Source organism: Emys orbicularis, chromosome 1 (genome assembly GCF_028017835.1).
Source record: "Emys orbicularis isolate rEmyOrb1 chromosome 1, rEmyOrb1.hap1, whole genome shotgun sequence".
Lineage (NCBI taxonomy): Eukaryota > Metazoa > Chordata > Testudines > Emydidae > Emys > Emys orbicularis.
This window is the reverse complement of record NC_088683.1, coordinates 284725040-284869218: the sequence shown is the minus strand read 5'-3', so window position 1 is coordinate 284869218 and position 144179 is coordinate 284725040.

Sequence of the window (144179 nt, the reverse complement as noted above, 5' to 3'; positions counted from 1 at the left end):
TTCAGCTACGTTATTAACGTAGCTGAATTTGCGTACCTTAGTCCGAAGTGGGGGCTTAGTGGGGACCGTGAAATGAAGTGGCCTAATGTTAGTACATGCAATTATGTCTCCCCTAGTGGCTTGCACTGATGACTGCACAGTCTGCTACTTTCAACAAGAGTTTGACTTCAACTCAAGCAGAAGCCTGTGTTTTCAGTGCTCTTGGTCTTGGGTTCATTCCCAGCTGAGGACCGCAGTAAGGGTATGTCTACACTACAGGATTAATCCGAATTTATATAATTCGAATTTAGGAAACCGATTTTATAAATTCGAATGTATTCGGCCACACTAGGCACCATTAATTCGGTGGTGTGCGTCCAAGCTACCGTAGTAGCATCGATTTCCAGAGCGTTGCATTGTGGGTAGCCAATAACATCTAATTGCCAATAACATCGAATTGCGGCCACACTAACCTTAATTCGGATTAACAATACCGATTTTGACGCTACTCCTCTCGTCGAGGAGGAGTACAGAAATCGAATTAAAGGGCTCTTTAATTCGAATTAAATGGCTTCGTTGTGTGGACGGGTCAAGCGTTAATTCGAATTAAAGCAGCTAAATCCGAATTAAAGTCGTAGTGTAGACCAGGCCTAAATGTATATATGTGACCAGGGTTTAGTTACACTAGCAATTCCAATCACCTCAGTTAGAGATTTGCCCATGTAAAGACTGCAAAATCAGGTCCTGGTAGGATTTCTGCTGCATCTAAAGATTGAAAATGTACCTTACATGCTTTAATTTAATTTCCATCGTTCAGGCTGCAGAGAAGAAAAATGCAATGTACTTCCCTTTTTCAAAAATATATAGGTGATTGTTCATCACAAGGGAATGGCAGTTCAGGTTGTTTGGTGCCTCCTCTGAGCATTTTCTACATTTATATCTTGAGTTAACGTGGCAATGTGAAGGTATGGATTATGGACATCATGTACTCTCTACACATAGCTATTACTGCCTAGTAATTCCATAGAATCCTAAACTTTTAATTGATTTTGTCTTTCATGTTTGAGCCTTTGAAAAAAGTTAATGTACATTAGGGAGCTATTTATAGTAAAATTGGCTTATATGAGTGGCTAGTCTGAAGTCCTCTGCCCATTGATAAAATATTAAGTTGAGATTTTCAGAGCAGTCTAGGGTATTTATACCCACATTTTTCATTGAAATGAGTGGGTGATATCTGCCTACACCTATTAGACAGCTTTGAAAATCTCAGCCTAATAGCTTATTAGATTTCACGTGGGATGTTTGTGTCCCTGGTTCAAATACCTTTCATCTCAGCTGTATGATTTTCATTACAGGTTGAGAGGAAGAAATGTTGGGAGTCCAGCTGGGAGGGGGAGTCAAAAGGTAATATTTTGACTTTGTACTTTGTACCTAGTCCCAAGGGGCATGGAGGACCTGTGACTCCCACTGAAATCAGTGAGTAAAGTCCTGAAACAGAATGGCTACCTGCAACTCGACCTAATTGTTTTAGTGGTGCTCAGTACCCTTCCGGATCAGGCCATTGTCACTCAGAGCTGTCCAACAGTGTCTGTCTTCTTTGGTGAGATAACAGGCTTGATCCTAAACCACTGTACACCACTCGAGGATCTGGCCCAATATATCTAGGGACATGTACCAAAAAGAACATTTTCTAGTTGAATATCAAATATATATCTATACAACATTTTTTTCTCCAGATCCTAAAATTGTCCTAAAGAAAAGGGTGTGTGTGTGTGTGGGTGGATTCACCACAATTATGTGCATAGGAACTGTTCTAATAAAACAGGAGCACTAGAATTATTTGATTATATTTATATTAATAAGATCATTAGAGTTACTAGAATTGTTATATACTTTCCTTGTTTCTCTTAAATAATAAATGTCATGACTCAGTTTTCTTTTCTTATAGAGTCTAACAGCATATTCCTCAAAAGTGGGAAATTGCTGTGAAGTGAATGGATGGAACATCAAGCTTTCGTACCCACAACTTGGGAAAATCTGCCTTAGCCTTTTTTCCCTTAAATTTTCAAATGCTGCTGCTGGTAGTTGGAGTGTGAGTGAGGGTGTAGACAAGCATTTTAACTGCTGTGTTGTCCTGATCTGCTTTGAGCAGGGTTAGATAGGGTGACCAGATGTCCCGATTTTATAGGGACAGTCCCGATTTTGGGGTCTTTTTCTTATATAGACTCCTATTACCTGCCACCCCCTGTCCCGATTTTTCAGATTTGCTGTCTGGTCACCCTAGGGTTAGATGACCTGACGAGGCTCAGCTACACTAGAGTTTTACCTTGAATCAATTGATTGCGAGTGACTTTGAATTAGTTAACACATTTGTGAGTAAAGACTAGTTTTGACAAATGTTTCCCCAAACATTTTTTTTCCGCATGCAAATGCTTCTGGTTTACTCTTAGGCTGAGCCTACTGAGGTCACTAGCGGGAGACAGTGGAGAAAGGTGGTAGAAATTGTGGGCTATTTTAGGGGAAAAGAGATGGCCTAAGAGGCTGGACTGTGAAGGAAGGTCATTGGAATTTTGGCAGTTTGAGACATGTGGCATGCAAATTAGTAAGGTGCTGTCTGGGCTAGTTTAAAACATGGTTCCATTTGTAGTTTTCCTGCAAACAAAGAGAAGCATATTAAGCAATTGTTAAATATTCTCATCTTTCTAGCAGGGCCTGGAAGCTATGTTCTCATATGTGAAAGCTTTTTACCCTTTGTCTAAGTGGCTTGTAAAAAATCCTAGAAGAAGAGTTGGCATAGACAGCATGCGGATGGGGACCCTTGTTAATGAGGAATGAATTCTAAGTCATAAGAAACATCAAGAATGCTTCCTGTCCCAACACTGTCTTTAATTTTTGTCATAAATGTGTTTCTTCTATTAAAGTAATTGTAATAATACTAATAATAATTGACAAAGACCCTTATCCTACAGTCGGATCCACACAGATTGACTTTTGTGCTCATATAGGTAGCCCCACTGAAATCAGTGGGACTCTATGTGGGCTGAATGGTCTGGCTGCACAGATGTGATTGCAAGATCAGGGCCTAATAGACTAAAAACCACTTTAAAAGAGATAGGAACAGCCAACTAATTATACTTACCTTACTTAAAGAGAGAAGCAGGCAAGACACTTGATGATCTAAACAAGGTTATCTGTGTAGAAAGATCCACTCCTACCACCAGTTTAAAGGGCCACTGTAAACTTGAAATGTTTAAAAGCTGTTTCAGGTATTGCATCTAGCTTTGGTTCTTTCTGCCATTATTTGCAGTTTAAGAATCACATTTTCCCATTTTTTAATCAGCTTTGTTGCTTTTGAAAGTCTCATAGAGACAGATGGTGGATATTGACTGAGATCCTGATTCCAGAACCTGTTCTGGGTAAGTGGACCCCTCTCTATTGCCTTGTCTAGCCCCAGTGAAGTAAATGGGGCTCTATGGAGGTGCAGGAGTCCAACTGTACAGATCAGCTTACAGGATTGTGGCCTAACTAAATAAATACAAGGGGAACAATGAATCTGATAGTAAACAAAATGCTGTCAAGTTCATGAAGTAAACTCTAAAACAGGAAGAAAATACTCTTATTCTGTTTCTTGGGAGGTAAATGTTTTCAGATAGGAGTGTGATTTTATTTTTAAGTTTGTAATGTCCCGTCATTTTCAGATTGTATAAGTAAAACTAATGCAAGTGCTTTTAATGTATTCTTATTTGAATTACATGTGGCAGTTAGAATATGGCAAAGATATAAGCTGTTATATTTTCAGAAAGAAAATTATTTTTCATTGAGAAATAAAAGTATGGTTCTATAATAGGTTTTTGAGCACCTAACTCAATTTCAGTTAGGGCCTGATCCATAGCCCAGTGAAGTCAACAGAAAGGGTGTTGTTAACGTCAATGGACTTGAGATCAAACTCTTTATCTCAGGGATCGTCAACCTTTGGCACGCGGCTCGCCAGGGTAAGCACCCTGGCGGGCCGGGCCGGTTTGTTTACCTGCCGCGTCCGCAGGTTCAGCCGATCGCGGCTCCCATTGGCCGCAGTTCGGCATCCCAGGCCAATGGGGGCTGTGGGAAGCGGCGCAGGCTGAGGGATGTGCTGGCCGCCGCTTCCTGCAGCCGCCATTGGCGTGGGACAGCGAACCCTGGCCAGTGGGAGCCGCGATTGGCCGAACCTGCGGACGCTGCAGGTAAACAAACTGGCCCGGCCCGCAAGGGTGCTTACCCTGGTGAGCCACATGCCAAAGGTTGCCGATCCCTGCTTTATCTAGTTAGAGAACGTATATGTATCTGAAAAACCAATGTGTAAAACTGTGTAACAATTATATGTTGTGGGCCATAGACTGCAAAGAATAGAGAGCACTGATTTTAGTTCCTCTATGTTCTGATCTTTTGTAAAGGCTGAATCTTAAGCAGAAAAGACTGAATCATCATTCATCAGACTAATCATCAGACTAACTTCAAAAACAGATTGTATAAAACAGTAAAATGTAACATAAAAGTGAAAGTCTTTTATTCCATTGCTAGTTCACTAAAATAATAAAATAAAAAGAATAAAAGAAAAGATCACTTCCTTTGCAGACACTTCATGAATCAGGCAGACTGCGAAGAGCTACAAAAGGATCTCACAAAACTGGGTGACTGGGCAACAAAATGGCAGATGAAATTCAATGTTGATAAATGCAAAGTAATGCACATTGGAAAACATAGTCCCAACTACACATATAAAATGATGGGGTCTAAATTAGCTGTTACCACTCAAGAAAGAGTTCTTGGAGTCATTGTGGATAGCTCTCTGAAAACATCCACTCAATGTGCAGCGGCAGTCAAAAAAGCAAACAGAATGTTGGGAAAGAGATAGATAATAAGACAGAAAATATCATATTGCCTCTATATAAGTCCATTGAATACTGTGTGCAAATGTGGTCGCTCTATCTCAAAAAAGATATATTGGAATTGGAAGAGGTTCAGAAAAGGTCAACAAAAATGATTAGGGGTATAAAACGGCTGCCTTATGAGGGGAGATTAATAAGACTGAGACTTTTCAGCTTGGAAAAGAGATGAGTAAGGGGGGATATGAGTGAGGTCTATAAAATCATGACTGATGTGGAGAAAGTAAATAAGGAAATGTTATTTACTCCTTCTCATAACACACAAACTAGAGGTGACCGAATGAAATTAATAGACAGCAGGAACAATTAATAGAAAACAAACAAAAGAAAGATTTTTTTTTTCCACACAACGCACAGTCAACCTGTGGAATTCCTCGCTAGAGGATGTTGTGAAGGTCAAGACTATAACAGGGTTCAAAAAAGAACTAGATAAATTCATGGAGGATAGGTCCATCAATGGCTATTAGCCAGGATGGGCGGGGATGGTGTCCCTAGCCTCTGTTTACCAGAAGCTGGGAATGGGTGACAGGGAACGGATCACTTGATGATTATCTGTTCCATTCATTCCCTTTGGGTTACCTGGCATTGGCCACTTTTGGAAGACAAGATACTGGGCTAGATGGACCTTTTGTCTGACCCAGGATGGCCGTTCTTATGTTCTTAATCTGGCTTGTCATTTGACACTAGATGGAATACAAAAAGTTTGACTTTCCCCAGCTGTCTTTCCTGCTTCTATCTTTTTGCTTGTCTTACCTTTTAAGAACCTGATTTGTATACATATGTGATCCTAATTTTATTGTTTGCCTTCTCAAACCAGCACTTTCACCTACATCTCCCCCTTCCTCTCATTTGGCAGCCAGTTGGGCTTCTTCCTGCCTTGAATACGACATTCCCTAGTTATTCAAGCTCAGTCATTAGCACCCTGTCCCCCTACTGAAATTATGAATGAAAAGCCTTGTTGTTCATTACAAATAACGCAGGCTTCCTCAGTCAGTCAAATTCAAATGGAAGTGACTGCCAGACAAAGCGGCTGTATGATGGACAGTCCTCTCAGCAAGTGATCAAGGCACACAGGAAGTTTTTAAAGACACAATATAGGTAGAGCAGCTTGGGCGTTCCCCTGTGGTCAGGGCTACTTGGGCAGGGGGAGGAAGGATGTTTTTTTCCACCTAACATAAGAAAGGGGAACACAGAGAGATGATAATTTGCAGTCAGTTCTGCCTCAGCAGAACTTACAAACCTTTCCATGCAGACACCTACACCTTCCAGTAATTCTCATCCAAGCAGAGAAAAGGGCAGGCACCAGCATTTATTTAGTTTTGAATGCTGCACTGTGCAGAGTGGGTCACGTACTTGGAGCAGCACAACCCCCTGCTGAGAAGTTGCATTGTCCTGGGCCCCCTTTTCACAACAGGGGAAAAGGTAATTGACAGGCTGATTGTTTGGCCAGAACCCCTGCTGTTTTAAAATACTCCAAGGCCCCAGTCACACGTTGTCAATAATAGCTGTCGGAGGTGACGAGTGAAAAAGGGCTGTTCAGGAAACAGTTTGAGCCCTTCAAGTGGACAGGCCTCAGTGACTTCTCCGGCACTCTGGCTGCCACAAGCAGCCCCTTCAAAAATAACCTTAAAGCAATAAATCAAACTTGTTTCCTGGACTATACAAGGAACAGCTGGTTATTTTTCTTCACTTTTTTTTTAAGTCAAAAAATTATTTAAGCACAGGAAATCAAGCATGTCAAAGTTTGGCAAAGCAGTTTAGGTGATTTAGCAGTTAAACACTTCTCTTTTCAATGTTATACCCTAGCCAACCTTGGGCTTTGACTTTTTATCTTCTCACTTCAATAGCTTGTGCCTTTGCCACAATGTCTACCACAACTTGCCTCCTGTCTTCCACACAGCGAGGGAAGCGATCCGAGTAGTTTGCAGGTGGAACTATGGAAAAGTCTTCATATGTTGGAGTCCCCACAGATTAATTGAGCTTGGCTGGACTGTTCTTTTAGGAACCCAAATCATGTATGTGGCATAGGCATGTCTGAAGGTGTACAGGCCTACAGTGTACTTAATATTTTATATATGCACACTCTACTTAATATTTTAATATATGTACAGTGCCACTGAAGTGTAGGGGGCTATTCAGACAGTTAAAAAATTACAGTTCCCCATTGAGAGGACCTTACAGTCTTAGGCCCTGATCCTGCAGCTCGATCCACAAGGGCAAACATTTACGTCTGCACAGAGCCCCATTGGGGCCCGCCCACCTTGATTTCAGTCTCAGAGCTTTAATTCCCCGCCACAGCACGAGACATTTACTATATACTAACTTGCTAAAATCTAAATCTATTACAATTTGAGAGTTCTTAATGTTACCACAGAGTAGTGCCCAATTCAGGTCTGCTAATACATTTAGCTCTTCAGAATTGGTGATAATGATATACTCAGGAAACAAAAGGCTGAGTTCAAATGTGCTTTTGAAACCCTCTGCAATGTCTATGTGCTATGGTTAAAGCATTTCAGCAAAGATGGAAATGTAACCATTAAAAAAAAAAAAGAAGTTGATGGTAAAAGCAGAGATTAGGTTGTGCAGAACAACAAACTTCTCTGGCGGTCTGGGCTCAGTAAAAGCAGAATTAAGAAGAGGAGAAAATAGTTTGTTGATCTCAGGTTAGCATTAAATTGCTAATTAAAATCCCAGATTTTGAATACCTCCCCATTCACATAGCACTGGATTTTTGTTACTATTTTTTCACATTAGTCATCTGTTTACAAAATATTAAGAACAATATAATTTGGTTAGGTACAAAAAGAGACAGTTGTCCTGGAAAGAGAGCTGGGGAAAGCAGATTTATCTCTGTGTGCTATATAAGCAGCAAATTTTACACCACGACAGTGCTGTGTTTGTTTCTGCAGCTCTGTGTGGGTGTATCAGGCTCAGCATGTGATTTCTGTATCAGTGCCATCTTTGAAACATGGTCATTGTTCACCCTATACCTATGGCATTGGTGCCTATATATCTCTGTTAATGAGATTTTGTCTACCATGTGTCTAGTTCTGGATGGCTATTACACAATGGATTTGTAATAATTTATTTAAAAAGCATAAGGGATTTGTTTAACTGAGAATAGTTTGTAGGCTTGAAAGCCGGAACTTGCAATGTATTCCTGTGATCCCCCTGAAAGTAACTCTTTGAATCTAAGAGGAACTAAGGGTGCTCAGTCTCTTGTAGGAGATGCTCTTGAGGTATCAGGCCTTTATGTTGTAAGTTCTTTGAGATGGGGACCTTGTCTTCTTACAGTCTGTAAAGCTCCTAGCACATCTTCAGTGGTGTAATTATTCTTTATTCTTTCTTTTTCCTCCCACACCTAGAGGTGCATTGGGTGCCCACCAGTTTTCGCCATTTATTTTGGTCTTGTGCTGGTCTGTTCAGGCTTGAGTGTCAAGTTGATGGATTTGCCTTCTTTCTCTGTTCTGTGGATTGTTTCTCTAGGTTACTCTTTTTTTCTCTTTCCAGGTGGTGTCCATATTATCATTTGCTTTGGAAATCATGTATATGGCGTCCTTAAAGTGTGTCTGATATGTCCATAGTTGTCTTCTGACCATATATGATGCTTTAGATTGGTATGCTCTACTTAGAATTTCTGATGTTGCAAGAAACTTTTTTCAGTGGACTCTGACGATCTTCCACAGACATTTACTTTGGAATGAGCTGATCTTAACAATTTCTGTTGTAGATTTCCTAGTCTCTGCTTCGTAAAGGACGACAGACATGTTGCCGGTGTTAAAAATTAGTATTTTTGTGTCAGTGCCGCCATTGTTTCCTCTATTTTTTCCCACGCATGTGTGGAATGAATTTTGTGATGCGATGTGCACCAATAGGGAGATGATGTGTGAGGACACATCACCTCCCTATTGGTGCACATCACAAAATTCATGTGGCAGGGGTGGAGGCTGAGGGGTTCGGAGTGTGGGAGGAGACTCAGGACTGGGACAGAGGGTTGTGGTGTGGGCGGGTGGGTGGGGGGGGGGTTGAGGGCTCCGGCTGGGGGTGCAGACTCTGGGGTGGGGCCAGGGATGTGGGATTTGAGGTGCGGGCTGCCCCGGAGCTACAGCAGGGAGAGAGGACTCCCCCCAGCTCTCTCTCCCGGCAGTAGCACCTGGGCTGCGGGGGGAGAGGCGCCTCTCCCCACTGTAACAGCTCCGGGGCTGGGGACACGGGACAGGTGCCTCTCCCCGCTGCGGCAGCTCCAGGGCTGGGTTGGGGCTGGGGGTGGGGCGCCTCTCCCCCCAGCCGCGGCAGGTCTGGGGCTGGGCTGGGTTGGGGCCGGGGGAGAGACGCCTCTTCCCTGGCCGCGGCAGGTCTGGGCCGGGGCTGGGTTGGGGCCAGGGTAGGGCGCGTCTCCCCCGGCTGTGGCAGGTCTAGGGCTGGGCTGGGGCTGGCTGGAAGAGGTGCCATTCCCCACCGTGGCAGCTCCAGGGTTGCGGGAGAGGCATCTTTCCTCGCCACAGCCCTGAGTGCCTGCACGGTGCTTATTAGGCTGCTGTGCAGCCACATGGCCGTGCAGCTTAGAGGGAACTTAGGTGCCCCCCATGCTATTTTTCCAAATCTTTTCAAGTTTATGAAAGTTGTTTGCTGCTTTTAATCATCATTGCTTGACATCTAGCGTGGTGTCACCATCATTGCACATGTCATTCCATAGATAGGTAAAATGACTCACTTCTTCCTTCATCCACTCTAATAGGTACTTCGGGGATGTTGGTAGCCATATATTTTGCTTTACCCTTGTGGGTGAACAAACCAACTTGTTTTGCTGTATCTACCAAAAGCTGGGTCTTTTCTTTCATTAAGCAATATGTTGAACTAAGCAGGAAAATATCAGCAAAAACAGAGTCACCCAGTTGTGCTTTTCTCCATGAAATCCCTTTTTTGCCTTCTGTGGTTACTTTCCTCATGATGTAGTCAATGGCCAGTGCAAATAACAGAGGGGATATAATACACTGTTGCCTTATTCCAGTTAACATCAGCCAATGGTTTGCAATGACATCACCATCTCTGAGTGCACATTCAGAATTACCATATAGATCCTTGATTATTCTAATTATTTTTGCTGGTATTCCGTAGTGTGCCATAATTTTCCAAAAATTGTCTCTGTGTATGCTGTCAAAAGCTTTCTGGAACTCTATAAAATTTATCACAAGAAGTGCTTGCCACTTCACACTTTGTTCTATGATATGTCTGAGAACCATGACATGGTCTGCACACAATCTCATTGCAAACCTGCTTGTTTCTCTCTAAGTTGAAGGTCTATTTGTTTCTTGATATGTTCCAGGATGACGATGCACATGATTTTCCCAGGCACCAGGATGACGATTTACATGATTTTCCCAGGCACTGACAATAATGTGATTCCTTTCCAGTTACTGGAGTTGATAAGGCAACTTTGGCAATATTCTATAAGGCCTCTCTTCCACTGGATTGAATTCTTTTCTTCATTCCATATTCTACCCAAAAAGACAAGGAAAATCTGGAGAGGCGTTTTGTCACTTGCTTTAAGCATCACTCCAGTAATGTTGTCCTTTCCAGCTACTTTCCCATTTTTGAGTTTACTGGTGACTTGTCTAACTTCTTCCATTGCAATAAACCCTAAATCAATATCAAGCTCTAGTGATAGGTCTGCATCACATATTTAGTTATTCGGTTGGTCTTGTTCTATTTAAAATATCATGAAAATGTTCTGCTCATCTTTTCCTTTGTTCTTCTTCTGTACTAAGAGTTTTTCCATTTGCATCTTTAATAGGACCTCCAGTATTGCTAAAGTTTCTTGCTAGCTGTTTAATTGTCTTATACAAGATCATAAGGTTATCTCTTTGGCTAACATCTTCCACCTCTTGACATTTTCTATCAATAAATGCCCTTTTACCTTTTCAGGTAATCCTTTTTTACCTCTCTATCTAGAGTTCTGTATTCTTTTTGCCACTTTAGCATTCATGAGTTTTTGCTTTACACATCTTCTTTTTTTCACTGCTGCCAAGTAACACCACTAACTCATTCTTCCCCTTTAGATGTTGTTGTTATTGGAACTGTTATGTAAAGGGGCAGGTTCCCAGTTGATATAAATTGCTGTGGAATTCACAGGAGCTATACTGATTTATTCTGAATTCACAGGAGCTATACTGATAGAATTTGGCCCAAAATCTATATGAGAAATGATACATATTCAAATAAAACAGCATTATGCAATACATAATTTGGATCTGCCAATGAAGAGTCCAAATAATGCCCACGTATTAGCTGGAAATGTAATATATTATGGCCACATTTCCCATATCCTATTTCTGCTTGCTATAGTCACAAATTACCTATAGCAATGTAACGTTATACCATCCAACAATGGTTGAGAATGTGCGTGACCTATATGAATGGCAACATTTTACTGTCAAAGTGATAATACTTTAGAACCCTGCCCACGCTAATGAGTCACATGCTTTTGGGTGTCTCTTTCACTCAGCTCATGTGACTGGGGAATAGTTTTGAAAATGCATCAGTATTGGCAAGGCTGCTGCTGCTGCCTTTGCCTAGCAGTTTGACAGTGTAACCCACACACCTCCTTGGTGTGGTGTTCTCTGGGCCGTCCCTAGCAATTCTGGGGCCCTACGCAGCCCCCCTGTGGTCTGTGTGTGTGGGGCCTCAGGCCTCTGTGGGGACTGTGGGGGGGCTGGCCCCAGGCCTCTGCGGGGGGAGGGGGCCGGGGCTGGCTTGGGGAATAGGGGGGAACCACCCCGCAGCACTCACCAGTGGCGCAGCTGGGGCCGGGTTGCTGCACTTCCCGCCTGGCCCTGCTTCTGTCCTCAGGGGAGTGGGGGCGGGGCTGGGGTGGAAAGAGGCGGGGTGGGGAAGGGGTGGGGTGGGGGCGGGAAGAGGCAGGGCAGAGCAGGGGCAGGGTGGAGTGGGGGCGGGGCTGGGGTGAAGCAGGGGCAGGAAGAGGGGGGCTGGGGCGGAGCAGGGGCGGGGGTCATGGGGAAGGGGGGAGCAGGGGCTGGAGCAGCACGCAGCTGCGCAGGGCACCAGGAAATTTGGTGCCCCAAATTTCCTGGTGCCCTACGCAGCTGCGTACTTTGCGTATGGGTAAGGACGACCCTGGGTGTTCTGTCCCATCTAGTGGCACCGAGACCACTTAGAGAGAGAGATAAAATGAGTTTGCTTTACAGCCTTAGCTAACAGGCAGTTGGCTTTTAGCTCATGCAGTAGAGGCTCATGCACTAAGCTCCAGAGGTCCCCAGTTCAATCCCACCCGCCGACAACTGGGGTCTTTTGGCGTTACAACAGCACTGTCTGGACACCACTAGATTGGTGAAAAATCTCACTCATCAAAGATCTCCCCCCAGCAGTGTGTTTGAAAAGCCTGTTACAAGAGAGGTAGGGGACACTTAAAATGTGCTACCATAACAAATCCCTTCTCAGCCCTTGGAGAGGAGAGGAGAGGAGAGGGGGGCAAAAGAAAAGCCACCACCTGGGAGCATTGTTGGGGCAGAACAAAAAGCACCCCTAGCATCTCTCAAAGCTTGGAGGAGACACTGTCCCGGCAAGCCTTGCCCATACTGTTCCTTTCCTTGCAGATTCCTGTTCTGAGCACATTCCTGGAGCATCTTTCATAGGGGTCAGGAAGCACCTACGTGATGTACTGCAGACGTGCGTTATGCGGGGGCTGACTGTATGAGCAGGGGTTGTAGGCTAACGGTGTGATCCTTGCTGTCTGAAGACAGTGAAAGCAAGGGGAGGATGAGTAACATCAGATGCTGGAGGAGAAGGAAGAGGGGCAGTGAGGCTGAGGCAAGAGAGATAAGGAGTTCCCACCCGACTTCTCACCTTTGCCTCAGCCTTGCTGCTACTCTTAACTCTTCTCTTCCAACACCTGGGGTGAAATCCTGGCCCCATTGAAGTCAATGTGAGTTTTGCCATTCACTTCATTGTTGTCAGGATTTCACCCCTGATGCATAACTCCAGTGATGTCACAGGGCTGAATGTGGCCCAAGGGGAGGGAAAATTACAAAAAAGAAAGAAAAGTCTAGCGTAAAACACAGTGAGCTAAGTTGGTATAAACTCTCTTCCAAGCATTTGAACTATATACATGTTATAAGAGAAAATATACTTCAAAAATAACTTCTGACAAAAGACAACAATTAGTTTATAGCTACATATATCTAACCTGCAGGCTCTCGAAATGACCTACCTCCCAGTGGAGATGGCCTTGGAGTATTTTTTCAGCCTCCCCACAGGTCCCTCCCACAACCCCTTCAGTCTTTCTGCTAATTTCAGGAAGAAGAAAAGTAAAAGTTTTCAACTTCTGTTACTCAGGAGTTTCCAGATTTTCTCTCTTCACTCTCACTATTCAACAAGTCAACATACAAGGCACTCAATGAAGGTGTCTCCCAGCTCCAAACTGAAGCCAGAGCCCTGCAAAAATGAATACACACAAGTAATGCCTTGGAATTACTCAGATCTGTAAAGTTACGTTTGTGCATGTTTGCAGGATTGGGACATAAACCTGGGCGCAGTTAGGCTCTCAGTTAAATTATGAGTGAAACTTGCACCCTAGCATTATCACAGATATATCTTCAGGTTCAAGAGCATATGGCTGGAACAGTTGAAATCCTGGCTCTCTTGAAGTCAATGACAAAACTCCCACTGACTTCATTGGGGCCAAGATTTCACCCCATGTGTTAAAAAAGGTTTAAAAAGCCTCGCTATATGTGCTGTGGCAGATTTTTATATAAAGTGAGGCCTGAGGTGTGTGTACATTTGAATATCTGTCTGCACTCCTGCTTTTGCCCATGTGCTTTTACAAGCTCTGTTCACATGCACAGATGCCACCTGTACATATGCAATTGCAGGAACTGAGCATGAAAAGAAGGTTCAACAATGCAAGTAGATCTCAGGCCTGACCTTATGAAAAGCTGATCCTGTACATTTTATGGGTCCAGACTCCCGTGAAAGGCAGGGGGAGTGGGAGTCACAGATCCACATGATGGCTCTGACTGCTGGATTTTCCTTTTGGATCTTTATTTAGGGTCTGATCCCATCAGGTGTTGCGTGCTGCTGTTGCCTTCTATAGGTGGGTTCTCCTTAAAGGCATGTTGAATTAGTTGTGTCCAATTCTGTGAGGTGCGTCGGTGAGAGTCATGTGAGATCAGGCTTTGTCAGACTGTGTTTAGGAGAGGTCTGCGTAACATATTTTTCCCCCTCTTTGGCATAAGTGAATAACTGGGGTTTGGGGCCAAACCCTCCTTCTTGTTGTCAGACAAATAATTTTACTTAGCATTTTTCATCTGCAAAAGCTTCACAAACATTAGGCTCAAAATTGATGGATGTTTTGCCTGAGTAATGATAGGAGGATTTGGCTCATTAGCTAGTTAATCCTCACAACACCCTTCTTCACAGATAACCCCCCTTTTTAGTTATTGAGCACAGGTGTGTTGGATGGGCATATGAGTATAAATATGTCCTTTGGAAGACAGTGCCTTTTTGGCACAGTGGCTGCTGTCACTGAGGACGTGTTGTTCCACTAGTGGGGGTGATATTAATGTGTGTCTAGGGGCTAGAATCTAGTACTGGATATATTATTTCTTGCTTCTGTAAAGATTGGGATCCGTAGGGTACTGTCTACTTGACTTTTCCTTACTGCTCCATGTAGTAAAAGTAATTTTTAAAAAGAGGAATTTTGCAAATAGCTGTTTTACTCCTGAATGATAGAAAGGCATTTGTCACACATAAGGTATACATTTTAAGGTTTCGAAAATTTGCCAGGCTGGTGTTGAAAACCTAATACAGAAAAGAAAAACAGCTACTTTGGTTTTGGAGCCCACAAAAACCAATGGCTTGTGCTCCCTCTGCTGGCTCTAAAGCAGCAGGTAACCAACAAACCTTGTTCCCAGAGATGTATTGATACTGTACACAACGAGGCTTATGTAATTTTAGTGTTAAATGAGAATCGCTTAGTTAGGAGGTTTGCAAGTTAAATAATAAACCAGACCCCTTAAGAAAATTTATCACCTAACTCTTCTTTACAAAAATAAGGATTTTAAAGGAAAAACATGACTAATCTTACTGATCCTGAATTTCTGTGAACAGCTGGGTTGAATTGTTTAACATACTCTAACGCAACAAAGAGTGAACCTCTCTAGTGTGTTATAATATGCAGAACCAAGAATACTATGGAATTTTTGCCCCCATTCCCAGCCCAGAGGGTCCCCAACCCTGGAGCTCTGGGCACGCGACGCGGTCTCAGTGCCTGGCAGACGGACAGGCAACACGGCATGGCCCTAGCTCCAGCGCCCCCAGCCCTGGGCCTTGTGCGCACCGGCCCCAGCCTGCCTGCCCCAGCCTCTCAGCCACAGAAGAGCGGGAAGGGAACTGGAAGCAGGCAGGAGAGGGACTGGTGGCGGAGCGTGGGTGGGGCTACGCCAGGCTGTTTGAGGAGGCACAGCCTTCCCCTGCCTATGCTACCTGTCGTCCATGGTCTCAGGGGAAGATTGCCCCCCATGATTCCCCACCCTGGCACATCTACCTGTCCCCAGTTGGTACTGGATGTTTGATAGTTTTTAATACTTTCACTTTATGGTATTACCATTCACCACTTTTCATTCTTTTGTATTCTAGGTAGCACCATTAGAAACTATGGTGAGAGTTCACAGTCTCAATCAAGTAAGTTAAGTGCTTCTTTTTGTTCTAGTAAAAATTATCCGTATGATAAATATACTAATTGGTTACTTTCTGTTTCTGTTAGACTTTTTGGACAGTTCTTGAACACCGTTGCACCTTCCTCTGAGCTCCATGAATCTCAACATTGTTATGTCCTCTTTCAAATCCCCTGGAGTTAGGCAGTTTATGAGCCTAATGCATTTCTTGTGAAAATGAGTTAGGCAGCTGCCTGGATCCACATAAAACAACTGGCAGTGGTGCTACCACTTACCTTATAACATTTAGTTTGGTGGTTAGAGCACTAACCTGGGATCTGGGAGACTCAGATTCAATCCCCCTCTCTGCCTGATGGGCAGAAAGGATTTAAACAGGGGTCTCCCATTTCTCTCAGCAAAGTGCTCTAATCACTGAGCTATAGGATATTCTAACATGGGGCTGCCTCAGTCTCTCCTATTGAAGCTATTCCATTGTGGATATATAATGAAAGAATCATTGGAGCAGAGGGACTGGCTCCTAGGTCTCTCACTTCCCAGGTGGGTGTCCTAACCACCTGGCTATAGAGTCATTGTCATTACCTCTCTGGCCTAATGAGTATTAAGTATTTATTCACAGCAGAACAGTCTTTGGGCCAGAGAGAGAGAGAGAGAGAGAGAGAATGACTCAGTAGTCCAGTGGTTGACACCTACCTGGGAGGTGGGAGACTCCAAGCCCAGGAGTGGTGTGCTAGCAGCGGTGAACATGGCCACTTGAGGGAAACAAGAGGGGTGCAGGCATGACTCCACTGGCCTGCATCTGCAAGGCTGAAGTGGGGGAACATATTGTTCCCTTTTGTACTTTTGTTAGATTTAAAGCAGTGGTGGGCAACCTGCGACCCGTTGGAGTAATCCACTGGTGGGCCGTGAAACAGTTTGTTTACATTGACTGTCCGCAGGCTCGGCCGCCTGCAGCTCCCAGTGGCCGCAGGTTGCCCACCACTGATTTAAAGCCTGTTCTACAAGATCACATTAGCCACTGTGTATAAGAGGCAATACTGATATAATTTGTGGCATAGTATGTTCGCTGGCAACTGGATCTGATGCCATCGGTTAGTGGTGTAATTGCACAGTACCTCCAGCTTATGTGGTTTTGTATACAGAGGTGTCATCCCCTGTGCTGTAGTGGGACTGGTTCATATTGGAATGGCATACTGGCATTTTTGCCACTCTGCACAGCATGACCGCACACACATCATACATGCAAGGTCACATTGCATGGAGGATGACGTTTTGTACAGCAAAATGGAGTCCTCCACACACAGTGTGCACGTGAGGTCACGCTAGCGAGGGCATTCCAGTAGTGGCCCATTCAGGACTACACCCAGGGTCACTTTGCCTCAAAGAACAATTTCAATACTGATTACACAGTGCTCCAAGGATTCACTGAACAGTTAGTATATACATAGTACAAACTCCAAGTATTTTATGTATTTGAATTTCTGCAATAATTACATCCTAAAAACCTATGTTAAAAGAACATTAAGGTGGCAAATTCAGGCACTCCTCAGTTAGAAAGTGCCAAAGTTTAAATTCCTGAGTTACCTCTGGATGCTAAATGAGTTGTTCTGTAGTTTATGTAATAAGTCAATTAAAAAACCTGAAACTTTTCCTTCAATAAAAGCATTTATTGTTTTGAGTTATGCAGATAGCTTTGTAAGACAGTTTGCACTTTGAACTGAGTAATACCTGAAAGTAGAATTTGTAAAGAAAAGGCTGGGTTACAAAACTGTTTAATGTCACAAGCCTTCCATTTCTAGTCCATTAGCTGATAGATTATGCCATGCTTTTCATCAGGAAGGAAAGGCCACAGAGGAGATACAACAGTTCTACTTGCCACCCAGAATCAGGATTTTTTTCAGGGGATGCATACAATAGGATCTCAGCAGACCTGCGAAAGAGCACCGCTCCCCCATGAGGATGCTGTCCTTCAGGAATTACTTCTGCACCATTTTAGAGACCACAGACCCACTATGGTGAAAGCATGCTGGCAGCGGTTACCTCTGTAATGAATATGCACTACGTTTACATTCATGCTGATGGCTCCCTGTGTTCCCAGCATGGTGCCATTAAAGGTGTTAAGGCTCTCCAAATAATTTCCTTTCTTTCTACTATAAAATACTCTTAAAATGCACTCTTTTAATGGACAGCTAAAAATCTACATAACATATACAATCTGAAACTTGTGAAAGAAAGAAGGGCTACATTCTCCCATTACACTGTCTTTCATCACAGAGATTAGACATCAGAAGTGCCTCTTAGGTTCTTTAGTCCATCTCCCTTCCAGCATAGAATCTTTCTACACAGTATCTCTTCTAGTGCCTTTCCGGTCAATATTAGTCATCTCCCTTAAGACATTGGTCGATCTCACTATTAGGAAGTTTTTCCTGATATCGAGCCTCAATTTCACCTCTGTTAATTTCATCCCATTTCTTTTAGTTATACTATCGTTAATTGTCCTAAATAATTCCTCGCCCTTCTTGTGGTGAAATCCTGGCCCCCTTGAAGTCAATGGGAGTTTTGCCATTTACTTCAGTGGGGCGAGGATTTCATCCTTGGAGTTTACATCCTTCTTTCTTATATCTGTACCATAGATGGGCCTGAATCAAAAACCTGAACCCTCTACACCATATTTTGTGGGCATGTGATTAGATTTGAATACACCACAAAACCAGATCCTGAACCAGAGGGAGTATATTGTCCAAACCTTGTTTAAATGCAGCATATGGGGAAAGAAATAACATGACATATTTTATATATATTTATATATTTATATATTTTATATATAATTTATATATTTATATATTTATATATTATATATATATAAATTTACCGCTTTTGATCCAAGCAGTTAGCCAATATTCAGGGTTTTGCAGGTTGTTTCTGTTAGGAGGAAAAATTGATGATGGAGTCATATATTTCTTCGATGCAGTCCTGTTTATTTACCAATAACGTATAAAGTCTTGTTTCCCTGAACATAGTAGAAATCAAACAACAGGAGGCAGTTTTTTTCTCACAGTTTCAAGCCTCTTGTTAGCCAGGACTCTGCTCAAAAGCACTTTCTCTTAGGTTTTTATTAGGGTCATGTTACTGGTGCTTCTCTGGACCTCGCCTGCTGCCTTTTCTGTCTGCATCTGTTTTTTCTATCTCTCTCTCTCTCTATATATATATTTAGAATCAGATAATACACAAAACTTCTGCATTTGTGTTCAGCCCCCAATGAAACCCTTTGAGCTGCATGGCTCAACTCTGTAACCCTTCTGCCACGTGGAAACAGCAGCTATGAGGGCTGGGTTCAATATCTACCGGTTCCTCCTAATGATACAAAACAGAACCGGCTCGAGCACCCACCCACTAATCTGGGAAGACTTAACACCATCTCTGGGCACCTCTAAGAAGCAATACTTCCCCTTTCTCAAGTGCGGAGTCTGTGTATAACAAAAGAAAACTTGTAATAAAAAGGGGAAAGGAACTTGACATGAATTTGGAAAAATACCACAAACATGATTTGAAAGCATGTGACTATGAGCATACCTCCACCCCATAGTATGTTGGGCAGTGTTCTTTGCCTCAATTTCTCACCTTGCGGAGTGAAATGGAAGTCCAACAAATGTTCCTTTAACCTGCCATTGCCTTCTCCCTCCACTGCTCCCCACATACAGTTGCTGTCCTTGGTCAGCGAAGGCCCAGAGTTCAGAGGTGCATTCACATGAGTTCACCTCCCATACCGGAGTTGGGGGGGAGGCATCAAGCAATGCCTCAGCTGCTGCTGCAGCCTCGCAACTGACTCACAGTTGCCACCATTCACTCTGGCGCTGCTGGCCACTGTTGTACACTCTGATGGCACATTCTGAGGTTCCAACACTTAACACAGCTCTCAGTGATTTCAGCGGGTAGTGGGGACCCTCACTGCAGCCTGGGAAGTCTGTTACACTGCAACGTTGTCCCACACCAGCTCTTAGGCTCAGCACCGAGACCTGGTTATCGGTGATTTCAGCTCTAGTGATTACTGAACAAAACAAGGACTCTCAATTGAGTCTAATCAGTCCTGTCTTTAAACTGTGGAGAAGAGGAGGTTCAAATGGTGCCTTGGGCTCTTTAGGCAAATCCTCTTTCACTGGGATTTTGGCATCCCTACCCCGTGCTTAGTGAGTGAGGTTCAGTTGAGGGTGATCCCCTCTCTGCTGCCCTTTACTCGTGTGGTCAGGATGATAACATTTCATTACCCCTGCATTCAAATACTAGAGTGATTTGTAACCCACCCCCAGCCAAAACTGATCATTTTGGCAGAGCAGTTTCCTCTGCTGTGCACCTAGCAGAGTCAGCATTTCTATGCAAACATGGCCTGCAGAAGTCTTTTCCCCCAGCTCATCATTATGTGTCGGGGAGAACTCATTCAGACCCTGCTTACAACTCTTGCTGCAGCCTTGCATGCATAGGTGCCAGCTTCCCCTCTGCCCCGTGGGTGCTCGATCCCCTCCCGCCCCTTCCCGCCCCTGTACCACCCTCGCCCCGCCCCAATTCCACCCCCTTCTCCCAAGTCCCCGCCCCTGCCCTGCCTCTTTACGGCCTTCTCCCCTGAGTGCGCCATGTCCCCACTCCTCCCCCTCCCTCCCGGAAAGTCCTAAGTGCCGCCAAACAGCTGTTAGGCGGCAGGCGGGTAGCACTGGGAAGGGGAGAAGTGGGGACGCGGCATGCTCGGGGGAGGAGGAGGTGAAGAGGGAGTGGGGGCGAGGGGAGCTTGGATGCCGGTGGGTGCGGAGCACTCGCTAATTTTTCCCCATGGGTGCTGCAGCCCTGCAGCACCCATGGAGTCAGCGCCTATGCTTGCATGTGGCCTGTGTTTTGGGTGGCGTCTTCGATCTAGCAGCTTTCTATTCCATAAAGGAGCTTAATTGCTTTTTATATTTATCCTGAATGAAGGACGGCTGTTATGACCACCAATTTCAACAGGTCTTCACGCAGTCCTCAGCATAATAATATTTACCTGTAGCACATTGCTTCTCAGAGCTCAGGTGGCGCCTGTCCACTCTGCCATCCTCAGAGAGAGCAAAACACACGCTGCTGCATGGCTAAGGGTCCGGTTCCACTAGCTGGTGTGCCGAGTGAGGATGCAGGGACAGCCCCTCTGGAAAGTCCCAGAGGCCAGAAGAGTATAAGAACTGCCATAGCGTCCAGCCTGAGTCCAGAAGGTGTAGGGAAGGATGTTTGCTTCCTCTCTCCCACCTGTGAAGGGTCAGACACAGTTGGGCTCAGACTCATTGCATCTATCACTTTTCCTTCATCCGCTAGTTTTGTAATTCCAGTCACAGAAAAGGAATCAACCAGTCATGTTCCATTAAAGCCGATGGAATAAAATCAGGCCCCAAGTTTGTCGGCTAAGATATGTCCTTTATAAAACTATGTTGCATGGCATTAATGGTCCTGTTATCCTCATGACGGAGAGATAGCAGGCGAGATCCTCTGCTGGTGAAAATCTATGCTGCTCTACTGAAGTCACTGGAGCTACTCCAATTTACACAAGCTGAGCCTCTGACTCAAATATTGTCTCCTAATGCATGCCCCATCTACCTTACTAGTGACTGAAGTTGGCTTTACTAGAGTATAATTGACATGACCACTCTTTCCTTTGCACATTAGCTTTGTGCTAATCTTCAGGAGCTCCCTCAGTTTGCCATGACTAAGGCTCCGTATTTGTCACAGAGGTCACGGAAGTCACGGATTCCATGACTTTCCATGACCTCCGTGACTTCTGCAGAAGCCCATGAAGCTGGCCTAGGAGCCGCCTGAGCAGCTCGGGCAGCCCCTAGGCCAGTCGCACTGGCTTCTCCTGGGGCAGTCTTGGGCTCCCCTGCCCCCAAGCAGCAGGAGTTTGGGTGTGTGGGAGCTCAGGGCTGGGATTGGAGTGTGGGGCAGTGCTTACCTTGGGGCGGGGAGGGCGCTCCCTGGAAGGCTGACTGAAACTCCTCTTCCTCAGCTCCCAGCTCCACGTGCTGCCTCCACCTGCAGACACTGCCCCTGCAGCTCCCATTGGCTGCGGTTCCCAGCCAATGGGAGATGAGGAACTGGGGTTTGGGGCAGAGTGGAGTGGAGGCAGTACGTGGAGCTAGGAGCTGGAGGTCGCCACTTCCCAGGATCTGGGTAGCGAACCTGCCCCAGCCCCGCCACCCTCCGCCGCCAGCACCCTGGGCCACGCCCCTCCAAGTACCCCCACCCCTGGCCACACTCCCACCGAGTACCCCCAATGCCCCCCCGATGCAGCACCCGCAGTGCCTCCAGGGCCACCCCTGAACCCTCCCCACAAGTTTTAGTCAGGGGTATATAGTAAAAGTCATGGACAGGTCATGGGCCGTGAATTTTTGTTTACTGCCCGTGACCTGTCCATGACTCTTACTAAAAATACCCGTGACTAAAACATATCCTTGGACATGACTTCTCAAAAACAATTGTCAACAGCTTGGTAAGTTGCTAGTAGAGTCCCTTAACTCCCTGTTTCTTTTAGACCAGATGATTTGTGTAGGTTCAGATGTTCCCAGTGTTCCACCCCCTGCTCTTTATCAATATTTGGTTTTGTAAGTTTTTCGTGCATTCTTTAAAGCCTGGTCTACACTAGGAAATTAGGTTGATATAACTGCATCACTCAGAGGTGTGAAAAATCCACACCCCTGGGCGACACCATTTACTTCAGGGGTTAGGTCAGTTTGACAGTGCTAGGTTCATGGTCGATGGGACAATTCTCCCATTGACCTAGGTACTGCCTCTCGGGGAGGTGGATTAACTATGCTGAAGGGAGAAGCATAGCATCTTCACTGAGGTACTACAGTGGTGCCACTGAGGCATTTTAAGTGTAAACAAGCCCTAAGAGTCTCATTCTGAAGAATTCTGAGCTTCAACAGTTGCTGATATGAGTAAGAATGAAGGGCACTGATCATCTCACAGGAGATGCTCAGACCAGATAGGCCTTGCCCAAAATGCCCACACGTGGTCTATATTTTTCTTGTTAAACACTGATTCACAAGCAGTTCAGTACCCAACTCAGTCTTGATCTACTCTGATTTCTCTCTGTTACTACTTTTCCCCTTTAAATATTTGTATAAGCTCTTTTTATTCACTTTAGCCCACGTCTTTATTCTGTTTTTTGCTGCCCTTATTTTTTTATCCTAGAAGCCTTAACTGACTCTTGAATACTTGTCCAAGTGCCTTCTCCTGCCACCTTTACTTCTAAAGCTATTTTCCTAAACCTCTGAACTTTGAACAGCCCCTTTTGAAGGTGCAGTCACCATTTCTTATGCTTTTCAGTATTCTTTTTTCTCCCCAAAGGAATAAGTCTTAGTCATGGTTCCTTTTAGAGTTCTTCAGTTGTCTTCCATACACGTGGATTTTAACGTTTCCTCCTATCAGACTCTACTGTTTTGTTTTAATTTTCTACAATTACCTTTCTGAAGTCTAATTCCTTTACTGCATTGTGTGAACCATTTTCTTACTATAGTGAATTCAGATAGCTACTGATCATGGCTACCATACTATTATATGTGCCTGCATTATTCTCAGTCTGTTCTTCCAGTGAGTGAGACTTAGAGCCAAGAGGGCCTCTTTACTTCCTGCATATAAAAGCTGACTTCTATGTGGACGTTTGGCTGTATTTGTTACCTGAAGTCTGTCTAGTTAAAATCCTCTGTGAGTAGAGGATCTTGTGATTTCCCTAACTTTTCCAGAATGGTGGCCTTAGCAGATACACATTATTGCTTCTATTTTTTTTCCTTCTTCATTTCCTGTATTCTTCCACCACATTGTTAATTGTATTAACATGGGTATTGTAAATATTTTTGTTATACAATTCTTCTTTCCACCTCTTCTCTCAGTTCTCTTTCCCATCTAGATAGATACAGATAGACAAAATTCCACTTATAAGAATCACCCCACCAAATTTCAGTTATATTCTGTAGATCATGATTTCCATTACTTAGTACCGCTTCTTCCTGTTTCCCCGAACATTTGCATCTAGCATTATATTGTTTTTATCCTTCATCTTCTGCTTCAGAAAAACTCTCTATTTTCTGTCTTAATTTGTATGTTGGAAGTACATGATGGATTAATCAAGTTAAGTGAAAGGTTTCCCTTTCCCGCCTCCTGTTTATTAAGGTTTAGAACCTGCCTAACTGGCCCCACCAGTTCTGAACCTAAAAGGTTGGCAACCTGCCTGCTTAAGTGGAGACAGTCTAATCCAAACAGTTGGCTCTCATTGCAGAAGGCATTCCAATGATCTGTGAATTCAAAACCCTCCTCTCTACACTATCAGATCATCTATTGGTTAGTTTCCAGTATCGGTGTTCTCCTTTTTTTCACCCTAGTTTGGCACGGGAAAGCTCTCTAAGGAGATCACAGGTATAATTTCAAATTCAGTACTCTTTCCAACTCACTGAAATAATTCTTGATTAAATAATATATAAGCTTCCTTTGCTGCTGTCATTTGTTCCCATGGGAAATATAATCATTAAGAATTCCCCCAACATTGTTCAAGATATCTTGCACCACCCTTATTATAACATCCTTTTATCCTGGTCTTGGAAAGATAGTAGTGTAACTTGTTTTCTTTGTGTGGGCCACTAATATATCAAGATACTTTCCTTCTATGGAGTAACCCAGGGGTCGGCAACCTTTGAGAAGTAGTGTGCCGAGTCTTCATTTATTCACTCCCCCCCCGGACCGGTGGCTAGGACCCGGGCAATGAGAAGTAGTGTGCCGAGTCTTCATTTATTCACTCCCCCCCCGGACCGGTGGCTAGGACCCGGGCAATGTGAGTGCCACTGAAAATCAGCTCGCGTGCCACAGGTTGCCTACCCCTGGAGTAACCACTCAGGATTGTTTGCTTCTTTCTTTTTGATAGCTCCCTCTCACTGCTTACCTCTTGATGCCAGGTTGTGGTAGTGATCAACATTGCAGGGGTCAATATTAAATGTCTCCAGCCATGGCTTCCCATCTGCTTTTCCTGTAGCTTCTAGGATTCTTTGATGCCACATAGCTCTATCTTCTATCTTTCTTGTATCTAGGGTCTCGATCCATCTCTTCTTTCTTGATGATTTTTCCCTTTGGTCTTTGTCCATCTTGGGCATCTTTGTTTCCCTTGGTGATCTAAATTTCAGTTCATGACCATACTCCTTTTTTCTCAGTACAGAAACCAGTTTGCACTTAATATGGTCTTTCATCATTCACCAAGGATTCTTTTCCACCTCAGAGTGCCCTGGATCCTTCCATACCCATTGTTTATAGCAGTTGTTTCTTACCATTCTTCAGACAATCATCTCACTTGCAGGAATGTTTTAGCATCAAAGCCTTCCGTACAAGAACTCCCCCCTCTGCTGTCTCTCATTCTCTGCTGTACCTTTTATGAGTATTCTGTATTTGACTCTCATCACTGCTGGTTGCCACTTCATTTTACCACTCATCACCTAGCTCAGTGTGCGTGGATTACCCAGGTTAGCGCATCAGACAACTGAAAATAAGAGTGAGAAACACAAACAAACGAAGACAGAATATTGGCTCTTTAAGGTACTACTGGCCTCCCAGCTCACTCTTCCTGCTTCAGTCATAGGTGTGACCAGATAGTAACTGAAAAAACGGGACAGGGGGTGGGGGGTAATAGGCACCTACATAAGAAAAAGTCCCCAAAAACGGGACTGTCCCTATAAAAACGGGACATCTGGTCACCCTATTCAGTCAGTTTGTAGAAGGTTAAGTCACAGCTTTCCCTCCACCTTGTTTCCTGGGTAGATTCTGCTGCCAACCCTTGGCAGGTTCACTACAGCCATGGGTAATCAAAATAAAGTAAATAAAGACTTAGGTAAGTGTTTTTAATACATAATCAGTGTAATAGTTCTTGTATTGCGCCTTTCATCCATAGATCTCAAAGCATTTACAAAGGAGGTAAATGTAGTCCTCTGGCAAGGTTAAAGGAGTCTTGTTCCAGAACCCCCAATGCAGTGTTCCACTCATTAGCAGGGAAGCAGCGTTGACCTCCCTGGGTGGGTGAGGAGTAAATACAGCTCCTCTGGTAGGAGTAAAGGAGTCCTTATTTCAGGACAAGCAAGTTGCCCATTGTTAATCAGTTCTGGTAGCTGCCTGGCTTGGTTGTCTCCTCAAGTGTGGGACAGATGGATGGGACAAGACACTTCCTGCCTCCCTCTGAAAGTACCTCAGTCTTTGTCCTCTTCTGGATGAAGTACGTGCCTTGATGAGCCCAGGTATAAATTCTATGGCCCTGATTCTTCAGCATGTCCACGCGATGCTCAGATGTATTGGAGAGAGGTGGTAGCAGGGAGCCAGTTGCAACTCTCTGGGCTGCCTGCATCCGATGTAAGTTATAGCAGGAAGATTCAGCTTTAACTTATGCTGTGAGCATGGGTGCAATATGCCAGTGGAAGAAAGGGCTTAGCAAAGCTCAGCTCTGCCACGCTGCCTCCCATCCTCGAAACTTTCCCTCCTCCCTGTTATGTAGGAGGCATTGGGAATAGCTGATGGAGAAGACAGTATGCCAGCAGGGATGCACTGTGGATTTTGGTGCAGATGAAGGCCACTTTGTTCTGTGGAGAATCCTGCGTTGTCTCTTTAACTGGGAGGCACAGCAGGTTCTCCAAGGCAGGATGAGCCTTCTGCCTGGTTCTCTTTGCAAGAACTTAGTACCTTCCCTGCCTAGTCTAGTGTGGGGTATGTGCACCCCCTCACATGTCCTCTCAAGTCAAACTCACTTATAGTTTGGATTCACCTGGTTGGTGTCTCGTTTCATTGCTGACCAACCTCTGAGCTAATGTGAGCTATGCTTTTGTATCAAGAGCAGAAAAGCATCCCTTTCTCCAGTGAACTGAGTATTTTTTATTTCTCTCTGTTTTAAGTGAATTAATTGAAAAGACCTGGATTAGGAGCACAGGAGAATGAAGTATAGAGGATAGGTGTACCACATCCATTAGCTACACAAACTTCTCCATGCTAATGAACGTCAGTCCCACCTTGGAGAAATCACCGTTAGGGAAGAAAATCAGTTAGTGGCAGTGTTACTGGTTTTGTGATATGAGTACTTGACACTTAGGCATTGGCTTGAAACTACAAACTCATTAAACATAGGACTTCAGGCATCCAAAATATGATTAAATGCTTGATAAATATTGACAAAACCTTGATCAATTGGAGGTGGTTCGGAGAATGATTAAAGGATTAGAAAATGTGCCTTATAGGGATAGACTTAAGGAGATTGAACTACTTAGCAACAAAGAGAAGGTTAAGGGGTGACTTGATCACAATCTGTAAGTAGCTACACAGGGAACAAATATTTGATAATGGGCTTGTCAGTCGAGCAAGGAAAGATATAACACCATCCAATGGCTGGAAGTTGAAGCTGGACAAATTCAGACTGGAAATAAGGTGTCAATTTTTAACAGTAAGAGAAATTAACTATTGGAATAATTTACCAGGGGACATAGTGGATTCTCCATCACTGACCATTTTTAAAATAAGATTGAATGTTTTTCTAAAAACTATGCTCTAGGAATTATTTTGGGGGAATTTCTGTGGCCTGTGTTATACAGGCGATCAGACTAAAAGATCACAGTGGTCCCCTCTGGCTTTTGGAATCTATGAATTATCACTTTTGGTCACAACTGATATGAATTTCAACTGGTAACCTAGAGGTGAAAGACTATCACATTACCAATTCCTCATCCAACTAGTCCCCTGGAACTTAATATTCTTAAGAAGTTATTTAATTTTGTTATCCTTGGATAATTGAGTTCTGTTGATACTTTACTGTACACACAACTCTCAAATTTCTTAACCGTATTTTTTCTTCATCTTATTAAAAAAGTACATGTAAATATCATGGGCCACTAAGATGAGGGATCTGAATAACAGTTTTGATTCATTGCTGGAATTTTAGCTCTAGTATCTGCTCACTCCTATAAAAGCTTTGTGGATTTACTTCCATTCACAGGAGACAACAGTCTACACATCATGAAACCTACACGTTTTGGTAGGTTATTACCATCTTCATGTTTCACATGTTGTAAAATCACTCAGTGCCGACATTTTAGAAGAGAATTTTGTCATCCCGTCAAAATGAATTACAATAGAATTTGTTAATACCAAATGAAAAATAACATTAAAAATTAAGAGTCAAAATTTACAGCCTACTAGTAATTTTCCATTCTCAAGAGGAGAGCTCAGTTTTATCCAAAACAACTCAATCTTTCCTCTTATCGCTAATGTACATAGCATGATTGATATTACATTTCGTTATGTAAACATTACTTTAATACTTCTCATTACTTTTGCTCAAGTAACCCTGAATAACTGTAGTATCTGGCACAGGATGCTATTGCTATGGCATTGTTTCAAAGCTAGTGGCTTTGTGTTGCACAAGATGGAGCTCTCAAAGTCATAGCAAAGACTCAGTTTTAAAATTTTTCTTTAGAAAAAAATTACCTCAATGATCTGTAAATCTTCATAGCTCTTATCCTGCATTAAGATCCGCTAACCTGGACCCCTGGACCCATGCAGGGTCCCATTAACATCAGTGGAGGTCTGCACAGGTTCAGGAGACTGTGCCAGAGGTTTCTGATGCAGGATCAGGACCTTACTCTAAGAGGGTCCATTCCAAAGCCCATTGAAGGCAGTGGGAATCTTTCCATTAACGTCAGTGGTTTTAGGGTTACCCCCTACAAGCAGAAAGCTGCAGGGAAGTGTTTTAAGTTCCATCCTCTGAAAGTACCAATAACACGACAAAACTTTTTTAAAAAAAATATTTGTTTGATTGTAGGGGTTGGCCAGGGGAGAAGCAGGAAAAGAGGAAGGAAATAAGAGTCCCTCTCTAATTATGCTTCTATAAATGTCCTTGAATTCTTTGATAATGCAGTCTGGGGAATTTCTTTCAAAACCAGAATAGTCAAATGTGGAGCCTGCTCTTCCAGTTAAAGCAGGCTATTTACATTCACCATGCTGGGCTGGGCAGATTTTCAAGAAAGGTTAGCTTTGTGTGTATTCCCATATGGGGCCAAAGCACACCATTTGTTTTGTTGCAGTGGCTAAGCAAATAACTAAAGCTGTCTTGACTTCTAGGTACTGAAACCACTAAGTAACCCTTAATTTGACTGCACTGTGTCTAGTAAACACCATTATATTACAAACTCTTCACACCTGCTGAGTAGGGCCGGATTAACCCATCACTGGGCCCCAGGCAAAACCCCATTGTCCACCCCCCAGCGCTCCCTGCCACCCCTCTCCCAGCCAACTCTCCCCTGCAGCTGTCTCTGAGCAAGTCCTGTGGGCAGAGCAGAAAGGACGCGGCTGCTGGAAGCAGGTCCCGCGAGCAGAGGTGCCGACTTCCCGAGTTCCTGGGGTGTGATTGACCCCCGCTCCGCCCCAGGCCCTGTCCCAACTCCACCCTTTCCCCCCAGCCCCACCCACATTCTTTCTCTTCCTGCCCCTGCTCCGCACCACCTCTTCCCATGTACACCCCATCCTGCCCCTTTCCGCCCCCTCCCCCACATCTTCCTGCCCCTGCTCCTCCCCCTCCTCCACAGTTCGCCCTGCACACTGCTGAACAGCTGATTGTGGGAGGTGCTGGGAGGGAGGGAGAGGAGCTGATCCATGGGGCCTGCCAGCAGGTGGGAGGGCTGGGAGGGAGGAGCTGATCCGCGGGCTGGCCGGGGGGTGCTGAGCACCCACTATTTTTTTTCCGTGAGTGCTCCAGCCCTGGAGCACCCACAGAGTCAGTGCCTATGCCCCCAAGGCAGTGGGCCTGGTGCAGAAGCCAGCCCCATGGCAGCAGCAAGGAGCAACAGCACTGGTTGACGCACTGCCCGCTTAGATATGGTCTTGCTGCATTTCATAAGAACATAAGAATGGCCGTACTGGGTCAGACCAAAGGTCCATCTAGCCCAGTATCCTGTCTACCGACAGTGGCCAATGCCAGGTGCCCCAGAGGGAGTGAACCTAACAGGTAATGATCAAGTGATCTCTCTCCTGCCATCCATCTCCACCCCTAGTTCTTGTATTATGGGAATAAGTAAATAACTTTTCCTTATCTACTTTCTCTACATAACTCATAATTTTATATACCTCTATCATATCCCCCCTTAGTCTCCTCTTTTCCAAGCTGAAAAGTCCTAGCCTCTTTAATCTCTCCTCATATGGGACCCTCTCCAAACCCCTAATCATTTTAGTTGCCCTTCTCTGAACCTTTTCTAGTGCCAGTATATCTTTTTTGAGATGAGGAGACCACATCTGTACGCAGTATTCAAGATGTGGGTGTACCATCGATTTATATAAGGGCAATAATATATTTTCCATCTTATTCTCTCTCCCCTCTATTTCCTTCATGAGGTTGGGGCGTGGGGGGGGACAAATTTGAGTGAGTGGCATTGTGACCTGGTTCGTGTGGTCACACCACCATGCCAGTTGTCCCCTCTTCAGTCTCTCCCCCTCCACACCCAAATTGGGTCCTAAGTACATGCCTAGGTTGCCTATGCCTCAGTGTGACGCAGCAGTTCTGGGTGTGCAGGCACAGAATACAATTTGTCCATATCAAATTACCACCTTATGAAGAGTTCTAGCAAAATCTGCAAGATATGTTCATGTTGTAATTATTTTATTTGAAAAATGCATCATTTTATATTTAAAATTTTTGTCTTTGCTTCCAAGGTCCAGTATAACTCTGTCCCTGACTAGTCTAGGGTTTACCTCAACCAGCTAACACATGTTAAACCTACAACTGTCTTGTCTACCGTAGTATATTAACACAGACTAACTACAGTGTTAGCTAAGATGTGTTAAAAATACATTTATCCTGGTGTAGGATGGCTGTGGTGCCTTGGATATAAATGATCCAATACCTACAATGCGATGGCGTGGGACTGTACACACTTTACTCCCTTTTGTATGTACCACCAGTCAATTCTAGTCTTCTTTGCTCCTCTAAAATTACACACACACACCCTTCCCAGCCTTCTGCTTCTGAGATTTGCCCTCCAAATCCTCTTCCAAAAAGACATCTTTCAGTTCAGCTTTTTGCCCTAATGTATATAACAGTTGAACATCTGTTCCCCTGGTCCCTTCCCATCCACCTCACCGCTTCCACTATCCTGTATCTGAACATGAGAGTTCAAGTCACCTCCAAAAATAACAGTCCAAGAGGTAAAAAGAAAAGGAGTAACATCTCCAACCATAGTGCTCTCTCCCTTCCCCAGCTATGATGTCCATAAATGTTAATAAGACTGTACTTAGTTCCCAGGTGAGCAATAGTGGTGGATTTTGAGTATATATATGGCACTATCTCCCAAAGCTGTGGTTGAGGAATCTTGAAAGTGTAGAATAATACACTCATGCCACGAGTTACATCTTCACCTACTGACCACACAGACCATCTTCAACTCCTTCAACTAACTTTAGCCTTTTCACAGTCTCTTTCACTGAAAATCCATTAGGAGAAACTGAGGCAGGGGTGTTCCAATTGGCCAGAGGAGGAAATGTATTGACCAGCTCTAGAGGGGCTGGCTATGAATTACATAACACATTTTTGGTGATCTTTCAGGACCTACTCACCCCCTTGTAACACTAAAACACACTGTCATGGAAAATTAAAGACCCACTCACCCACTATGTGTTGTGTAATTTATGGACAGCCCTCATAGGTAAGGGAGCAGGTCCTGGAAGAAGACGAGAGTAGAAACAATCCAGGACCCACAGCCCCAGAGTATCCCTTTCACCCAAGCTGGAACCCTCCCGCCCCCCCCATGCTCCCTCCTCCACCCCCTTCAAAGCTCCTCTGCATAGTACGAGTCGTGAGGGGTGTGCTCCTCCAAAGCAGAAGGAGGAATTGCCACTGGGAATGGAGGGTGAATAACTGACAAGGAAAGGCCAGAAGAGAGAGAGCCTCTGGAATACATGCTGCTCTGTGGAAGAGCTGTAGTGGTTTGGTCTTTATAGGGGCCTGGAGCCCAGAGACGGAGCACTTCCCAGGTGATGGCAATGTTTTGGTCTTTGATTCAATAAATTGGATCTCTGAAGGGGCACTATCTACTACATAAAAGCCTCATTGAAATCACTGAAAGTCCATTAGGAGAATGAGGCAGGGGTGTTCCAGTGGTGTGTATCCACCATAACAGGGTCCAATCCTGCTCCATTGAATTCAGTAGCAAATCTCTCACCTACTATAATAAAAGTAGGATCAGTCCCATTCAGAGCACCATTTTGGTGCCTTCTTTGTGGGACAGAATCAGCTGTTGGATTCCAAGTTCCTTTTTGTGGGTGTTATCCACATTTTTGTTACTAAATTTCCTAGTATCAGGAATATAAAAATACAGTTATGAGGAAACAGTACCTTTGTATGAAAAATATTTACCACAGCACCTGGAGTTCAGAGTTCCCCCTTCAGTTCCCAACTGAGGACTTCCCACTTTGGATATGTTCTTACTTTACTGAATCTGTCCTGTGTGCCAACCAGCAATATGTTTAAGTAGGCAGAAAACACCATAGTACTCCTGGCATTTTAAAGAATTGATTCCATAGATCACTTCAACGTGGGACTTAACAAGATCTCCTACAAATACCACTGGGACTAATCATGCTGGAAATTCTTGTTTTCATTTTAAAGAAGGAGGCGCCTTTATCCTTGATATTAATATTAGTGTAAGAACTTAGAGTGCAATGTTCTGCAAATCTTTTGGTTATTGCACTGAAAGTCTGGCCATTTTTGCTGCATAACATGGTAAGCTTGGTATCCTTTTTAAAGGGCTACCATTGTGTGGTGTTGACAGCACAATGTGAAATCTCCTGCTGAGCTTGTCTTTACAAATACTTTGCTATGGCTGAGCAGTAATGTTCCTTGTTATCCTACCAAATGAATATAAAAAGGGAATATGAATACATGTAGAAGAGAAATGAAGTGTTTTTGAAAGGCCCCTTGTGTTAATGAAAGAGGAACTAAGTGAGATCAGCTAAATACCTGCAATTTGGTTACATTTTTTTCTACCTGTGGTGGCTGAGGTTTGAACTGGTGCCAGTTAACAAATTAGGTCAGTAATATTTACTTTGGTGTGTGTAATAACTCCTGGATGTCTATATGGCCTGTCCATACATGCTGGACTAATATTCATTCTTAGCATTATTCTTTCTCATGTTTGGAAAGAATTTTCACTATACAAATACAATGCATTGAGCCAGTAAACAAAATATAAGGATAATTCCAGGAAGCTGCTTCATATGTAATCTCCCCTCAAAAAACAACAAAAAACCTCTACATACCCTTAAATCCTTCACATTTTGAACTACAGAGAATGACTTAGCACTGTTCTCTCCAACAAATAAATGAAAACTTTAAATAATAAAGTTAACAATTTAAAACACTGTTACACGATATAATTACCTACATTTCGTGAGCCTGATTATCCACTGCCTTGCAATTTATGTAGTCATTTATACCTGGGAGTAGTGAATACAAAGGGATTGGCAGTGTCTTGGTGCAAGCCCATGCTATTAGTGCACCGTGAACAAAGGCATTTCTTCTCAGTGTATACTAATGCAGAATGAGTAAGTCTGGGCCAAAAATACACGCAGAGTCACAGACAAACTGTGTGTTCTTTGTAAACGAACAGCAAAGATAGTTCTTTCCATGAAATTTGTGAGAATGGACTTGAGAAGACCATTAATGACTCTTCATCATTCACGTACATTGTCTCAAGAGGGTGTGTTCGTTTTCTTTTTGCCATAGCCTTGCATTGTCTCTTCACCCAAGGGACAAAGCTGATATTTATCTCTATACCTTGCTTTGCAGTCAGACAGAATCTTATTAATAGTGACAATGGCACATCCTCTGCAGCTTCTTCCTGCAATAATTCACATGGAGCCTTCTCAGATGTTATCTTTGTTTCACAGAGGCTATAAATATGAAAGTATTTACAAGGAATTGTTTCCAAACAATTAATTACTAAACTATGTGCTAAGTTGATATTGCTGCTGTTACACCCAGTGCAGGGCAGAACCAATTAGATACATGGAGTTCTCTACATTTGGGGCATGAGAAACATCACATCATCTCTTTCTTTCTCACTTTTTAAAATCAATTCAGGACTGAGTTGCTTTTGCAAAAGATGCAGTCGTGGCTTTGATAACTCTTTCCCTGGATAAAATATCCTGTGGTAGGATTTCAAGTATTAGCAAACAAAATAGCAAAGCTGAATTTGTTTCATTTGGTAATGTTATTTAAATGATAGTTATAATATTTATCGCCTATATAGCACTTTATCTCTGTAGATCTCAAAGAAATTTACAAAGGTGGATATCAGTAAGCATATAGTTAGAAAGGTGAAAATTGAGGCACAGAGAGGTTAAGTGACTTGCCCAAGGTTACATTATCAGTCGCTGGCAGAGGTAAGAAAAAAAAAACAGGTCTCCTGACTTCCAGAGAGACAAAGTTTCAGTTTCTCAGAAGTCTGTAGATTATATTAATTTCTCTTTCAGTATTGGCCCGAAACAGAAATGACTGAGGAGTTAATAAAAGATGAGTAAACATATTTTTTTGGTAAACATAGTACTCTACCATACCAAAATTCCATTTTGCAAATTATATCGGAAGCAAAGCTTTCTGCAGGTTTGAAAAAGATCCATTAACTTCACTGATTTTAATTTTGTGCTCTCGCAGTTCCTAGTTTTGAATGGGACTGTGATGGGGTGCACTCAACCTGCACTGGACAGGGAAGGGTTAATTCCTCACTGTGGGCTGAGCAAATCACACTCCCACATCCCTACTGGGCATGCTCCAGGTGCAGCACTAGTATAAGAAGGAGCAGCCCAGCTCAGTCTGGGCTGACTGCCAAGGAGGAAGGATGCTCCTTGCTGGCTCCAGCCCAGGAAAAGCTGGAACCCCCTGATCACGGAAGTGGGAGATGCCAAGACCCAGATAGGCGCCCAAGAGGAATCTGAGTCACCAGGAACCGCAGGCGCTGAGAAGCCTGGAGACCCTCATGAGGCCTCAATAGCAGCCCCAAGAGGCATGGTAGGAAGTGGTCCAGGTGGGGACTAGGTATAGTCCTGCGGGAAGCCAGCTTGTTTCAGTTGGAGCCCTGCTGGCTCAGTGGCAGTACACTCTGCCACTGCTAGGACCCTGGGTCGGGACCTGGTGGAGCAGGAGGGCCCGGGTCCCCCTACCCCAGCTGTCACCCACCCCTAGGTGGCGGCCTACTTCCCTGACTGGATGCTGGGCTGCTCAGCCCTGAGAGCCAGGGCAACCCTCTCGACTCTGGCCCCTAAGCCCTACAGCTCTGGGGCTCAAGCACCCATGTAAAAAAATATGGGGTGTTCAGTGCCCACCAGCCACAGCTGTTTGGCAGGGCTGATGATCAGCTGTGTGGCAGCTGGCTGGAGGCACTTGAGGGAGGGCGGGGCCTCGGGAAGGGGCAGAGCAGGAAGAGGCAGAGTGAGGATGGAGCTTTGGAGGAAGGGGTGGTGTGGGGGTGGGGCCTTGGGCAGAGAGGGGGTGGAGCATCCACCAGGAAAAATAAAAGTCAGCGCCTGTGCTCTACAGTATAGTGCCTGGTGCTTTATCTAGTGTAGTTTTAAATGGCTCAAGCTTTGAGGTGCTAAATTATTTTCAAATAATGTGCACCTAAAATTAAAATGTAATAATACTGGATGCAGCCAATGGATTATTTTGAAGTTGAAATACGTTACAATAAAATAAGGGATCTGAGAAATAAGATTTACTCCAGAGGAGCGGAGAGCACAAGACAAACAGAAAGAAACCGTTTGAGAACTGGAGAGATGTGAGCTTAAACACGCGTAACAAAGTTCAGAGAGACTTCGGGGGAGTTTTGAGATGTTGCAACAAGATAAGAAATGCAACTGCTTTACTGCAGGTTTTTGCATTCTTAAAAATCAACATACAGTGGGCTGCATTGGGGATGCCCATGTCGCCATTCGTTCTGGCTGCAGCTCCTTGGGAGTTATGATGTCATCCAAAATGCATGAAAGTAAATTTCATATCACTTTTTTCTACAAGATGGAAAAAGAGGGAGAAATATATAGCTACCAGTGCTTGTTATATTAGATTTGTTTCTTGATGGAAAAAGCATGAATAGGAGTTATATTAGACACACCCATTTTCAATTTCTTCTGATCTAGTGTACAGAAAGTATAAATGTATTTGGAAGGAAATGTATGGAAAAACCTGTCAAAATGTTGAAATAAGGTAGTGAGGGTGCAATTATAATACCTGCTGCTTGTAAAGAAACACTTTTGTTTTTCAGTATCTTAAAATGAGGCCATTTCTCTAAACAACTCTCTTTTTTTTTTTTTTTTTTTTTTGATCCACTTATTTAAGGGGACTGCAACATATGTTTTTCCTCTTCCACTTTTTAATATTTTGGTCTCTGGTGAATCAGCATACAAAAGCTTCCTTCCTTTAGCTGAAGTCCACAAATGAAAGGCTTTTCTTTCTTTGATTGCAGATTAGGCTGCCAAGAAACAAAATCTAACTGGAGAACATCACTTTAATTTATTTATGGGATACAGATGACAAGGAAGTCTGTCCTCTTCTCAGGCTTTTTGGAACGCTTTGGGCTGACCCAGCCCAGTAGAGTTCATATGGCAAAGGCAAACTGTGCCAGAAACCAAAGCCAATAGTCCTTGCAAACCTCTGAACCAAAACATTCCATTGGTGCTTGAATTTCCCTATAATTTGTGTAGATTCCCTTCTTGTCAATGAAGCTAGCAGTGGATAACTAGCTTAGTGCAATCAGACAAAACAACTGTGCTATTCATTCAGTAATTAGATGATAGCAGTAATGCATGCTTTATGGTTTCCGTTCTTCATTCTTTCCTTTCTTTTAAAGTCCTTGGAGACAAACTCTGGGATGTTTGGCAAAGGGGAGGCTCTTGTTGAAAAATATCCTTTTTTTTTTTTTTTTTTTTTTTTTTTTTACTTTAGGGTTGCTAATAAGTTCTATTCTCAGAAGCAAAACATTAGATCAAGGCAGCAAGAAAGAAGCAGCCAGGGGAGGAGGAGAAGGAAAAGGAAAAAACCCAAACCCTAGTCATTATGTATATGTACTTTTGCTTTGATCTATTTAAATGATGGAGGAAGGATCTCTCTCTCTCTTTATCATTGGGAAGACATGGCTTAATTTAGAATAAAACTAAGAATATCCGTAATATAAATAATTTGAGCAGAACTAAACTTTGTGGCTCAAGAGAGGAAGGAATAGTGCTAAAAGTAAGAGATTAGCCTTGGTTGCAGGAGATAAATCTGCATAGGAGGGCAGGGAATGGCTTAAATGACTGGAGTTGCAGTGTCAGCCAGAAGATGCTGCTGTTTTTATCCTCCCCCTACCACCTCACCCACTTTCTTCTTGTCCATTAAAGACAAAAAGAGAGAGGATAAAAAGCTTCCTTGAGCCACTGTGCTTTGATGACTCTGTTACTACAGCTATTAACCTCAGGTGCTACCTTTGGCTTTGTCTATTCTATAAAAACAGACTGATTTAACTAAACCAATTAAATGTGACTTATTTTAACCAATGCAAACGGCTAATATAGCCGCATATGAGCTACTTTGACCATTGTGTATATAGAGTTAGCTTAAATTGGCAACTTATATTCTATTATATTGGCAGGTCTCCATCCCTCCTTTCACTGTAGCGCTGCGATTCAATCACTGTGTGACCTTGGGCAAGTGATTGAAGCGCCATGGCTTTTAATTGCTTCATCAGGGTGCTGATCCAGAGCCCATTAAAATGAATGAAACTCTTTCTACTGACTACAATGGGCTTTGGGTCAGGCCCTTTTTCAATAAGTATGTTATCCAGGTATCTCCAAAGGATGCTGTGAGGATTAATCAGTTCCCATGTTGCTACATCTACACTGCTGTTTTTAGCATGCTAGCTTGAGCAGAACCAGTGTGTCTGTATAACTGGGCTGGGAGGCAGGGCTGCCCAGAGGATTCAGGGGGCCTGGGGCAAAGTGGGGGAGTGGACATAAAAAAAGGCGCCACTCGCTGCAGCGCTTGTACTCGCCAGGCGGTGCTCCAAGTCGGCGGCGGCAGGTCCTTCACTCGCTCCGCGTCTTCGGACCAGCTGCCGAAATGCCGCCGAAGACCCGGAGCTACTGAAGGGCCTGCCGCCGAAGACCCGGATCACCGCCAGGTGAGTAGCCAGGGAAGGGATTCTCGGCCAGGGCTCGCAGGGCCCCTGCGGGGCCTGGGGCAAATTGCCCTACTTGCCCCCCCTCTGGGCGGCCCTGCTGGGAGGCCTACTGTTAGGGATCTCAAATGGCTTAAATTAGAGCCGCCCCAAGGCTGATGGAGCAATGAGAGTGTAATTTAGTCTCCATGCCCATCAAATCCTTTAAATCTTTGCTGCGACTGCCACCATGTATGCCAGCTGTGTTGCTGGTTTGTTCACATGGAGGCTTATCCAGTTGGAACTGGAGGAAGATGACTAATTTATTTCACAAACAGCACTGAACAATCATCAGATATTAGTGACTTTTTTGTCTGCTAATGACCTGGGCCTAAATTTGAACTGGTCATCTAGAAGTGAAAGACTCTAGAAACTAGTACCACTCACCCAACAAGCACAAGCCACTTCACCTCCAAAAGTCTGCTGTTTGAGATTATAGCAAATGTATAAATTATTCAATGCAACTGTGGAGTTTTTGTCAGTAAAGCTATTTTAAATACTTTTGAATATGATGGGAACAGCCATTTCTAAATGTCAATAGGACCAAGAGATTGTCTAGGGGGGAAAATGGCCACAGTTTGAGTATAAAATTTTAAGACATTATCCTGTGAAAAATCAATTATTGTAAAATGATCTGTATACGTAGTAGAACTGTGACTTGCAATTATATTATTTTTACCATAGAAAAATGCTTGCAGGAAACAGTATGGCATAGTAAAACCTATTTGGAAGCAAATGTATGCTTTTAAAGCATATGGTCTATCATACTATTTTTTAACTTGATGTTTTCAACTTCTGTGACATTGAACAGTTACCAGCAATATGTCGTGAGCAAATTTCTTTTATTTGTAATGCTTGCTGTCATTTGTAGTGTAAGTCTCAATTGAAACATTAAACTTTTTATGAACTGGAAATCTTGGAAATCCTTCAGAGGCAAGCTTTTATTTATGATAGTGTAGTCAGCATTTCCATTATAGCCCCCTGTTTTCAGGGATTTATAATTTAGCTGTAAAAATTCATTCTGGACTGAAACTTGGCATATGAGATTGAATCTGCAGTGTGATGTTTGTACTCAGTTTGAAAACAAACCTGGTAATTTCTAAGATGCAGAGCAGAAAAATAAAAATAATGATAGATGCTCTTTTTGGGGGGGGAGGAGGGTGTCTGGTTTATTATTTAAACTGATGTCTGTGCCACCTTCTACAATTGATTCCATAGTAATAAATTCTATTTCTAGGAAATCTTTAATCTCCACACCTGCAATTGAAATGTAAGTCTGGTAGATGTTCCCTTGAGTTGAAACATGGGAGCCATTTAACAGTCCACAGTGACACTACACAACAGTTTAGAACATTCTGTGAAGAATACAGTGTTCAATAGAAACTGAATGAGGATTTTAGATAGACTGCAACTACGCAAACTGCATTTTGGACCAGGCGCCAGGATTATTATTAGCAGGAGTGTTGGAAGCAAGACACTAGAAGTAAGTCTTCTGCTCTACTCCACGCTGATTAGGCTTCAGCTGGAGTATTATGTCCAGTTCTGGGTGCCACATTTCAGGAAAGATGTAGACAAACTGGAGAAAGTCTGGAGAAGAGCAACAAACATTATTAAAGTCTAGAAAACATGACCTGTGAGGGAAGATTGAAAAAACTGGGTTTGTTTAGTCTGGAGAAGAAAACTGTTATGTCCCCCTTCAGTCTTCTCAAGTACCTAAAAGGTGGTTACAAGGAGGAGGGAAAAAATTGTTCCCCTTAACCTCTGCGGATAGGACAAGAAGCAAGGGGTTTAAATTGCAGCAAGGATGGTTTACATTGGACATTAGGAATTTTTTCCTGTCAGTGTGGTTAAGCATTGGAATAAATTGCTTAGGGATATTGCAGAATCTCCATCACTGGCAATTTTTCTAACTAGGTTAGACAAACACCTGTCAGGGATGGTCTATATAATACTTAGTCCTACCATGAGTGCAAGGGACTGGATTAGATGACCTCTGAAGATCCCTTCCAGTCCTACATTTTTATGATTCTATGACTAATACCCAGGATCTTGCAAAAAGTGTTATGAGATCTTTGGTGGTCTCACATTTTCAGGACCTCAGTTTTACATCTCACTCCAAAGATGGCACCTTTAGCACCACTGCATCCACGATCAACACACTGGGATATTGCTATAGTAATGACTGATACAGATAAGTATTGCCTGACTCGCCACTTTTTTAGACCTTAGTTTATCTTTGGAGGCCATAATCACATGGCTTGTCTGCTCTGAAGTGGTATGTATGTATGTGAGGTAGCTAATTGTAAATGTGAACTTGTTCACAGAGATTTCTCCAGGTTATATGAAGATTTGGGTCCAAATTCTACCCCTTGGGTATATCTACACTGCAGTGTAAACCCGTGCTTGAACCCGGGCTCAAGGCTAACCTCTCTTGTGTCTAGACTGTAATTGCGCTAACCCAGGGATTGGCAACCTTTGACACGGTCCGTCAGGGAAATCTGCTGGCGGGCTGGAACGGTTTGTTTACCTGTAGTGTCCGCAGGTTTGGCCGATCGCAGCTCCCACTGCTGCGGTTTGCCGTTCCAGGCCAATGGGGGCTGCGGGAAGCTGCATGGGCCAAGGGATGTGCTGGCTGCCGCTTCCCGCAGCCCCCATTGGCCTGGAATGGCAAACCGTCCTGCAGATGCTGCAGGTAAACAAACCGTCCTGGCTCACCAGCAGATTTCTCTGATGGGCCGCGTGCCAAAGGTTGCTGATCCCTGCGCTAACCCAAGGCTTGGACCCAGGATTCTGCAGGGCTGGAGGGTCCGCGCTTGAGTCAATCTGAGACCCTGGGTCCAAGCCCTATTGATTTGAAGTGTAGCCACAACCCTGTTTGATTCAGGTCCCAGGAGTCCTCTGGAAGTATCCCACGATTCCATGGGACAACTTCCTTAGTCCTCTCTATCCCAACAATCTCCAATTCACTTGATTGAAAGCGGAAACCATACTCCCACCTTTGCTAAGAGCGGCAGCTCAGGTCATAGTTAACCTATTCTCTTCTGATCACCGATCTGCAAGCCCACTGTCCGAGAACCTCCTTGGTTTGCAATGGAGAGTGAACTGATCAAGCCTTTTGCAAAATGAGCTGCTTCCTGGTAACCTGCAGGGCGGGCAGTAAAATGTTTCCACAGTGCACCAGGTTCATAGGGCTAGAGCACCCACATTTCGGGGGCGGGTGCTAAAGACTCTTGGATATAGTTACTTTGACTCGGGTCTGCACACTGCAGTGTGAATGCCAGAGCCCTAGGTTCAAGCATGGGTCAGAGAATTCTTAACCTAGGGTTAAAATACAATGTAGATGCTCAAGCCCAGGGTTCCCTAAAACGGGGCAGCTAACTCTAGTTCCACTAACTTTGGGCTTACATTGCAGTGTAGACATACCCTTAGATGCATATGTGTAGGTCTCATTGGAGTCAGTAGGCGCTATGTGTTTCCCATTTATGTTGAGAGGGCTCATATGATCCCACTGACATAATAAAAGATGTGATCCTGAGTGGAAAAGCATCCATGACGCCTGTTGAAGTCAGCAGAAACAGCAGTTGCTCAGGACTGCTTAGGATCTGACCAAAAGAAAGAAAGCTTGGAGTAGGATAGGATAGGATAGCAAGTCTGGAGTAGGCAGCCTCTAATATACAAATTTTTCATGTAATATTATGATGGATGCAACTTACTGCTTTTTTTCTAGGTTTGCTGTATATATGAATATACAAGAGAGGAATAGAATATTACAGCTTAGGGATGAAGGGCTTTTTTGTTTTTCCATCAAAATTTAAGAATTTATATGGATAGAGATAATTACCTTTTTTGGGATTGTGAATTGGTAGGCCACTTCTGGGTAAATACAGAATAGATGAGAAGAGCCTTCCAGAAATAAAGAAGGTGATACTTGAAATGGTGCCACAGATAACATACTGTGACTCTGGAGTTGTTACAGGACTCAGTGGTTCATAGAACTCTGCTTTAGATTCATTTACTGACTGGATGTAATGGCTGCACAGTGGATATAATGGAATGTTGTCCATGTTTTTGTTCAGTTGCATATGTTGAGATAGGCAGGAAGAATATATCCCCTCCCCATCTTAAATGGTAGACAATTATAGATTATTTTATTTCGGCTGAGCCAGCAGAGACTACCACATGTGGTTTTCAAAACATTTTGTTTTTAGCTTTGTATCGCTTTAAGGCCTGATCCAAAGCCCTTTGACGTTAATGAGTGTCTTTCAGTTAACAGTGGCTTTTGGACCAGAGCCTCAATGCCTTGCTTTCTTTGCTGAATATATTAAATATACTGGTCAAAATTTTCAGACTTGGCTGCCTGCAGTTAGGCACCTAAATTCAGAAAGCACATATGTAAGTACGTGGCCTGATTTTTCAAAGTTGCAGAGCACTCACAGTTGCCATTGCTAACCTTTCAGACATAGTAGAAAACCCATCACTTCCCCAGGCTCTCAGGGAGGGGAAGGCCTGATGGTTGGCAGGGTTTCTCATACAAATGATGGGTTTACTTTGTGATTATATTTGTTTCTGGGTTAGATTTTTATATATGTCATAATGGGAGGTGGGCAGGTCTTTATATTATTACCACAGAACACTTGGTTAGCTGAGAGTTAAAAATGCTAGATTGCATATTCCACCAACACAAACAATGAAAAGTAAGAAAATAAGCAGTTGTCATTCAGCACACAATCTCCTCTCCACTCCACTCATAAGTTCCTCTCTTCAGCCTCAGCTACCTCCCTTCCACCTCCCACAGCTCAGATATCTCTTCCCTCATCCTGAACAACCAGTGGGCAGCCTTAATTCCAAACATGTTTATTGGATATATGATGTTGAGTTGTGATGGTTATTTTTGGGTTGGTGTGGCTTTCATAAATCAGATTGTATGTAGTTCTGAATGTGGTTTTGTACTGATGTGTGCAAGGAAGTGAGGTCTGGTGTCATTTTGTAAATGGTGTCTACAGTATATGGCTTTCTGTAATGCTTGGGAAAAGTTATGAGAGTGAGTGATCTATGTTAGCGATTGTTCTAAATTTAGCAATAGTTTTTATGTAGACATCAGTTAACTGAAATCTGCATGTGTGTGCATTGGCGTATTATATTTATGGTTGGAATTAAGATTACATGTTGGTTGTTTAGGATGAGTGTAGATATGCAGGCTGTGTGTGGTAGAAGGGAGGTAGCGGATATTGAGAAGGGGAAGAGGTGACTGGGATGCTAAATTACTTAAATGCTTGCTTCCTTTCTTAAGGTTTGTACATGTGTATGTCTACACTATACTCTACTGACATAGCTATTTAGATCTAGTTATGCTGGCATATCCCTGTAGCGTAGACGCATCCCACATCAATGGAAGGGATTATTCCATCAGTGTAGAAACACCAGCTCCTCAAATGATGGTAGCTACGTTGATGGAAGCATTCTTCTTTCTACCTAGCTGCATCTACAATGGGGATTATGTCAGCCACGGATGGGTTTTTTCACACCCTTGACAGTTGTAGCTATGTTGACGTAACTTTTAAGTGTATACCAAGCAACAGTCAAGCTACTTCAATATTAAATTAATGAAGTTTACGTGTGGGATTTTCACAGGTTTTTAAAGTTGTAAAAACATTGTATTCCTCTGTGCCACCTTGCCTGTTTTCTCTGAATATGTGCTTTCAAGAACAAATTATTTTGTTTTTAGTCTGGTAGAACAGCCATTGACCTCGGTAATGGCTTGCGTAGGGTCAAATCTTAAATGTCAGGATCCAAGTTTTATTATTAGCATTGATCTACCAAGCACCTTTCAGTTGTTTATATGACCCACAAACCTGTGGGCAGAAGGAAAGTGTAGGAGGGAAGTGTTCCACTGTGATTCAGTGCATAGGCCACTCCTCTGGCACCTCCGTAGGCCTGTCTACACTGGGAAAATGTCATCATGAATGAGCATCCATGGGACTGTTCCACAGTGGGGCATAATGCGATCCCAGGTATTCAAGGTTTCAAATAATGCAGATGTTTCCCATAGAATGGGAGGATTCACTGCTTAGTTTTAAGTCAACACTTACCATTGGTACAATGTTGTTAATCTCATTCAGCCTAAATGAGATCCTGTCTTGATCAGGATCGCCCTCTTTTCTTGTTACGCATAAGCCTTCATTGGTTAGCTCAACTTACTGGTCAAATTAGAAACATGAAACAATGCTAATATACGCTGAACAATCTTTTTTTTTAAACTTTATATTAATTTCACTGATTTCAGTGTTACCCTATCTTTCTTTTGTGAAGGATTTTGATGACATTTCATAGTATAAAATTGATTAGCCCAGGTACAAAGTATTCCTTTAAAAGCGTATAATCAGCTGTCGTTTTCTGATTCCCATAAGCGTTTCATGTAATTGGGAATAATTATATATGAATCCATGGAATATTTAACTCTAGTGAGCACAGCTGAATTTTAAACAATGGCTATAGCATATTAAACTTTTCTCTAAATATCATTTCTTGGTTAAGAAAATTCCAAATTTCTTGCCCTATTAAAAACTATAAATAGGAAAGTATGTTAATAAAAGTGGGACTGGATGTCTGAAGGCAATTGTTCTTGATAAGATATATAGAGCCTTCCCTTTCTAAGACACTGGTTTGATTTATTAATATTACAAACTTGGGGTTAAGTTAAAACAATATAACACAAAATAAAAATATATGTGGGTATTGATGCCTGAGGAATTCCGAATGTCTTAATTATCTTTTGCATTTAATTTTGTTATCAAAAGGTAGCCTGCCCACAAAACATTTTGTAAAGTAGATAATAAAAGAAAACTTAACTGAATATTACATATTTACATTCCAAAACAAAATGGAAACAAGCACTCATAAATAACCTCACACACACAACAAGCAAAGTACAAAATAAATAAAATCATTTTCTATAGGTGCATGGAAGGATGCTGCAGATGAAATGTGTTGTACATTGAGTGAAAGAACATTCATTGGAAAAGGATGAAGGTAACAACTTAAAATGACTTCTTCCATCTACTGGTGACTGGCAATCTCTGTTGGCAGTTACATTTATACTCATTTTAAGTCCTTTTATACTGTCAGAGTGGCAGAAAAGGGCTTTATTGTAAATGAGAATAAGGCCCTATGTGTTTAATGTTTAAAGTAGCTTAATGATTTTCTATTTAAATTTGAAAATTTAAAACAACTAGGAAGGTAACAACCACAGCATTTCAAATGTCAGTGTGGATGAAATCTAGCTCTGCCCCGAAGCCCTATGCTGGAGCATGCTCAGTCACTTTGTGGGGAGGGTAAATGCACAGTCTAGTGAGTTCTAGGATGATGAAGCATGTGCAATGAGGATTGAATCTTTGGAGATTTTAGCTGTTAAGCTCTGAAGTCTCTACTGAGCATGTGCAACTGCCATTTTTGAAAGGCTTGAAAACTTGGGCCAAATTTGGGTGAATTTTCACAGGACCGCAAAAGTCACATACCTGACACAAAGGTCATTCCTGTCCCCACATTGCAAGTTCCTGCCCCAAGGAATGAGGGTGAGATTCTCAAGTAAAAGGTCAGCAGAATTTTTTAACATTGCAGAAGAACATATTTTTTCTATCCTTTTTCTCAGAAATAGCTAAACCTATTAGCCGAAACATTCTAAAAAGGTAGATACCTGGAATGAAAAATTTTAGCCCAAACAAGTTACGTTTGGCAAAGTTATAAGCAACTGAAAACATAATTTTGTGACGAAAGCTTATGCCCAAAAAAATCGGTTAGTCTTTTTAAGGTGCCACCGGACTCTTTTGTTTTTTTTAACATCATTCATGAATCTGGCAGAGTCACTGAAAATGATAACCGCTTTTTCATGCAACTCTTATTTCCAAGACAGGATGGGAAATGAAGCCTTCCCATTCTCCTGTTTTATTTTCCTTCTCTTCAAAATACACCTTCCTGTCATGATAGTCATTGTGGTCTTTTAATATCTAATCAAATAAAATTAGTTAATGTGAAAATCTTGTTTAAAACAGTAGTTTTCCCCTATTCACAAGCATAATTGAGTAGTTTCATAGTTTCCCTTACAGTGCGTGTTTAAAATAATGCTTTGAATAGTGTCTTTCACACAAACTACTGTGTAGCCTAAAATGCTTTACAGAGTTAAATAATACATATTTACCCAGGGAGAGAGAAATAAAGAGGTAAAGACACCAGGCAAAAAAAGGGAGGTGACACTGTGGAGAGAACAACATTGTATAGTAGACTTGCATAATATGGCTTTTGGTTGTAATTTACCCAGTATTATACACAAGTTAAATGATATTGGACCTGGTCAGTACTTAAATAGGAGACTTCCAGATAAAATCTATAAGACATATGCAACCCTCCACAGAAACTGTGGGATATAGTAATGTCAGATAATGCTTGAAATCAATGGGAGCTTAAAAGTGATGACACAATAGAGCTCTTGGATTTTCAAAGCTGGGTTCCTAAAATTAGACTCCTGAATCCTTATTTAGCCCAGTGGAAGTGCATACGCCACCTCATAGAAAGTTATAGTAGATGCCACTGCTGTGTGCACATCTTCAGTGTTCCTGGAGGTATTGTACCTACCTACAGGAGATGCATCCAAATCTGCTGTTGGAGTAGCATACTTCTGCATTTCTCCTATCCTGTGGTTTAAAGCAACAATCTAGCCCAGGGGTTCTCAAACTTCATTGCACCGCGACCCCCTTCTGACAACAAAAATTACTATAGGACCCCAGGAGGGGGGACCGAAGTCTGAGCCCGCCCAAGCCCTGCCACCCCAGGGGCAGAGGGGCAAAGCCAAAGCCCCACCATCCCAGGCCAGGTGGCCTGTAACCTTAGCCCTGCCGCCCAGGGCTGAAGCCCTCAGGCTTGGGCTTTAGCTTTGGCTCCAGGCCCCAGCAAGTCTAAGCCAGCCCTGGCGACCCCATTAAAACAGGGTCGCAACCTACTTTGGGGTCCTAACCCACAGTTTGAGAACCACTGATCTAGCCCTTGCTATGTTAACAGCCTTTACTGCTAAAGTATAAAGAGACCGTGTATGACTTTTTGCGAGAGTGAGAGAGACAAGCTTTCAAGCGTACACAGAGCTCTTCTTCGGGTCTGGGAAATGTTCTCCATGTGTCACAGCTACATACACAGTGGAACAGATTGTTTAGCATAAGTAGTTAACACACATTTCAAGGGGCCATTCAAGGTGATGTGGCCCATTAATCTTGAACGGTTCCTTAAAATATATAACTACTTATGCTAACCAATCTGTCCCATCTTGTATTTAGCTGTGACACTCTGAGTATGTTTCCCAGACCCGAAGAAGAGCTCTGTGTAAGCTTGAAAGCTTTTCTCTCACTAACACAAGTTGGTCCAATAAATGATATTATCTCACACAACTTGTCTCTTTGATTTTAGTAAGGCTTTTGTCCCAGTCCCACGTGCCACTCTCATAGGCAAACTAGGGAAATGTGGTCTAGATGAAATTAGTGTAATGTGCACAACTGGTTGAAAAATTGGTAACTACTTTTTGAGTACAATGATTCACTGTCAAACTGGGATCATGTTTCTAGTGGGGTCCTGCAGGGGTCAGTTCTAGGTCTGGTACTAGTCAATATTTTCATTAATGACTTGGATAATAGAGTGGAGAATATGCTTATGCCATTTGTGGATGACAGCAAGCTAGGCAGGGTTGCAAGCACTTTGGAGGAGAGGATTAGAATTCAAAATGACCTTGATAAATTGGAGAATTGTTCTGAAATCAACAAGGTGAAATTCAGTTAAGACAAATGCAAAGTACTGCACTTAAGAAGGAAAAATTAAATGCACAGCTATTAAATGGGGACATAAAAGACTAGGTGGTAGAACTGCTGAAAAGGATCTGGGGGTTATAATGGATCAGAAATTGAATCTGAGTCAAACTATGATGCAGTTGCAGACTATGATGCAGTTGCAATATCATTCTGGGATGTATTAATAGGTGTCATATGTAAGACCTGGGAGAGAATTGTTCTGCTCTACTTGGCACTGGTGAGGTCTCAGATGGAGTACTGTGTTTAGTTCTGGGTGCCACATTTTCAGCTGTGGATAGTTTGGAGAGAGTGCAGAGGAGAACAATAAAAATGACAAAAGGTTTACAAAATCTAATTTATGAGGAGAGGGCTTGAGGTTTAGTCTTGAGGGGATCTGATAAGTCTTTAAATATGTTAAGGGCTGTTATAAAGAGAAATGTGATCAGTTGTTCTCCATGCCCACTGGAGGTAGGACAAGAAGTAATGGACTTACTCTGCAGCAAGGGAGATTTAGGTTAGATATTAAGAATAACTTTCTAACTATAAGGGTAGTTAAGCTCTGGAATAGGCTTCTGAAGGAGTTTGCGGAATCCCCATCTTGGAGATTTTTAAGAACAGGTTGGACTAACACCAGTCATGGATGGTTTAAGTTTATTGGGTCCTGCCTCAGCACAGGGGGCTAGACTAGGTGACCTCTTAAGGTCCCTTCCAGTCCTACATTTCTATGATTCTATGGGAAGGAGAACAAACATACATATGAGTGGAAAGACCAAAGTGCTCCAACAAAACATAGTAAAAAAGATTTGTCCTGAAACCATATAATAAGCTTGGCCCAGTTTTTCTCAAATCACTAGATCTCCAGTGGCCCACAGGGTGTTCAAATGTTTTGAGAACCAAGAATTGGGGGATTGGGAGGGGAAGTAGTCATTAAAGGTCCCGATTTTGCTCCTGAGATTTTTCCTGGATTTGGCATGTAGAGAAGATCATGTTGGTTGTCCTGCAGGATGGTCTAAAACCACACTGAGATTTCAGCAATATTTCCTCAGCAAGGGGAAATAATCAGTTTGAGAGGATACGGTCAAGAATTTTCCCTGCTGTAGATAGCAAGGCAATACCTCAATAGTTTCCACACTCCGACTTATCTCCTTTCTTAAAGATTGTAACAATGTTAGTGTTTCTCAAGTCTTTTGGACTCTTCTCATTGTTCCAGATATGAAGAACAAGTGTGTGGAGTTTCCCTACCAGTTCTTCACCTCCAAACTTGCAGACTTCAGCTGGAATGCCATCTGGCCCTGCAGCCTTGTTGTTCTTAGTTTGCATAATGGCTCGTGTTACTTCTTCGAGGGTGGGAGGGTCAGCAAGAGATTCTCTTTCATGTCATTGAAATATAGATTCGATAGTGGCATCAGAGACAGTTTACTCACAGTTCAGGAGTAACTCAAAATGCTCCTTCCATCTGGCTTTGATGGCTTCGCTGTCCTTAAAATATGTTGACCTGTTTAGGGCTTGGAGTGGTGTGGATCCATGGGAGCAAGGGCTGTAAATGGCTCTTATTGCCTGAAAGAAACTCCTCATGTCATTTTTATTAGCATGAAGCACAATCTCCTTGGCCTTTTCTCTCCACCACTTATTTTTGAAGTCACGGGTTTTCCTTTGGGCTTCAGCTTTGAGTTGCTTTTATGACTTCACAAATCGCCATCAAGGGTCAGACTTTGGAGACAATTGAGCATTTTTGCTACCTTGTAGCCAACTTTCTCAAAATGCAAAAATCGACAGAGATCCAGCACAGGATCCAGTGCACAAGTGCTTCCTTTAGGAAATTGCTCCGACGCGTTTTCACAGACCATTACCTATGGCAGGACACCAAGATACAGGTCTATAAGACTATTGTTCCTACACTCCTCTGTGGATGCGAAATCTGGGTGACCTATCAACAGCACCAAGAGTTTGGAGAGGTACCACCAACGATGCCTCAGGAAGATCCTTCACATCAAGTGGCAAGATCGCTGCACTAACGCCAGCATCCTTGCTTAAGCCAGTGTCACCAGTATTGAAACAATGATCCTCATGCACCAACTTCGCTGGGCTGGACATTGTGTGCGGATGCCAGACTCTCACCTCCCAAAACAAATACTCTGCTCTCAGCTCACTCCTGGTCAGAGATCCCACGATGGTCAGAGGAAACACTACAAAGACACACTGAAAGCGTATCTTAAGAAAACTGAGTGGACATCACAAGCTCGGAAGAGCAAGACACCAACTGATGCCAATGGCGCCATGTCCTCCATCAGGCAGTGGCCCACTTCGAGGAGCAGCGCCTTGCCCTCTACGCTGAAAAGAGAGAGGAGGAAGGAAAAAGAAATAACTTTCTCCCAGCAGGCTGCTGACCTACCACAAAATGTCTGTACCTACTGCGGGCAGATTTGCGGTTCCAGGATCGGACTCCTGAGTCATCTCAGGACCCATATGTAAATCCATGGTAGAGATCATCCTCTAATAAAGGGATCGCCAATCATCAATCAGTCATTAAAGGACATTTGTCTTAAGAAATCTGCTAATGGGTAAAACCCTGGGTGTTCTTTTTTTTTTTTTTTTTTCTTTGCTAAAGCCAAGCTTAAAAGGGGCATAGGGGTGTGTGTGGGAGGGGATACACATCCTTTCCTCTAATTGGTAGATGTGGGATCTTTGTCTAATGGATTCTCCCTCAGCTTCCTGTTTCAGGTCTGTGATTGGGTTGTTTGCACCAGTTAGTGTCTTTCCAGCTATTAGTCAGCAAAGGTGGAATATGCCCTGTGGCTGGGATGTCCAGTAGGTACTGCACAAGATCATGAATACATCAGTATAGGAGTCCTGGAGACTAAACAGGTGGAGTAGGCAAGGAAGCATTACAGTTCTCTGGATTCGTGTTAAATTCAAACCAATATAGATTGACCCAATGCCAATCATCAATCCAACACATCCAGTAAAAGTGTAAAAGAGCTGTTACTAATAACATGCCTACACCATGCAGTTATGAAAACATAAATCGGTGCCTTGTTACTTTGCCTCCAATTCTGACATTTATTGTTAAATTATGTTGTTGATTCCTGCAAGAGACATTACGATTTCTCTCATTAAAGGAGAGGGGGGGAAAAAAACCTTCTTGTTCCTTTCCAGATTGTTCCCATTTACTGAAAATAAGCATGAGTTCCTGCCTTGAAGCACTATCAGCAAACTGCAGTCAGATGTAAAAGAAGCCTAATCAGGCCTGGGAAGCAGGCCTTAATTAGTCTGCTTGGAAAACAGTGCAGAAGAGCAAATGAAAATTATTAACCATCACTCATGATTCCTGTTTCTAATTTTAAAGAGGAAATCATGCATTAATCAAACCCTAGCCCTAAGCTCAGAGGCACGTTTTAGAAATATCCTGAAACAACAAGAGGAAATCTTTGCTGTGTTTAGAGAAAACAACTCCTGATCAGTCAGTATGTGTAGCACAATATATTTTGACATGAAATAAGCTATGTTGCAGTATACTTAGCTTTAGCTGGGTCCAAGAAAAACAAAACCAGTACCAGTTGAAATGAAGGCACATGACAAAATCAGCATTAAGCCTGGGTTTTGTTAAAGGAAAACAAATTTACAGTGTGTTGTTTTCAGAGGATAAGTGAAAGATATAGAAGTACAAATGTAACAGGAACACTGTGATACAGTAACATATTACTGTTTGCTTTAGACATAGCAAAGAAACATTTTAGTGAGTAGAAAAACATTTAAGGAGAATTCATTTTGATAAACTAGTTTAACAAATAGGAACACAACCTCCATGTGTTAACTAGAGATGATTTGAGATCATGTGATAAGATTTATTAGAGCTGCATTAAATGGTTTCTGTTAAATGTGGACTGTAAAGATAATCTTCCTTTTTTGGGCAAAGTAGTATGGACTTCTGGCTATAATTCAGGTAAACAAATATTCTCTATTTGGAGTCGTATTGAAAAATATATTTTTATTGTGTTGGAATAAGAAGTCTGTGAATCTAGGACCTCTCAGAATAAGGGGGAAAATGGGGCCTTGCCCCAGCATAAATATTGCACCCACTATTTTGGAAACCACCACACCACAGTAAATGCGGTGGGCTTGATTCTTAAATGTAGGTATCTAAGCTTCACCTTTTTAATCAAAAATACTATGTACAGCACCTAGGTTTACCATGAAGGTCTCCCATCCAAATATTGACTAGAACTTAATTTGTTTAGCTTGTAGAAACTACCAGATGCAAAACCTGAAATCATACAGTTGCAGATATCAAGGCATAAGATTTGCCTCTATTACTATAGTGACTGCAATTAATTTTCATTCAGATATACAAAAAATATGGAAATAAAGGAAAAACAGGGATTTCTCATCAGTCACTATATACACCTCTACCCCGATATAACGCAACCCGATATAACACGAATTCAGATATAACACAATAAAGCAGCGCTCCGGGGGGGCGGGGCTGCGCGCTCCGACGGATCAAAGCAAGTTCGATATAGCGCAGTTTCACCTATAATGCAGTAAGATTTTTTTTTTTTTGGCTCCCGAGGACAGCGTTATATCGGGGTAGAGGTGTATTAGAGGTTCCTTAATATAATTAAACATTTAAATTAATGTTTAGTTATTAAACTATTACCCCTGAAAGGCAGTGTGGTGTGGAAGAATTAGCACAGAGCTGGGAGTCAGGAAGGCCTAAATTTTAGTAATGGCTTTGCCACTAACTTCCTGTCTATCCTTGGCCAAATCCCCTTATCTTTTAGCCCCATCTGTAAAATGAGGATAACTGGTTGAATGAAGCAAAGCTTTACACTCAACTCGAAGACATTTTATCTGTGCAGAATAATGGAGAATCGGGCCCTCTGGCTTTAACTGAGGGCTCTGAATTTCTTCCATTGCCTTGACTAAAAGGACGCAATTCTTCCATCCTTCTTGTGTTGGATCCACTGGGTGAAATCCTGGTCCCATTGAAGTCAATACAGCCATTGATTTCAGTGGAGGAATAAGTTACTACTCAGTGGCACTAAGAGTGGCAGATTTGGACCCAAAGAGCTATTCCTTCTTTCTTTCACCTACACAGAAGTTGTACAGTTGGCATGGGTCCTTGCCCCTGGCTGAAACTGAATTCAGTCAGAGAACATCAGAACAGCTTTACTGGGTTAGACCAATAGTCCATCTAGCCCAGTATACTGTCTGACAGTGCCCAGTGCCAGGTGCTTCTGAGGGAATGAAGAGAACAGGGCAATTTTGAGTGATCCGTCACCTGTTGCCCAGTCCCAGCTCCTGACAATTGGAGTTTCAGGGACACCTGGAGCATGGGGTTGCATCCCTGGCCATTTTGGCAAATAGCCATTGATGGACCTGTCCTCCATAAACTTATCTAATTCTTTTTTTAACACAGTTTTACTTTGGGTCTTTACACCATCACCTCGCAATAAGTTCCACAGCTCAACTGTTTGTTCTATGAAGAAGTATTTCCTTCTGTTTTAAATTTGCTGCCTATTAATTTCATTGAGTGACCCCTACTTCTTGTGTTCTGTGAAGGGGTAAATAAACAGCTTCCCTATTCACTTTCTCCATACCACTCATGATTTTATTTGACCTCTATAATATTCCACCTTTGTTGTCCCCTTTCTAAGATGAACAGTCCCAGTCTTTTTAATCTCTCCTCATATGGAATCTGTTCCATACCCCTAATCATTTTTGTTGCCCTTCTCTGCACCTTTTCCAACTCTAATGTATCTTTTTTGAGATGAGGTGACCAGATCTACACACAGTATTCAAGGTGTAGGCGTACCATGGATTTATATAGTAGCATTCTGATATTTTCTGTCTTATCTATCACTTTCCTAATGGTCCCTAACATTGTTAGCTTTTTTTTAAACTACCGCTGCATGTTGAACAGATGTCTTTAGAGAACTATCGATAGTGACTCCAAGATCTATTTCTTGAATGGTATCAGCAAGTTAGACCCCATCACTTTGTATGTATATTTGGGATTGTTTTCCAATATGCATTGTTTTGCATTTATCAATATTGAATTTTATCTGTCATTTTGTTGCCAAGTCACCCAGTTTTGAGAGATTCCTATGTAACTCTTAGCAGTCCACTTTCAACTTAACTAGCTTGAGTACATTTGTATCAACTGTAAATTTTGCCACTTCATTATTCGTTCCCACTTTCCAGATCATTAATGAATATGTTGATCAGCACAGGCCCCAATACAGAACCTTGTGGGACCCTGCTATTTACCTCTCTCCATTGTGTAAACTGGCCATTGATTCCTACCCTTTGTTTCCTATCCTTTAACCAGTAATTATCCAGGAGAGGACTTTCTCTCTTATCCCACGCCTGCTAGTTTGCTTAAGAGCCTTTGCAGTGGGACCTTGTCAAAGGCTTTTTGAAAGTCCAAGTACACTATATCTGCTGCATCACCCATGTCTACATGCTTGTTGACACATTCAAAGAATTCTAATAGATTGAGGCATGATTTCTATTTACAAAAGCCATATTGACTCTCCCCCCAACATACTGAGTTCCTCTATATGTCTGATGCTTTTGTTTTTTATTATAATTTCAATCAATTCACCTAGTACTGAAGTTAGGCTTACCATCCTGTAATTCACAGAAGTGCATCTGGAGCCATTTTTAAAATACTCTACCCTCCAGTCATCTAGTGCTAGAGGCTGATTTAAGTGATAGGTCACATACCATGGTCAGTAGTTCTGCAATTTCATATTTGAGCTCTGGCAGAACTTTTTGGTGAATACCTTCTGGTCCTAGTGATTTATTACTTTTAATTTATGAATTTGTTCCAAAGCCGCCTCCTACTAACACCTCAATCTGGGATAGTTCCTAACATTTACCACCTAAACAGAATGGCTTGGGTATGGGAATCTCCCTTCCATTGTCTTCAATGAAGACCAATACAAAGAATTAATTTAGCTTCTTCAACAGAAGGCAACAGTCTTATCTTCCTTATGTGGTCCTTTAGCACCTTATCTTCCTTGAGTGGTCCAGGAGCCCCACTGACTGTTTGGCAGGCTTCTTACTTCTGGTGTACTTAGAATTTTTTTTTTTTTTAGTGTTGGTGTCCTTAGCTATTTGTTCTTCAAATTCTTTCTTGGCCTGCCTTATTATACTTAGACTCTGGCAAGTCACGTGTAAATGCTCCTTTCTATTTTCTTCATCCTTTTAAAGGATGCCTTTTTGCTTCTAATCACCTCTTTTACTCTGCTGTTCAACCATGGTGGAATTTTTAATACCAGTGGTTCAATCACTTTCCCCCATACTGCCTGAAGTCGGCACCTGGCCATCATTTACCATTCTCTGTACTTATTTGAGAATGTTACATGTTGCTGGTTGATTTTTGCAATGGCTGCTTGTTCTTCATCGATTATTTTTTTTTGGGGGGGGGGGGACTTTTGCCTGTGTTTTGAATTTTATTACTTTACTTAATTCCTTTGATATGATCCAATGGGTTTCTACAACTGCTTATTCTGCTGAGATTTGGGTTGCTCTCATGTTCAAACAATGGTGCCCTGTTGAATCTTTTTCCAAGTTAGTCTATTATGGGGCCACCATTTGATTTCTTTTAATACTTTGCTTTTCTTTCTTTCTTATCCTGTGCCTGTAGCTGTGCATTAGAGCTATGGTGCTATCAACACAGAAAATCTAGGACTGGAAATTAGTTTGTTGCTATCCATTCCATATTTATGTATCAATGTTAAAACTTGGTCGAAATCCAGATTTGATTTTGTTTTGGGTGTGTTCTAATGTCACTTGACTTTCCTTGAATGAAGTTAATTTTTGTCAAACTGCTTTGAATTACATACTCATGTGCCTTGATGGTGTCAGAAAGTTTTCTTTCTTTTTACATCCCCTTTGCCTCTAACATCCAGTTTAAACCTAATACTACTACTACTGTTGTTATTTGTTGTTTTTTGGGCAGCAAACACAAGGGGCTAAGTGCTTTCCAAACATTAAAAAATGCACGGTTCCTTGGCTATTTTAATAGTATCCTTGAAGGTTTAGCTCAGTCTTTATCCTTTATTTGCAATCTGTCCACAAACATGTGGCCTGTTTATTTAGTGCTGCTTGTGTTTTTCCAATTGACTCTACTATTTAAGTATTTCATTAGCTGCTGTGTTTATATCTTCTAGTTAAGATATACCCAAGTATTCAGGGCTCTGAATCCTGGAACACCTTCCTATTTGTGAGATTTGATTCTATATACGTGTAAGCGGGGGAATGGTCCTGCTATTGTGGGGAACTTTCCTGGCTTCTGCACTACCCCGGTGAAGTGGGCTAGCGAAAGTATCTGAGTCCTCCCACTCCCTTTACCCAGAGGCCTCCCTGCCCTTGAGGACTCCCCTTCCACTCTCCTGTCTGGCAGAGTCCTCGTAACCCCAACAAGGCTGGGCCCAGGATTCCTGGGGGGCTCGACCCCAACCCTGCTGTGGTCACCCAGGACAGGGGCTAGGGTGTCCCCACTCCAGGGTACTCTCTCTGCACTGGGCACCTCCCTGACCCACTGATCATTTCATACAATTTAAAGCAAATACAAGTTGTTTAATTAACAATTAATTAAAAAAAAGAAGGAAAAATGGGGAAGGTTAAAGGGAACATCACAAAAAGTGTCTCTGGAACGTCAGGGCAGTTCCGTCTGTTCCTTGTAGGTCTCAGGCCCTGGCCGTGCTGCAGAGACGCTGTGGGTTGGACACTTGCTCTGACGGTGGCCACACGCTCTCAGGCTCTAGGTGGCAGGACCCTTCTTCCCAGCATCGCCCCCGCCCTGTCAGGGTTACGATCCCCCTCCAAGCCTGGCCTGCAGAGCCTCTTGGCTGAGGCGTCTCCCTGCACGGGGCCCACTGCCCAGGGTCCCCCTCACTCTCCCCAGCTGCTCACCGCACCCAGCTCCGGACTGCTCCAGCCCCAGCTCCAGCTCCAGCTCCACTCTGCCTCAGCACGGCTGCTGCTGCTGCTCTGCCTCCAGCTCCCTGGGCTGCTTCTCTGGCCTCTCTGGCTCTGGTTGCTACAGCTCTGCCCCCAGGGCAGGTCTGCTCTGCAGGCTGCTTCTGTGACTCTGCTCCCAGCTCTGACCTGCTTCCTGGCTGCTTGTCTGGCCCCTCTGGCTCTGGTGGCTGCAGCTCTGCTTCCAGCAGCTTAGCTTGGGCCCCTGCTCTCGCCTTTGCTCGGCCCCACTCTGTCTGACCCAGGCAATTCCAGCTCACACGTGGAGGACGGGACCCCCCTGGCCTCCTGACTCCCTGATTAGCCTGCTCACCCTGTCAATCAGGCTGATCTGGAGCATTGGCCTCTCCCCTTTCAGTGCTGGGAGCTAGCCAACCAAAACACCCTCACTGAATGTTAGTAAGGGGGCAACAGTCCCCTTACATACGCATCCACTTGCAGTTTCTGGTTCACGTTTATTGTCTCCTTTTCTATCATTTGTGAATTCACAAATGATAGGCTCTCATCACTGTTCTCCCAGTTTGGAGCTGTGTATCTAATAGGTTCTGAGTTGTTGAATGGCTACATCAATTCAGAACAAAGTTGAAAATTCTTCTTTTTCTGAATTTCTATTACTGCTGTCATTTTATACTACTCTATGTACTATGGACAGTGCTTGGCTGTATTAAACAGTGCACTTTTAAATTCACAGTAAAGCCAAGCTTTAAAAGGGATATGTAATAATAGTAACAACAAAAACAATATTTTGCATTTCTTTGGGGCCTTCAATCTGAAATTCTCAAATTATTTTACAAATACCTGTAGACCAGATATTAGTAATATAGTATCCTTTAATGGTGATTACACCTCACAGAAACTAGTAGAAATTATTATAATTATTAAAGTATTGCTTCTTCTTAGGATAGCTCTCCTAAACCTTTATTGCTTTGTTTCCATGTGCCTATTTGAGTCTTCTTTTACAACAGTTATACATGTAGCTGGGCCGTAGACTACCTGAGTATGCTGGGACCACAGAGAACAAGTTTTCAGACTGGATTTTTGTTTTTGAATATCTGTGTGTGTGTGTGTGTGTGTGTGTAAGTAAACATTTTGGATCAGAAAATAGTGTAGTGCTTATATAGTGCTTGTAATCTTGCGAGGTGAGAAGCTGTGACAGCATTGCTGGGGTGGAAGTTATACTTGACAGTTTCATTGTATTCATGGGGAGGAAAGAATCCTTTAAAGGTGTGCTTATTGGACGTTATCAAGTGGATAATGTTCTCTAGTGCCCTTGCCTGACATCTGAGATGAAACTGATTAGTAAACTGCAACCAGTCCCTCTTTTTTATAAGGCAAAGTCCCACTTCTTCCAGTTGCAAGTGCCTTGAATACAGTGGAACCAGTTTAGGCCTCTTGTTTGGAGGGCAGGTTTTGGGAAGCTCACCTGTTGGGAGTATGTGGAAGGCAGAGGATCTGAGACTATGGAGATCCACTTGCAGTCTCACCCCTTGCTCCTAACAGAGATGAAGAATGGTGTAGTGGTTAGGGTGGTAACCTGGTACTTAAAAGACCAGAGTTCAATTTCCTGTGTGACCTTGGATAAGTCATTTTATGTTAATTATTTCCACTTGTGTAAAATAGTGGCAATAGCTCTTCCCTTCCTCTCAGGGGGAGGATAAATACATTAACAATTATGAGGTAGTGGGGCAATATAAGTACCCTAGATAGAGTAGCATGTCAAGATCAGAGGCTATTGCAGCATTGAGATCTTAGATGTGGATACAAATCATCTATGCAGCATGGAGGGGGAAGATTACTTCCTAGTGCACAGCCTAGTCACTGGAATGAGGATTGGGACCATTGTAAGGAGATGATATCACTGGGAAACAGAAGAGGAAGCTACTAATTAATGTCCTCTTTCTGTCCCTTTAGTTCAGGATCATGTGCAGGGCCAAGGGGAGGACCCTGGGACATTAGAATGCACTAGGCATCCTTTCCTCGTCTACATATATCCTTTTCCTTTTCTTTCTGTCTCCCTCTCCCCATCCATTATGCTCTTTGCTTCTTCTCTTCACCAGACAACATTAAAAATCAATGACCCTTCACTTGATGAAGCTCTTTAAAAAAATAAAATTAAAAAGCTTTGAGGATCACCTTGTACATGGCAGTGTGCTTCCTCGCTGCTCACTGCTGTGCTGGAAGGGCTGCTAATTCTGTTTCCATGATGCTGCCGACAGGCCAGTTGTGAAGGCTGGCTTTGATCTAGCTTTTACATTCATTTACCATAATAAGAATTGGCTTTATTGAACCAATTAAAATTACAGTCCTCCCTTATCTCCATAGAGTACAGCAGAGATGCAGTGAATTTCAGTAAATGATTTCACTTGTGAGTTTATAGATCCTTATTTTACATATCCAACTTGGTTTTTATAAGGTGCAATTTAATATTGACCCTACATGTCACTTGTGTAATAAATGTGTTAGGGTCAAGGATTAAAAGCTTTAGTCAGATGTCATGTTATATAAAGCTCTGTTCGTACCATTGGTTGCAAATGGTTTTTAATTGCTCAAATTTACAATACAGTCTAGTCTTGTTTTGTCTTTTGTAATCTCTTGGACACTTATTTTATTGTAGGAGAACAGGTGCTTTGCTGTATATTCTCTTGCCAGAAGTGCATCCCCAAAATACATTTGGAAAGGGTTTAACTGAACATGAACTTTGGGGGTGTGATCCTTCTCCTATACACGTCAATGGCAAAACTCTCAATTCCATACCAGTAGCTGATTTGTAATTACAGATTTTAAATATGATTTCCTTTGGTTTTTTTGTATTGCACAGAGAACAGTGCATGCTTATAATATTGTCTGTGTGCATTTTTAAAACCACTTTTAGTCACTGAACCAGACTCAGACTCCGTTAACATGAATTGGCTGGATTCATAAAACATGGTGAGCTAACTACCTTGAAACTGTCTATACCTTTTGGTGCTCCAAATAACATTTCTTGGTGCCTTAAAGCTGCTGCCTTCCATTTATCTATCTGTAAACCCAAACCTTGCCTTCTCTTTACCTATTGGTAAGCCTTTCTGGAATGCTCATCAGTCACTATAGTATGGCCACATAAAATTCTCGGCCTTGATTGGTGGTGCCTCTCTACCCTAGACTTTTTCTCCACACCATGGTATATATCTCAGCAACCATTGTACTTTATGGCATTTGCTGGATTTACTCAATTTATATATGAAGGATCATGTTGTGGGGCAGATATACCCTGTCCCCCCTTGTGTGGGGGGCGGGCATTATAGCTCTGTGGCTGACTGCAAATAATCGCCCTTTTCCTCAGGGCAGTATGACCTAATGGTCAGTCTATAGGCCTGCCCTTCAGTACAGGACAGTAGGGCCCAGTGGCCAATGTTCATGGGCCTGCCCCTAGATTCAGGGCAGTATGACCTAACAGCCAGAATTAACAGGACTATCCTTCAATGCAGGGTGGGATGGCCCAGTGGCCAGAATCAGTAGGACTGTCCTTGGCTTCAGGGCAGTATGATTTAGTGACCAGAGTCAGTAGGTTTGCCCTTATATGCAGGGTGGTGTGGCCTAGTAGCCAGAGTCAATAGGGTTGCCCAATGTGTTCAGCCATAACAAAAGAGTTCAAAGAGCAATAAAATACTTCTGGGGGAATTCTGCACCAAAAACTCTGCGCACAATATTTTTAAATTCTGCATATTTTGTTTGTGAAAATAACACAATATAATCATGCCAGTTTCAATTATTGGTAATTTATTTCAAAATACCTGTCAGCAAATAGGTCTGTAACAATACAGATGACAAAAAAGATTCAGAATATATTTTTGATTCCTTAGTAGGCCTATCAATACAGAACTGAGTAATAATTCATTGAAACTACAAGATAGAAACATATTTCCCGCACCCCTCAGAAGCAGTGCACAGGCCTGGGGGAGTCAGGGGTAACAGAGGAGCTGAGGGAGAGAAGTAATTTCTGGGTGTGAACCTGGAGGGTTGTAGGGTGTGGGTGGGAGAAGTATGGAACAGGGTTTTTTGGGGGGCGGGGGATTGCTAGGGAGCCTCCCCCAGGCAGACCCTGGCTGACCCCCAGTCTTGGCGTAGGCTCTAAGATGGTCCTAGTCCTGATATAAATTAAGTTGCTTCAGCCCATGCTGACTGGCTGCCTGCCTGCCTCCCTCCCCCAAATCTGCCCATCATGGATAGCTAGAGTGCAGGGTGTTCTGGCTATGCCTCCTACGTGCCCCTTCACACCCTTTACACTGCAAACTATAGGGTTCTGGTATAAGAACCTTTTACTTTGCACCCACTGGAGATTCTCCCACTCCAGTGTAACCCCCTGAGGGGTGATCTGGCTGCTTTCTGAGTAGTGCAGACAATCTGGCCCAAGGCATCTTATTCTGTGTTCTGTTATTGGATCTGTACAGCTTTAATCCTATAATAAGAATGTCATGTCTATATGCTAATTCTAGATGTTAATTCTAAGAAGATTACATGAGAATCATATACTGCCTTTCCATCTAAGTTGTATGAAAACTGGATTTTTGAGGATGTCTCAAGTCAAAAAAGATTATAGTAATTATTTCAAATGGAAAAAAAGTATTTATTTATTGAATTTTTCAGCCCTGTACATTTTTGTTTTTTCAGTTATTTGAAAGCCTTCCGTAATTCACTGAAAATACATCTCAATTGGTTGGACAATCAGCAGTTGCTAAAATACACGGGGAGAGGGGGAAAAAAAAAAAGATTGTGTCAATGCATGTTGCAAAAACCTGGGAGGATTCTAGCTCTCTAAAATTTTTATTACCCAAAGACAAAAGTGTACATTTATGAGCGACTAAACTAATCCGGTCTGTGTTTGTTTCATTAGGGACTGGGATAATTAAAGTTGGATTTCTGTTTCATTGTGTTGAGGACATTTCAGGAAATTGGTGCATACTAGCTGCATGCAACAGTCAAATCACTGGAAAGACTCCATTGACTTGAACTGATATAGGATCATGCCCCAAATCCTAAGAGCCCTAAGGGGAATTCTGCAAGCAATGCATCTTCTTCAAAACATAGTCCATATGTGATGTCTTATGCTCAGGCACCTCAATCCTAACCTGTTCCATCCTTTCTTCTTCTCCCTAACCTGACCTCACCACTTTTTTTTTTTTTTTCCTTTTTTCCCTCTCTCTCTTTACTGTTGCACCACTACAAAGATAAACTTCCATCTAGCCATCCTTAGATTCCAGGCCAGAATTAAAGGAATCCTGTGTTAAAAAAAGTAAAACCTGAATAATTGCTATTTTATTATAAATAACCAGTACTTGTGCAATGCCATATCACTGTATGTATCTAGTCTTCTGTTGATGTGACATCACATATCTGTAACCAACGACTGAAATTCTTTTTTGTTCTTGATGGTCATTAGGACCTGCAGCATGCTTCCACTGAAGAGTCAATGGGAGTATAACCCACAGGTTTTATACTGCAACATTTGACTTTGTTTGGCCCCCCCAAAAAGGGAGAGAATCAGTGGGGAGGACACATGTGCTGCAAAGGACAGGGCAGGGAACTCAGCTAGAAGAGCCCAGAAACATCCAGATCTAGAATGTGGCAGTTACTAGCCATGCTCAACAGTGGTTTCTGAACCTCTACAGGAAGTTTTCTTTGGGACAATCTGCCTGGCAGATCACATCCTAGTCACCCTTTGGACTGAGTCAATCAGAGCAAAAGAGAGAAAAAGTTATAAATATAGGAGTTAAAGACAGTCCTGTGGACTCAACAGCTCATTGACTTAAGACCAAGAGATATGTCTGCTGTGAGGACCAATTCCCAATCCCTCTATCACTTTGGATACAGGTGAATGCTATTCCAGCTTTACTTACAGGGAAGCCCTCCATTAGGCAAATGTTTGGTCCACTATGGTGTGTTCAGTGGACCTAGAGGGAGAACTGGGAGGAGGGCATTTGTTACCCATACACACAACAGAGCTTATGGAACTTACATTTAGCTATCAGCTGACTGCTCTAAACTGGGATTCTGTCTCTGTTAAAGAGAATGTGGCAGAGCTCAGAGAGGGGAAGGGTTGGAAATTCTTGCCTTATTTAGCTGGGCATATGAGGGAAAGAGACTGCCCCATAGAGTAAAAAGCCTTAGGGAGATTCAGAGAATAGATATTTTGTATACTGATTGCACTTTGTGTACCCCTTTGGATACTGGCTACAGATTTAAATGTCATCACCAACTCGGGTCTCGTCAGTTATTAACCCACGGGCTATAATGTTGCTGGCTGTGGAGATTCCCAGACTGTTTCTTTCTTTTTTTTGCTGATAGGATTCTGAAGTGTTTGAAAGGACTGAGGTGCTGCCATTCTCCTCAAGCATTAAAGAGTCCAGGTGATAGATACTGTAGATTACAAACATACTATAAAGACTGAAGAATCCTCTGAGAGAAGATCACAGGGGAATGTGTTTTGATGTGTGTACGCTAAAGTCTAGAACAGGGATCGGCAACCTTTGGCACGCAGCTCGCCAGAGTAAGCCCCCTGGTGGGCCGGGCCGGTTTGTTTACCTGCTGCACCCACAGGTTTGGCCGATTGCGACTCCTACTGGCCATGGTTCGCCGTCCCAGGCCAATGGGGCAGCGGACAGCATATCCCTCGGCCCACGCCGCTTCCCGACGGCCAGTGGGAGCCGCGATTGGCCGAACCTGAGGACACAGCAGGTAAACGAACCGGCCAAAGGTTGCTGATCCCTGGTCTAGAGTGTTATGTCAAAACTTTATACTTGACTATGTGTAACAGAAATGAAACACCAGCGTATTTACTAATAACTTTTGTTTAAAAGTTTCTCATAGTATTCCAAATGCTATTTGAAATGTTTTCTGTGTGCATTAAATGTTTGTTTTACTAAGGAAGTATATGGTACTCTTGCTCTTTGAAGTAGACTGAGAACTATTTAATCTTTTTTTTAGGGTTTTACACAAAATACACAGAGTTAAACCTCAGGGTTAACGCTTTCTGAAAAGTCTTGAAAAGAGAACTCTGGCCTGGATTTCAGCAAAAAGTTAAGTTGAGGTGCAGGAAAAGGAAGTGTAGTAGTTCTATATAACGTTAGCATTCTTCTACCCTGTTACAAGAACATTATCACTGATTTCAGTGAGAGGGGGAGCAAGTCCTGTATTGTTTTCCTTGTGGAAAAGTCAATAACATTGTTTGAACCCCCCCCCCCCCCCACACACAAATCTTTATTTACACTGCCAAGAAAAAATATTTTATTTCAAACAGGAACAAACTATTTCCAGTTGCCAATACAGCAACTGGAAAGCTAATGCTGAAATACTTGCAAATACCTTTGCAGCAATTATAATTTAACAGACTATGGTCCTTCTTTTCTAGACTACATCAGGATGGGACCAAGCCTGCTTCCATTGTAGTCATTCGTAGATTTGAATGAGAGTAGGATGAGTCCTTGTACAAACAAATGAAATTATGAAAGGCTCCATTGGAGAGGGATTTCAAATATTATAGCTCTTCTTAAAATTAGAAAGAGGACATGGAAGTAGATGAGGGAGTGTAGGTAATAAGGTCAAAGGAGGAGACTGGGAGTCAGGGCGCTTGAATTCTATTTCTGGGCTCATGTTTTTTTGGGGGCATGTATTTTAGTTTGCCCATTGATAAAGTGTGCCTAATATGTACTGCAATTGCCTCACATGCTCCATATTGTGGACTTGCAGTGCCCCAGAAAATGGCAGAGAGCTCACACTAATGAATCCTCCCTACTGACTCCGGGTGGGTTCTGTTTTACATTAAGAGGGATTGCTGAGATTACTGCAGCTCTGGAGCTGCAGTAATCTGCATAGAGCAATCAGGGTAGTGGGGATATAGGGGTCTTGGGATGTGAAAGCTCATTCTAAGTCCCCAGCTAAACTAGTGCCTTTTGAGGGTTGCATTTCAAGTGGGTCTTGAGGGGTTATTTCTACCCCTTCACTGATACCTGAATTTTTGAATGGAGCAGGATTGCCATAGAAAGGCTCTGTTACCTTCTGAGAAGGCCTCTACAATCAGAAATGGAGTAACATTCTATGAGTGAAGAGCTTGGCTGGGCTACTGAACTTTAGCTGGGCTCCAGGCCTGCTGATCACCAGGGATAGTAGATGGCCCGTTGAGTTAAATGGGAGTTTTGCACAAGTAAGGACTGAGTAAACAACAAATAAGCTATTGAGAGTTGACTCATGCTGACTGTTGCTTATAACTCTGACTCCATATCACTGGTTCTGCATTCCACTAATACAGAAACAAACTCGCAGTAGGGGTTCAGGAAAAAGGCCTTTCAGTGGGGACATACCAATGTGTAACTTACACCAACATTTGTCACTTCTGAACTTGGCTCATTGTAATAATTACCTAAACAGCAAGACATAATTTGTAGATTATTCTGTTTATGCTAATGTGCATCCTACATTACAAAATAATGTTGAATAGAAATAGTAAGAAAACAGACACTTTCAACTTTGGTTGAATATCAAGAACATGATGCATCAGCAGTATAAAATTGCTGTTTAGATTACAGGACTGTCTTTCAAGGTTGTGAAATACTTGTATATATCAGCAGCTGGAAAATAGTTCCAGATGGTTCCACACCACTTGCATCATCTGTTCATCTTATTAAGCAAACTATTCCACTGTTTCTCTTGGTTACTACACCCTTTTCAGAGTAGAAGGTGATCTTGCTATTGTCATTGAAGCAACAGTATCAAGAGACTTAAGAAAATGTGTCCAAGTCAGAAAAGTTACATGTTTCCAAAGAAAAAAGCAACCATATACAGTATATTTAAAATGGAAAGAACAAAAGTAAGGTCTCCAAGAGAGATCATGGTATGTGCCTCTTCTGTAACAAGTCTGTTTGGACCACATGTACATGATGGATCCCTGCCTCTGTAACAGGATGCAAATACTCTGAGAATTAACTGGCTGCTTTCTCTATCTCAGGGAGAGTCCGCAGTAATATGAAAGGCAGCACCCAGAAGACAAAGACATTAGTGTATCATAGCCACATACACCACATTAACAAATGGCTTCATTCTGCTAGAACCACCAAACAAGTGGTTGTACTGAAACAGTGAAGTGAACCCACCAGGATGCCCTTCTCTCTAAATCCTCCCCATTGTTCTATATTCAAAATTCTCTCTACCCTATAACAATCTATACAAGCCCTTTGTATCAAACTAGCAAGACAGAGGTACCAAGCCAGCAACTTTAGAAAGGGTTGTGTTTGCCTTGGCTTCTGCCAAGTGTGCTAAAATGGCTGAGTTACTGACCTCTGTGACAGAACACCTCCTCCACATCAGGGGGCTCAGCGCTTCCCTCTCTGACAGTGAGGACCTGGAGTAAGTCAGTCCCACTCCAGATGGTGTTTATTCTTCCACTTGGGGGTTTATTTCCCAATACTTTTCTGGCAGGCCTCAGGACCGGCCCAAGGAGTGCCCCATCTCCAAACAAAAAGAGAAAACAGTTCTAACAAAATGAGAAGGAATAGGTTTTCCTACTCTCCCCTCTCCACGGGTGTGTTGTTATTAGCACTGGGGTGCCAGTCCTTCCCTAAACAGGCAGTGAATTATGTAACTTTCCCTGTAGAGAGGAGAGTAGGCATCCACCCCAGAGCAGCCTTTCTTCCTGCTGCCATTAACCCTGCTTATTTCTCCTCCCTTCTCACTCGCTGGAGGTGGACTTTTAAAGGTCTCAGGCAGCCCTTAATTGGATTCAGGTGTCCCTAGTTGACCTGAGGTAATTGCTTTTCAGTTTATAGGGAAAAGGGCCTTTATCATTCTAGGACTAATATACCTGCCTCCCACCACTTTCTTACAGCGGTCCAGCCTGACTTTGTAACACCTCACAGAAACCTGAATCTTCAAGCCAGCCAAGCAGGCTGGAAGTGCTGATCTAATCACCTCACAAAGGCCTGTGTTTTGGTATCAACCAAACAAGGTATAGCTGTTGAGTCCTAATCCCAGAAAACATTATGCTTTCACCTCAGACAACCACGCTAGAGATGCTGATCTGGGAACTTTAAAGTGTTTTTGATGTCGGTTTAATAAATTACCATTGAGCCAGGGAGCACCCAGAAGCCTGTGACTTATCACCAGCACAGCATGCTACAGTTGCTGAGCAAGGTCTAAAGTAAACTCTAACATCAGGGGAAGTGCTCACCCTCCTCTCCTTCACCTGGATTTGGGAGAGCTCAGTTCTCCCAGAGCTCCCCCTCATCCTTCCTCTTCACTGGCACATGAAATAAGGACTCATTAGGTGGGAAAATGTGAGTGCTTTATGTGGTTCCAGGCTTCCTTCCAGCAGCACCAGCAGTTGAAGGAGAAGAATTGTACAAGCTGGAAGTCCCATATCTCCCTCCACGTTTTTTCTACTGCCTCCTTGTTGGTTCCCCTGCCTCTCCAGAAGAGACTGTGAGAGAAAGAGGCAGAATCTGGCACTCCAGATCTCCCTCACCTCCAGGACAAGGAGAGACTCCGTCACCAGCTGCCTCTTCCCTTCTCCAGAATCCAGGAGAAACAGAAAGGCCTTGTCAGTTCCCTCCATAATGGGAAGGATGGCTAGGAATATAAGGATGTTCCCCATATGTGGCTCTAGATTCTGTGCAAGTATACACAGGCTTGTTTGAGGTGTTTTGTGTGGATTGGGGCTGTGTGAGAACATGAACTTTGATACATCAGTTCCTTTGTCCCCATCATTCCTGTGACACACACACACACACACACACAATGTCACTTTTCTGTATAACATTGACCCACATGATGATAAACAACAGCTAAAACTGCTGGGTCCCTCTTCCTATTTTGCTCTGCTGTACTGGATTGGTTTATGTCTTGTTGTACAAGGACTTACATGTGCAACTTCAACACAAAACTCTATGGATTCTAAGTTGAAAGTAAAGGCGGAACTAGATCTGGCACCTGCTAAACACAAACTAAAGTGTGATGATGCTGAGATGAAGAAGGTAGGACTGGTGAAGGAGAGGATGCAGGGGCTTCTTAAATCATAATAATAGTTTACATCCATTGTCCAAACATTTATGATTATTGTAGCATGTAGTGACTCAACTGACATCATTGCACTAGGTGAATCACAAACACTTAGTAAGAGACATTACTTTCTCTGAAATTTTACAGTCTAAATAGACAAGACAAAGGGTGGGAGGAAGGAGATACTATTATCCTTATTTTACAGATGTGAACCTGAGGCATAATGAGGTAAAATGTTTTATACAAGGTAAGTCTCCTTACTACTCTCCTGGGTACCAGTCTAGTGCCTTAACCATAAGAACATTCTGCCTCTCTAACAAAACTGGCCAAAGCTCAAAACATTATGCTGGTTGCTGTTGTTTTTGAAATTGAAAAAATTTCAACTAGCTCTGCTACATAACCATTTATTATTAAATTTATATTACAAATTGGGAAAAACTGAGCAGAAAAGTGAAGTCACTTGCCTAAGGCTAAATAGCAAATAAGTGGGAGAACAAGGATTAGAACTCAGGAACGTCAGACTCTGAAGTTTGTGCTTATTCTCCTAGATGACAGTGCTTTCCAAAATAAATTAATTTCATGCTAGAAGTATTGTAGAGCCAGGTTGGGTGTTTTATTGAGATAAGTACAATTGTTGTGGTTTTCATCCGCAGTGTTGTCATTTTGAATTTCCTGTGCCACATGATGTATCATCCTGTACTATGATAGCATTGGGCCATTATGCAAAAACACAAACAAACACAAAACAATCCAACAACCAAAAAACACTTTAGAAACATAGTATCAGAGGGGTAGCCGTGTTAGTCTGAATCTGTAAAAAGCAACAGAGGGTCCTGTGGCACCTTTAAGACTAACAGAAGTATTGGGAGCATAAGCTTTCGTGGGTAAGAACCTCACTTCTTCAGATGCTTGAGATGCTTGCATCTGAAGAAGTGAGGTTCTTACCCACGAAAGCTTATGCTCCCAATACTTCTGTTAGTCTTAAAGGTGCCACAGGACCCTCTGTTGCTTTTTAGAAACATAGACTTTTAAGTACTGATATGAAAACAGGATGGTAGACAACAAGTTTTAGATCATGATGATATATTATTCCATTCCCCTTACTTATTCCAAAGATAAGTTAAAATAAGTAATTTAACTTCCCTTACGCAACTTGAGAAAGATACATTTACAAACATTCCATTCATATTGTTTACAGATTTGCACTGCATTTCATTGACAAAACTAGTTATCTTTCCTTTTTAAAAAAAGGAAGGCAACATAAGTATAAATTCTACCTTCTCAGTCCTTTATACAATCCAGTAGACATATATTGAAAATAAATTCTAACAGGCTTCTTGGTAGACATCTTAATTTGGAAAATCACATTTATTTCTGTTTAGGATCGGTGACTTATCCAGAAGGGTAGAAGGGACAGCAAATATCTGCCTTGAAAGAAAATGAAGAGAACAGGAAAAAATAATGTGATAAGCGTCCTTGCCAAAATATAGTCCTGTAGTAAAGCTCTTGATTGATTCATGACACAGTAAAAGAGCTACTTACAGAATGTTTTATATTGTTATTACATTCTGATACAAGTTCTCCTTTGCCCATGTTTGGTCAAAGAGGCAAGTTTCTAAGAATTCCTCAACATTCTAGACTTATTGCTTTACAGCAGAGTGCCAAGTTGTTGAATACACAAGGCTACTCATGGCAAAGAATTTGTCTCAGTATTTAGCATGAGTTTCTCAAAAGAAACACAAAGACAACTACATTAGTAGATATGCGGCAGGGTTTTTTAAAAATTTTCTCTCTCTCAGGGAGTGGAAGTGGTGTGTGAAAGCAAAAAGTCTTGGGAATTAAAATGAAAAATCATCTTGAAAACCAGGACCGCAGAACAAATTTCTATAAACAGAGAACTCTATAATTAGATCTAGGTGACCAAGAGAGGGAGTCTTCAAAAATAACAATATGAAAGTCCATAGCTGAGAACTTTGTGACCTACCTCTATCTCTGTAGTTATTGAGTACTATCAAGCTGTCTTTCATAATTTCTAGGAGTGGCAGCCTTGAAAGAAGAAATGTTGGGAATGATGGGGTTTCAGGAGGTTATCACTATTAGAAGCTGAGATGACATCCTCCTCCAAGCTTTTTTTAAATGTGGTTCCTCTGAGAATAACATCCACAAATCTGGGTCTCACCAGCCTAGAGTGCCCATGAGATAGGTCAGGTACACTGGAGATAATTACTGATTATTATTATTATTTTATTATAAAAGAATGAGGGGGATTTGATAGCTGCTTTCAACTACCTGAAAGGGGGTTCCAAAGAGGATGGATCTAGACTGTTCTCAGTGGTAGCAGATGACAGAACAAGGAGTAATGGTCTCAAGTTGCAGTGGGGGAGGTTTAGGTTGGATGTTAGGAAAAACGTTTTCACTAGGAGGGTGGTGAAGCACTGGAATGGGTTACCGAGGGAGGTGGTGGAATCTCCTTCCTTAGAGGTTTTTAAGGTCAGGCTTGACAAAGCCCTGCCTGGGATGATTTAGGTGGGGATTGGTCCTGTTTTGAGTAGGGGCTTGGACTAGATGACCTCCTGAGGTTCCTTCCAACCCTGATATTCTATGATTCTATGATTATTTATATTGTAATATACCTGAAGGCCCCAAACAAGATAGGGGGCCACATTGTAATAAGTGTTCTAAAAAACGTAGGAATAAGTTAATAGAAGCAAGGGAGTAACAAAAGAAAGAAAAGCAAAGTCAGGGTAGTCTTTCCACTGACTTCAGTGGGCTTTGGATCAGGCCCAGAAGGTAGAGGGAAGCTAGTGGAGGAGGAGACTGGGAGGGAGAGGGTCTGGAGGAGGAAGGGGCAAACAGTGGAGTGGAGAATATCCAGGGCTGAAAAGAATAGTCTGTTGACTTTCCTTGTGTCATTCAGGATGGGTTGTGAGGAGCTGTCTGGGGGACCCTAGCTGAACCTCTCCCACCCCTGCTCTGCATCCCTAGCTCCTCCATAGGATGCCTGGATACCGCCTCTATTTTGGGCAGCGTGGGGTTTCTCTTCTACTCCCAACCCAAATGTGTGGGGAAGGAGGATGCCACTAGCAGCTTAATGTCTCTGCTTATTTCTGGGGAGAGTAGGAGAACAGACAGTCCGCTGTGGGTAATGGTTACTTCATCCTGGGCCAATCTCTTTTTGTGGCTTTTACCAAAATTGTGCAGGCTAGGAATTACCCAGAGATGTCCTGCCAGCATTGCAACTAGAACTGTTCTCCCTCAGCTGGCAATGTGTGTGACATTCCCTCCTTCCTCAACCCCCCCCCCCACCACCAAAAATTACATACTCTCCACCAAAATCCATCAGTCATTTCACTCCCACCCCGGTCCAGTACCACCATGCTTTGTGCTCCCTAGCACCTTATGGAGCCCAGCCATTTTTTCCATAAGAGAGCTCTTAACAGTATCAGGCTCATCTTTCTGCTGTTCTGCCCATCCTGGTCTCTTCAACTCCAGGAGCTTGAACCCCTTGGAGCCATTGCGGAGGGGCTTCCATAAGGCCAAGGAACGAGAGGTGGGACTATCCTCTTCCACAGACGCTAGATACTTTCCATGTAGATGCAGAGGGAGTAAGGACTTCAGATTTCAGCCCATAAAACACAATCATTTCACTACTAAATCCTAGAATAAGACAGTTCTTCTTTGAGAAGTCCTTCTGTGTATTTCTCACGTGGAGTATGCATGTGCACCATGCACCTGAGTCTGGAATTTTTTTGTATTGTCTTTTGGTCTGCACACGCGCTGTAGCTCTCCTTATGCTTCGAACCAAGGTTGTAAAGGGTGGTGAGGGCTGATTCCTCTCCAGTTCCTTCTTACCACTGCATGGTCTGAGTTGGAATCTGCAGTGTCCTTAGCTTCTTTATACTGCATAATTTCTGAAAATATATTGTAAATAGTTTGTTTTAGTATTTTCCTAGGACAGTGTACTTAGTTCCCACCTCCCCCCCCCCTTTTTTTCTCTCTCCAGGCTGGGTAATTTTTCCTCCCCAAGAAGGCTGGGATTATATGACGAGGATTCTGGGGTTCAGAAATCGTTTCCTGTCCTAGCTCCTTTTCTGTGATTGGATCTTGGCCCTACCCCACCAGTTGATCCCTCCACCTGGCACTATTGGGGGCTGTGGGAACCCTGTGTTAGACACCTGGGATTGGTACAGGGACCAGTCTTATAAGGGGATTGTCCACCAGGAAGTTGACTCTCTTCTCCTCTGGGAGCTATAGAAAGGGTTCCACCTCAACCTCAAGGGAAGGGTTCTACTCCCCTTAATACTTGATCCCCCAAAAGAACAGGGGATGAAAGCTGATTCTCATCCTATGTTGACTGAACATGTTAACCTAAAATCAAAAATTCTGCACGATCTCTTTGGCATCAATAATTCTCTCCCTATTGGAGGTCACATGATTCACAGCTCTCAACATGAAAGATGCATACTTTCACATAGACATTCATCCCCCCACAGGAAGGTTCCTCAGGTTCCCCTTTGGTCAGACCATTACTAATTCAGAGTCCACCCCTTTGTGCTAGCCAAAGCATCCAGAGTCTTTACAAACAATTTTTCAGTGGTGGCAGCTTGGATGAGAAGAAAGGGCTTTACCATCTTCCCATACCTCAATGATTGGTTTCCTATGGGCAGATCCTATGAAGAAAACCAGCAGGCAACCTGATTCCTGCTCAGTCTACTGTCTTCCCTAAGTGTTTGCATCAACCATGAGAAATCCACATTGACCCTTCTGAAGTCCATAAACTTCATAGGGGTGACATTGGACTCTTCTACAGCAAGAGCTTACCTGCCTCTTGAGAGGTTCCAGGCCATGGGCACATTCAGTCACCAGGTCACTATCAGATCCCTGACTTCAGTCAGAATTTCCTCTGCAGAAACATGGCCTCATGCACACATGGGACACCATTTGCCAGGCTCCATCTTCATTCTCTGCAAGCCTGGCTTCTGTGTACTCACCAGAGATGGGCAATGTCAGTGACGAAGTGACAGTTCCATCCAAGGTTTTGGTCTCTCTTATCTAGTGGACAAAGTTGGAGAAAGTTCAGGTGGGGATCCCTTTCCTCACACCAACTCCTGAAGCAACAATGATTACCAATGCCTCCCTCTTAGGTTGGGGATTTCATATGGGTGATCATACAACACAAGGCATATGGACCCCTCAGGAGTCCAGAATTCAAATCAGTTTACTAGAACTCAGGGCAGTCCATTGAGCCTGCAACACCTTCCTCCCACCCATCCAATCCCAATATGTCCATAACGTTGGACAGTATAACTCTCTTCTATATAAACAATCAGGGGGGACAAGATCCCTCCCTCTTTGTATAGAAGCAGTCAGCCTCTGGAATTGATGCATCAGCCATCACATAACCCTTTTAGCGGTATACTTACCAGGATTGCAGAGCTCCCTAGCAGACAGTCTCAGCAGATGTTTTTCTGCAAACCACGAATTGGAGATTCATGATTCAGGTCTCCAGAAGGTCTCCGCTCAATAGGGAACACTGTTCTGGGATCTTTTTGCCTTACAGGTGAACAAGAAACTTCCCCTGTACTACTCCAGAACAGCCATATGCAAGGGCTCAATGGAAGATACCCTCTTGCTACCATGGAAGGATCACTTGAGGTATGCCTTCCCTCCCATTCCATTAATACTGCAGGTTCTACAGAAAAGCTATCAAGACAGAAACTGAGTCATTCTTATTGCACCTAACTGGCTGAGACAGTTCTGGTTTACAGATTTACTGAGCCTCTCAGCTCAATCACCTATAAACATCTGCCCATTTCCAGACCTTCTAACACAAAACAAAGGCACTTCCAGGCATCCCAATCTGGAACCACAGCAGCTCAGATCCTGGTATTTAGATGGGCACTGGTATATGGGAGTGCTCATGTTCCAGAATTCATCCTCAACCAAAGCATAAAACAGTCTTTTTGGAGATGCTTTTCAGCTAAATCGAGTTGTTTCTCCTCTTGGGCTCAGCAGTGCCAGTTATCTACAGAATCTTCTGGGATTCCTTCTATCCTGGAATATCTACTTACTCTTAAGTCTTTGGGTTTCTTTCATTTCTCTTCAGATGCATTTAGCAGCAATCAGCACTATTCATCCTCCAGTGGATAACCACACAGTCTTCACTCATCTTGTCACAACTAGATTCTTAGATCCTTTACACCATTAGTGAAGTTTGTGCCCCAGTGGAACCTCAGTTTCATTCTTTTGTCTCTCACCAGACCTCCCTTAAAACCTCTATGGCCCATTGGTTTATGGAAGTGGTCTTTCTAATTGCCATAACATCAGGGAGAAGAGGCAGCGAGCAGCAGACACTCATGGCAGACCTGCCATGTACTGACTTCTATAAAGAAAAGGTCTCATTATGCCCCCACCCAAAATGCATCTGTATGAATATTTCCAAGTTTCACATAAATCAGATCATCCACTTACCAGTATATTTCCTCAACTGCATGGCTTGAATGAAGAGAGGAGATTGCATTCTCTGGATGTCCAAAGGGCACTGGCCTTTTATCTACAAAGAGCAAAAGACATTATAAAGACACCTGAACTATTTGTTTCCATAGCAGCGAGATTAAGGGGTCAAGCTGTCTCTATGCAGACTTTCTAAATGAATCTCTAGTTGTATTATCTTTTGGTACCAACTAGATCACATTCCCCCCCACACCCACCCACCCAGAGAGGTGAGGGCTTACTCCACCAGAACGCAGGCAGCCTCTGCTGCATCTCTAAGAGATGTACCTCTACTAGAGATATGTAGGGCAGCTACCTGGAGCTCCTTGCACACCTTCACAACCCATTACACTTTGGTCCAATCTTCTACTGCAGAAACGGTTGTAGGGACAGCAGTATTACAGTCAGCTCTTACTTCTGCACCCTCACATCCCCTCCTGTTTGACCACTGCTTGTTAATTTCTTACGTGTGGAATACACACAGGCACCATCACTCTAAGAAGAAATGGAGGTTATTTACCTGTAACTGGAGGTTCTTCGAGATGTGCGATCCCTATCTGTATTCCACTACCCACCCTCCGTCCTCTCTGCTGCAGATTATCTGGATTTGTGGTAAGAGTAGGAACTGGAGAGGTGTCGGCCCATACACCTTCAATTCAGTGTATGAGGAGAGCTTGTTCAGACCAGCGGATACTGCTTGCAAAAAAAATTCCACAGCATGCGTAACCCATCTGTGGAATACAGATAGGGACCACACATCTCGAAGAACCTTCTGCCACAGGTGAGTAACCTCCATTTCTTTAAAGAAACATCTTGTAGCCATATTTCTCATATTCTCCACTTCACGATAAATAGTAAATCCCAGATAGAGCTTCTTATTCCATTCTCTACCATATTTCTAAGTAGTATATATCATTAACATACCTGCTTTTTAAAATTAATGTAGTCTGTAGCATGGCTGGGCTTTTGATACCCTTCAAACTAGCTGCTGTATGTGCTGACATCTTATGTTCTGAATGTGTTTGTTTTGTACTACAGTGAACTCACAAAGGAATTCTAACGGAGTGGCAAAAGCATGATTTTAAGTCCTGCAAAAATACATTCAAGTCCAGAACAAAGCCATAGACAGGTATATTTTTGGTCTCAAGTTGCAGTGGGGGAGATTTAGGTTGGATATTAGGAAAAACTTTTTCACTAGGAGGGTGGTGAAGCACTGGAATGGGTTACCTAGGGAGGTGGTGGAATCTCCTTCCTTAGAGGTTTTTAAGGTCAGGCTTGACAAAGCCCTGGCTGGGATGATTTAGTTGGGGATTGGCCCTGCTTTGAGCAGGGGTTGGACTACATGACCTCCTGAGGTTCCTTCCAACCCTGATATTCTATGATTCTATGATAAATACCAGCCACCAAAAATGTAAATAAGTTCAATTTTGGCTTCTCTTCTAATCTCAGCTCAAATGTGTGGGGATGGATGAGACCACATGGGGCTTGATGTCCCTGCATCAATCAATTAAATAAAGAGCACATACGTTGGAAGTTTATACTTGAGGGCTGATTTTGTTCTCAGATATGTACATCCAGCCTTTGGCCCCCTATTCCCCAGCAACAAACTTCCTTAATTTGGAGAAACAAGAGACGCAGTGAGTGCAGTGTTCTGTGGGACAGAGCCAGTTGCAGAATGGGGGCCTAGGAGAACACTAGTTTTAATTTGAAAAGTGAAAAGTTAGTTTCACGTCCTTATTCCTATGAAGATAGCCTAGAAAGCATAAACCATTACTAACCAATTTTCAGAGTTGGCAGGAACGAATAGTTAGAATCATTTTCTGCAGCAGGAGGCTGATGATGGTGGCAGAGGTGGAATTTGCCCCCTCACACACACCTTATCTCACTGATCTTTCCCAAGACCCTTAGGTCAGCCATGTGAATAGTGGCACATGGTATATAGGAGGGGTGATAAAGCTTTCTTTGCAGGCCCATGCAAAAGTGCTAAGGCTGGCTCTTCTCAACTCTCACTGAACTCAATATAATTCTTATGTGTCTATCTGGGCCCCTATTTCTAAAGCTATATAGTTATGGCCCTACCAAATTCACAGTCCATTTTGGTCAATTTCACGGTCAGAGGATTTTAAAAATAGTAAATTTAATGATTTCAGCTATTTAAATCTGAAATTTCATGGTGTTGTAATTGTAGGGGTCCTGACACAAAAAGAAGTTGTGGGTGGGGGAATCACAAGGTTATTGTAGGGAGGGTTGCGGTACTGCCACCCTTACTTCTTGCTGCTGCTGGCAGCGGCGCTCCCTTTAGACCTAGGCGCCTGGCCAACAGTCACTGCTCTCCAGCCGCTGAGCTCTGAAGGCAGCACAGAAGTAAGGGTGGCAATACCGGGACCCCCCTAAAATAACCTTGTGACCCCCCTGCAACTCCCTTTTGGCAGGACTCCCAATCTGAGAAACGCTGCCCTGTGAAATCTGTATAATATAGGATAAAAGCACACAAAAGACCAGATTTCACAGTCTGTGACATGTTTTTTGGGCCGTGAATTTGGTAGGGGCCTATATATAGTATCTACTGACATCAATCCATAATTTCTTCTGTTTTCTTGGTGTTCGGAATGTACTTTTCCTTAGAACAACTTCCTGGAAATACAAACTATGAGCCAAACATTTTGCATGTAAGGAGGAAATTTATAGCAGATTTCAATGAAGCTGGAAGTCATCATGCAGTAGTGTTGTATGGGACCCAATCAAACTCCTGAAACCAATGGGAATTTTTCCTTTGTCTACAAATAACAATTGGATCAATTACACAAGAGGCAGCTTAAGAACTTTGTCACTTAGGATTTTTGAATATAATTAAAGAGATATTTCATTATTCACATGCATGACATGCTGATATACTGTATTGGGAAGGCTTCCATGATTAACAATGTTTAGATAGCATCCAGATTAAAAATCTGACTACATCTGGCTAGCTGGCATGTGCACAATGAAACACTGTGTACCAGACTCCTGCAATACCAATTATGTATGCCAAGGCTGATCTTTCTACACAGCGTATCACATGCAGTTCTTTTATATGGGTTGAGTTGGGAAGGGAAGGGATCCATTAGAGAAAGTCCTCATTGCTATTTGGCACCACTTTCTGATCATTTTTTTCTTTGTTGTATTTGCAATAAAATAAACTGACACTAACTATAAGGACATATGTACACTGCTTTGCATACTGCCTAAACTTGAGTAAGCCATGGTCTGAATGAGCTTTCCCCTGACATTCAGTGACAAACTAGGGGAAAAGACGTCAGTATTTGCATAGCCACACCTTCTCTGCCTAGGTATTCAGCAGATGGTGCTGCCTTACCAAAGTGATCAGTTCTGGCTGGTTGTGGGTTACAATTCACTTGAGTATTGAATGCAGGGGTAATTAAATGTTGTTATCCTTATTGTATGAGTAAAGGGCAGCAGAACTGTTCTTAGCATGCCTTGATTGAGGAGGTTATCCTAACCTAAACCTCACTTGCTAAGCAGCGGGTAGGGATGCCAAATCCTAGTGAAAGTGAGAGTGGAGTAGTGTGGGGGTTGGGTTTGGGTTTGCCCAGTGAGTCCTAGGCATCATTTGACCCTCGCCAATCTGTTGCCTGGTTTTAGGAGATTAATATGATTGTTTATATAATATGGGCTATAGGCTCACCAATAATCTGATCAGAAGATAAGGTTCTTGTTCCAGAATCAGGCTATACAGAGTTTTTCAAGGACCTTTGGGATGTATGACAAGGCCAGTCACACAGAGAACAAAATAAAGCCGTAAAGACTTTTGTTGAGATAAATGGAATAATAATCAAATGGAAAAGTAATCAGAATTGCAAAGGAAATAATATGTACTGTGATAGACCCAGACCAGTTGGGAACAGCAGAGTAGCAGAAGGGAGATATACTGGCCACTGGATAAGTAGTTTTCTGTTCCCTGAGTGACCAGAGCAGGGGCTGCTCCAGGCTAATAGACCACCTGACTCCAATTAACCTGCTAAGAGTCAGGTGAGGCAATTAAGCACCTGATGCTAATTAAGGCCCCTCTGATGCTATAAAAGGGCTCACTCCAGTCAAGCCAGGGGGAGCCAGAGGAGAGGAAGTGTGTGTGAGGCACTGGGCGCAAGAGGTGTGCAAGAAGCTGAGAGTGAGTAGGTGTACTGCTGGAGGACTGAGAAGTACAAGCGTTATCAGACATCAGGAGGAAGGTCCGGTGGTGAGGACAAAGAAGGTGTTGGGAGGAGGCCATGGGGAAGTAGCCCAGGGAGTTGTAGGTGTCATGCAACTGTACCAGGAGGCACTCTAGACAGTTGCAGTCCACAGGGCCCTGGGCTGGAACCCGGAGTAGAGGGTGGGCCCGGGTTCCCCCCATACCTCCCAACTCCTGATCAAACACAGGAGGAATTGACCTGGACTATAACTTCTACCAGAGGGGAAGGTCTCTGGACTGTTTCCTGACCCACAGGGTGAATCTGTGAAGCGAGCAAATCCGCCAATAAGCGCAGGACCCACCAAGGTAGAGGAGGAACTTTGTCACTGTACATGTGGTACGTATGGTATTATATACTATAAAACTTTCTAGATTAACATACGGACACCCTTTCTTGATAACCGGGTGGTAAGAGACAAAGGACCAGCCTCTTGTCTGGCATGTCAAAAGAGTCCGATGGTCCATGTTCCTCAATTTTCGAGTGGGAGGTGCAGAATTTAGGAGAAGCTAGAGAGCTAAAAAGCTATAGAAAGATTATAGAAGCTAACTTAAAGCCTGACTAAAACTAAGAAACTAACTAATATTGTGGCTTGTCCCTCTTACCAAGCCTGAGCACTATGTGCCCACCTTCCGTATCCAATTTAATTTCCTCACCCACAAAATATCAGGGTATGCCTACTCTATAGGCTGGCATGTTCACATGTATTAATAACCATTAGCTCATTCTCACATCTGTCATTTAGAGGGCCCTACCAAATTCACGGTCCATTTTGGTCAATTTCATGGTCATAGGATTTTAAAAATTGTAAATTTCATGATTTCAGCTATTTAAATTTCATGGTGTTGTAATGGTAGGGGTCTTGACCCAAAAAGAAGTGGGGGAGGAGGGTCGCAGGGTTATTATAGGGAGGGTGCTACCTTACTTCTGTGCTGCTGCAGGCAGAGGCGCTGCCTTCAGAGCTAGGCAGCTGGAGAGCAGTGGTTCTGGATGGGAACCCAGCTCTGAAGGCAGAGCTGCCGCCAGCAGCAGCACAGATGTAAGGATGGCATGGTTTGGTATTGCCACCCTTACTTAAGCGCTGCTGCCTGCAGAGCTGGACCATCAGTCAGCAGCCACCACTCTCTGGCCACCCAGCTCTGAAGGCAGCAATGCAGAAGTAAGGGTGGATGGTATGGTATTGCCACCCTTACCTCTGCGCTGCTGCTGGTGGGGTGCTGCCTTCAGACCTGGGTGCCTGGCCACAGCCACCGCTCTGCGGCCGCCCAGCTCTGAAGGCAGCGCAGAAGTATGGGTTGCAATAGTGTGACCCCCCTACAATAACCTTGTGACCCCATGCAACTACCTTTTGGGTCAGGACCCCCAGTTTGAGAAACTCTGGTCTCCCCCCTGAAATCTGTACAGTATAGGGTAAAAGCACACAAAAGACCAGATTTCACAGACCATGATGTGTTTTTTATGGCCGTGAATGCAGTTATTTATGGCCTAACTGGTTACTTCCATGTTCTTTGTGGTGTACCTGTTAAGTTTAAAGAGGGCATGAACTTAGGTAGCCATCTATCTACGCCAAAGGCCTAACTTGCTTTAACTCCTCATCACTTATGTAGGGTAAAGGGCCAGAACACAGGTATGCTAACTTGCTTTAGCTCAGCATAAAGGATGTGGCCTGTAGTTTCCTTCTGTAATGGCCAAAAATACTCAAATACAAATCTACAGATCTATTATAATAAAACAGACAATCAAACCCATAAGAAAAGATATATAAGCCCTGTGGGCTACATTTCTCCAGTGTTTAAAAACAGAGCTGATCAGATTCAATTGAGAGTCCTTGTTTCTGTTCAGGGGTTACTAGAGCTCAAATTACTGAGGCGGAGGTCTAGGGACTAAGCCTTACACCTGGTGTGGGAACAGTGTTGCAGTGAAACACGAAGAAGAGGCAGCAGCTGAGATGTTCCCCACTACCTACTGAAATCACTAAGGGCTGGTCTACACTACGTGAATAACATAGCTGAAGTTGATGTACTTAGATCTACTTATCGCGGTGTCTGCACTGCAGTGTGTCAACAGAAGACGCTTTCCTGTTGATTTCCCTTGTGCTTCTTGTTGAATTGGAGTACTGGAGCCGACGCTAGAGCGATCAGCGGTCGATTTATCACGTCTATACTAGACACGATAAATCAACCCTCGCTGGATCAGTCGCTGCCCGTTGATCCGGCCAGTAGTCAGGGCCGGCTCTAGGCACCAGCCCTCCAAGCATGTGCTTGGGGCGGCACTTTGTAAGAGGAGGCACTCCGGCCCCCATTTTTTATTTTTATTTTTTTGCTTGGGGCGGCATTGCTGGGAGCTGGCCCTGGCCCAGCCACTCGCCCTGTCAGCGCGAGCTGGGATCCGCGCCCCCTGCCCAGCCCGGCGGCGCCCTGTACAGCCCACTCAGGAAACGCCGCGCTGCCCTGGGGAGACTCGGCGCGGCAGCAGGATCCCATCTCCCTACCTGCATCACGGGCCCCGCTTCCCTTCTCCCCCCCCCCTCCTCACACACTCTGGGAGCCCCTTTCGCAGCCTCTGCAGCCCGGGCTGTGGCGGCAGCAGCGAGCGGGGCTCCCGGAGTGTGTGAGGAGCGCGGAGGGAGAGAAGCCGAGTCCCCTGGAGCCGAGCCCGGGCTGCGGCGGCAGCGAGAGGGGCTCCCAGAGTCAGGGCCACCCGGGGGGGAGGCAAGTGGGGCAATTTGCCCTGGGCCCCACAGGGGCCCCCATGAGTATGTCCAAGGCTCCCCCCGCCTCCGTCTTCCCCCATCCCCCGGCGTCTCAGCCGGTAAGGGGGCGGGGCTGCAAGCTGCGGCCGAGCGGCGGGAACTCAGGCTCCGCTGGAGACACCAGGCGGCTGCAGCGATGTTTGGGAGAGGGGTAAGCGGCATGGTAAGGGGCCGGGGCACCCCTGACCCCAGCTCCGAGCCCAGCCCCTCTGAGCTGGACACCCCCCAAGCCCATCCTCCCCACAGCCCTGACCCCCAGCTCTGAGCCCAGCCCCTCTGAGACGGGCACCCCCCTGAGCCCAGCCCCCCCAGCCCTGACCCCCAGCTCCGAGCCCAGCCCCTCTGAGCTGGGCACCCCCTACCCCACCCCATCACAGCCCTGACCCCCACTTCCGAGCCCAGCTCCTCTGAGCCGGGCACCCCCGCCTACCAGCTCTGAGCCAGGCACCCCCCCCGACCCCATCCCCCACAGCCCTGACCCCCAGCTCCGAGCCCAGCCCCTCTGAGCTGGACACCCCCGACCCCATCTCCCCACAGCCCTGAGCCCAGCCCCTGTGAGCCGGGCACCCCCCAACCCAGAGCCCAGCTCCCCACCCAGCCCTGGGCAACAGCAGCACCACCCCCAGGCAGCGACAGCCCATTGGCACCAACCATCACCCAGCAACAGCCCATTATGTAATTGCAAATGTATACATACCATTAAAGCATTTAATGTTTTTAAATAATGTATTTAGTGTATTTTCAAATTATTGCAAATTAATTTTTGAATTTATTTCACTAGTTATTTTTTACATTTCCAAATACATGTTACTATAGTATTGCAACTTTTTTTATGGAAGGGGCCCCTGAAATTGCTTTGCCCCAGGCCCCCTGAATTCTCTGGGCTGCCCTGCCCAGAGTGTGTGAGGAGCTGGGGAGGGAGGGAAGCGGGGTCCCCTGGAGCCGAGCCCGGGCTGCGGCGGCGGCGAGAGGGGCTCCCGGAGTGGTGAGCGGCTGGCTGGGTTCGTCGGTGCTGAGCAGGTAGCCCCGCAGCTGGAGATCCTCGCCTTCCCGCCCGCCGGGGCTGGGCCTGGGCACGGTGAGGCTGAAGAGCAGCAGGTCCGGGGGGGCTGTCCAGGTCCTCGGCTGCCAGCATGTCAGGGGTGAGGGCAGTGAGCACGAACTGATCCACCTTGGCCACCAGCAGCGCCGCGAAGCCCAGGGAGGGGGCTGTGTTCTCCGTGCCGCCCCGCAGCCACACCACCACCTGGAAGTACTCCCGCTCCACGCCGCCCAGCAGCTCCACCCTCATGGGGACAGAGTCACGGCTGGGCCAGGGCTTTGCCGCCGTGTGCTGGTAGCGGATCCCACGTTTGGGGGGGAGCCCAGTGCTGGGGTAGCAGGGGGTGCGGTGGGGGGAAGAGAGCCCAGTGCTGGGGCGGCAGGGGGAGATTTCACAGTCTGTGACATGTTTTTTGGGCCGTGAATTTGGTAGGGGCCTATATATAGTATCTACTGACATCAATCCATAATTTCTTCTGTTTTCTTGGTGTTCGGAATGTACTTTTCCTTAGAACAACTTCCTGGAAATACAAACTATGAGCCAAACATTTTGCATGTAAGGAGGAAATTTATAGCAGATTTCAATGAAGCTGGAAGTCATCATGCAGTAGTGTTGTATGGGACCCAATCAAACTCCTGAAACCAATGGGAATTTTTCCTTTGTCTACAAATAACAATTGGATCAATTACACAAGAGGCAGCTTAAGAACTTTGTCACTTAGGATTTTTGAATATAATTAAAGAGATATTTCATTATTCACATGCATGACATACTGATATACTGTATTGGGAAGGCTTCCATGATTAACAATGTTTAGATAGCATCCAGATTAAAAATCTGACTACATCTGGCTAGCTGGCATGTGCACAATGAAACACTGTGTACCAGACTCCTGCAATACCAATTATGTATGCCAAGGCTGATCTTTCTACACAGCGTATCACATGCAGTTCTTTTATATGGGTTGAGTTGGGAAGGGAAGGGATCCATTAGAGAAAGTCCTCATTGCTATTTGGCACCACTTTCTAATCATTTTTTTCTTTGTTGTATTTGCAATAAAATAAACTGACACTAACTATAAGGACATATGTACACTGCTTTGCATACTGCCTAAACTTGAGTAAGCCATGGTCTGAATGAGCTTTCCCCTGACATTCAGTGACAAACTAGGGGAAAAGACGTCAGTATTTGCATAGCCACACCTTCTCTGCCTAGGTATTCAGCAGATGGTGCTGCCTTACCAAAGTGATCAGGTCTGGCTGGTTGTGGGTTACAATTCACTTGAGTATTGAATGCAGGGGTAATTAAATGTTGTTATCCTTATTGTATGAGTAAAGGGCAGCAGAACTGTTCTTAGCATGCCTTGATTGAGGAGGTTATCCTAACCTAAACCTCACTTGCTAAGCAGCGGGTAGGGATGCCAAATCCTAGTGAAAGTGAGAGTGGAGTAGTGTGGGGGTTGGGTTTGGGTTTGGGTTTGCCCAGTGAGTCCTAGGCATCATTTGACCCTCGCCAATCTGTTGCCTGGTTTTAGGAGATTAATATGATTGTTTATATAATATGGGCTATAGGCTCACCAATAATCTGATCAGAAGATAAGGTTCTTGTTCCAGAATCAGGCTATACAGAGTTTTTCAAGGACCTTTGGGATGTATGACAAGGCCAGTCACACAGAGAACAAAATAAAGCCGTAAAGACTTTTGTTGAGATAAATGGAATAATAATCAAATGGAAAAGTAATCAGAATTGCAAAGGAAATAATATGTACTGTGATAGACCCAGACCAGTTGGGAACAGCAGAGTAGCAGAAGGGAGAGCACCAGCCCTCCAAGCATGTGCTTGGGGCGGCACTTTGTAAGAGGAGGCACTCCGGCCCCCATTTTTTATTTTTATTTTTTTGCTTGGGGCGGCATTGCTGGGAGCAGGCCCTGGCCCAGCCACTCGCCCTGTCAGCGCGAGCTGGGATCTGCGCCCCCTGCCCAGCCCGGCGGCGCCCTGTACAGCCCACTCGGGAAACGCCGCGCTGCCCTGGGGAGACTCGGCGCGGCAGCAGGATCCCATCTCCCTCCCTGCATCACGGGCCCCGCTTCCCTTCTCCCCCCCCCTCCTCACACACTCTGGGAGCCCCTTTCGCAGCCTCTGCAGCCCGGGCTGTGGCGGCAGCAGCGAGAGGGGCTCCCGGAGTGTGTGAGGAGCGCGCAGGGAGAGAAGCCGAGTCCCCTGGAGCCGAGCCCGGGCTGCGGCGGCAGCGAGAGGGGCTCCCAGAGTCAGGGCCACCCGGGGGGGAGGCAAGTGGGGCAATTTGCCCTGGGCCCCACAGGGGCCCCCATGAGTATGTCCAAGGCTCCCCCCGCCTCCGTCTTCCCCCATCCCCCGGCGTCTCAGCCGGTAAGGGGGCGGGGCTGCAAGCTGCGGCCGAGCGGCGGGAACTCAGGCTCCGCTGGAGACACCAGGCGGCTGCAGCGATGTTTGGGAGAGGGGTAAGCGGCATGGTAAGGGGCCGGGGCACCCCTGACCCCAGCTCCGAGCCCAGTCCCTCTGAGCTGGACACCCCCCAAGCCCATCCTCCCCACAGCCCTGACCCCCAGCTCTGAGCCCAGCCCCTCTGAGCCGGGCACCCCCCTGACCTCATCCCCCTCACAGCCCTGACCACCAGCTCTGAGCCCAGCCCCTCTGAGACGGGCACCCCCCTGAGCCCAGCCCCCCCAGCCCTGACCCCCAGCTTCGAGCCCAGCCCCTCTGAGCTGGGCACCCCCTACCCCACCCCCATCACAGCCCTGACCCCCACTTCCGAGCCCAGCTCCTCTGAGCCGGGCACCCCCGCCTACCAGCTCTGAGCCAGGCACCCCCCCCGACCCCATCCCCCACAGCCCTGACCCCCAGCTCCGAGCCCAGCCCCTCTGAGCTGGACACCCCCGACCCCATCTCCCCACAGCCCTGAGCCCAGCCCCTGTGAGCCGGGCACCCCCCAACCCAGAGCCCAGCTCCCCACCCAGCCCTGGGCAACAGCAGCACCACCCCCAGGCAGCGACAGCCCATTGGCACCAACCATCACCATCACCCAGCAACAGCCCATTATGTAATTGCAAATGTATACATACCATTAAAGCATTTAATGTTTTTAAATAATGTATTTAGTGTATTTTCAAATTATTGCAAATTAATTTTTGAATTTATTTCACTAGTTATTTTTTACATTTCCAAATACATGTTACTATAGTATTGCAACTTTTTTTATGGAAGGGGCCCCTGAAATTGCTTTGCCCCAGGCCCCCTGAATTCTCTGGGCAGCCCTGCCCAGAGTGTGTGAGGAGCTGGGGAGGGAGGGAAGCGGGGTCCCCTGGAGCCGAGCCCGGGCTGCGGCGGCGGCGAGAGGGGCTCCCGGAGTGGTGAGCGGCTGGCTGGGTTCGTCGGTGCTGAGCAGGTAGCCCCGCAGCTGGAGATCCTCGCCTTCCCGCCCGCCGGGACTGGGCCTGGGCACGGTGAGGCTGAAGAGCAGCAGGTCCGGGGGGCTCTCCAGGTCCTCGGCTGCCAGCATGTCAGAGGTGAGGGCAGTGAGCACGAACTGATCCACCTTGGCCACCAGCAGCGCCGCGAAGCCCAGGGAGGGGGCTGTGTTCTCCGTGCCGCCCCGCAGCCGCACCACCACCTGGAAGTACTCCCGCTCCGCGCCGCCCAGCAGCTCCACCCTCATGGGGACAGAGTCACGGCTGGGCCAGGGCTTGGCCGCCGTGTGCTGGTAGCGGATCCCACGTTTGGGGGGGAGCCCAGTGCTGGGGTAGCAGGGGGTGCGGTGGGGGGAAGAGAGCCCAGTGCTGGGGCGGCAGGGGGTGCGGGTGGGGGGGCACTGGTGGGCAGGGGGCGGGCAGCCAAAATTTTTTTTGCTTGGGGCGGCAAAAAACCTAGAGCCGGCCCTGCCAGTAGTGTAGACAAGCCCTAAGAATTGGGCTAAGTGGCAGGGTATGGCAGCAGAGACGGCAGCAGGAATAAGCCAGTTGCAGAGGTGACAGCAGCAGCAGAAACATTGCTCGATGCCCCACTACCTTCATGAACTCTGAGTCCTCGATGACCAAGGCCAAGCAACTGTGAATGGGGTGCAGCAGAAGGAAGGGGGAGTGGTGTGTTAAAGGGACATTCGTTCGTCTGACTTTCACACCATAAGGTGGGAAACTGAGTCAAAGGACACTGCCCAACGTACTGTGGGGTGGGTGTTTGCTTATGGTTACATGCTTTTGAATCGTGCTTGTGGTATTTTCCCAAATAAATGGTACATTCCCTTTTCCTTTTAATAAAAGTTTTGTTTTGTTATACACAGACGGACTCAGTGCTTATGAGTGGGGAAGTATTACTTCATAGAAGTGGTGTCTAGTTGTCCCAGATTGCTGGGTGGGGGTTTGAGCTGCTTCTGTTTTGTATTGTTAAGAGGAACCGCTGGATATTCAACCTGGCCCTTGTTGCTGCCGACTCCACCTAGCAGAAGGGTTACACTTACACAAGTGTAACCGTAACTCCTTCCAAAACCAGAATATCTAAAGACGTGTTATGAGTAGCATCATACTGCCCCCTACCCCACAGATCCTCAGAAACGGAGATGCTGCAGAGTATAATATTGTTTTGCTTCTACTCAGGTCCATTAAAAAACACCAAATTTTTTTCTTCTTGATGCTCTTCCTATATCTGCTTTCCCCCTCCAGTCTCTGTTATGGTTTTCTAAATTATACTATGATAGTACTGCTGAATACTGGGCACAATCCGAGGCAGTCGTATTTCTAACAAGTTGTTAAGATTCTAAAATGTACGTGTTCAGACAGCCTGTTGCCCCAGTAACTGTACTTGCGATTATATTTGTGGACCTGTAGGCATCTGTGCAGGTGATATATCTCCATATCAATCCTTCTCAGATGTTCTGTACTGCTAATCTCAACAGCACCACCTGCCTTGCCCCCCAAAGGTGAACTAATTATATATAATAGCTATTGAAATAAATGCATTTGCTTTGTCTTTTCCTACCTACGAGATTAAACCCTATTGAATATTTGGTTTTTTTAAAAAAAATACTTTAGAATTTTGTTCCCAAGCTTAATTCAGGATATCAAGACTTAATACCCTAATTGCAAACTAACAAGGGGTGCTTTCACAATTACCTCAGTGTTTGTAAGGCTATGACTCATGAACAAACTATTTTCACGGCTGGGTTGCATTTACACAAGTCAGGGTGTGAATTTTACATGCAGATCAACAAGATGAGACAGATTTAGGTGTGGGCATATTTATGTAAGGTATTTGACTATTGTTACAGAAAAGCAGAATATCCTCTTCGTAGGTGCATATGCTATTTCCAGCAGAATTTATTCACTGTGTATTCAGGAAGCTCCAAAGAGACTGACTTGATACTGGGCATTAAGTAGGATTTTGGCAGGGAATTTGTGGTAGAGCAAGTCTGAAAGCCAGTAACATCCCAAATCCTTAACTAAATATGGATTGATGCCACATGTCAATCCTTCATTTACAGTAGATGAAATGGACCTCATTCCAAAGATGGCAGCCATCCATGTTAGTTTCTGCAACAGAATACACAATGTCACTATTCTCCAGAGACTAAAGGGAAAGTAAACACATGCAGCTTAAATAAAAATGAAACAGCACATTGCTGAGTGTCTCCTAGTAATAGATCATGTGTATGGGAGTCTGGCATATTGACATCATACACTGAAGAGGTATGGCATTTACATCCATACTAGAAATTCATTTTGTAAGCTGGAGGGAAAGGACAAGTAGAGGCAACACACACTTGATTAAAAAAATGTTTTGCTTAAGAGGTATCCAAAAGGTGGAGTACCTCAGGTAATAACACAGTGGACTCAGGAGAAGCGGTAAAGCTCCTTCCATATTGTCAAGAGGCACCTCTTCCACAAGCTTTCCTACATCTTCCCAAGTCCATTTAATCCAGTATTTATAAAATACCATTTGATCTATGTTATTTCTGATATCATTAAGACAGCAACATAGTATTCACATGGTGAATAAGATGAAGGAGGAACCCGTTGTATTTAAAACCACCCACATCAGTACAGACTTGTATGTTAAATAAGGACAGCATTGATGGGTGGAGCACTTTTATAGAAAAAATATTTTGCTCGCCATATTTGAAAGCACATTATTAGAGACTTCCAATCACAAGAGGACAATGTTTTATTTTTTCCCACATACTGAAAAGAAAGATCAAGTCATGGAGGTATCTTGTTATTTAGGAATCTGTCATGTGGGCATGGAGTTAAAAGAAGTCAGGGTACTCTAGATTGTGATGTATAGGAGGTAGGGATACATCAGTGAGGAGAGCAGACTGTGATTGTATTCTGAAATGCTTCCTTTTCTGCAGCTTTAGGGAAGTGACTGAGAAAGCAATCCTGTCCCTTATTAATCATCTCATGTGTTTAATTTCCTTTGCACATATTTCCTTCAAACATTTTCAAACAGAATGTTGTGATATCTATTTTGGTAGCATTGGATGAGAATGTGTGTTTCATGTGATTTCAGTAGGTCTATGTGGAGAACTGGTTCTCACCAACCAACCTGCAGTCCCTTGCCTAAGGTTCTCTGCTAGTTGTCCCCAACTGGCACTCTTCTGATGCATTTTACCTCTCTCCTGTCCCTGCACTTAGATTACTTTCTGCATTTTGTTGGCCTCTGTCTTCTTGTGGCCACTGAAGAGGAGGATAGGTGCAGTGACAATGATGTTTCTGTGGTGTGTCCCTTCCTAGGGCCTCTTCTGCCTCTATAGATTTCAAATAAACAACAGCGGTCCCAGGCACGTGCTGGAGGAGGATATACACTAAGCTAAAATTGTGTAAAATGTTGCATATGAAGAAAATTATGGCAAAATGTGTTTTCATTAGTTTCTTTTTGAGAAAAATACAAGAGGACAAGAACGAGTCTCTCTCCCCCCCTCCCCCCGCTCCCAAAGGGAGATTGAAATAGCCTGGGGGCAGTTATGATAAAGAATGGCAAAATGGGGCAGAGGCAATTATAGCAATGGCAACAGCTGTAGCATCTCTGTCATCCCATCTTGTATCTAAAGCAGATGTTAGATTGAGGAAGATTTCCCCTATTATCAGTCTCCATCTATAAATCACCCTTTGTGCTGTATTTGGTGCAGCTGCTCCTGCGGATATTGATAAGTAGTTCAGGCCCTATTCCACACTCTTGACTTAAATTGAATTTTCTCAATCTACAAATCAGTATATGATGCAGAACAGATCCCTTATTGAGTAGCGTGAGAGTCACCAATGCCCAAAAGGAATCTCACTACTTATTCAATCAACATAGCGTAAGAAAGAATGGCATAACTAACTTAGAGAAATAACACAATACTAGAAGGTTTCAATACTAGACATTTTTGGCTGTTTTTTACCCAAATCCCCAACCCTTAGAATTTAGTTCACTTTCCTCAAGAGCTCCTTCACTTTTTGATTACTTGGTCATTATACAGCTGTTTCATATGGATTTATGAGGTTATAGGAGACGTTACCAGCATGCTTTCCTAGTAGCTGCTCTTTAACTCTGGATGAGACAACTAGCTGCAGTCCTATAATGGTCATTTTTGTCTCTGGTTGCAGCAGGCTGTAGCTCCCTACCTTTTAGTAAGTGTAAATATTTAGCTCCCTTTATGTTGTTTTCTCCTGTCTCTTTCTCAGTCCTGAGGATGTGTAGACAGAACTTAGAATGACATTTGGGAGACAGTGACAGCTAGTGCATTGTTAGTCTCCTAAATAATTATAGTTTGCTTAGTTCACTTTACTTTCTTTGATTTCACATATTTGCTATGGCAAACAAAAGAGCTTTCATTCCTTAAAAACATAGAGGGGTTGGGGTTTTTTAAAGGGATACTGTCAGACTAAATCCTTCATTTAAAAAATATTTTCTACGTTGTTAATAATTTAAAACTCCCAAACCAAGTGCATTTCTATCTCAAAAATGACCCACAAACAATCTGGTATCATGGGAGCCCATGTTTGTGTTTCACAGAGCATCCCCCTTCCCCCCCAGTCAGCTTACTTAGTTTTCAAGTGAAAAGATGTTTTTTTTCCCCTCTAACTGCCAGCCTCCCAAACTCATGGGCAGATTGTTACATGCCTGGCATAGGCAGAAACCCTTCATCCCACTTGTGCTCCTGTGCACGGGTTCCAGTGGGAAGTACCAATGCTGTGAAAGGAGTGGAATTCCTCAGATGACCTTTGGATAATTGAGCCAAAATGTCTCTTGGACATTGCTGCATGGCCTCTCTGCATCCTCTACCCCCTAACTCTTATTGTACACTGTGTTTTATGAGCCTCTATATAGCCTTCAATTTGTTTAGGAGTTTGTTCCTCACCCGGGGATGGTCAAGATGGCCCACTCCAGTTGTCTTGGGATGGACAACCTGATGGCATTCAGAAGTGAACATTCTGACTATTCCAGGAGAAGCATTGTGGGTGTACAAAAGGAGAAATGATGAGGGGGTCTTACAAATGAGGCTATAGACATTTTGAGGCGGATAACATAAAATATGTCCATGTGTGCCTGGGTCAAGGGAGCTCTTGAAACCCAAAGAGGGCATGGGAAAACACAGTGTGGAGCTTGAGTGTGTAAACAAGTTTGGGTGTTTGGTAAATGTGTATTTTGATTTACTGACTGGAAGAATTCTGATGTATCCTCTCTGTGGCTATGGATGCTAATCACTGTCACAAATTGCTGTGGTCTTTTATTGTTGTCTTAATGGATAATTGAGTTTTACAGCATCCATTACCAGTTTATGCTGCTATACGGAAATGGTTTGGAAGGGGATGGGCCAGCTAATTAACTAGCTCAGTTTAAAGTGAATTTTAAACAACACAAATCCCACTAAATTGATTAATCTCACTTTGGTTCAAGTTTAGACAAAATAGTCCAGCCTGTTGAGGTTTTAGTTTCTGTTTGACAAGTACATTTATATTGCAATCCTTCAAGTATCTGAATAGTTCCCCTTCCTGTTTGTCTCCACCACAGCAATCAAATGAGACATGGAATTCTATTATTTGTAAATCACAGAGGAACTTTAAGTTAGGGCAGAAGCCTGGCTTGTCTGTAGTTTTAGGCAAACTTAAAGCAAATGTGTTAGTGTAATAAAACATTTGTCATGAACTTATGAACCTGTAGCTCTTACAGATTTGTCTTTTATGGTTGATTGTATAAATGATATGTACACTTTTTTCACTAAGTGTCTGCCAAAATGATGCATAACTCTTGCACAAAATATAGCTTGGGATGCATCCAAACTTAGAAGTCTAAGAATGCAAAGGAAAAGGAAAAATAAGATAATTTAGTTGCATGTTTTAAAATTAATATTATATAGCTGCATAGAGCTGTCAATCCCAAAGTTTCACAACTTTGTCTTTCCATCTGTTTAATGAGCCATGATAATGTTGTGTGATATAGAGGCTTTATTGTCATGAGTTTTGATTAAATACATTTGCTCTGAAGCCAGGCATGAATTACACTTGTAATTCCAAACGAGTCCCAATACAGTCTTTGTCACACCATGGCTCAGGGATTCTGTATATGCCACATATTTGACAGAAAAATAATTTTAGAAATGTGTAAGAAATGTAAACACCTGATGGGTGCTATCGATTTCTCCCCCCCCCCCCCCAATTGTAAAGCTATGTTCCCATAGGACCAGGAGTATAACTGTGCAGGGCTAAGAGGGAGAGAGAAATTATAACTGATACATTTTAAAATTCCCCAAATGCATAAGGCCCCGACTCAGCAAAGCACTTATGCAGATATTTAGACCCATTAAAGTAAATAGGACTTAAGCACATGCTTAACTTTAAACACACATTTGAGTGGTTTGCTGAAGAGGAATGGTGTGCTGAATTGGGGCCTACAGTAACGTTGTGCTGTTAAGGTTCGATGTACTGTGAGCTACCAGGGCTAGAAACTTATAGTGGAAGAAGAATAATTTTCCAATGGTATAGAGGTCATTACTATGCTTAGGTGATCACATGACTTTAAAGTTATAGTGTCTAGATTAAAAGAAAAGTTATTTTAGAGATTCTTTAGAGCTTTTAAAAAAAATATTAGTATTAAACTTTGGCACTCTGTAAAGCTGTATTCTTGGTACTAAGGCAACCTGGCTTTACAGGGTGAATGAACACAGTATCAATAATATTTTTGAACACATCTTGAAAAGTCCTAACATACCTTGTGTGTAAAATTTGTGACATAAACAAACATATGGTGGTGTGTGGAGATACAAATGCAACAAGATGGGTGAAATAATTGTCACTTGTGGAGGATGTTGTGCCTAACTCACTCATGAGTAATGTGACCATCTCAAACTCATGCTGTGCTTCCTGTCAGCAAATTCTCCTCCTGGCCCCATACCTCTTTAGGCGCCTCCTCTCCCTCTTCGAGTGTAGCAGCAGCCCTTCTCCCCAGGGTCTAGATCCACTTCTTGCAGGAGGATACACTGGGGGCAGATTCCCTCCAGCTACTGCTATCACCTTCAGAACTCCCGGTCTGTACACCTTGGCAAAGAGGATCCAGCACCTATGTTATGGGTCTGCAGCCTGGAAATGGGGAGAAAAGAGGTCAGACTAAAATACTTTGTTTTTTGTGTTGTTTGTTCAAAGTAAAATGACAGTAATACTCCCACAATTATTACTCCACTGCCAGGAATTTGAAGGGGGCTACTGGGGAGAATCCCATCTTAATGTGCAGGAAGGAGTGGCAGGACCTCATCAGGCAAAGGCCTCATCTGAAGTCTTGCACAGTAAACTGTGTGATGTTTAATCTACTTCAGAAGAGTAATGGACCAGTTTAATCTTGCCAGGATTTTAACCTGTGGTTCCAAGGAGTATAGATGTGCCAAACCTGAAATGCAGATTACTAAAATAACAGTTCTGGCTGTCCATGAATTTAACTGCTCGGTGAGATACTAAACCGAACATGCCATATTGCTATGGACTTGTGGACAATAAATACAAAATATAGAAATCACTGTATGAAATTTTTATGGGTTGAGTTATGTTGGCGGTCAGACTAGATGATCATAATGGTAGTTTTAATCTACTAAATCCATGATGAACATAACATTTCTCTAGTTTATGCAGGCAAGTAATAATATGCAAATCTTAGTATTATTGGGTCTGTGTCTCTGGGGCTGAGATGGAATAGAGGAGATCAAGATTTGAGGACTTCAATAACTCAGCCAGAAGTTATGGCCCTATTCCAGGAGTGGGAATGGGGGGTGAAGTTCTGTGGCCTGCAATGTGTAGGTGGCCAGACTAGATGATCATGATGGTCGCTTCTGGCCTTAAAGTCTCTGAGATGAGGGAGTGGTTCTGAGTCAGAAAGAACTCTCACTATTCAAATTTCCTACATCCCTATCAATCTGTAGTTCCTGCCATGTTCTCTACTATTACTTCATTAGATACATGACAGGGTGCTTTCTGGCATTCTTCCCAAATTCCTTTTCCTTTCTATCTATGTCTGCTCTTTGTGCCCCGGTTTACAGACAGCTGGAAAGAGAGCACTTGGCCTGACATTGGCTTGAGCACTTCTGATTTTACACACTTAAATTCCCCCCCCCCTTTTCCTGGAAATATTATTCCGTTGACGATTCCATGTAGTTAAGTGGCTCTAATGAAAATAATTCTCCTCCTCCAAGGACAAGTTAGCGTTTGATCCAGAGCCACTATTCTTACTTCCCTGTGGTTCAGTCTCTGTCAGATTGTGTCCCTTGTTTACTAGGTGACAGAGAAATTGAATGGCACCTCTCTCAGGTACTTTCACTGTTATCATCTTTGTGAGCTTAGACTCTTGTGTTTACACATACCTAAGGGCATTCTCTTCAAAGCCTTCTAGATCTGCTCATCCAGCAGATGGCTGGATTCCTTCCTGACCATGTCTGAAGATTTTAAAATAATATAATGGTAGAGTTTGTTACCCTGATATTTTTAAAGCCCTCTCCTTATCTTTGCTATGGTTGTTTGGATGGAGAATAGTTTTAATTCTACTGTTTTCTCCAAAACCTAGAATAGGCATGTCAGTTTTCACATCAACTGTTGGCATAAGAGTGTAGGTGTGTAGGGAAACAAGGATGCTTATCTTCTGCCCTTCATAAAGAAATATCAACCTTTTCAGGAGTGTTGTTTGCTGCCAGCATATTTTATTAGATGGTGAAGTTTAGTATATTGAATAAGTTTGCTAGGTATTGGGCAAATATTAACCTCCCTTTTGGCAAGTATGGAGAGCCCTGAACGAAGCGAAACTAGTCTCTTTCCATTGTGATGGGGCAGGAGGAGGAGGGACAGGATGCCAGGAATCTGTGCAGAGCATGCGTACCCCTCAGGTGCAGTTGTACTCTGCCAGGGAACATTCTGCCCCTTTCCCCAGGTCACCCAATGGATACCATAGATCTCTTCCTTCGGGAGCTACTGCCATGCTGATGCTGTATCAGTGGCTGCAGAGCAACTCCACAACTCAGAGTAAGAATTCCTTCCCCTAAATGAAGCCACATACCTGTTTTTTGCATGGGCAATAGGATATAAACCTACAGCTGGGAGAGACATACTGTCAGCACTCCATTGGCTTTTCCTTTCTGCTGCAACTAACTAGTTTTCCCAGCTGATGCTGGAGGCAGCAGAAAAATCTTGTAGGTGCATATGAAATAAGCATACCTGATACATGACATTTGTGACCTCGGACACGTGTGAAATTTGACCTGGGAAGTGAATGGTTAGAGTGTTAAACCTCTGCAACAGCTGGCTTTCCATACTGATACTTCCATTAATTAAATCTCTTTTGGACTGTTCAGGATAGATCTGATTGGAAAATATTGATTTAGAGTATAAAGGGTAAGCATACAGAAGCCATCTGGGATCCACCTGCACAGAACCATTGGGACCCTAATTAGTAGAGTAGGTATCAAATATTACATGGGGCTCTGTGTGGACACAGGAGTCTACCTGTGTAGAACTACTGGAGGATTGAAGCCTTGGTTTTCCCTAAAGTTGGTGTGCTGCTGGGCACTGATATGCACTTGTTCCCTGTATCTAGGTAGTGTTAATTGCTTCCTGTCTAAACCATGTAAATTGCACCCAAATACCAGGATATTATGCACTATGCATATGCGTAATCATATTTGTTGTTATTTAATAATAGTAATAAAATCTAATGATCCTAAAGGAACATTCTCTGTTTGGAAATAGACAAATACATTTTCCAAGGTTTTAGTGTTCACTTTGAGGGTTGGGGATGCTAGCAAAACATAAAAGGGTTTTCAACTATAAAGCCTTAAACTTCCATGATCGAAAGAAGAACAAAGGCTCAAAGATGACCACTATACATGTGGAGCCTCTATCCTTGGTTAAATCCTGGGCAACCCCACTTAATTCACAGGTGGAGGCGAATGTAGAAGTTGGACCTGAGCCTTTTCTCCTTTTAGTGAATAAGATTCAGACTGTTGATTGGCTGAAACCAAAGTTTTCTGCTTAGTGGGATGCATGCCGCACCACACATGGGAAGTTGTCTTTATTTCTTCTATTTCTTCCATTAGTGTCTAAGTAGCAGCTTGTTCTGAATGACTGCAAGGATTGTCTCTTGTTCTTTCAAAAGGAAGTCATTCATTAGGATGCTTTACCTTTACTAAAAGACATGTTCTCCGCTTCAGCATGGCTAGCAGCCAGAAAAGCAATTTCCCCTCTTTTTTTTTTTTTTTAAAAGGGGGGTTGGAAATCATCAGCTTATATCAAGAAGAGGTATTTCAGTTTTAAAGGTGAAATAACATTCACTCCTTTTACATGATAAATGGAAGAAATAGGATACATTAATGAGAGAGGGTAGAGCAATTAAAAATACCAAAAAAAAAAAAAAAAAAAAAGGGTGGCACAGAAGTCTATCCTCATGTTATCTTAAAGTAAATTAGCATGGGAGGTTAAAAAAGCCAGACTTCTTTTACTTCATAAATAACTCAGCTTTCAGTACTGGTTTTACAAGAGAATATATTACTTACCTGAACAACTGATAGTGCACTATTTATCACATGCTGCCTTCATTTGTAAGGCCATAAATTCTCTTGCTGTGGTTCCCTGTAACTTGTTTCAATGCTAAGTGTAGCAGTAAAATGTTGAAAAAAATCTATAGATTCAACTTATAACACCCAGCTCTGTATTTATCCTATCTTAAAGGAAGTAAGAGATAAGGCTGAGGTTCCCTAGAACTAGCAGATATAGGAATAATAGCTACTTAACTGTCTTAACTGCCATTATAAATTGACTTCTGGAATTTTAATGGATGAGAAAATAAAGCTTTTGCTTCCTACATAAAGCCAAGGAGACATCAGCTTTGGACATTGTCCCTAAACTACTACCTTCTGTTACTGAACTTGATTTGCATGGAGGTTCTGGTTGAGGTCAAAGGGCATTATGAAATCTTTGGAACTAGGATAATTGCAAATTGGTTCAGGCCCTTCGATTATTAATCCTTTACGATGGGACTTTGTTTTTGTTTGAATATGTTTGAAAATCTAGCCACTGTATCTGATTTACTGATTATGCATATAACAGGCCCTCAGAAAATGTAGTACATTTATATACCTGTTACTTTTAAGGATCCCAAACTACTTTACAAGCTATATCCAACAAGGAATTTTGTCATGACTGAAATGCAAATCTGCCAGGAGGAAAGTGCAGCCAGGTCAATAGCCAGAATACAGCTCAGGATGGTGCATACTAATATGTGAAGGAGGAATTTTGGTCACAGCTAACAGAGCAAATCTCTCCCCTTACTAAAAGTTTCATAGGATCTTCATTGTCCATGCAGATGTATCTGTTCTTGATCCAACTCTTTTCACCATATTTACAAATGACTTGCCTCCAACAATTTCAAGACCATTCAAGTATGTAGATGGTATCTGCCTAGCTTCAAGAGACAGACTTCAAAAAGGTTGAGGATAACCTGAACCAAGACGTGGCAGTCATCAGAGACTATTTCAAAAAGTGGAGACATATATGCCTAGTGTGTCAAAGACAGTGTGTCATCTTGCTTCCATCTCAATCATATAAAATGCTTCGTGAGTGCTCAACATATTCTTGAATGACTGCCACATGATCCAAAACCAGTATATCTCAGAGAACTCTAGCTCGCATATTTACCTACATAGACCACTTCACCAAGGTAGCTCAGAAGATTAAATAAACCTGCAGGCTCAACTTGGGCAAACACTGCACAGCTCGGTGTTAGCTCTCTGCTACTCAGTTGAAGAATACTGTACAACTGTGTGGTTAGACTCTTCTCACACAAAGTTAGCTGATGTATAACTGACTCAAATGATGACAATAATAACTCAAGTGGCTACTTCACTCTAATATCCCACCTCCTAACATCAGGCATTATATTGCAGCAAAGAACCTCCTGGACAAAATCCAGGAGATACCACTATGGCCACTTTTCAAAGATATTTGGGAAGCGCCTCACTACTGACTCATCAGCAGAAGACCAATCTGGACTATGGAACGATGATCTCTATGGTGGACGCTGCCACTTTGTGGCAAGCAGAATGGGAATGAGGAATGAAGAAACTCCTTCCTCATCATGTAGTCTGATGAGAGACAGCCTGGCGTCGAGCTGCCATGCTATCTCTGGTGCAAGCTCAAACATTTCAGATACGGTGTGTGGCAAAGGGCCACGTACTAGGGATTCAGGATCAGTCTAATTGTGGTGCAGTTGAGGACATCACACACCTATTGAAAGACTAGCATGACAGGAGCAGCCAATCAGGAAGACTGTCCAGACTCCACTCTGCTGACCCTGAAGCTAGTGAATGGCTAAAACCTGCAATGCCCCTTTGATGTTTTTCTTTTATCTTTTTCTTTTTACTTATACGCCTATAGTTTATTTCCCTACTTTATATTTTGTATTTTCAACTCTTTTCCATCTTTATTGTGCCATTTGTACATTTGCTAATAAAAATTGTCCATGAAAGCAGATGCAGACATTTCATGGCACTTTTGTTTGTGTTCCCCAAAAGAACACAGCCAACCCTGTCACCATTCTAATTTATGTTCCAAGAATCTAGAGGATTCCACCCCATACATTTTTATCACTAACCCACCCTCTCTGGCATAGCATAAGAATTCAAATTAGTTTATAGCAAAATCTATTCAAAGGAACACAAAAAGAATGCATCCTGGTCAATGAGAAGCTTTATCCCAAAAATTATGATGAAGTATTTTTATTAGATGAGAACATCCAAACAGTTAATCCAGAAGAATGCATGGCTACGTGAGGAATCCTCCAATAGTCAGGTAAAATTGACCTCAGGTATGAGGGAGTGGGAGGTTTTGGATGTTTAGAATGTGAATCAAGGGAAGGATGTAAATATTTTTGACAAAGAAGTTGCTTTAAAGATTTGGTACAAAATGCAGGTGGACAGACAGTTCCTTGACACCAGGCAAACAATAATACTACATCAGAAAATTCAGTTATTATGGGGTTTTGAAAACACTCTTTAAAAAAAAAAAAAAAAAAATCCTTAATACTTGTTTACCACAATACTCATGCCTTATTTGTTCTTCACAACAATGATGTTTCTTGAAAGACTGTTCATAGAGCTGGTCAGAATTAATAAATATTTTCCTTGAAATTTTTTGAACCAAAATGAAAAATATTAGGATTTAAAAAAAATGTGCATCATTTTTACATTTTTCAGTGAAAACCTGAAAATGTTATAACTGTTTCTAGGTTTTCATCAAACAACCAGAAAGTTAATTACCCCGACCATTACCATTTTTTGCCATATACTGTATTTTGCAGATGTTATGTTTTTATGTATTCCTAGAAAATCTCAGGAATGAGCAATAACCTTGCATGTAAAATACAGAACAGGGATTAAGGACATTAGAGTTCATTCTCAGCTCTACCACAGACTTCCTCTGTGACCTTGGGCATGTCACTTAGGTCTTCAAGGCCCCACGTTCTCCTGTTGCATGGAGAAATGAAGCCCATCTTCTGCTGGGATCCATGTATAGTTGCCAAAATTTAGTATGTTTTGCAAGGGACGATTGTTAAATTAAGGTGGGGATCTGTAGACTATTAGATCCCCAGCCATTGGACAGTTTTGTGAAGTTATAACAAGCGCACAAACATTTTAACCAATTAGTAGAGCTCTTTATAACTAATTTATTGTAAACCTTCCCCCCACTCCAACGCACACACCTACAAATGACAGGGCAGAATTATTAACTCTGTTTCACAGACGTGGACACTAAAGCAGGAAGGTTCCCAAGATCACAGGGGGAATCAATCTCAGACCCAAGATTTAAAAGCTAGGAGTACAGTAACTCCTCGCTTAACGTTGTAGTTATGTTCCTGAAAAATGCGACTTTAAGCGAAATGATGTTAAGCGAATCCAATTTCCCCATAAGAATTAATGTAAATGGGGGGGGGGGTTAGGTTGCAGGGAAATTTTTTTCACCAGACAAAAAACTATATATTATATAGATATACACACAGTATACGTTTTAAACAAACAATTTAATACTGTTCACAGCTATGATGATTGTGAAGCTTGGTTGAGGTGGTGAAGTTAGAGGGTGGAAGAGGGAGGGATATTTCCCAGGGAATGCCTTGCTGCTAAATGATGAACTAGCACTCGGCTGAGCCCTCAAGGGTTAACACGTTGTTAATGTAGCCTCTCACACAAGGCAGCACAAACGTGAGGGAGGGGAGACAGTATAGCAGACAGAGACAGACGCACATCTTGTGTGTGGGAGAGAGAGAGAGATGCACACTGCCCCTTTAAGTAAGCTGACCCACTCTTAAGTGCATTGTTTTTTTTAATTAGATCAGGAAGTTGAGACAGCAGCTGCTGCCCCAAGCTCTCTCTGTCTCTCTCCGTCCATCTGCTCTATATGGAGAAGGGGTAAGCGGGGTGCAGGGGGAGGGGGACACCCTGCCATTAGCCTCCCCCCTCCTCTTCCCCCCCTGCACAGCAAGCAGGAGTCTCTGGGAGCAGCTCCAAGGCAGAGGGCAGGAGCAGCATATGGCAGTGGGGGGAGGGAGGCAATTGCTAGCCTGCAGCACAGTGAACTTAGGGGAGCGGGGACCTGATAGGGGGAGCCGATAGGGGGGCTGCCGGTCCACCTGGTTACAAGCCCCCACCAGCTAGCTCCAACGGGCTGCTCTTTCTGCAAGCAGTGGACAAAGCAGGCGGCTGCCAAACGATGTTAGAAGGGAGCATTGCACAACGAGTATGTTCCCTAAGTGATCAGCAACGTAACAACAAAACAACGTTAACCGGGACGACTTCAAGTGAGGAGTTACTGTACTTTGTTCTCGGTCCTGTAGTTAGATCACTAGCTGCTCAGCCGAAAGCCCAGCTGATCAGAAGGCTGTGAGAGAGCTTGTTGCAGTCCTTGTGCCAATAACAGTTTGGGGAGCATTATCCCCCCAGCTGTGAATTGATCTTGGTTCCTGTGGAGAAAAAAAACAAAAGGACCTGTAGTGATGGGCTTCAGAGATTCCCCCAAATCCAACTTTGGATAGCCTATGACAGACTGTCAACCAAACTTGCAATCAGTTAACATTGTGTTTGAATATCAAGGATATCTTCATATGGAAAAGAGCTAGAACGTTACTTTAAAAATAGAGAAAAATAAAGATGAAATTAGCTCTGAAATGTCTACGTAACCCAAAGCGGGAACTGGGCCTTGCAAGCCCCAAAGGCTGGTTCAGCAGGAGGGTGTCTAGTGATGAGAAGATAGTTGCTGCCAACTTCTTTCAATCCTCCTGTCTACATGGAGTGCCAATCAGGGCACTACTTAGTGCCATTTATGTCTGTATCTTTATGATAGGGACACCAGCCCACTAAGAGGTGGACTGAGACCACCAATTCATTTCACATAGGCCACCAAATAGTCACCTATTGTCACAATAGTTGTTACCCAGTTGTGGCTGAACTTTTATCTAGCAACTGTGTGGCAAAAGGCTCTTTATCCCATTCTCAAAACCGATCCCTGGAGCCATGTAGTCCTCTGGTATGCTTGATTTAAGTGTTCATGTAGCACTCATAAGGGAAAGCCAGGGGTCTAACCGTACAAATGATTTCCACTAACTAATATGAAGAAACACTTAGTATGGTGAAAGCCCAGCTGGGGAGCTATGCCTTTTATAGGAGTTGAACTCTGTGTTATTACTAGCATCCTGAAAGTAATTTGTGACAATAAGGCAAGAAATAGGGGCTATCAATCAGACTGTCAGTTCCTGTTTTAACCAGAACACGTTCAGGCAACATATTGTAAAGCCAGATCTTTCAATGTGCAAGTTCAAGAAGCCTTTTTCTGCTGATTTGCAGCCTGTGGAGGAAGAACACTTACTGGATGCTGGTAATGCTCCCTTTTTAATTCCGTGTAAGTTCATAAAATAAATTGCCCAGATAATTGGATGTGTCTTCAGTCCATGTACATGCTGGCTGTATTTTTTCCATAGATGCAAACCAGATTTGCAGCTTAAAAGTAACTACAGCGATAAATGAATATTGCTAGTAATAGGCTTGTGCCAAGTTTGATGTCAAACTAAAATAAAGAATGAGAGTGGCCACTTTGAGTAATTGAATCTGTCAGTTCCTTCTCACTGTTCCCTAGGCCCTGATGCGAAACTTAAGAACTGCATAAACAAAATGCATTTGTTTCTTCTGCTCCAAATGGAATTTATAAAGTGGTCCTAAGAACAGTAGTTTAAAAAAAAAAAAAAATCTTATTAAGGCTGAAATAAAAAACGTTGGTCTCCAGATAGATTTATTCTTGTATTTTCTTCAGTGTTCTTCATAAATTAGTAGTTCACTTGGACCTGGGGTTTTCTTATTTTGTAATTGCAAACTCTTCAGATGTGCCAGTGCTTAAAGCTGTACTATTAACTTAGTTTAGATCTTTTCAATCCGATATTGAGCATGCTATACAAATATGACTGTAATAAGAGATAGGAATTAATAAAATTTAGATCTAGTTAAAGAACAAACTTCCGTTGGATTACTATACAAAGGTAGCATATCATGAAATGCACTGTGTATTTTTGCTACACAATTTTTACTACACACAATGAAAGAAAAAAAATTGATTTTTTTAAAAGTCATTGCATATTTTTAAGATACAGTGAAATCTGTAGTAAGCACCCTCTGAATATATGTTGCTAAATGGAAGTAGTTTACTAGTAGCTGGTGAAGAATTGCACTCTATGAGGATAGAATGGTCTCCCAGTGCCTTCAGAGCTGTGCTGCTATGCACTGCTTTTTACTCTGGGCTGTGCATGCAAGACACAACCGAGCCCTGGCTTTTCATACTGAACTGGGGCCTGCAACTTCAATAGGAGTCTTGAATGAATAAGGTTCATTAATTACTGTGTAAGTTCATTGTGGCAGGGGACTGATGGGGAGCTGATAGGCTTCAAATATGTTAAGGGCTGTTATAAACAGGTTGGTGATCAATTGTTCTTCACGTCCGCTGAAGGTAGGACAAGAAGTAATTGGCTTAATCTGCATCAAGGGAGATTTATGTTAGATATTAGGAAAAACTTTCTAAATACAAGAGTAGTGAAGCTCTGGAATAGGCTTCCAAGGGAGGTTGTGGAATTCAAGTCACTGCAGGTTTTTAAGAACAGGTTAGAAGGTGAGGGATGATCTAGGTTTATTTGTTCCTGCCTCAGTTCCGGGGGCTGGACATTATGATCTCTCAAGGAGTCTTCCAGCCCTACATTTCTATTATACTGTGACTGTGTATGTTTGTACAGCACGTAACAAAATGGGCTTCAATCATGATTGTGGTTTCTAGGCACTACTGTAATAAAAATAAAGTGTGAACTGGGGAAATAGGACCCTTTTTTTAATTTCAGGTTTAAATTGTGTGTATATATAAATAAACTAAAATGATATTAAAGTGAAGGCAATACCCCCCAGGTAACAAGGGATGGGAGCAGAATTTTTCTGGAGGGAATGTTTTCAAAGCTCTAGGTAAGGTGTCTGGAGTTGGGGGGGAAAAGGGACTTTTAGGTCTGGCTTCGGCATTCTGTATGTTTGTATGCAATTATTTTCTACTTTGCAGCCTGAGCAGTGAATACCATATTGAGACCCATCCTGACTGCTGTATCATATCTCAGCAATAGTCACATCAAATTACATTCCAGTTTTCTACATTTATTTTGCTAATTTGGCTGCAGTCTGACAGAAGTTATCATGTTTGGCAGGATTTGTTTTGACACTGAATGACTCTGCAAGTCTTTGCTTGCAAAATATGACAGTCCACATGCTCATTTTAACTCTCACTCCATTTATTAGTTTAGTCATAAATGGTTTTATGTGCCTCATCTGAATTTTATACATTTTAATGAATCTACAGATGGCCATGTATGTGACCTTTGACTTGCGATTTATGAATATTTCTGTTAATGAGATTTTGTACACAGGGATATTTGGAGAATATTCTTTATATGAATATGTATATTCAGAGGCAAACTGACTGAAACAGGATAATCCATCATTTGCTATTCTTCCATTTTAAAAGTTTTTATCTAATCAGGAAGCAAATACAATATCATGTTACTTGGGCACCCAGTCCATAGCATGGAGAGGCAAAATGAATAATTGGCAAACAACACCTAGAGTGAAATTTATTAACAAATTGTACATAATGTCTGACTGTGTAACCCTGACATGTTGGTGAGTACTTAATGGGACTTCTCACATGAGTAAGTGCTTGTCAACATGAGCAAGGGCTGCTAAACTTGACCCAAAATAATTTTGAATAGTGGAAAACTCTTACAAAAACAGTTTGAGAAAAGAAAAAAAAAAGAATTTGTTGGAAAACTTATTCATAGCAAATAATTTGACCAGCACTAGTAACTAGTCTGCATCTATTCCTTTGTTTGCTTTTGTTGGTCACATTTATACTTTGCTTTTGTGTTGGACGTCCCTTTCTGAGCAGGGTGTATGTGGAAAATTTGAAATGAAATTTGACGATCTCTAAGTTTGCAAAGCTGGTTTTACTTACACACATAAACATGAAATTTCAGTTTCCAACTCAAAAATGATCCTATTTTCAAGCAAAAACCTCATTTTCAAAATTAGAAATAGAAAATTTCATTTTGACTAAGATCAGTTTTCAAACTGAAAGATACAAACTTTGAAATCCAGCAGCACTTACAGATCAAAATAGTAACTGATAGCTCACAAGATGGTGGGGGTACTGGTTGAGGAGGTGTGTTACGTAGACTACCAAATCAGTTGAGGGAACAAAATGAATTGTTCCTTAAACATCTATCTATAATGTGTAGAAAGAATAATTGCATCATCATGAGGGATTTCAGTCTGGGCAACATATACTGGAAATTTCATGCTGCCACTAGTAAAACATTACTGGAGTTCCTAAAACATATTGATGATAACATTCTTACACAAAAAGTGTTGCAACCAGCTAAGGGTAACTTTGTATTAGACACCATTCTGATGGATAAATATGAATTGATCACTGAATTAAAAATTGATGGTTGCCTAGGTGCAAATAATCGTGATCTGATTTCATTTGTTATGTACAAAGAAAATACAGTCCTCCTGACCAGTAATGTATATACATGGTGTTTTAAAAAGGCCAGTTTCTTGAAGCTGAAAGCAATCAACAAAATTGTGGAAAAGTTGAACATAAAAATGTGAGTGACAATTGGAAATTGTTTAAGAATGTTTTACGTGTACATTTTTAAAAGTAATGGTAATTTAACCATTGGGAAAAATTGCTAATGGATGTGGTAGATTTTCTTGCTGTCTTAAAATCAAGTCTGGGATATCTTTCTAAAAGATATACTATAGCTCAAACAGCAGTAAAGGACTTGCTACAGAGATTACTGTGAGGATTTTTGGCCTGTGTTATGCAGATGATTAGCCCAGATGATCGTAATGGTCCCTTTTAGGGAAAATGACACTCGCAGGTGGCAGAATGACCCAGGAAAAACTTTCCCACAAAATACTGTGGAAAACTATTTGCTGTTTTCATACAGCCCTCCTGATGGCTTTTTCAGTGTTAGGAGGCTTTTCCTGGTGCTCTGGTTCATTTGACGTTATATGCAAGATTTATATCTGTAACCTAACAGAGCGTTGTGCTCCCACCACTTCACTAAAGGCAGAGTTGGACAAAAATCACTGGGAAAGCCCTGTTGGAGGTGCACAAAAGGAGGAGCAGTAGCTAAGGTTCATACTCCCCATTTCCTAGCAGGCACACCCTAGAGTTGCAGCTCATAGGTCAGGAGGGCAGGCTGAGCTCCCTGAAGCATGGTCCCATGGTGCTCTGAATTCCTGAGAAATAAGAGTCCACCCGTACCTGCTAGCTCCTCGTTGAGGAGTAGGCTTGGAAACTGAGGAGGAGATGGCCCGTGGCAGCATGTTGCTCCAGAGGGAGGGGCTGGCTCCTTGTATTGATGTGCCCAGATCCACGAGGATGGAGTCTAGTTTCCCTGTAGCCACTAAAGCTTTGCTGGGTTTCTAGTCCACATCTTTCTTTCACTGATGTGACGTAAGGAACCTCTCCCTCTGGAAGTGGGGAGGCACAGGAAACTTCATGGGACAAAAACCATGTGGAGGTTCCACTAGACTGTCTCTCCTGCCTGTTTTTGTTTGTTTGTTTTTGTTTTTTCATAGGAGGGGGACAATAAATTTAACAATAAAAAAGCAAAAATGCTTTTTACAAATCTCAAATGTGGGTGATTCCATAATACAGAATCCACTGGAAATCTGAGGGAAGAGCGGTACTTAGCAACGTCAACACAAGGGGCTGAGGGCCGCACACACCTACCCCATAGTTTGGCTGGCCTTTCTTTGCCCCTTCCATTTTTTTCCCTATGTAGCAGAGTCTGGAAAGAAAATATGAAATTGTGTAGCTGTTCCAATAGCAGCTGCATGCACTGGCTGTAGAGAGAACTCTGGGAGTTCATGGCAATTCCTGACATGTGAAAGGCTGTTTAATACTCAAGTTTTAATCTGATCCCCTGGCTTTTTCCCACTCGGACTACTCCCACATAATGTTGTGTGCAAAACTCTGCGAATAGAATGAGAGAGGAGAGAAGGGGAAAGTGGCTCTTTTCATTAATTATTTGCAGTCTACAACTCTGGACAGCTGCTGTTCTGCACATGATGGATTTTCTCCTTTGCTTCCTGTTTCATGTCTCCTTCTTCCTCACTTTCCCTTCTCTTGTTCTTTCTTTCCCTCTCCTTTCTCTTTCCTCTATGTCCCACCCTGTGCCTCTTCCCATCCCCCTTACTTCCCTTCTTTCTCACTCCATCACTCCCACCTATTCCTTTCTGTCCTCATCCTATCTCCTAAAATAAATCATTTACATTCCTACTTTCCAAACTTCTTCTCCCTTTACTCCCTTTCTTCCTCTTCCCCATCCTATTCCATTCCCTCACTTTTTGTCCCAATTTTCTCTCTAGATCAGTTGGCCTCACTTCCAATCTGATTTCCCCCTTCCTGACCTGTTCCATTTCTCTCCCTTGCTCTCTGGCCCTCTCTCCCACATCACAGTTTCTGCAGCTGCAGGAATCTGAGACACTCTCAGCCTGGGTGGAAATTGCCCACCACAAGTGCAGGAGGGTGTTGCAGGTGCAGGCCTGGGGACAGTGGTTCTTGACAACAGGATATGGGAATTTATATTTAAATGTGGGAATGTCCCATGAAAATTGGGATATCTGGCACATTCCATCCCTACCATTCCATACCTTTTGGTACAGCAGTTATTATGAGTGTCATAAATGTGGGTAATTTCACATACCATAGTTGTTAGAATACACAATAGATTCCGTTACAGATGGAATGGCAGCCCTAAAGGGATTGATTCTGTCAAGTTATACAGACTCCCAGTTTAGTATACCTTAGAAAGAGAGAAATAAAGCTGTGAATTCATCAATACCTGCCACTTGCAAGCACAGAGTTAAAGTTATCATAGTCACCTTCATATATGGAGTTATACCTATCTCATAGAACTGGAAGGGACCCTGAACGGTCATTACCTTTACTAGCAGGACCAAGTACTGATTTTTGCCCCAGATCCCTATGTGGCCCCCTCAAGGATTGAACTCACAGCCCTGGGTTTAGTAGGCTAATGCTCAAACCACTGAGCTATCCCTCCCTACCTCAAGGGGAGCAGACAGATTTCAAATATTTTGTTTTAAATTCAACCCTGTTATTTAGATCTAATAAAAACAACACAACCCCTCCCCTCAATACCCTCTGTTAATATAGGACATGTAGTACAGGGCCAAATTTTTAGAGGGGGATGACTGAGGCGCACATACCATGCACTTGTCGTACATGCCTACACTTTCATGAATACAGTATTTAACATGTGCATACAAGTGTTTACTGTAGAGGTCTAAAGTTCTGATCCAGTACCTCCCAGGACTAGGCCCTTGTAGCCAGTTGTGACAATTATGCACTCAGTCATTGTAATGATGCATGCAAATTTCAGTGTGCTAGCAAGTGTCTGTTTTTTACACATGCAAGTGTACTTCTACCTAGCTAAAATTTGGCCCTGCTGTTTTGCAATCTGCAGCCAGCAGAGGGAGCACAAGTTAACAAGCTCTCCTCCTAGTGTGCCTGGTGCCTAGTCAAAGCAATGACTGAAATAGAAATAGGAAGTCATGTTCATTTCAGCACCATTGATAACACAATAGACAAAATAATTGCCAGATGGAGGAGGATGAGAATAACTAAGGAGAGGAGTGTTTACGTTAAGCTTCTGAGAAGATCATATGTACAGTGTAGGTTAAAAAAGAAACTTGCAAAAATGCAATTAATGGTATCTGTTTAACCCAGAAATTGTTTTTTGTGGATTTAAATTAGATCCTTTAACAAAGGTTCTTTTTAACTGATAAACCCTTTGTTTCTTTGAAGGCCAGTGTACGCTTTCTCTCACAGAATGATACCGGGGTAGTGGAATTGCATTCTACTTTATGCTGATCTCCCTTTTCCTATGTGGGATTGAGGCCAGCTGCCTCTGAGGAACCCATCCCCCTTGTGCTTATGCCCCTGGAAGACCCTCCACAGGCCTAGGACTTGGCGTGAGTGGGTGGGGGAATGGAAAGTCTAGAACCTGGGCAAGATGTATCATTTATCCTTGGTGAGAATTAGCAAATCTACTACCAAGTTTATGCAGCTTGAGACTGAATGCATGTTTTGGTGGATCCCTAGAGTAGCAATGGTTTGTGGATGCCCTGGCAGCACAGGTCTTTTTGAGCCATGCTGGCCATGGATCAGTGGGGCACTGGGGCTGATGAGGAAGCCATCTGCAGAGATGTCCTATGTTTTCTAGCAGATTAATATGTGTCTGTGTGGAGCTAAGGGTAACCAGGAAATTTGGGGATTTAACATTTGTTCCCCTGGAGGGGGACTCCAGAAAGATTTCCTTCCCCAAGTCCTACAGTCCCCCTTGCTTCTACAGTCACTGCTGCTATTCTATAGGATAAACAGGTAGCAAATGGGTTTTTGAACAATATTACTATGCATTGCTGCTACTTTAAATATGCCAATTGAATTCAATGGTGCAGCAGTTACAGTCATTTCAATGAGATGTTTAGTAATGGAGTACTGTGAAGGAGCTAATCAAACCATTCATGCAAGACAGTGCTCCATCCATACCACACAGAGCACCAGTGCAAACATCTTATTCAGACTATGAAATATTATTCTAAGCTACTGTTTTTCAAACTACAGTCCATGGAGAGCTGGCTCGTTACACTGTGCTAACTCTCCTTCTTGCTTTCAGCTGCTAAATCGCATTAAGGGATATTAAATACTTTCCTAATAATTTTCCAGGTAAGTGATTGCTGTAGATGCCACATGGATTTTATGTGATTGCAAATTGAACGACAGGTGTCCATGAGCTGTAATCTGCACTGCAAAAAAGTTTCAGAACCGTTAAGGATTCTAAAGAACACATTTCAGAACCTGTGCAATACATTGTTCAAATTACAAAATGCAATCAAATTCTGAGCACTCCCTCTTCAATAATATCAATAACCCATTCATTTGAACGAGACTTTGCTGTCTAGCTATCTATCTGGACTAAGGTTTTGTGGAATGGAGCTAAGTGTAAGAGCAATGGAAACAGTCTGACAAAAGAGTTTGGGGTGCACAAGTTAAGCAGGATGGAGCTCTGCTGCTTTACAAGTAGATTATCTTTAGAACTGTATCACTGCTTGGCTTTGGGGACTCCCTAGGGCCAGGCTACTTGTTCAGATATGGGAAAACTGATTCTGTCGGGATGTTGCCACTGAATAAAGAGTATTGAATCTGAAATATAGACCATTCAGGTCACTTGTTTGTAGCAATTTTCAGCACTAGAGCCTGCTTCTATCCAGGGAAATGACAAACTCTTCTTTTCAAGGATCACAGATTTTATTTTATCCTAATTGCACATCACCATATTAAGCGAAAGAGAAAACTGAAAGAATCTATTCAGCAGCACTTGAGGCTGTCCGAGAGGACACTGCTAGATAGTCACATCCCAAGAAGACTCAAATGGCCTTATTAATTCCCATGCTGCATATACTGAGATGGAACTAATTGTTGGTAATTAAGGCTGTGAGTCTTTCATGGAGGTCACGGAAGTCACGGATTCTGTGACTTTCCGGGACCTCCATGACTTCCGCAACTGTAGCGGCTAGTGTGGCTGATGCCAGGGCCACCCGAGCAGCTGGGGCGGCCTTGGGGACCCTGGAGTAGCGGTCCGGGAGCAGCAGTGGTGCCCCAGGCTGTCCGCGCCCCAGGCTGTCCCCACCCCAGCAGCAGTGGCGGAGCCAGGGGTTGCCTCCCCCCCTCCCCCCGAGGAGCAGCAGCAGGCCCCAGGCCACCCTCCCAGGAGCAGCAGTGACCGCAGGAGCACCCCCCACCACCGCCAGAGCAGCAGCATCCACTGGAGTGCCTCCCTCCCAGCACCTAAGATTTAGTTAGGGGTAATTTTAGTAAAAATCATGGACAGGTCACTGGCAGTGACTTTTTATTTATTGCCCGTGACTTGTCCATAACTTTTACTAAAAATACCAGTGACTAAATCATAGCCTTATTGTTAATGCATAGCCCATCAGCTCAGAGATATAGATAACTTTAGCTCCCCAACTGAGAATTAGAAGTGTACTTCAGTTTGTGTCATGTGTATTCCATCTTCCTTATTTCATTCAAATTAGCAGAAGCTGGGAGTGGGAGACAGGGGTGGATCACCCTATAATTTCCTTGCTCTGTACACTCCCACTGAAGCTCTGGTATGGGCCACTGTCGGAGATAGGATACGTGGCAAGATGGACTATGGTCTGACCCAGTATGGCAGCTCTTATGTTCTTATGTAAATTCCTCTTAACACTCACCATTGAGAAGTGACTGGACAGGAAAGGTTAAACCAAACAACACAAATTAATGTCATTAGCAGAATGTGTACATACCTTATGGAGTAAGTATGCAATCCTGTTATTGTTACTCTGTCCTTTCTCATTGTTCTCTTGCTCTCTCTCTCTCTTTTTTAAAATATCTAATTGTAACGCTCAAGTATTGCAATGTTGTATCTCTTTGGGGCAGGGATGCTCTTTCCTTGTTTTTATGAGGTACCTGCTGCATTTCTGAGTGCTTGAAAATTAATTATGAATAATATTCCATGCCATTCTCTACCCTTTATAATATCCTATTCATTTTACAAACATCCTACCAATATATAGTAGAATGGAAGGTTGGCGCTATTCACCCATGAAAGAATGAGGGGTAAGGTTGACCAGTATCTCCTACGGACAAGTGGTGTGACGGTGGACATAAAAGCATCTCTCTTTCCATAAGAAAATGTAGTGGGTAAGTCTGGGCCCTTGGCCTAACTTGCTGAGATTGGTGATCTCAATGAGTTTCTTGCTAGCTTTGAAACACAAAACTAGTCAGATTTTTCTGAAGTTTTGTAGTTATCACTTGTGTGAAAGTACACTGGGTGAAAGTGTAGGGATATTAAAGAAGGTACTAACAGTGATTCCCCCAAGTGACAGTGACCCCTTCATAATTTGTCCCCACACTTTAAAATCCAACAGTTTCCCCAAGTACAAAAATATCTTGGGTCTTCTGTTAAAACTTGTAAGCTACTGTCTGTAGAAACCATTGATTATATCTATCCTGTGAAAGATACTTTACTACTATGTAAAACTTACAAACAAGTTAACTGACTTTGTTCTTGAAGTAATTGATACAATGTAAACAAACACTGTAAGCTGTTAAGTGACTTTCACTTCATTCAAGGGCTCCTAGGACAGACCCCCCACCCTCTGTGATTAAAGGGCCGGGAGTCTCAAATGAATTAGCACACACCCCGAAAGTGGTGGAGACAGTAAATTAAAATATGGTTAAGGTATGGAATGTATGCTGATGAATGCTTGATATACATGGATGGTTAGGGAGGTGCCAGCCTAGAAAGAAAGTATCCATCGGCCGAAGAATGTGTCAAGTGGATGACCAGAAAACCCCCGGAGGGTTAACTGGGATCCACCCCATCACCTGGAAGGATGAGAAACACAAACTTCGGACAATGTGGAGCCACCAGGAATGTGCCACTTTGGACAGGAATGTGTGCCATCTGCTGATTGAGTCAGCAACAGCAGGATGAAACAGCTCCCATAGACTAACATAGGAATTAATTCCTATAAAAATGGACTCTAAAGACTGATGACTTTGAGTCTCTCTGGTTCTGCTGCCAACCTCCAGGAGCATCAGGTGCATCTGACACAAGACTCGGCTCCATCCTCAGGACTAAGCTACCTGGCCAGTAACTTGGCATGAGCAACTTCTAGGCTGGTAACTATAACACCTATACAGAACTTGAATGAATGATTGTGTGAATGAATCTATCTATCTGTGTATATATATGTGTGTGTGTGTGTATAAGGAATAAGTAGTGATAGGAATAAGTAGTCAAACAACGTTGTTTACTTTTATCTTTTGCTTTATCATTATATTTACAATAAATGTGGCATCTATGCCCGCATTCTTCACCAAAATGTTATCCCTCTTAATAAGATCCTGCTGGTTTTTATTCTATTGGTATAACAAAAGCTATGAACAGGTGTGTCTATCTGGATTAACAGATTATTTTTATACAAAGAACTGTATAAAATATTTATACAAACAATTGCCAAAATAGGGACAAAACAGGTTAAAGAATATTTAGATAAATTCGATGTATTCAAGTCAGCAAGGTCTGATGAAATTCATCTTCGGGTACTTAGGGGTCTAGCATTCTCAGAACTGTTAGCAATTACCTTCAAGAGCTCATAGAGGCTGGGTGAGATCCCAGAGGACTGGAGAAGAGCAAACATAGTACCTATCTTTAAAAAGGGGAACAAAGAGCACATGGTGAATTATAGACCTCTCTGCCTAACTTTGATACCTGCAAAGATACTGGAACAAATTATTAAATAATCAGTTTGTAAGCACCTATAGGATAATAGGGTTATAAGAAATAGCCAGCAAGGATTAGTCAAGAACAAATCATGCCAAACCAACCTAATTTTCTTCCTTGGCAGTGTTACTGGCCTAGTGAATGGGGAGAAGCAGTAGATGTGATATACTTTGAGTTTAGTGACACTTATGACACAGTGCCACATGACATTCTCTAAAGCAAGCTAAGGAAATTTGATATAGATGAAATTATTATAATGTAGGCATGCAACTGCTTGAAAGACTGCTCAAATACTGGGAGAATGTATTTATTGGGGTCACACTGGCGTCAGTCTTGGGTTTGGTACTACTCAGTACTTTCACGAATGGGTTGGATAATGGAGTGGAGAGTATGCTTATAAAATTTGCAGATAACACCAAGCAGGGGTGGGGTAGCAAGCTCTCTGGAGGACAGGATTAGAATTCAAAACAACTTTGAGAAGTTGGAGAATTGTTCTGAAATAAGATGAAATTCAAATAAGACAAGTGCAAAGTATTGCACTTAGGAAGGAAAAATCAAATACACAGCTACACAATGGGGAATGATTGGCTAGATCAGGGGTGGGCAAACTACAGCCCATGGGCCACATCTGGCCTGTGGGACCGTCCTGCCCGGCCCCCGAGCTCCTGGCCCGGGAGGCTTGCCCCCGGTCCCTCTCCCGCTGTTCCCCCTCGCCTGCAGCCTCAGCTCGCTCGCTCCACCGCAGGCACAATGCTCTGGGCGGCGGGGCTGTGAGCTGCTGGGGCAGCGCAGCTGCAGAGCCCGGCCTGACCCGGTGCTCTGTGCTGTGTGGTGGTGGCGGCGGCAGCGTGGCACGGTTCCAGCCGGGTGGCACGGCTGTAGCGCTGCCAACCACCGGTGCTCCAGGCAGCACAGTAAGGGGACAGGGAGTAGGCGGGGTTGGATAGAGGGCAGGGGAGTTTGGGGTGGTGGTCAGGGGGCGGAGGTGTGTATGGTGGTCGGGGGGAAATAGGGGGTTGAATGGGGGCAGGGGTCCTGGGGGGCAGTCAGAAAGGATGGGGGATTGGATGGGGCGGCAGGGGGCAGTCAGGGGCAGGAGTTCCAGGGGCAGTCAGGGGACAGGGAGCGGTTATGTGTGGATGGGGCAGGGGTCCCAGAGGGGCCGTCAGGGAACAGGGGCGGTTGGATGGGGCAGGAGTCCCGGGGGGGGGGGGGCAGATAGGAGGTGGAGGCCGGGCTCCCTCCCCTTAACCAGCCCTCCATACAATTTACGAAACCCGATGCTGTCCTCAGGCCAAAAAGTTTGCCCGCCCCTAAGCTAGATGATAGGACTGCTGAAAAGGATCTGGGAGTTATAGTGGGTCACAAATTGAGTATGAGTCAACGATAGGATGCAGTTGCAGTTACACTCAGGAATGACTGCATTAAAGGAATATCATATGTAAGTCACAAGAAGTAATTGTCCCGCCTTGCCTGGCACTGATGAGATCTCAGATCGTGTACTGTGTCCACTTTAAGAAAGATGTGGGTAAATAGGAGAGAGTGCAGGGGAGAGCAATACAAATGACAAAAGGTTTAGAAAACCTGACCTATGCGGAAAGGTTAAAAAAACTGAGCATGTTTAGTCTTGAGAAAAGAAATTGAGTGGGGACCTGATAAGTCTTTAAATGTATTAAGGGATGTTGTAAAGAGGACTGTGATCAACTGTTTTCCATGACCACTGGAGGTAGGACAAGAAGTAATGGACTTACTCTGCCACAGGGGAAATTTAGGTTAGATATTAGGAAAAACTTTCTAACTCTAAGAGTAGTTAAGCTCTGGAATAGGCTTCTGAAGTAGTTTGCTGAATCCCCGTCTTGGAGATTTTTAAGAACAGGTTGGACTAACACCTGTCAGGGATGGTCTAGGTTTACTGGGTCCTGCCTCAGTACAGGGGTGACCTCTTAAGGTCCCTTCCAGCCCTACATCTCTATGATTCTGTGCTCATGGAAGTAGATGTTACAGTGAAAGTTATTGTACTGTACTAAGCCTTCTATAACTCCATTCACATGTGCTCAAAATGTTCTTGTTTTTGGCAGAGTTTTTCCTTGCGTGGTAACAAACAGCATTCGTAACATATGCTAACATATTAATACATGGCTTATGTTTTCTCTCCCTTGAATGCTGGATTCACTTTTCCTGGAGCAAATGGCCTATCTGCACTATGACAGTGTGAGCAGTACAGTTACAGCAACTGAATTAACTCCTCTTTCCTATTTCCCATTCATGCCTGAGGCTGTTTATATTTTATTCTATCATGACAAAAGCAATAGCACAGTGGTACAGCAGATTATCTTCAATAAGGCAATAGGAGTGTCCTCTGTGAAGGGTAACTCCAGTCCTACTATCTCTACTACGGCATTGACATCAGATGCTAAAATGTTGAGCAGGCACTGTCATTTCTGAATATCTTCTATGTGTATTACTTTTTAATCTGTGATCAGATTTCAGTCTGCTAAACTGGATATTAAAAATTGACATTCAGACACATTAAAAAAATCCCCCTCCTTTATGTATTTGTTTGTAGCAAGCAGGAGATACGTACACAACATGCAGTTTTTGTATCTGCCTTTTGAAAAAAGGCCTTCAGATTTATTAGTTTTGTATTTTGTAACTCCTGTGCTATCAATTTCTGGTAGAGATCAGGTTTGCTGATATCTTAATCTCAACAATATTCTCCTATAAAGTTTAGGTAACAGTGTAGAGGTTACAGATGCAGGCATACTTCTCACTGAATCAATGATATGATTAAATGTAGCCCAAAAATGTGCTAGAAGTTTAGCAATGTGCAGCTGAAGAAGTAGTTAGTATGATTTCCTCTCTCACTTTCTCCGGTGTCATTAAAAATATTGGCCTAAACTACTGAATAAAGAGGTGGAAAGCAAACCCATTTTGATTGTGTGTCAAATCTCTTACATTTCTAGGGGATGAGACCATTTTCACTGACTAAGGACAGTATTAAATTGTTGGCAGGTTTTGTGATTTAACATTTATCGATCTGCTGCGTTAAAATATTATACCGTGATACAGGGACTGTAGGGTACTCAATGAGGAAAATGATCCCATAATTTGAGTAGGACCTATAAATGAGAACAATGAATCAAGTGGAGCCACCAGAGTAGAAAAGGAAGGCCACTACAGTGATGAAGTACCAATAGGAGAAAGCCATGAAGAGGTAGGAACATTGGGTGCTTGAGGATAGGGGAAAAGAACTAGTGAGAGGCAGGTAAGAACTGGAAGGATTCATAAAAATAGTGCAGTAATGGCTCAAAACACTATAGCCTTTCATTTGGTTTATTTGTGCTTTATGGTGCTTACATATTTCATACTGTATATCTGTGCACATGTGGGTACCTTGCACCTGCAACATGGAGGGCTAAAAATGGGAAGACATGAGGATGTAGAGTGTGTGTGGTGGGGGGTTTAAAAAAATTAGGACAGATCAAGAAGACTGAATGAATGAAGGTATGTGAGAAAGTTGAGCATGTGACAGTCATGGAGCAGTTCCACATTACTCCCCCATTATTCATGACTCGATTTTACTTCTGATTGCTGTTACCGAAGTTTCCTTATGACCAACCCAGCGGGCAAAGGTTTAGAGAAGCATTAATGCCAATCCATGGATGAGCAGGGAGCTGATGCCGACTTTGATACTGAAAGTCCTTCACATGTACAACTCCCATTGACTTTAGCAGACTAATGCCATGCAGGTTGGGGCTCATTATGTGAGCAGACAAGCCAGTATAGATTTACTAGATACCTCCACAACAGTAAGCGAAATGTTCCCCTGTGAATGGCACCTCACAACACTTACTGTGCTGTCTCAGCCTGCCTAGCCATCTACATTTATCACTTTCACAAACCTTACTGAATAAGTATAGGCTCCCCTCACCGCTCCCCCCCCTCTCCTCCCCCTGCTACTCGTGGCTTTTAAACAGGAAGGAAGTATCATTTTCTTCTCCTAGCACAAAGAGAGCTCTAAGCATCTAATTACAGTTACTGTGAGCAAATGGAACCAGAAAAGCACTTCCCTGTAGCTAAAATGCACATGCAGGGCTCTCTCTGACTTTTCCCAGACTAAGATTGAAATATCTGCTCTCTATTTTATTCCATTGCTTTACAGAGGAAGTATTAATTACATGACTGCAAATGTAGATCAGGGTAGGATGTAATTACAGGGCAGGCTTTGTGTCTGTTGTCCAACAGCATTAGACAGGAAGTGTTCCTGATGCCAGCAGTTTCAGGTGTTTTGCAGCCCATTATATTCCACAGTTCTCACCGGGTCTTAAAGGTGGATCAGGTGACTCTTTCTGATGCCCCATTGTCTGGAAAATCCACAAAGCTGCTATTACCATAGGGACATGATTTTTACAAGTCTGGAGGTTTTAGATTTTATAGAAAAAAATGTGAACTAAAATCCACTCTGGGTTTCCTCTCCTCACCACCTCTACCCCCTTCAAATAGACCTTTCTTTCAGCTTTGCTCCCAGGTTTTCTTAATTTTAACCCCGTGTTTGCTCTGGATGCCTCTGTGTATGTGTACCGCATTCATTTGACTAATACATTGGCATATTACACTAGTCCAAGAGTTAATGGGCCGTACAAGGTAGATCATGTTCTGTATTGACAGAGAACTGTTTGAAGATAATTTTCAGTTTCTTTTTCCATATAAAACGTTACCAACTCCCCGTATTCCCTCATAAGGCACCAGTAATATGGAGAAGTAATTTGACTGACTTAGGATCTATGTAGAATGATTTTCAGGGAGCAAGACAGCACTGGGCTGGCACAGGGTAATGTGACAAAGAAGTCACACTGCACTATAGTGAACATGAATGGAAAGGCCATAAGGAACTTTTCCCCTCATGTGTACACAGTCCAGCATACAGGATAGGGTTGCTAACTGTCTAACTGCACAAACCCAAACACCCTTCCCTTGCCACGCCCATTCCCTGAGTGAGCGAAGGGCAGGCAGGGGGATGGGGGAGGGTGTGAGGTGGGAGCTCGAAGAGGCAGAGCGAGGTCAGAGCCTTGCAGGAAGAGGTGGGGTGGGGGCAGGGCCTTGGGTGGAGGTGGGGTGGAGCACCTACCGGGAAAAAGAAAAGTCAGCGCCTATGGGCACAAGGACAAGAGATAGAATGATCCAAAAGGAATACTTAGGCGGGAAGCTTGAGAAAGGCCATAGGAGTGAGGAAGAAATGAAAATTCACAGTATTTGACAACTAACTGCCCCATCCCTTCTCCAAGGCCCTGGCCCCCACTCACTCCGTCCCCCTCCCTCCGTCGCTCGCTCTCCCCCACCCTCATTCACTTACACCGGGCTGGGGCAGGGGTTGGGGTGTGGGAGAGTGTGCGGGCTCTGGGCTGGAGGGTGGGGTGAGGGGATTGGAGTGTGGGAGGGGGCTCTGGGCTGAGCCTGGGGCAGCGGATTGGGGTTCAGGGGAGGGTTTGGGGTACAAGCTCTGGGAGGGCGTTTGGGTGTGGGAGGGGACTCAGGGCTGGGGCTGGGGTGTGGGAGGGGGTGTGGGCTTTGGCTGGGTGACGTTTCCCTCGGGCGGCTCCCAGAAGTGGCCCTCATGTTTGGCTCCTAGGTGCAGGGGCAGCCAGGGGGTCTCTGCACGCTGCCCCTGCCACGAGTGCCAGCTCTGCAGCTCCTATTGGTCGGGAACTGCAGACAATGGGAGCTGGGGGGGGGTGCCTGCAGGCCGGGGCAGCATGCACAGCTGCCTGGCTGCCCCTGAGCCTAGGAGCTGGACATGTTGGCCGCTTCTGGGAGCCAGGGCAGGTAGGCAGCCTGCCTTAGCCCCGCTGCGCCGCTGGAGTTAGTTGTCAAATACTGTGAATTTTCATTTCTTCCTCACTCCTTTGGCCTTTCTCAAGCTTCCCGCCTAACTATTCCTTTCGGATCGTTCTATCTCTTGTCCTTGTGCCCATAGGCGCTGACTTTTCTTTTGCCCAGTAGGTGCTCCACCCCGCCTCCACCCAAGGCTCTGCCCCCACCCCACCCCTTCCTGCAAGGCTCTGACCTCGCTCCGCCTCTTCCAGCCCCCACCTCACACCCTCCCCCATCCCTCTGCCTGCCCTTCGCTCACTTCTCTCTGACCTCTTCCCCAAGACCCCCCCCATTCCATTGCTGGCTCCTCTCCTCCCTGCAGTCCTTACCACCAGCCGCCGAACAGCTAATCGGCGGCCAGTCCCAGCCTGCCCAACAGCTGTGGCTGAGGAGTGCTGAGCACCCCCTATTTTTTTTCTGTGGGTGCTTGAGTTCCGGAGCACCCACGGAATTGGCGCCTATGCTTGTGCCTTCTATCTAGGCATTTCCCTACTATCTGGGTATTGCCGAGATGAATAAGCACTGCCCCTCAGATTGGAATAGACTCCCGCTTCCTTTGTGCCAACTGACCAACGTTCCTAAGATACACGTTTTTAAGCCTTTCAGTGAGAATACACCAAAGCAATATAATTTTTTTAAAAATCTGCACTATTTTGAGATTGGACCACCTGGCCTTTGTTTGTATTGAATAAAATATAATTTTATTTTTTGCTAAGCACCAACAATGTGTTCAGCATGGTACCGATCAAAGAAAGAGTCATTCCTGGCCCTGGAAAGCTCTAACTTCCCTATGTTGCAAACAGATAAGCCAATGCAGACCCTTGCTCTGGCATGGAGTCCCAGTGAAGACAATGGAACTGTGTGCAGTCATAAGAGTTTTCAACTGTGCTTTTATTAGTAGGATTGGGGCTTATGCCAACACAGACAATAATAATATGGCACAGTGCATTTATTGTCCCATTTGGTACGATCCTTGGAGCAGCGATCATACCTCCCCATTACACTGGGTCTTCAGACAAAAGTAAGGTTGATGTGTGCTCTTGATGTCATGCATTCTGTGATTCCCTTTTAATCATCTAAACATTGAGAATTAGCCATCATCTAACTTTTGTATCAATTCCTGATATTCATTTTATGTTTTCTACTGGAATCTAACACTTTTATATTGCATTTACAAATAAAGAGAATGAGTAGTAACTGGATTCCTTTTATTTATTTAAAATTACATAAACAGTATTGGTGCTTAGATACCATAGTGACATGTGCCATAGAAATTCCTAAAATAGATGGGATAACTATTACGTATGCACAGACCCCATGAATACAGGCATTTAATATATACACAGCATACATAGTATACTGAGATGTGGAAAATGTTTACATTCATTCTTGAAGGAATGACCTTAATAATTCATTCTGGGTTCTACCTCTTATGAATTATAGTTGGCTCACTTGTGGGATATTTTCCATATCTTGAAAGGCTCCTATAAATTCTGATATTTTCCTAAGTGTGGAAATAATTAGTAGGAGTAGTAATCATGATGTCACAAATTTGCAAGTTATTTTCATAGTTGTGACTGCTAGAAACATGCATTTCCTGTCTGTTCCCAGATGCATAGTCCAGTCTACATTTATTTAAGTGAGAATTGGAATTTGGTGTGTGTTGCTTTTAAAAGAGAATTTTCCTTTCTCTCAAATATTCTTTTAATTACCTAGACACTGTGCATCAGTTAAGCATCATATCTCTTTCAAATATTCTTAAGAATAATAGAGACAGGCACACACTGATTTTTTAGGTGTTGTTATATTGGATTTTTAGGTATTATGGTAGCCAAAGGCTTTCATACTTGAAGTGAAAGAGTCATTGTTTTGTATTAAGGTAGCATTTAGAAGCTCCAGTCATGGATCAGGGCCTCATTATGATAGGCACTACAAACAGACATATTAAAAAGATGCTCCCTGCCCCAAAGAGCTTACAATGCAACTGGAACAGGTTAAAACACATCTGTTCACACAAATGTGCCCTCTCACTGTTTATTGGGTAGGTATAAAAATACAGGGACTAATACTAGAGGGAGGCTTAAATCCAAATCCCACATCTGAAAATCCCTGAAGCTTTGATCATGATCTGTATCCTACCTTTATGAGTGATTCCTGGCAGATCTGAACACTCCTGAATTAAACAGGGTTTGGACCTGGTCATGCCCTTTGTGAGGTAGGCCCATCTCTAATTAGTGCAGAAGAAGATCTTTCCCTTACTAAAACAATATAGGATGGAGTGGGAGAAGTAACAGGAGAAAGAGTTCCAGGATTAAGGCAGTGATCCTGCAAATATGTATGCATGTGCTTAACTTTAAGGAGGAGTAATCCCATTGAACTATTAGATGTGATTGCAAGGAGAAAATGGGTAGTGTATGCTTCGGGGGAGTCACAGACAGAGCTATCTTCTTAAGAGATATCAGACGGTGCAAACATCAGAACTGGCTCAGTTAATACACTTTAAATTGCTTCTACTGTACGTCGATTTCATTTGTGATACTGTGTTCTACTAGGATGTGATTTTGTTCATAGTTGTTGATTTGGCAACTGTTTCAAAGGGGGGCCAGCAGACTTTTAAAGTGTCAGCATGACCTGATAATAGAATAGTAATGCACACAAAATGTGCCTGAAATGTGAAAGGATACATGTAACATGCAGGCTACTAAACAAAGAAAATCTTGTGTAGAGCTTAAAGGAATCATAATACCTGCAAACTGCTCTAGGGTATAAAAACAATATACTGAGAAACTTTTTATGGTGGCTGGCTTTGGAGCCATTGCTAATCAACTAAACAGTAATTCGAAGTATGCCCAACTAGGTTCAATGAATTTCCTATTTTAAATACCTCATTGTGGCGTTTGTGGATCATCAGGATTAACAAAGGTGTAATCTCAGCACCTGATTCATTTTCAGTTGATACCAGCAAGTTTTGGGGATGTATTTAAACAAGAATATTCCATAGTTAAACAATATCTGAAATATATGCCACAAGATTTCATATTTTTGGAGGTATTTAATCATTGTACATTTTTATGTATATTGTGCTTAGGTAAAGAAAAATATAAATGGGCTGAAAACACTGATTTCAATTGTATTTTTATATTGTGCATGAGAAAAATCCTTTCAATTTACCTATCACTTTCCTCTTTTTCAGTGCAGTTATAGAATTGTAGTCTGGTCAAGCTAACAAACAGGATCAGTAAAGAGGGGAGTTCTGCGAGGGAGTTCTCCAGGCAAAGGAGGAGTGACTACATGACCCTCAGGGTGAGTGTGTTGTCTGTTTATGTTCTTGCTTGATTAAAGATTACAGTGTGTTCCATGGGCGGCAGGTGAACTCCGGTCTTGGGGAGGCTAGACCCTGGCCTGGACCACACCTTCTGCCCGAGGCCCTGCCCCTGCCCCTCCCGCCGGAGCTCAGATACCCCCTCAGTGTGGCAGCCAGCCCCCACACACACCCTCAAGCCACCCGAGTGCCCCCAACCCCAGAGTGCTGGATGGGAGAGCAGGCGGCGTGCCCCCCACCATCCCCAGAATGCCTGGTGGGTGAGCAGGTGGCGTGCTCCTTCCCCCCCAGCCCCAGAGCAGGTGGTGTGGCCTCCCCCCAAGCTCTGGGCGGGTGGCACGGCGTTCCCCCGCCCCCAGCCCCAGAGTTCCAGGGGGCAGGCAGCACAGGCCCTCCCAGCATGCCGGGCAGGTGGCATGGCCTCCCACCCCGGAACACAGGCCAGCCCCCATTAGCCCCCCCATCCCCAGCCTAAGGCCATGGCCACGGGGGGGAAGAGCCCCCCACAGCATAGCTTGGGAAGCAGGAAGGAGTCTGGGGGCAGAGTGTGGGCGGGGCCACACAAGGCTGTTTGGGGAGGCACAGCCTCCCCCTGCCTTCGATACCCGCTGCCCATGGTGTGATCTGTTCTGGGAGCTGTGTGCTGAGCCAAGCAACCTGCTAGGCTAGGCTGAGAGCTTATTAACGAGGCCTTACCTGCCCTCCTTTGATCCCTAACCCCCTTAGGATCCATTGACAAGAGTGCAGGCCTAATTCAGGGAGATCAGAGATTTTAAAAGCCAGCTCTTAAGCGACCAGAGGAACTAATGTACAGGGGGAGTTTTGCAAGGGAGTTTAGACAGAGAGTGTGAGAGGCAGATACACCTAACAAACACACTCTAAACTTAGGCCAATAGCCCCCTTCTCCCCCACAAAACCCCCTGCAAGAGTGAAAGTAATGCAAGTAATAGTCCAGCAGCACAGTGGTCCCGCCCCTAGTCTGACAGTCTCCGTGCTGTTAAGGAGGATGAAAGTCTCAGGAAAGGAGAACATCAGGCTGGAGTGGAGAGAAACTATCCTATATTTGCAAAAACAACGAGGATTCCTTGTGGCACCTTAGAGACTAACAAATCTATTTGCCCATAAGCTTTTGTGGGCTAGAACCCACTTCATCAGATGCATGGAGTGGAACATACAGTAGGGAGGTATAAATACACAGAATATGAAAAGATGGGGGGGGGGGTCAGTGCTAACAAGCCAATTCAATTAAGGTGGAAGTGGGTTATTCTTAACAGTTGACAAGAAGGGATGGAAATTACTTTTGTAGTGCTAATGAGGCCAATGTAAACAAGGTGGCCCATTTCAAACAGTTGACAAGGAGGTGTGAGTATCAGCAGGGGGAAATTAGTTTTTGTAGTGATCCATCCACTCCCAGTCTTTATTCAGGCCGAATTTGATGGTGTCCAGTTTGCAAATTAATTCCAGTTCTGCAGTTTCTCGTTGGAGTCTGTTTTTGAAGTTTTTTGTTGAAGAATTTCCACTTTTAAGTCTGTTATTGAGTGTCTATGGAGATTGTAGTGTTCTCCTACTGGTTTTTGAATGTTATAATTCCTGATGTCAGATTTGTGTCCATTTATTCTTTTGCGTAGAGATTGTCTGGTTTGGCCAATGTACATGGCAGAGGGGCATTGATGGCACATGATGACATATATCACATTGGTAGATGTGCAGGTGAACAAGACCCTGATGGTGTGGCTGATGTGGTTAGGTCCTATGATGGTATCCCTTGAATAGATATGCAGACAGAGTTAGCGTCGGGGTTTGTTGCAGGGTTTGGTTCATGGGTTAGTGTTTTTGTGTTGTGTGGTGTGTAGCTGCTGGTGAGTATTTGCTTCAGGCTGGGGGGCTGTCTGTAGGCAAGGACTGGCCTATCTCCCAAGGTCTGTGAGAGTGAGGGATCGTCCTTCAGGATAGGTTGTAGATCCTTGATGATGCGCTGGAGAGGTTTTAGTTGGGGGCTGTAGGTGATGGCTAGTGACGTTCTGTAACTTTCTTTGTTGGGCCTGTCCTGTAGTAGGTGACATCTGGGTACCCTTCTGGCTCTGTCAATCTGTTTCTTCACTTCCCCAGGTGGGTATTGTAGTTTTAAGAACGCTTGATAGAGATCCTGTAGGTGTTTGTCTCTGTCTGAGGGATTGGAGCAAATGCGGTTGTATCTTAGAGCTTGGCTGTAGACAATGGATCGTGTGATGTGATCTGGATGAAAGTTGGAGGCATGTAGGTAAGTATAGTGGTCAGTAGGTTTCTGGTATAGGGTGGTGTTTATGTGACCATTGCTTATTAGCACTGTAGTGTCTAGGAAGTGGATCTCTTGTGTGGACTGGTCCAGGCTGAGGTTGATGGTGGGGTGGAAATTGTTGAAATCCTGGTGGAATTCCTCAAGGGCTCCTTCCCATGGGTCCAGATGATGAAGATGTCATCAATGTAGCGCAAGTAGAGGAGGGGCACTAGGGGACGAGAGCTGAGGAAGCGTTGTTCTAAGTCGGCCATAAAAATGTTGTCATACTGTGGGGCCATGTGGGTACCCATAGCAGTGCCACTGACTTGAAGGTATAAATCATCCCCAAATCTGAAATAGTTGTGGGTGAGGACAAAGTCATAAAGCTCAGCCACCACGTTTGCTGTGACATTATCGGGGATACTGTTCCTGATGGCTTGTAGTCCATCTTTGTGTGGAATGTTGGTGTAGAGAGCTTCTATATCCATAGTGGCTAGGATGGTGTTTTCTGGAAGATCACCAAAGGATTGTAGTTTCCTCAGGAAGTCAGTGGTGTCTTGAAGATAGCTGGGAGTGCTGGTAGCGTAGGGCCTGAGGAGAGAGTCTACATAGCCAGACAATCCTGCTGTCAGAGTGCCAATGCCTGAGATGATGGGCCATCCAGTATTCCCAGGTTTATGGATCTTAGGTAGCAGATAGACTACCCCTGGTCAGGGCTTTAGGGATGTATCTGTTTAGATTTGTTCCTGTGTTTCTTCAGGGAGTTTCTTGAGCAGATGGTGTAGTTTCTTTTGATTAGTCTCTAAGGTGCCACAAGGACTCCTTGTTGTTTTTGCTGATACAGACTAACATGACTACCACTCTGAAACATGTCACCATGCAAGGCACTGAAATTAGCCATATGAAGTGGAAATCCATCAACTTCATGCCACTCCATGCATCTGATGAAGTGGGTTTTAGCCCACGAAAACTTATGCCCAAATAAATTTGTTAGTCTCTAAGATGCCACAAGGACTCCTCATAGTTTTTGCTGATACAGACTAACACGGCTACCACTCTGAAACATATCCTATATTTGGGACCCTCCTTCCAGATGATGTCATGGCATCCTCTTGCACTGAGGATACCCCTCCATGGGAGGGAACCTCAGTTACTAGGAAGAACCAGGTAATAGTAATAGGGGTTTTGAATATTAGAAATATAGATGTGGGCTTGGTGATGACCTGGAGAACCTCCTGGTGAACTGTGTGCTGGGTGCGAAGGTTGCAGACCTCCCAGACCTCTAGACAGACTTGTGTGTGGTACTGGGGAGGAACTAGTGATCGTGGCACATATAGATACCAATGACATAGGGAAAGGCAGGAGAGAGTCGTGGAGGCCAAATTTAGGCTGCTAGGTAAGAGTTTGAAGTCCAGGATCTCCACAGTAGCATTCTCTGAAATGCTTCCAGTTCCACATGCAGGGCAGGGAAGATAGAACTGCTGTGTCTTAATGCGTGGATGAGATGATGGGTGTAGAGAGGAGAGTTTTAGGTTTATTAGGAACTGGGGAAACTATTGGGAAAGGAAGAGCCTATAAAGGAAGGATGGGCTCCACCTAAACTAAAATGGAAATGGACTGCTGGCACATAAAATTAAAAAGGCTTTAGAGGCTGGGGGAAACCCAACAGGTGTGAAGGAGCACGCAGTTCAAGCAGAGACATCCCTTAGGTATGAATTTATTAAAGGGGGGAATCTATATCCTAGTAAAGAGGATAGGAAATAAGTTGGTAAAGTATAGGTAAACGCTAATAAGGAACAGTCAAACGTAAAAGAGTCCTTCTTAAATATAACTTATGAAAGCAAGCAACTGAATAGTGATAAAATGTTCAAGTGCTTATATACAAATGCTAGAAGGCTAAGTACTAAGCTGGGTGAACTCAAGTGCCTGGTATTAAAGGATGTTGATATAATAGGCATTGCAGAAACTTGGTGGAATGAGAATAATCAATGGGACACGGTAATACCAGGGTACAAAATATATAGGTGTAAGCAGGATCTGAATGAATTCTCCATTTGGAGTCTTTTGTTATGTTAAGTGTTTACTAGAGCTGAAAACACTTGTGGTGGGACATCATTTCTGCCCAGCCTGCATCATTAAGAGCTGAAAGTCACTAAGAGCTGACAATCACTAACAGTTGGGTGGACTCTCAAGAGACTGACCTGCAGAGGTCACAGCAGAGAGGCAGGTGGCAGAAGGTGACCAGCAAGCAGAATGGTGCCTAACGAGGCGGCGAGCGGGTCAGGATCAGTGGCTGGTGAGGCAGCCGGTGGAGAGGAACAGCAGCTGGCAGGGCGGCCAGCAGAGAGGAACAGTGACTAGCAGGGTGGCCAGCCAGAGCAAATGCTCAGATGGCAGAGCAAGCAAGGTGCCTTCTTCTCTGGGTGGGAAGTGAACTCACAGAGATGCACCCTGAACCCTGGGTCCCCTCTGACCCAGGACAAGCACTGTGAGTGGGGTATGGTGGGGGAGCAGAGAGGGGCACAGAAAAGGAACTGTTGGTTGTGGAACTCAAGAACATGAGGTGGAAGGCACTGCCCCATGCACTCCGGAGTGGGTGTCCTGCTCACAGTTTTATGATTATGAATCCTGCTTGTGGCATTTTCCCTAATTAGTGTCGGTGACTTCCGTCCTTTCATTAAAAGTTTATTTTCTACAGACTCTGTAGTTGCGAGTGGGGAAGTATTGCCTCTCAGAGGCACCCAAGGGTCCTGTGTAATTTTCTCAGGTTACTGGGTGGGGGCTCGAGCCGGTTCAGTGTTATATTGTTGGAATGGCACACCTAGATATTGAACCCAGTCCTGGTTGTTGCCGGCTCCACCTGGCAGGAGGGTTACGTAGGAATGACAGAGTAGGTCGTGCTGGTGGGGGACTGGCACTATATGTGAAAGAAAGAATAGAGTCAGATATAGTAAAAATCTTAAATAAATCAAGCACTACCTTAGAATCTCTATGGATAGAAATTCCATGCTTGAATAATAAGTGAATAGCAGTAGGAATATTCTACTGATTACCTGACCAGGATGGTGATGGTGATTGTGAAATGCTCAGGGAGATTAGAGAGGCTACAAAAACAAAAAAACTCAATAATAATGGGGGATTTCATATTAACTGGGAACAGATCACCTCAGAACAGGATGCAGAGATAAAACTTCTAGACTCCATAAATGACTGCTTCTTGAGCAGCTAGTCCTGGAACCCACAAGGGAAGGGACAATTCTTGATTTAGTCCTAAGTGGCACACAGGATCTGGTCCAAGAGGTGAATATAGCTGAACAGCTTGGTAATACCGACCATAATGTAATTAAATTTAACATCCTTCTGGGGAAAAATACCAAAGAAACCCATCGCATTAGCCTTTAATGTCAAAAAGGGGAATGACATGGAAATGAGGAAGCTAATTAAATGGAAATTAAAAGAAACAGTCACAAGGGTGAAATACATGCAGACTGCATGGAGACTATTTAAAAACACCATAATAGAGGCTTGAACTAAATGTATACCCCCAAATAAATAAATAAAAACACAGTAAGAGAGCCAAAAAATGCCACCATGAGTAAATAGCAGAGTAAAAGAGGTGGTTAGAGGCAACTTTGAAGAGCAACTAGCTAAACATACTTTAAAAATTGTATGTCAGAGTCAGCCAAACAGTCAGTAGGGCCACTGGATGATTGAAGTGTTAAAGGAGCACTCAAGGAAGGCAAAGACTTTCCTGAGAAGCTAAATTAATTCTTTGCATCAGTCTTCACTGCAGAGATGGGTGAGATTCCCACACCTGAGCCATTCTATTTAGGTGATAAATCTGAAGAACTGTTCCAAACTGAGGTGTCAGTTGAGGAGGTATTGTAACAAATGATAAATTAAACACTAATAAGTCACCAGGACCAGATGGTATTAACCCAAGAGTTCTGAGGGAACTCAGATAAAAAATTGCAGAACTGCTAATGTGGTATGTAACTGATCACTGAAATCAGCCTCTGTATCAGATGAGTGGAGGATTACTAATGTAATGCTGATTTTTAAAAAGGTTCCAGAGGCGAGATCCTGGCAATTACAATCTGGTAAACCTATCTTGAGTACCAGGCAAATTTATTGAAACTATAGTAAAAAATAAAATAATCAGAAATATAGATAAACATGAAATGTTGGAGAAGAGTTAACATGGCTTTTGTAGAGGGAAACCCTGCCTCACCAATCTATTAGAATTCTTTGAGGGTATCAACAAGCATGTGGACAAGAGTGATCTGTTGATATAGTGTACTTGGACTTTCAGAAAGCCTTTGACAAGTCCCCTCACCAAATGCTCTTAAGCAAACTAAGCAGTCATGGGAAGATCCTCTTATAGATCAATAACTCATTAAAAGATAAGAAACACAGGGTAGGACTAAATGGTCAGTTTTCACAATGGAGAGACATAAATAGCAGGATCTCTCAAGGATCTGTACTGGGACCAGTCCTATTCAACATATTCATAAATGATCTGGAGAAGGGGGTGAGCAGTGAGGTGGCAACGTTTGCATGTGATACAAAACTACTCAAAATAGTTAAGCCCAAAGCTGACTATGGAAGACTTACAAAGGCATCTCCCAAAACTGGGTGACTGGACAACGAAATAGCAGATGAATGTTGATAGGTGCAAAGTATTGCCCTTTAGAATAAATAATCCCAACTGTACATACAAAATGATGGGGTCTAAATTAGCTGTTACCACTCAAGAAAGAGATCTTGGAGTCATTGTGGATAGTTCTCTGAAAACTTATGCTCAGTGTGCAGCAACAGTCAAAAATAACAGGATGTTAGGAACTATTAGGAAAGGGATAGATAAGAAAACAGAAAATATCATAATCCCACTATATAAATTTATGGCACACCCACACCTTGAATATTGCATGCAGTTCTGGTCACCCCTTCTCAGAAAAGATTCATTAGAGTTGGAAAAGGTGCAGAGAATTTTCCCACATAGTTCAAATATTGTAAATATGTTTTGTTTTACAGATGAGATATGGGTCAAAGGTAAAACCTTCATACTGTCACATTCATTAGTTCTTGGTGGGATATCACTATAAGATTTAATGATAGGCTAGGACCACAGCCTATCATGCCAACTGATATTGTGTCATTGTTTCCTTTTACTTCCCTGTTGGCCTTTCTGCAGCCATCTGTTGTCTCTAGTTTTGTATTTAGATTGTAAGCTCTTTGGTGCAGGGACTGAAATTTTATTCTGTGTTTGTACAGCACCTAGGACAATGGGGTCCAGTTCCATGACTGGGGTTCCTAGGCACTATGGTAATACAAATATAAATGTGTTAAGAGGCATCTGAATTTGAAGTGAAGGCAATAAAAATACTGGAAGAGACTTCCATCAGAGAGGGCAGTGTGAAGATAAGGTACAACGTCTAGAATAAGAGGAGGAGAAGACTAAAGGGTAGTCAGGCAAACGATTTTGAGTTTGAAGAGCAGAAGGGTGTGCAAGAGGAAATGAGAACAGAGGTAAGGTAGGAGCTGAGTTGGGTGGAGCCTTAAAGATGAGAACAAGGAGATTCAACATGATGTGGAATATGAGGGAGGACAGTGAAAGTTGTGCTTTCAGCCCTATACCTGCTAACTAATTGGTAGATGGGGCATTTTTGATACTTCACTTTTAATGATGGAAAAAATGAGATGCCACTGCTAAAAAAGAAGGCAGTTTGCTCTGAAATACTGTTTTCCAGAAGGGCTGTTTCTGGCTAAGACATTAGTCCAGTCTGTCAGGTGGGATACCAAGGACTGGCTATTTAAACTATTTTCTACATCCTAAATGTGTGAATTACATTTGGTGCTGAGAACTACCGAGTTAGGCAAAAAAGTAAAGAACAGCCACAAATCTGTCAGTTGGGTGACTTAAAAAACAAGCAAACCACCCTATATAAAGGCTCTTTTCAGCACATGGAGTGAGTAGCAAATCGGACCTGGAGAAACGTGTTGCAGAGTTTGATAGTTGCCAACACACTTTCAAGACACCCTCTTTTATGTCTTTCATCCCTCAGTATGAGCCTAAAATCACATACATTCAAAACAGCTGGTAAATGAGCCGTAAACAACTTCGGCTGATAAACATGAGCTGGCTCTGGAAAAAGCAGCCACGTGAGCAGTGACTGGAGTGCACAGATGAAGAGACCATGGCATTGGACATGATTGTAAGGACATGGAGAGGTTAGAACAGAGACTCAGAGCCTTCTATCTGGTATGTACTGCAGAGGTACATCTGTGTGCCTGCTTGCTCATTGTTTCTCACATTTATTTTCCATCAAATAGATGCATCATTCTTTCTCTCTATTGAACAGGGCATGCAACCTTCCTTTCCTTCCCTCTCTCTGCCCCCCTTACTTCCTGGTCCTATGTGCTCTCTATCCACTATCTTTGAGTCCTGGCTACCACGGTTGGACTCCAGGGCTTCTGTAATCTCCCTGCCACTCTCTGCTGCTTTCTGGCCCACTTGTGCTGTGTCTGTACCCTAATGAACCTCTTTTTGTTGACTGCTTTCTTATTGTCTTTGCTATGCTACTTCACAATGGATTATGCCATGGGTTCTGTATTTGGGAATTATTGCTAAATGAGATGGAGGTCTTGGATAGATCCTCGTTATGGAGTGGGGTCCTGGTAAGGAAAAGGTTGAGAGCCACTGGATAATGGAATCCCAGATTATATCCTATAACACAGAAACCAGCCCAATTCATCGAGAAAGAATATTCAGTCCAACCGCAGACAGAGATGGGCCCAATAACTTCATAGAGTAAGAGGGCAGAGGGTATGCAGATGGCTGGAAGGCTGAGAGTTGTGGTAAAACTGGACAAAAATCTAAGTTTCACTAAAGTGGCAGTAACACTAAGACTGTCCCTCTACATATAAGGCACATGACTGAATCTAAACTGAGCACTAATTAGCTGGAATGCTCTCAAGAGCCTGGGAAATCTCAAAGCAACCCCTCATGCTAATCCTTAATTTTATTGCCATATATTTCAAATAGTTGATCAGACATAGTTGCTAAGTTGAATATAGCCAATATTCACAATCATTGGCAACGTTATTGTTTGATTTGTCCATCATTAGGAGCAACTTTGTTCAGTGAGCAAAATAGAGACCCGGTCATGCATGCACAGGTAGAATCTAAAGATGTGTCTACACTGCGCACCTTTTAGTGACACAGCTGTGCCACTACAACCGTGCCGCTAAAAGGCGCGCAGTGTAGCCGCTGTTTGTCAGCCGTAGAGAGTGCTCCCACCAACAAAAACCTTCCATTCCCAACAAGTGGTGGTAGCTTTGTCAGCAGGAGAACTCTCCTGCCAACAAAGCGCTGTACACATTGGCGCTTTTCATCAACAAAACTTTTGTCGTTCAGGGGGCTGTTTCTTTCACACCTCTGAATGCCAAAAGTTTTGTCGTTCAGGTTCCAGTGTAGACAAAGCCTAAATCACTTCAGATGAGAAGAACTGGATAAAAACTATGATAGCGGCAAAGTCTGAAATCTACCACTTGAGAGAATTATTTTTAATCAACGAAACATCTGAGGAGTTGACATCAGTAAGGCAATTAATGCTAAGGACACAATCATAAATGAGCTATCTCTACAAGCCCATTAAAAGGTATTTTTAAAAAATGTGGATATTAAATTTTAAAGGTTGAAATACTTAATTGGGTATAATTAAGCCTGAAAGTGGTTTAATTAACTTTTCCTACTGAATGTATTCTAAGGGATGAATCAATCATCTCCTTATCATTGTTTAAATGAATGTAATTGCCATTTGCCAAAGTGTAGGACTAGCAGCATGATAATGAAGTGAAATTACCTTCTGGAATAGAGTTTCATGTTAAAAATGTATGTTTCCCAATATCACACCTACACAGAATACAGACCTTTGGTGAAACACCTTCAAAAACATTCCTATTATTTTCAAACAAGTTTTCAGAGTCCGATGTACAGGATTCTCACAATGAGTCATCCAACTACCTTCACTTGTCTTACAGCACTAAAGATGTTAAAAGATAGTTTAGACAGGGTACCACAAGTCTTTGGGTGTTGGTGTATTATTTGAGAAAGACCATGGGGGTAAAATCCCACATTTTAAGCACTTTAGAGATCAGCATTCAGAAAAGGTCCTTGGAGAATTTATAATGTATTGGGGTATGTTTTCTCCAAAATATCTCAAAATTCAGAAGGAGAATGGAGGACAGGAGACTTCTGCCTCTGTCAATTGAATGGCAAACCTGCACGGAATGCCATGAATCTCAGGTCGTCCTGATATTGTTTATTTAGACTGTAAAGTCTCTGGGTGCACAGACTGTCCCTTATGTGACTGTATAGTGCCAAACATAATGGGTGGGATCTCTAGGTATTACTATAATACACATAACAATAGAGGAGGAGCGTAATGGGTAAGAGGATAGTGAAGTTGTACCTATAGTTTCCTGAAAAGATTGAGTGCAGTAAAAATGTTCCTTTATTTAAAAAGGAGCAAAAGAAGCACCCATTTACAATGGATACTTTTCATGCCTTTGCAGTGCATTAGTTCATGGTATTCACACTTGGAATATAATGCTCTCAGATAAGATTTAACTGTAAGTGTCAGTGAGTCCATACTTGGGCAAACTCCCATTGAATTTAATAGGAGTTTGCCTGAGTGAGGACTTCAGATCCTTACTGTGAACACTTTTTGCACAATCTTTTGTTGAAGGGTAAGATTAACTTCTGGCCTAAGTGAATGCAACTCCATTGAAGTTAATAGAGTTGTACCTATGTGTGCGAGTAGTTAATCTGGCTATATGAATTCACTGGGCAGCATGATTCTCTACCTCCCTTACTGCAAACTTTAATGTTCTCCCTTTTAGCCTCTCGCTTTTATGATAACAGCCACTTTTAAAGGCCAAAATCTTATAAATCCTTCATTCATAGCCCAGCACGAGGCTTGATTTGTCATAAAATAAATCAATGTGCTCGCCTCAGGAGGGTACAAACTTATGCTAAAATGATTCTTCCAGCCCCAGCTATGAAGAGCCAAATACTATATTTTTAAAAATTAAGTTACATTTAGTTCTTATTATAATGGACTTTCTCATTTCTTCAGATGTTTTTTCAGTTGCCTATGGTAATAATGAGCCACCTGATATTAAATAGTCTTAGCTTGATATTCGTTGCTTTACCAGAGTTGACTTAGGGTTGATTTTTGTACCATAGAAACTAAGTTTTACAGAAAAAGAAATATCAATTCTGCTTCCTAATAAGGGAAAAACAGATTAGTGATCTGGAAACAATATCATATATGCTAAATATTACAAATGATCATCCAGTGGGATCATGCCAGCCAGACCAGCATGTGGATGGGACCCTTTGCATGGGGGCTCAACCCTCCTACACAGAGGAGAGGCTCAGCTGCCTCAGTGGTACTGCCTTCTACCCCATCCCTCTCCTCTGACTTCTGTGGACACTTTCCCTACTGGTCCAGAGTTTGTGCTGAGGGAGAGATCAGAGTCTAGACATGCCAGGAGAGGAGTGGGGCACTTGCCAGGAGAAATGTACAAGTGACTCTCTGGAACTGCAGAGATTCTCAGGAAAAGATAATACAGCACAGAGCTTAGAGGTGTATTATCTTTGTCACAAGGCCCTCTTCATGGGGCAGCAGAGGGAGCTTTGCCTGTGACTCTCTTGTACTGCGCTCCAATGGAGCTGTGTTCAGGGACAGGGGCCACAAGGGACTTCTCTGGGGATTCACAGAGTTCCACATGGTCTGTTCTGTGGAGTGGGAGCAAACCAGACTCTCTTCTCTTACCCTCCCTGCATCCCCACAGGACCGATGTGGGGAAACTGAGAGGAAATCCTTATAAAACGAATCCCTGCTGCAGAGGGGTGAGGGTTGTTGCATGGGTTTTCCAGCATAATGTTCACTACTCTTTTGTTTCCTATTGTTAACATATACATAACATATACCCATAGATCTCTAAATTCTATGATTTTTTAAAAATAAAAATAAAGGATTACAACTCTCAAACGTCCCTCGTTTCAAAGGACATCACTGAAAATTACCTCCGTTCCACATCAATTTGCATTCTCAGTTTTATTTTGGAAAATGTTTTACATCAGAAATAAAGAACCATGACACTGAGATCATAGAAAGAGTTGTTTACTTTAAAGGTTGAATGACATCTTACATCCAACTATAAACTAAACCCTCTTACATTCCCTTAGGTACATTCAGACCTGCTTTACCATTGTGTAAGGGTGTCAAGGCTGTATCCCTACTTTGAACTTTAGGGTACAAATGTAGGGGCCTGCATGAAAACTGCTAAGCTTATCTACCAGCTTAGCTCTGGTCCCGCTGCCACCATTCTCGATGGATTCCCTCCCTGGGAAGCCTTGAGAAACCTTTCACCAATTCCCTGGTGAATACAGATCCAAACTGCTTGGATCTTAAACAAGGAGAGATTGACCCTTCCCCCCTCCTTCCTTTCACCAACTCCTGGTGAATACAGATCCAAACCCCCTTTGGATCTTAAAACAAGGAGAAATCAATCAGGTTCTTAAAAAGAAGGCTTTTAATTAAAGCAAAAGGTAAAAATCATCTCTGCAAAATCAGTATGGAAAATAACTTTACAGGGTAATCAAACTTAAAGAGCTCAGAGGAATCCCCTCTGTTTTAGGTTCAAAGTATAGCAAACAAGATAAGCACTCTGGTAAAAGGTACATTTACAAGTTGAGAAAACAAAGTAAATCTAAGACGCCTTGCCTGGCTTTTACTTACAATTTTGAAATAAGAGAGACTTGTTTAGAAAGATGGGGAGAACCTGGATTGATGTCTGGTCCCTCTCAGTCCCAAGAGCGAACAACCCCTTAAACAAAGGACACACACAAAAGCCTTTCCCCCCCCAAGATTTGAAAGTATCTTGTCCCCTTATTGGTCCTCTGGGTCAGGTGTCAGCCAGGTTACCCGAGCTTCTTAACCCTTTACAGGTAAAAGGATTTTAGAGTCTCTGACCAGGAGGGACTTTAGTACTGTACACAGTATGGCTGTCACCCTTCCCTTTATAGTTATGACACGCCCCCCAAATCACAGATAGTGTTGGACGTTCGGTTCCACACTGGCTGTGATTTCTTCCTGGAGTTCTAGGAGAAAACAGAGTTAACAAGACACATGTACCTTTAGACATACTACTGATTATATAAAAACTAACAATATGTTTCATTACAAGAACAATTGTTAACCAGTTAACTCTGGGAAACTTTCCCGGGAGAGTGCATCAGCCACTTTGTTAGAAGCTCCCGAAATGTGTTGTATTTCAAAATCAAAATCTTGGAGAGCTAAACTCCACCGAAGAAGTTTTTTGTTATTCCCCTTGGCGGTATGAAGCCACTGTAGCGCAGCATGGTCTGTTTGTAGTTGGAAGCGCCGTCCCCAAACATATGGGCGTAGCTTTTCCAGCGCGTACACAATGGCGTAGCATTCCTTTTCGCTGATTGACCAGTGGCTTTCCCTCTCAGACAGTTTCTTGCTGAGAAACACGACAGGATGGAATTCTTGATCTGGTCCTTCCTGCATTAAAACTGCTCCCACGCCTCGCTCGGAAGCATCTGTGGTTACTAGGAACGGTTTGTCAAAGTCTGGGGCCCTTAGTACAGGGTCAGACATGAGTGTTGCCTTAAGCTGGTTAAAGGCCTTTTGACACTTATCAGTCCACTGAACTGCATTTGGCTGTTTCTTTCTGGTTAGGTCTGTCAGCGGGGCGGCGATTTGGCTGTAGTGTGGTACAAATCGCCTATAATATCCGGCCAAGCCTAAGAAGGATTGGACCTGTTTCTTTGACTTTGGAACCGGCCACTTTTGGATAGCATCCACTTTGGCCTATAGGGGATTTATAGTTCCTTGACCCACCTGGTGCCCCAGGTACGTCACTCTGTTTTGGCCTATTTGACACTTTTTAGCCTTAACAGTTAGTCCTGCCTGCCGGATGCGCTCGAAGACTTTTTTCAGGTGCTCCAGGTGTTCTGTCCATGAATCAGAAAAAATGGCCACATCATCGAGGTAGGCAACTGCAGATTCTCCCAATCCTGCTAGGAGACCATCTACAAGTCTTTGGAAGGTGGCGGGTGCATTTCGCAACCCGAAAGGGAGTACATTGAATTCATACACCCCTGCCTGGGTGACGAAGGCTGACCTTTCCTTAGCGGGTTCATCTAGTGGTACTTGCCAGTACCCTTTGGTTAAGTCTAAAGTAGAGATGAATTGGGCATGTCCCAATTTTTCCAATAGCTCATCTGTGCGTGGCATTGGATAGTTGTCAGGACGAGTTACAGCATTTAGCTTACGGTAGTCCACGCAAAAGCGTATTTCCCCATCTGGTTTGGGAACTAGAACCACTGGAGATGCCCATGCACTGGTAGAGGGGCGGATTATACCCATCTGTAGCATGTCCTGGATCTCCCTTTGTATAGCCGCTTGGGCATGAGGTGACTCCCGGTAGGGTGGGGTTCTAATTGGGTGAGCATTACCTGTGTCAATGGAGTGGTATGCCCGTTCGGTCCGCCCTGGAGTGGCTGAGAAAATCGGTGCAAAGCTTGTGCACAGCTCCTTTATCTGCTGTCGCTGCAGACGTCCCAGGGTCGTGGAGAGGTTTACCTCTTCCACGCCACCATTCCTTTTTCCTTCATAGTAGACACCTGCAGGCCACTCCGCGTCATCAGTTTCCTGGGCTGTAAACTGGCAAACGTTTAATTCTCTAGAATAAAAGGGCTTAAGAGAATTAACATGGTATACCTTAGGCTTTATGTTGGAGGTGGGGGAGGCTATGAGATAGTTAACAGCTCCTAGGCGCTCCTGGACCGTAAATGGTCCTTCCCACGACGCTTCCATTTTATGGGCCTGGAGCGCCTTTAAGACCATGACTTGGTCTCCTACTTTGAAGGACCGTTCTCTGGAATGTTTATCATACCAGGCCTTTTGCTCTTCCTGAGCATCCTTTAGGTTTTCTTTAGCAAGGGCTAAAGAGTGTTGGAGGGTGTTTTGTAGGTTGCTTACAAAGTCTAGAATGTTAGTTCCTGGAGAAGGCGTAAACCCCTCCCATTGCTGCTTCACCAACTGTAATGGCCCCTTAACCTCGCGGCCATACACAAGTTCAAATGGTGAAAACCCTAAACTGGGATGTGGTACAGCCCTGTAGGCAAAAAGCAACTGCTGCAACACTAGGTCCCAATCATTGGAGTGTTCATTTACGAATTTACTTATCATGGCCCCCAAAGTTCCATTAAACCTCTCCACCAGACCATTGGTTTGATGGTGATGAGGGGTGGCAACCAAGTGATTCACCCCATGAGCTTTCCACAGGTTTTTCATGTTCCCTGCCAGGAAATTAGTTCCCGAATCTGTAAGTATGTTGGAGGGCCACCCTACCCTGGCAAAAATGTCTGCTAATGCCTGGCACACACTTTTAGTCTTGGTGTTGCTTAAGGGTACAGCTTCCGGCCATCGGGTAGCAAAATCCATGAAAGTCAGTACGTACTGCTTTCCTCTGGGTGTCTTCTTTGGGAAAGGACCCAGAATATCCACAGCTACTCGCTGAAATGGGACCTCAATTATGGGTAGTGGCTGGAGAGGGGCTTTAACCTGGTCTTGGGGCTTTCCCACTCGTTGGCACATCTCACAAGACCGGACATAATTAGCAACGTCCTTGCCCATTCCCTCCCAGTGGAAGGACTTCCCCAACCGGTCTTTGGTTCTGTTCACCCCAGAATGGCCACTGGGATGATCATGGGCTAAGCTCAAGAGTTTTACCCGATACTTAGTGGGAACTACCAGCTGTCTTTGAGGATGCCAGTCTTCTTGGTGCCCACCAGAAAGAGTCTCCTTGTATAAAAGTCCTTTTTCTACAACAAACCGGGATCGGTTAGAAGAGCTGAGAGGCGGTGGGGTGCTCCGTGCCGCTGCCCAAGCCTTTTGAAGGCTGTCATCTGCTTCCTGCTCGGCCTGGAACTGTTCCCTTGATGCTGGAGACATCAGTTCCTCCTTGGACTGTGGACTGGGGCTTGGTCCCTCTGGAAGCGATGCAGGTGCTGGGGCTTTTTCCATTGACTGTGAACCGCTGTCCGCTGGTGCACTATGTGGTATTTCAGGCTCTGGCTGAGCCTCTTGGGTAGGGTTATCTGCTGCTTCCGCCAGTTTAGGCTCGCTGGTGTCCTCTGGCATTGGAGTTGTAGACGGGGTTGCAAGCGCTGGACTCAGTGCTGGCAATGGTTCTGGTGCTGGTTGCGTTGCCAGTTCCGGTTCTGGGACTGGCTTTGGCTGGGTCTCTGGGATTGGATCCACTATGGCTGTTGCAGTCGTAGGCAGGGGATCCGGTTCCACCACCTGGTTTTGGGTCTCCGGTAACACAGACGGGGCCCTGGTGAACGGCTCAGGAACAGGGATGGGGGTGAAAGCTTGCTTAGCCTGGCTGCGGGTGACTATTCCCACCCTCTTGGCTAGCTTCACATGGTTGGCCAAGTCTTCCCCCAGCAGCATGGGAATGGGATAATTGTCATAGACTGCAAAAGTCCACATTCCTGACCAGCCCTTGTACTGGACATGCAACTGGGCTGTAGGCAAGGTTACAGACTGTGACACGAAGGGTTGAATTGTCACTGTAGCCTCAGGGTTGATGAGTTTGGGGTCCACTAGGGATTGGTGGATAGTTGACACTTGTGCCCCAGTGTCCCTCCAAGCGATAACCTTCTTTCCGCCCACTCTCAAGGTTTCCCTTCGCTCCGAGGGTATGAGAGAGGCATCTGGGTCTGGGGTTCTTTGGTGTGATTGGGGTGTAATGAACTGTAATCGGTTGGGGTTCTTGGGGCAGTGAGCCTTTATGTGCCCCAGTTCATTACATTTAAAACATCGCCCTGCTAAGGTATCACCGGGGCGATGTTGGTTGCTGGAGACTGGTGTGGTGGGGTGAGAAGGCGTCTGGGGTTTCCTTTGGGATGTGGGTGGGGTCTTGGGTTGTCCCCGGTGATAAGGTTTTGTTTCGGCTTGCTCCTTCTGATATTCGCTCCAACTGCTACTAGCTTTTTTCTTTTCTGTCACCTCCACCCATTTGGCTCCAATCTCCCCCGCCTCGGTTACAGTTTTGGGCTTCCCATCTAGGATGTACCTTTCTATTTCCTCAGGAACACCCTCTAAAAACTGCTCCATTTGCAATAGGAAGGGCAACTCTTCCGTAGATTTAACATTTGCTCCTGATATCCAGGCATCCCAATTTTTCCCAATGTGGTAGGCATGTCGGGTAAATGACACATCAGGTTTCCACCTTAGGGCTCTGAACCGCCGACGGGCATGCTCAGGTGTTAGCCCCATTCTGATTCTGGCCTTGTTTTTAAAAAGTTCATAACTGTTCATGTGTTCCTTAGGCATTTCAGCCGCCACCTCTGCTAAGGGTCCACTGAGCTGCGGCCTCAGCTCTACCATGTACTGGGTTGGAGGGATGTTGTATCCAAGGCAGGCCCTTTCAAAATTTTCTAAGAAGGCCTCAGTATCATCGCCTGCCTTGTAGGTGGGGAATTTCCTGGGATGGGAAGTGGTACCTGGAGAGGAGTTGTTAGGATGGTCTGATGCACCCTGCCTAGTCCTTGCTGCTTCCAGTTCCATCTCTCTTTTATGGGCCTCCTGTTTGGCTTTCTCTTCTCTTTCATGGGCCTCCTGTTTGGCTTTCTCTTCTCTTTCATGGGCCTCCTGTTTGGCTTTCTCTTCTCTGTCATGAGCCTCCTGTTCAAGTTTTTTAATTTGAAGTAGTCTCTGATGTTTTTTCTCATTTTCTTCTGCTTCTAGTCTGGCCAGTTCTAGTTTGCTAGCTGCTTCACTGGTAGTCATTTTCCTGGTTTTCTGTGCTGGGCCACACCCCTCTGCAGTTGACTGAAACTGGGATGTATTTAGCTCAGGCTCCTGCTGAGTGCTGCTGAGTTAACAGAGACTTTCTAACAAGCTACTCCCGAGGATGTAAAAAGAAAAAAAAAAGACAATTCAGATTGTAAATTACCTTTACCAGATCAAAGTTTGCTCACTGATTGAACCGTTCTCTTAACAAAGGACCTTGTTAAAAAAAACGTAACACCTCTGCCTTCAGGCAAGGAGAGATAAGATATGCATCTACCTTCAGCTCTGCTCTCCAAGCAGCTAGAAGGGAAAAAAAATCTCTTACTGGCTTTTGGGTTTAAAACGATCCCACCGCTGTGCCACCATGTCAAGGCTGTATCCCTACTTTGAACTTTAGGGTACAAATGTAGGGGCCTGCATGAAAACTGCTAAGCTTATCTACCAGCTTAGCTCTGGTCCCGCTGCCACCATTCTCGATGGATTCCCTCCCTGGGAAGCCTTGAGAAACCTTTCACCAATTCCCTGGTGAATACAGATCCAAACTGCTTGGATCTTAAACAAGGAGAGATTGACCCTTCCCCCCTCCTTCCTTTCACCAACTCCTGGTGAATACAGATCCAAACCCCCTTTGGATCTTAAAACAAGGAGAAATCAATCAGGTTCTTAAAAAGAAGGCTTTTAATTAAAGCAAAAGGTAAAAATCATCTCTGCAAAATCAGTATGGAAAATAACTTTACAGGGTAATCAAACTTAAAGAGCTCAGAGGAATCCCCTCTGTTTTAGGTTCAAAGTATAGCAAACAAGATAAGCACTCTGGTAAAAGGTACATTTACAAGTTGAGAAAACAAAGTAAATCTAAGACGCCTTGCCTGGCTTTTACTTACAATTTTGAAATAAGAGAGACTTGTTTAGAAAGATGGGGAGAACCTGGATTGATGTCTGGTCCCTCTCAGTCCCAAGAGCGAACAACCCCTTAAACAAAGGACACACACAAAAGCCTTTCCCCCCCCAAGATTTGAAAGTATCTTGTCCCCTTATTGGTCCTCTGGGTCAGGTGTCAGCCAGGTTACCCGAGCTTCTTAACCCTTTACAGGTAAAAGGATTTTAGAGTCTCTGACCAGGAGGGACTTTAGTACTGTACACAGTATGGCTGTCACCCTTCCCTTTATAGTTATGACAAAGGGTTATAGGAGGGTACAACTTACATACCAAGGAATTGGAAGCTAAAGTAAAGTGGGGGTTATGGCCACTTAAACTCCATTACACATTGGTAGAGTGAGTCTAAATAAGTTAGAGTACGGAAAAGTGAATGAAACAGTGTTTCACTTTTACCAACTTATTCATCTCTTTTAAATTTGGTCTGCTGTGTAAACTACCATGAAAACATAATATGACATATGCCAAAATAATCAGTTTCCCATCAGTTCTTAACTTCAAAAAGTTACTAATTATGGCTTTCAGAAAGTGTCAAGGATATAAATGAAAATCAAAGCTACTATCTAATGTTAGAGATCATGAAATGAAATTTAAGGAAAATCCAGTCTTTACAATTCTTTTACCTGCAGCTTCAAGGATTGAATTTAATGATCCGTAGACGAGGTCAAAACTAATTTTAGATGTGTTACAGAGATTTGATACAACTCTGCTGAACCCTAGAAAGAATGACCTATTAACTTTCCTCCAAAGAGGGCTTCGGCTAGTATTAGTAGAGTTTTCCTGCAGCTTCAGATGTAATTACAACACCACACAGGTAACATTCAGTCACTCTTTAATTTAATAAAACAAAAATACTTCATATTGCCCTAGGACTGTGAAAAAAATTTCTCGGTAGCAAAACTGTTGGAGAAAACCAATCATTTTTCTGCTTTTGAAGAAAATGTTAAATTTTATGGGTTTGCCTTAAATATTTGCTTGTTCTCTTTCTAAAAAGAAAAAAAAATTACACACAAAGATACCTGCTGTTTTACCAAGAGAAACTGTTTTGCCGTAAATCTGGAATATCTCTACATGCTTGTGCTCCATATGATCCACTTCCTTGCCTTCATGTCCCACTCCGACACCAACTGGCAGGACCTGCTGTCACCAGTGGATGGCAAGGAGCCCTGATGGCCCAGAGTCCATGATTATGGCTCCACAGAGGAGCCACCAATTGGAGTGTGCTTTGCGTGCATCACCGGTCGCCTGACACATGCCCCTTTTGCCGTGAGAGAGACCCTGGCATAGAGCTACTTAGAGTGTCAGGATGCAGCCTCTTTTCTGGCTCCTCCAGAATCTCCGGCTGAGGTTCTGGTGGCACTTTTCTCCGCACCTCTTTGTATTTGCACACCCCATCTGTGGCCCCACAAAGTTGTGAGACCTCCTTGTCAGCCTGCTCCTAACTTTGACCACCATGACCATCCGCCAGACCAGGAGGAGGAACATAAGAATGGTCATATGGGGTCAGACCAGAGGTCCATCTAGCCCAGTATCCTGTCTCCTGACAGTGGCCAGTGCCAGGTGCTTTGGGGGGAATGAACAGAACAGGTAATCATCAAGTGATCCATTCCCTGCCGCCCATTCCAAACTTCTGGCAAACAGAGGCTAGGGACACTGTCCCTGTCCATCCTGGCTATTGCCATTGATGGACCTATCCTCCATGCATTTATCAAGTTCTTTTTTGAACCCTGTTATAGTTTAGGCCTTCACAACATCCTCTGGCAAAGAGTTCCACACGTTGACTGTGTGTTGTGTGAAGAAATACTTCCTTTTGTTTGATTTAAACCTGCTGCTTATTAATTTCATTGGGTGACCCCTAGTTCTTGTGTTATGAGAAGGAGTAAATAACACTTCCTTATTTACTTTCTCCACACCAGTCATGATTTTATAACACTTTATCATATTCCTCCTTAGTCATCTCTTTTCCAGTCCCAGTTTTATTAATCTCTCCTCATATGGAAGCTGTTCCATACCCCAATCATTTTTATTGCTCTTTTCTGTATCTTTTCCAATTCCAATATATATGTTTTTTGAGACGGGGCAACCACATCTGCATGCAGTATTCAATATGTGGGCGTACATAGATTTATATAGAGGCAATATGATATTTTCTGTCTTATTATCTATCCCTTTCTTAATGATTCCCAACATTCTGTTCACTTTTTTGATGGCCGCTGCACATTGAGTGGATATTTTCAGAGAACTATCTGCAATGACTCCAAGATCTCTTTCTTGAGTGGTAATAGCTAATTTATATCCCATCATTTATATATATGGTTGAGATTATGTTTTCCAATGTTCATTACTTTGCTTTTATCAACACTGAATTTCATCTGCCATTTTGTTGCCCAGTCACCCAGTTTTGTGAGATCCCTTTGTAACTCTTCACAGTCTGTTTTGGACTTAACTATCTTGAGTAGTTTTGTATCATCTGCAAATTTTGCCACCTCACTGTTTACCCCTTTTTTCAGATCATTTATGAATATATTGAATAGGACTGGTCCCAGTACTACTTACCTCTCTCCATTCTGAAAACTGACCATTTATTCCTACCCTTTGTTTCCTATCTTTTAACTAGTTACTGACCCATCAGAGGACCTTCCCTCTTATCCCATCACAGTTTACTTTGTTCAGGAGCCTTTGCTGAGGCACCTTGTCAAAGGCTTTCTCAAAGTCTAAGTACACTATATCCACTGGATCCCCCTTGTCCACATGCTTGTTGACCCCCTCAAAGCTCTCTGCTTTGTGACTGTAGGGCCTGTTTCTGCTTCCTCATTGTCTCACGGCTCTGGGTAACATTCCTCTAGGCAGTGTCCACTGGCTCCCAGGACTCCTTTGAGGAGTAGTGTGCACTGTCTGGGGTTCTCTGCTTGGTTTCTCCCTCTGGATTCTTTGTTTTGGCCCTATGTCTTTCACTTCTGCCTGTTTTCTCTTTTTTTGTCCCCCATAATCAGTTGCTGACTGGGTTTTGTGGTCCTCCCTGCCTGGTTTAGGAGGTGGCCCTTTAGTTTCAAGCAGGCCTAGGCTCACCCATCCCAGTACCCACAATACATACAGACAGTATCAGCTTCCACCTTAGTTGTAGTATAGGATTGTCTTGGGGCAAAAATACAGATCAGAGAGTCAGGCAATCTGAAGTCAATTCCCATTTTTGCTGCAGACTAGCTGTGTG